Below are 144,179 nucleotides of genomic sequence, written 5' to 3'. Positions count from 1 at the left end.
TAAATAAATAGACATATAGATTATGGAGACAGTGGAATGAATAGTGGAAGGGTTGGCTCAACTTCTAAAATGATAGTCATATGAAGCCAGATTTTGACTATAATAAAAAGAATTTCTTTCTGTTTTAGTGGAAACATGATTCACATGTATTACGTTCTAACATCTTAAAAATAGGACAGGGAAAAGGGAAGCATAAAATGAATATGCATAAATTTATTTATAAAAATATGAAGTAAAAACTACTATTCTCATATGTATGATGTTTTTTTCTTTCATCCCAAACTTCTATTTTAATAATGTTTAGTTCAAGTCTAGTGATAAGTACAGGAAGGTTACTTATCTCTGTATACACCTGTTAATTATGTGAAAGCATTGTCCTTTCATGAGTATTTTAGTATTGTCCAACAAGCTCATAAATTGGAAGGTAAAATTTCATAGAACTTCATGTGTATTATAAGGAGACATCACTTTAAGGGGTGTCAATAGTGGTTCTGAAGTATTCGAGTCAACTTTTCAAGCCATAAGGAGTCCACATAAATAGTGAAAGCAGGGTAGGAGGGTATAATGTGATTATGCCACATGGTCTGGCTCTTTTCCCATAATAAAGGTATTTTCATTTTAGTTTTTAAAAAATAATCCAAAAATGACCTTCTAATTCTTCTACATGCTAGATAATAAATCACATTTCAGTTAAAAGTCCAAAATGTTTCATGATTAGTTTATGATTTCTCACCTTATTTAGGCTCACGCTCTTTCATTATGCTCCTCTATGCTGTTTAGACAATTTCCTTTTGTCTCACTCTGTTAGCCATATCATCCTCTAAATTAGTAATTTAATTGGATGAATTAATAACTAAAACCACTTTCTTTTCAAAAATAAAATTGTGTAAATTGCATTTTTTTTCAGTTCTTTGTAAGCTTTATGAGCTTTATAGTCAAATAGCTAACCATCATACATTTATAGCTTATTGCACAGCTCTAAACTTTTTCACATCATGGTACACTTTAAAACATGATAGTATCTCCACGACACACTGGTAAACAGTTGAGTGCGTTTCTACCAGATGGGCAACAGGGCTCCAGCTAACTCAGGTCTACACAACCACACTGAGGACTGTGAGGGATCAACCTTGGCTGTCTCAGACTGGGATCCCCAAAAATAGACCCTGAGAAACAGGGCTGTAGGTAGTTTATTTGGGAAATGATATCAGGGAATGAGGGACAGGGGGGATCAAAAGGGAAGGAAAGATGCATTTCACCATGTTGGCCATTATTATGAACCATGGGAGCTCAGTCACAAAGGCTCTGGTGCACAAAGAGGGACAGTGTAGTGTGTATGTATGTATGTATATGTATGTGCGTATGTATGTATTTGCTTCCACTCCCCATTGGTCAAGGGTGGCCCTATGAGCATTAGCAGCACATGTTTCTGGATTGCATATACCAGTAAACCACAGAGAGAGAGAGAATTCTCTGTAACAACAACAACAGTAACAAGAAAATGAAGTTTGAGGGGAAAACCCTCCTGACTGGGAGAGTTAAGACATCATTAGGACACTTGTAATATATTCAAGCTAAAGTCATTGTGGAAACCAGATAAGACACAGATGGGACCAAGTAGGTAAGTTTTTGTGAAGCCTTATTAGACACATAGTTAACCTTGTATGGTTTAAATTAGGCAGTAGACATCAGAGATCCCATCTATGTTTGGTCTGACAACCTGCACAGCTAGATATTTAATGAGCACAATTTAATATGGTTCTAGTATTTCTTTCCCTTTCATGTTTTGATTTTGAGAAACTGTAATCTGTTGTGCATTAATCACAACGTCCACTGAGTTATCAGAACTTCGTTTCACATTTACGATTTTAATGGATACTAAAAATTTCCTCCCATTGCCATGTAATCACTAGATGCTTTTAATTCCTGCAAAGTTGCAGAATCCAGTCACTTGTAGTCTGCAAGTCTGCCTCTTGAGCTGCAGAGGGTTAAGGTCATTACTTGATTATTGGCTTTCCATTTTTATAACTTTTAAGTAATAACACTTATTTACTAATCCTTGCCTCTTGCCTCATTTTCATCAAACTAAAAATATATTTCTGATAGCATATATTTTAAAAGGAAAATGCAGTTTCCACTAAAGATTTACTCATTCAAAAGTTTCAAACACAGACTCGAGTTTGAAACTCGAGTTTCAAACACAGACTCGAGATAATAAAAATATCTTAGACACATTAGAAAAATACTAATAAAGAAAAGAGCACTGGGCTTCCCTGGTGGTGCAGTGGTTGAGAGTCTGCCTGCCGACGCAGGGGACACAGGTTTGTGCCCTGGTCCGGGAGGATCCCACATGCCGCGGAGCGTCTGGGCCCGTGAGCCATGGCCGCGGAGCCTGCGCGTCCGGAGCCTGTGCTCCACAACGGGAGAGGCCACAACTGTGAGACGCCCACGTACCGCAAAAAAAAAAGAAAAAAGAAAGAAAGAAAAGAAAAGAGCACTGAAGCAGGAGGCAGTAGTAAAGTACTGATTTTCTTATATAGCTGGAGGCCTTGAATATGGCATGTGCCTTCTGAACATCAATTCCTTCATCACAAAATTGAAGAATTAGAACTGATGTTTTCTAAGGACTCACTTAAGTCAAATAGTTTCTGGTTCATATATAGTAGCTCTTGATTATCTGTAAGCAACCAGAATTATTTGTTCTTTACTATCCATTGGAGAATTCTTATATGTATTCATAATTACTGAATTCTTACTAAAACTATAAAGTCATAGAGTAGGAAAAGACTGAGCAGGCAATCTAGTTCAAATTCAAACTCAATGAAAGAATTCTTTATACTGTTCATATCTTAATGACAGTCACCTAGAATTTGCTTTAATACCTCCAGAAATAAGAAGACACTTCTAGTAACAAGAAACCTCACTAACACTCAAGAAAGCCCATTCAATTTTTGAATAGATTCAGCTATTCAATTAAATCAAATACTACATATTTATTGATCATTTACAGAAATCCAGGTACCATTTCAGATACTTGTAGTATTCTTCCTTGTACCAAACTTAAAATCTGCTTCCCTGTATTTTTGTCCAATTGGATTACATGATTAATGAATGAATTATGCCTGAAGACTGTGGTTATTTTTTTCAAATAAATTGAAATAGTGACCTACACATCTTTGTTAGAGTCTTCATTGTTAATTTTCTATTCAGAGAAGTAATCTGATTCTTTCTAACTCTCTAGTAGCAAATTCAGCATAGAGGAAAAAATGACAAGAGTATAGACACAATCTCTGTATAGTTATCTTTTCCTGAAATTTCTCTGTGTAGCTTTGACTGGTAATGTAAGTTTGCCCTATTACCTATGGGTAGTTAGACCACTTTTGCTTCATAAATTGTCAGCATGCTCTCTCCTCAAAGTTGTAAGGATGACCTTAAACAAAGACAAATGTCTTGTTAGAATACTAAATTTCTTCTTTAAAAGCCCTAGCCTTCAGACGAAATATCAAGATCTTTTTTAAAGAACATCTGGAACTCTGAAACAAAAATAAGTTAAGAATAGAACCAAGTTAGTGATTTCCTGACTTTAAGTATATACACATTGGAGTATACTTAAAATTCTGCGAGGTTTCTCTAATAATAATTAAAATTAATTATACTGAGTAAAACTTTGTCAAACCTCAAAAAATTTTATGTAGTGGAAATATTTCAGTATCTCTCTTTAATTTTTATTTACTCTCCTCAACCTTAAATTGCTCTGGAGACACCATCTTTGTGGCTACCCGGGACTTGTCACTGCTATTCTCCTTTGTATACCTGGACTGAAATTTATCTCTACTCAATTCAGGATTTCTTTTTTTTTTAAAAGGGTTTTGTATTACTTTTAGTTATAATGATATGTGATAATTTGGATACAAAATATTAATGTAAATGTCTCTCCACCCCTGGACAGTATATGTGCAATTTATTGGTGAACCCAGGAGACAATGCTCTTAGTTATTTTATATAACACTCGAAAAAGCAATATGTCCACTAATAACAGGACATGTAAGTTATGTAGAGGGAAAGGGTGGCATCATCACTTTCCTTTATGCAATATATCTTTATACAGGGTAGAGAAAGTTAGCAACACTCTTTAAATTATATTACACAATCACAAATTACAACATTACACAATTACAAATTACTCTTATTATTTCAACTACTATTTAATGAATGCTACCATATATAAGGCACTTGGGATATAGAACTGAAAAAAATTCCACTTTCAAGGAAATTTTTATTTAATTTAGCATAAACAGTTGTTAACCATACAGTACAGTTGTTAACCATAATATAAATTACTATTTCCTACCTTTTTTAAGTTGGTAGCATTCATAGTATTCATCTACACACTAAAACAAATAGCAAGTGTGAGGAGGATAGAGAGCTTCTGTAAATTTTCAGCATAACTCCAATCATGACAGTTATTCTTTGTTTATTACTTTGATTTTTTTGTTTGGCGAGTTAATTTCAGAATGTGAATTGAATTTTCTTCTTTTGTTTGTTTTTTTCCCCTTGTCAGATTCACCTGTGGTCACTCTATACCTACAGAGTAATTCAAAAGCTCTCTAGGTCTTGGAAGACTTTGCTGCTGCATAAAAGTTAGAATGATGAGGATGAAAACATCAAATCCAGAAATGCAGTAATTAGACAAATAAAGAAATTAAGAGAATTAGTATGTGACAGAATAGAAGATCATCTTCATACTTAAAACAATATTTCACAAGGTAAAGATGCTTTGATTAGAGAACTGGTTTTTCAATGCAACTGTTTGACAGATCCAGGCTGTTTCCAATTGAACAATTAGGTATCACATATAATTTTCCACATTGTATGAGAGCTCTAGGGCATTTGTAGACTTCAACAAAGTTTTAATTATGATTACTCTGATCCTTGTCATATACTTACATTTTTGTTTTTGTTGTTATTTTCTTCTGTTTATTTCAATGGAGAATCCAAAAAGTTGTAATAAAAAGAGGATTTTTTCCTTGGGAGGAAATAGATTCGTTTTATAGTAGTGTTTGCTCCAAAGTAATAAAATATCCTGAGAATTTTTTCCCCAGCCTTAACTTGAAGCATATGGTATAGAGTGGGTCAGTAACCTAAGGCTTGTCATCTGTTTTTGTAAATAAAGTTTTATTGGAACACAGCCATGCCCATCCATTTACATACTCTCTGTGGCCAATTTTTCACTACAAAGTTGGATAGGTGTGACAGAGACCATATTGTATGGTCTATAAAATTTAAAATATTTACTACCTGTTCCTTTATAGAAAGTGTTTCTTGACCTTTTCAGTAGAGATAAACAGAACTGCAACTAGGTGAAGTTTCAAACTTTATAAAATCTCTTACCATGATGCAGATAAACTTGGTCAAAAGATATGTAAGAACAGCTTGGACATTTGAGTAGGTGGAGGAGAACATGGAGACTGCTTAGAACCAGAGAAAGTGAAATAACAGGGTTACATTATAGATTATAATTCATGGTTTCCTCAAAATTTTTTCACTGCAGTTAATATTGGTAAGGTTTTATACACACATACGGATTTTCAAAAACTTTTAAAAATCCTCTTTTGGCTAAACTAAACCTTAAATATTTCTAAAAATTCTATTTTTGGCTACATCTGTGATGATTGCAAATGAAATAAAATATTTACTATTACATCGAAAACACTATCAGTTTAAACCCTCAATTATTTGGAATGTTTTCCTTGGTTATAGTGTGTAATAAGTGTTTATCATGTTGATAAATGTTTAAATATTTAAAGTATCTGCTAAGTTAAACAGACAATGTCTACAGAAATGGTTTGGAAATTTGGGGGTAAGGAGTTGACTTAAAAATTTTTTTCTACCATAATTCTACAGCAGTGGCAACAAACTAATGATGGATATTATTTGCATATTTTCACTTTTTGATCATTCTAATCTAAAAGTAGAAATGTTTCTTATAATATTGATGTTAGGAAGTCCAGGTTTTCATTAGAAAATGTTAGCATTTCAATTAAAAGGGCAAGACTCTGATATACAAGCATTAGGATGTACTCAAAGCATATTGGAGGCTTAATGTTTATTGGTTGAAAGTTGAAAGTCTATGCAAGCATTTCTGCATAGTAGTTAAAAGCATAAGTTCTGTAGATAAAATGCCAGTTCTTAAAAGCAGTTTTCACCAATTGTTAGCTCTATGAATTTAGTTCATTTAACCTCTGAGCTACACAGGTTTTTGTCCTAAAATCTGGGAAATAATAATCTCACAAGATTGCTGTAAGAATTAAGTGGAATATTTCTAAAAGATGTAATAGTTAGCATATAGTATTTTCTTAAAAACTGTTGCTATTTTTGTAACTATTGCATCTTCTGTTCTCTGGCTGTTCTGCTCCATGTAAAAATGTCAATGTTTCTAACTCCAGTTACAAAAGCACTAATAAATATTCATTGGCTTAATTAAAATGAGAAAAAATAATTTCAGAATAAAAATATCTTAAAATAATAAAATCAATAAGAATGGAGAGTAGGAACTAGATAAATCAAGTGATTTTAATATTTTCTTGTACTGGATACATGACAAAGTAGAGAACACGAGGAATTGGTTACACAGGTTTTGAAAGGCTAAAAAAATTTTTTAAGTGGGGAAAAGAGTAACCCAAATGTAACTGAGCATGCAACTATAGACACTATGACTGGGGAGAGAAGGAAAGAGGTGATGTGATCTGAATATAGTTGCTTAAATGAGGGCCCCCCACACTTCCCCAGGTGCTGGGAGTGCTGCTCTTTTGATGCCAAGCAGACATAGCACTGTGGTTCTGGAAGTGCCCATGGAAGCTAAGAGTTGAGCCTGTCTGTCCTCAGATGCTTTGGAACATCTATGCAGCTGGGGAAAAGAAACATGTACCTACTTGCCTCTTTTGTTTCAATCTCTCCCTAGTGCCTCACATTGGAAGAGCCTAATAAGAAACTAGGCAGTAATAGAGTTGGGAAAATGTAATTTCCCCATTCTCATCTCAAGCACAGAGCAGATTGGGAAAGAGTGATTTGGAGCAGAAATATAGAACTGACACATAGTTTCCTAACTCCATTATTTAAGGAGAAGGCAAAAATAATATATAGCCTTCAGTTTAACTAAGAGGAGAAAGTGAGAAAAAAAGAAACTTTAAAAAGTTTTATGTTAACAATAATAAAAGCAATAGGAATAGAGAGTAAGAGCTACAGGAGTTGAAGTAAACATCATGTTCCTTAAGCAAACACTTTCACAGGCACATGAGGAAATTAGCTAATTATGTGGGAAATTTAAAAGGAAATCAAGGCATCAAATTGGCTTAGTTCAGAACTAAGGAACTTGAAAGACAAACAAGAATGATCCTTAGTCAGGAAATCAGGGCAAGTCACAAAGGTGGAACATAAAGAAATAAATAGTACACGTGTACAGAGAAAGCTGTTGGAGAGCACCGCATATAAAAACTGCAATGCAGCTTGAGAGGCCCATTATCAGCAATGAAAAGCATGGATCAGGCATGGTGTCAGGCACAGTGGTTGTCCAGGAAGTACGTTTCATCTCATGAAACAAATAGTAATACAGACACATACATTTACTTAAAAATCATTGTCTTTTTTATGAAATGGTAGCTATGTTCTTCTAACTATTGGTGGATTTCAATGAGGAGTGGAATTTCTATCTTGAAGAATGAGTTTGTAGAGTCAAGAAAACATATTAAAAAGCACAAGCCAAAACTTTTAGCAATGCTTATAATCAGTACTTCTTGGTGCCTTGCATCGCAGGAGTCATGTGTAATCAGCAGGTGTTATTGCAAAGTAATTAGCTATTAACTAGTTCCTTGGAGGGCAACAGAAGTTGCTTAAGATTATTCAAAATTAAAATGATAATTTTGGAAAATATAAAGTTTTCATTTTAATTTTGGGGAAGTATCCAGAAAAATGCAAGAAACCAAAGAACAGAGATATTACTGGTTAAATGAATAAACATTTGAGAGTAGAATTTTAATTTGATATATTTGTTTCTTAAATAAAGTGGTAAACCCAACAAATAAAAAATAGCTATAGTGTGGTAGTTATGAGCTCATACATTTAAGCCAGACTGCTAGGGTTCAAATTTTAGTACCTGCCCTAACTACTTCTGTGAACTTGATTAACACCTCTGTCTCTCAGTTTATCCAATCTAATATGCCCACTTTTCTGAGCCTTGTAATCCATTCTGGAATCATTTACCTTTGTAATTCTGACATTTTATCCCTCTTACAGTTGGCAATTGCTTTTTTTACAGGCTTCTAGAAGACTTCTCAGAAGCATATTCACAATTTCTGAGTTTCAGCCAGGGCCTTAAATCTTGTATCCTGGAAGAGTTCTCTTATATCGGTATATTATTTCATAATTTATGTTCTGGCTTCCTTATTCCAGCACCCTCAGAACCAGGAATATGTGTACTCTCCATGGTCCAATAGTACATGATGGTGAGGTCTTGCAGTCTCTTTTCTCTCATCAGGCTCGGTTTGGGACTTCACCAGAGTTTATGCCATAATGTTCTTGAAGGAAGATAAAGGCAGATTATGAAGAGGAGCCTGTTGCATTCAGGGGAGAGTTCTCTTCGTTGTCCATTAACAGAGAGCAGGCTTAGATGATTAAGGGAATCCAAGGTTTCAAGTTTTGGAGGTATCTATCCAGATGTTCCCGTGCCATGATTCAAGATTCTTTTCTTCCTGACTAGGGCCCTGAATTTAGCAAAACAGACCTGCTTTGATTGGACATTTAACCATCTTTGGAACTTGGCTACTCTTAAAGTAAATTCCTAGCCCTGATCCTCTCTTTCCTCTGCTTGCTAGCTGAAGAAGATAACTTCTTTATATGAGACTAAGGAGGCCCTCTGTCTTTCACAGTTCACTTTGAAAAAACATTTTACTGTTCACTGTCCATTTTTTGTTATCCTTTCCCCAAACCTCAGTTGAGCTTATCTATAGCCATACAACTCTATGGTCCTTACTAGGTTAGCTACATATCCTCCCTGCCCTGTAATTCCCCAAATCCTGACACACTGCATGAGCTAGTACAATCCTTTCCTCCAGGTGTGCCATCTCAGTTTACCAACAGTGAAAACTTTAACAACTGTCTTTTTTGTGACAGGGGGCTATCTGTGCTCTAGTTATGTCATCCTCATGCCAGAGATATTCGGTGATCGGTGTCCAAATTTTGTCTGACCACTTCTGATACCAGGCTGAGTTTTATGGGAAGCAGATAGAGAGCTCTGAACTTTGTCCTGTAGAGTAATCCAAGATGGGGATGAAAGGATCAGGCCTTATAATACAATTTTTCATTTAGTCATTGGTCTAAGACGCCCTCAGAAGAGCAAGGCAGTGTTTTTCTGTTGAGGTACTTCCAAAAGAAATCTGACCACTGAGGGCAATCTTCCGGCTACAGTACAAGCAGCTGAAAAGTGACGTCAGGGCAGTGACTCATCGTGTACACTACAAATAGTAATTAAAAAGTTCTTTGGATTTAACCTTATATGATCAATCAACTGAGTCTTTATTAAGATTATAAAGCACTATACAAATATTTTAAACTTGTAAATGAAAAGATAAAAGTATCATCAAGAGGGATTGGGATATAGAAGAGGAGGCAAAGCGTGGGAAAACCTGTGAGATCTCGTACTCCTAAGTTCCATGATGCAGAGTCATGATATGACCTTGTGAAGAGGTAGAATATGAAAGTTTGAAAATGAACATAATAAAATAGCAATAAAATTATAAAAATTAAAGAAAGGGAGAAAGTTGAATGGAAGTTGTGCAAGCAAGTGAAATTGTCACTTTTTGGAATGGGGTTTCAGTGTATATATTGTCTTAAATGATAAGGCAAAATAGAGTCATCAGCGTATTATTTAGGGTTATGGAAACAACCAACACACATACTTAAAACAGAATTAGTTTTTGAGGGATGACTGAAAGTGGAGATTTGTAGGACAGGACATAAATTATGTTCATACTTTCCATTTTCATCTATCTTGTGTTTTTAAAACAGTGTCCATCAATGGATGAATGGATAAAGAAGATGTGGTATATATACACCATAACTTCATAATATTTACACACACACACAGGAATATTATTCACCCATGAGAAAGAAGGAAATTTTGACCTTTGAGACAACAGGGATGCACCTTGAGAGCATTATGCTAAGTGAAATATGGAAGATAGAGAAAGACAAATACTCTATATTATCACTTGTATGTGCAATATAAAAAAGCCAAACTCATAGAAACAGAGACTAGGATGGTAGTTACTAGGGGCTGGAGGAAATGGGTAGATATTGATCAAAAAGCACAATCTTCCAGTTATAAGATGAATAAGTTCTAGGGATCTAATGTACAGCATGGTAATTATAGCTAATAATAATATAGTGTTATGTACTTGAATGTTGCTAAAAGAGAAAATCTTAAATGCTCTCACCGCAAAAAAGAAATGATAATTATGTGATATGACAGAGGTTTTAGCTAACTCTATATTGGTAATTATTTTGCAATATAGAGGAGTATTTATTCAACACATTGCAAATCTTAAACTTACATGAAGTTATATGTCAATTATATCTCACACTTAAAAAATAAAACAAGGTATTAATATATATATATTAAAAATGAAGAAAAGCTATGAAAACATTGATGAAGGAAATTGAAGACGATACAAGGAAAAGGAAAGATATTTCACGTTTACGGATTGGAAGAATTAATATTGTTAGAATATCCGTACCACTCAAAGAAATCTACAGATTTAATGCAATCCATTTCAAAATGCCTATGACATCTTTCACAGAACTAGAACAAATAATCCAAAGTTTATATGGAACCACAAAAGATCCCAAATAGCCAAAGCAATCCTGAGAAAAAAGAATAAAGCTGGAAATATACTCCTTGACTTCAGACTATACTGCAAAGCTACAGTAATCAAAATAATATGATACTGGCACAAAAACAGACACATAGATCAATGGAACAAAAAGGAGAGCCCAGAAATAAACCCATGCACTTACGGTCAATTAAACTATGACAAAGGAGGCAAGAATATACAATGTTTTGCATCATTTACAATGTTGTCACAATCGTATTTTTAAACCAGTTTTACTCCATAAAACGTAAAGCTTCTCATAGTTATGCTTAAAATATTAACAAATTTTATTTATTTTAATTGACATTATAGAAAACAATTAGCAACTATGCTTTTAGTGCAATATGTACTAAGCACTGTGACTGAACTCTTTTGTTTAAGAATAACATGGATCCCAAGAGATGTAAAGATTGGCCAAATGTTTGTGACAGAAATAACAGAGGCAAAAATACCTAAATTTAAAAAAATATATTAGTTTGGATGCTAATAATTTCATATTAGGCTATCTGAGGTTAATAACCAGATGTATGAAAACTAAAATAAATAGTCAATACGTACCTCTTACTTTTCTCTGTTAATACTGATAAATTAACAGGAACGATTGTCACATGGTCTTTGGATCACCTTTTAGTTTACAATGACTTCCTGACCACTGCCCAGTCCTTAAAGATGCTGATCCCATCTATACTAGCTGATTAGAATACTTTCACATTTCAAATGTCTAACTAGGTTAATAACAAAGAGTGAATTAAAAAGAAAACTTTTTAAAACTTACATTTAGATTAGGAAAATGAACTATGTCTTTTTGCATGGAAACATTGTTCCCTGTATAATATTAAGTAAGTTACTAAACCCCAATGTACCTCAATATGCCCAAAAAACTATAGGAATTTTTAGAGGATAAATGAATTAATATTAAAAAAATCCTTCACTCATAATAATAAATGCTCATTAATTATTTATAATCGTCTAAAACATCACTGTTGTATGTGGCTATTTATTCATTTTATGTGTCATAAAGTCCAAGTTATATAGATTTTACTCCTTATGAAAATATTTCCTCCATTTATATAATTCAAAATTATTTTTTCTTCTTGGCTGTACATTATTTCATTTTATAAGTGTATGATATCTCATTGGAATATTGATGGATTTAGGGGTATTCATGTTGTTTCCTATTTACTTCTTCTCTGAGCACTGATGCTATGCATAATTTTACACATATATTACCTTTATAGAATTTGCCCTATGAGACTGATTTTCAGAAATGGGAACGATGGCTCAGAGTCTATATAGATTTTTATTTTTTAGTAGAAGTCACCACTTTGCTCTTAAAATTGCTATAACTATTTATATTACCATAAGTTATGTATGAGATAAATTATATCTGATTCTGCATCTATAATAGGTATCATCTCAATTTTTAAAATGAGCTGTCTTATGGGTATAAAAGGTTTGTTCAATGTTACTTTAATTTGCATTTTTGACTACTAATTAGTTTGAGTGTCTTTTCATATGCTTATTCACCATTTGGGTTTATTCCTCTGTGAACTGCCTCTTCATATTATTTCCACATTTTCATATTGAGTTTTTTGTTCCTAACTTACCAAATTATTTTTCTCCTCTGCTTTGAGATTTTCTTTCCATTTGATATTTTAAGCCAAAAATTCTGGTCTCAACAGTGATTACGTCTTCTTCAATTCATCTAGTAAATTGTTCATTTGGGAAATCGTATTTTTTATATTTTCTACTTTTAAGTAAGTGTTTCCTATGTGCATACGTTGCATTCAAATCTAGTAATCTTCTTTTTGTCATTATTCAAGTTGCTGCCTGTCGACACCAAGAGCTCTGTTTTTCTTGCCTTGTACTAATTTTGCTTTAACTGCTACTCCTATCTTGTTATAAAGAATCCTTAACTTTGTTGTTATTATTATAATTTTTAATTGTTTTTGGGGGGGTTTCAGGTCTGGTTGATGCAACACCACCTAACTGTGGACAAATGGCATGAAATGTATTGTCCACCCATATAGGGGCAGGGGTGCAGAATTAGGTAAGCTGCCTCTTACCTACTAAGGCACTAGGAGAAGTGTGCATCTGGCTGGGGAGGGTCCAGCATATTTATTCATGTTCCACTGTCCTCATTGTGTTGACATTTCATATACAAGTCAAAGGATCCCAGAGGCCCAAGATTTTTCTATACCCTAATATTCATCCAGAGCTTTAACTTATCCCATCGTGTCATGGGACAGCCACAGAGCACTGGATGAGTAGAGAAATTGTGAAGTTCAGAGTGAAAGGGAGGAAGTCAAATTCAGCTCTCAATCTTTCTAGAATTTTCCATGCCTGTATTTCCTTTCCATGATTAAATATTGAATTATTTAGATTAGCTCATAGTTACTTGAATATATTGACACTTTTTAAATATTTCATTCAAAATTGCTTTCAGCATAGAAATGCAAAGTGAGAATAATCAACTTTAAAATAGATTACTAGTGTAGTCAAAAATTGGTAAGCACTATTTTGTCTCAATGAAATGCAAATGAATTTTTAACCCTCTTCCTCTCTGTGTATCCCTGTTATTATATTCTAACTTGTCAATCATAAAGGCAAAATTTAAAGAGAAGAAAGAAGTGAGATGAAAATAAACCTTGATATTCATCTTTTTGTATAACTTTTAACAAGTGAAATCTAACAGCACTGAAGTTTTCCTTAAAATATAGCTTGTCTTGGGAATTCACACAGTAGAGAAAATTATGTGAGTGATGTATTATACAGAGTTTTATTCTGACAATAGTCTGATGAATGGTATAAGTGATCCATTCTCTCCAAATCTCAACAAATACTTATCTTTACAATACATATTTTTCTTTTTTCAAGTTGGTATTCTACAAGTTTCTCAAAATTCAGAGCTGTCTAACATGTTATAAGCAAATCTAGACATCATCTAATTTTACTCTTCCAGAACTCTTTTCAAAAAGAATGATGAAATGTTTACTTTCCCCTTTAAAAGCTTTGGGGTAGAAGTGATAAATGTATAATTATAATTCATGTTTCATCTATACCTAATTTTAGACTAGCAGTTTTCAAAGTATTAATCTATGTTTTAATATTGCATATTAATGGTATACTAGTAGATTGATAGGCAGTTTTCTTACTACAAATAATGCACTATATAATAGTTTCTTTTTATGCCTATGGATTGGTTGTCTTATGCTTTGTATAAATCACATATTATGGGTTCATTTTTTCTGAACACCAAAGGCTACTTATCTAAAACTTTAATGTAACTACATTAGTTTCAGGATAATTTCTACTATTAATAACACCATAAGAAAAATGTAGTGGCCACCTTAGAAAATCGGATGCCATATTAAAAACTATAATGAATTATGATATTGCACATTATAGCAGGACATAAAACTTGTTACATCGTTCTTTCTGCCTAAAATAAATAAATGAGGTGACTGTGAAAAAGTCAGTTAAAGAATTCATAAAGATATGCAAGTAGGAAAATTAAATAATAGCAACAACATTCAATAATTCAATAATGCAATAATAGCACTAATATTTCATCTTTGCAATATTCCTGACAAGTAGTGGATTTGTAATCCAAAGACTTGAGTTTAGCTTTGCCACTAGTCTATGAAAAATTGATTTTAAAACCTTTATAAAATTATTTTACAGATCTTGGAATCTCATTCTTCTCGTGTGTTACATAGGATTATCATAAAATAGATGATATATACGAAAGGGATTTTAAAATTGTAAGAATTGTAATGCAGATATACTTTACAAATGTAAGGTACTGCTATAACCAAGTTTTATGCATTTTAGCACATAAACAACAAAACACATAGTAAGTGTAAAGTCTGTTTCTCATAAGTTCCACATTTTAGAGACAGTAAGCAGATTGTAAGACTGGGCCTATATTTCTTTTAAAAATGAGAATAAGAAGAAGAAAAAAAGGAGAGGAAGATGAGATGGAAGAAGAGGAAGAAAAGGCAGAAGAAGAGGAGAAGGAAGAAGAAGGAAGGGAAGAAGGAAGACATGAAAAATAAAACAAATCAAAATTACAAAACCAAAAAACCTACCAGACTGGTACTTTACAGAACAGATTTATATACTGTTACATGAAAAATAAGTAATAAGAAAATGCTAAGTCATCACAGTGGTGACAAAATTCAAACAGTATTTTAGTTTAACGGTTTTTAGTACAAATATCCATTGTTTTAAGAGTTTCACATTTTACCATTCATGTTATATCAAAATGGAATCTGAATCTGTCACTGTTTTGGCATCATGACCTGATTTGTGAGGAGAGTAGGGGGCTCATTCTCTAGCAAAACACTCAGGTGTTTTGTGTATTATCTCACTTGACACTTGTAATCCTTCTCTCAATTACATATGACTTCTATTTCACATAAGAAGAAACTGATGGGAATTCCCTAGCGGTCAGTGGTTAGGACTCTGCGCTTTCACTGCGGAAGGCGTGGGTTCAGTCCCTCGAAAGCGTGGGTTCAGTCCCTCGTCGGGGAACTAAGATCCCACAAGCTGTGAGGTGCGGTCCCCTACCCAAAAAAGAAACTGATAAGACACATTCAAAATTATACATTCAGGAAGAGGTGAACTGTGGGAAACGGTCAGCCTTGAGAGCAAGCTGCGGACATGCCAGGCATGCCGCCACTGCTCCAAGGGACTGTGCCTACTTGCTCCCCTCCTTGTTTCATTCCATGGGAGATAAATCACCAGGGCCCAGAGGTCAGAAAGAATGTAAAATGAGACAAGCAAAGCTGTCTCCCCCCCTGCACGTGCAGGTTATTTTGGATGATTCTGGGTTTATGGGTTTTCTTTCAGGGAAGTTAACCTTGAAGCCGAGACAGTCTGTAGATGATATAAACCACCATCTGGCAACCAACCTCCCTTTTTCTAGTCTATATAATCTGCAACTGTAGCACAATAAAATTTGCCTTGCAACCATCAGTTGTCTTGGTCCTTCTGACTCCATTCATCTGTGCTATTTCAGTTCCTTACCCCTTCCCTTCTGACCCTGGGCGGTGAGATCCTCTTTTTCTGGCTGGTCCACGGCAGTGAACTTGTATTTGAAACCCATCATTACTAAAGCCAAAGACATTTTAATTTCATTACACCATCTCCTTTCTGCATACACTTATATTTTCTTAATAAATAGGTGAGAAATTAAAGGGGAGTTAGGTTAATTTGAATAATATTAGACACAAAATTTAACAGGTATAAAATTAACATTGTTTAGGTAATGCTTATAAAACTAGTAAACTTAGAGAAAACAAAATCAGCAAGATCAGTAGTCTAATTTCAAAATAACCCTTCAGATAATTTTCTACATTTGATCAAATGAAGCATGTTTACTCTTAATTTGAATGTGGATATCTTTTTACAAAAAAATAAAGATTTCTTTACTGATCATTTAATTCATAAGAGAATCACAGTGTAAAATGTTCTGCCATAGCAATTTTTTCCTTTGGAAATTGCAAATAATCTCATTGAGGTCATTACCTATAAAAAGTAAATTAGAAGTTTTAAATTGATTGATTGGGAGGATAACAGTTGCACAGAGCTCAATTTTTCAAACTTCTCAGTTTACAGCAAATTATCATCTGTGTAAGATCATATTCTTGTTTGGATTGATCTTATTTTAGTTTCCACCTTAATCCACATTCCCTAATCCACATTCCCCAGTCACATCTGATGCTCCATAAAGTCCACAATAGGCACCTAGTCTAATATGTTTGATGTGTGTCCTTAGATAATGATATGACTTGGTAAAATATGTAATGTTTTGAGGTTTGTCTCAAATTTAAAATTATAACAATAATAGTGTGCTATGTAGCTTGTCCTGTTTCCTACTTTTTATTAGTAAAACTATATTTTAATATTTATCTATTATTTTAGGTACATCTTATTTGTGGTTTCTAAGAGAATGGCATTTAAGAGAATTCTATCCACAATATTTATATCCACAATATTTAATTTATTAATTTATTAATAAATATTTATTATTTATATATATTTAATATATAAATATATATTTATATAATATAATATAAATATATATTTATATATATAAATATATTTATATATTTATATATATAAATATATAATATATAAATTTATATAATATATAAATATATATTTATTTAATATATATTTATTATTTATGTATTTATTATAAATATTAATTTATTTATAAATATACATAATATAATATAAATATATATATAATTTATTTATATCCACAATATTTAATTTATTAATTACCCTAGAGATGAAGGAATAGACTGTCTCCAACTCTCGACTACCACAAATATATTCAATAAATAAATGTTCCATGGTCCCTCATGGATCTATTAGTTCAGAGAAATTTTCTGGTATATACAAACAAGGCATGGAATTGCTGGATTAAAGGGACTACACACATTCAATTTGCTAAATACCATCAGATTGCTTTTTAGCATGGTTAACGTTTCACTTTCATCTCCAAGTAGTAGTTTTGCTGTATATAATATTTGCAGAGATAAGCAGTCTTAGTTACCTGGTATCTTGGAGGTTGCCTGGCCAGAAACTGGCTTGTGTCTAGGTTCTGCCTTCACCTCCGGGGCAGAGGATGTACCTAATCACAATTTCTCTAGAGACTCATAGCTCTCTCTCCACAGCAAGACAATCTGCCACTTTCCCTATGCCTTGTGATCTCCAGAGGTTGAGCAGCTATTTTCCCAGTGATTGGTTTAAATTGCTGTTATCTAATGTCAAGCTGTGATCCCATAAAAAGAGGTAACAATAGGAGATGATATCCAGTCCATTCTGATCAGCTCTAGACCAAGTTATCTACAATTTATCAGGAAGTCAGAGAAATATTTACCTGCTACCCTTATACATCTGAGATTTAGCAAGCACCAAAAAATGTATCTGGTGTTTACCCTCAAGCCAGAACATACAAAATATTACTCCACTGCCTGTTTGAAAATTAGTGTCCTTAGAGATAATATGATTATAATCTGATTCTTGTACTTTTTTAGATGACCAGTGTTTTCTCTCTTTTTTATAATATTCTCTTTATTTTGTTTTTCTAAAATTTCATGACAACATAGAGATATTTAAAATATTCTTTTCACTCATAATTGTTAAATTTCACCACAAGATGTCAAGGTGTGACTTTTTCTTTATCCATCCTATTTGGTACTTTATGATACACTTCCAACAGATGTTTTTCATCTTTATTTTAGTAAATTGTTAGTTATTACATTTTCAAATATTTCCTCATTTCCAATTGTTTTTCCTTTCCTTTTGGTAATATTATAAAATGGCTTACCTTATCATATATTAATATAGCGTCCCCTGCATTTCATTGATTGTTTGTACAGTGTATCTTTTCCCATCCTTTTACTTTCAATTTACCTATGTCTTTAAGTTTGAAAAGAGGTTCTTTCTTCAAAGAAGACATACAGATGGCCAAGAAACACATGAAAAGCTGCTCAACATCACTAATTATTAGAGAAATGCAAATCAAAACTACAATGAGGTATCATCTCACACCAGTTAGAACAGGCATCATCAGAAAATCTACAAACAACAAATGCCGGAGAGGGTGTGGAGAAAGGGAACCCTCTTGCACTGTTGGTGGGAATGTAAATTGGTACAGCCACTATGGAGAACAGTATGGAGGTTCCTTAAAGAACTAAAAATAGAATTACCACATGACCCAGCAATCCCACTCCTGGGCATATACCCAGGGAAAACCGTAATTCAAAAAGATACATGCGGGCTTCCCTGGTGGCGCAGTGGTTGAGAGTCTGCCTGCCGATGCAGGGGACACAGGTTCGTGCCCAAGTCTGGAAAGATCCCACATGCCGTGGAGCGGCTAGGCCCATGAGCCATGGCCGCTGAGCCTGAGCGTCCGGAGCCTGTGCTCCACAACGGGAGAGGCCACAACAGTGAGAGGCCTGCGTACCGCAAAAAAAAAAAAAAAAAGATACATGCACCCCAATGCTCACTGCAGCACGATTTACAATAGCCAGGACATGGAAGCAACCTAAGTGTCCACTGACAGATGAATGGATAAAGAAGATGTGGTACATATATACAATGGAATATTACTCAGCCATAAAAAGAAACGAAATTGAGTTTTTGTAGTGAGGTGTATTGACCTAGAGTTTGTCACAGAGAATGAACTAAGTTAGAAAGAGAAAAACAAATACTGTATGCTAACACATGTATACAGAATGTAAAAAAATATGGTTCTGATGAACATAGGGGCAGGACATGAATAAAGACGCAAACATAGAGAATGGACTTGAGAACACGGGAGGGGCAGAAGGGAAGTTGGGATGAAGTGAGAGAGTAGCATTGACATATGCACACTACCAAATGTAAAATAGATAGCTAGTGGGAAGCAGCTGCATAGCACAGGGAGATCAACTCCTGCTTTGTGACCACATAGAGGGGTAGGATAGGGAGGGTGGGAGGGATGTTCAAGAGGGAGGGGATATGGTGATATATGTATACAAATAGCTGATTCACTTTGTTATACAGCAGAAACTAACACAACATTGTAAAGCAATTATACTCCAATAAAAATTATAATGGGTAAAAAATAACTGTAAATTAAACAAAAAGGGCTATGGGAAACCCAACATGGCTGCTTGGTTCTTCCTTGATCTCTGGCAAGCCCCAATTTTCATCTGATGTGTTAATACTTTCTCTTGATGAAAGGCTTATGCCCTCATGATGGCAAACTATTAGAAAATATGTTTCCCACTTGGAGTATACCTTCTGCAATCTCCAGTGATCAAGGCACCCACTTCATTGGGCAAACCATACAAGCCTTAGCAAAAACCTTCCAAACTTCTTGGATTTATCACTGTCTCTATTACCCTCAATCATTAGACAAAGTTGACAGAAATAATGGAAAAACTAGACTCAAGCAGAACAAGAATTAATTACACTGGAGTGAATGAAGTGATAAATAAGATTATAATTTTTATGACTTTGTCCAAAATATTACTACTTTTTAATCTTTTGTTTTCCAGTTACAAGGAAATCTTTTTTAAGACTTACATCAACTTGGTAAATTATACCTTTGTAAACAGAATTGAAACTTTTATCATTTTCTCCCAACCTGATAACTGCAAATTTCAGAAATTCTTAAATTAAAACTGCCCTCTTCTTGAAGCCCTTCAGACTGAAACTAGACAACATGATATAAGCTTCTGAGAAACTGCCATAACAATGCTGGTGTCTGTTGCAGTATGAGCCGTTCAGAAAATTTACCTGAACACCCGATGACATCATCAGAGATACTTCAAACTATAAAAGATCCTTCAACTCTAACATCTAAAAATCTTTTTAATCGATGGCCCCTGGACTCAGAAACTCACTTACAGTTTGCACCAATCATTAACCTTTGGGGATTATTTTGTTCCCATATAAAAGACTCTTACTAGATACCTGATTGCTTGCACCTTTGGGAGCCCACCTATATCACCACCTCCTAAAATGAGATACAACGGTTTAACTGAACTGACCTGTTCTCAGAACTGAAAACTGATTCAAAGAAATGGAAGACTCTAATAACCCATTCTCTATCCCCACAGCCACCAGCTCAGGTTTTTATATGTAAAAACTTCCAGAAACATATCAGAGGAGGGAACTGTTGGGGTCAGGGTTGGCCGCCCCAAAAATGTGCCTCAATGGTATATTGATTATTTAAATTTAAGTTACTTAAGAAACAGCTGATGCAGGAGGGACACTCTGACCCTCCTTTCTGTCTCCCTAAAAGCAGGAAATAAATCTCCCATATAAAAGGTATACTCCCTGCATCTGAAATGTCACCCTTATCACCAGAGATAGGAAATCCTGGCCAGAAACCTATATAAACAAACCTTATTATTTCTTTAATTTAGTACTCCAAGTCCAAATTATGTTTAGGTTCTTCACTGATTGAGCAGCCAAAACCTAAGTTTCTTTGTCCTGCCAATTCCTCACAAATGTATTGTTTCTTTGTCTATAACTGCCCAACAAAGGGGAACTTGCCCTCTCCTTGGAAAAGAATGTTTTTATATAAGAAAATCAGGAAAAGTGGTCTAACAATCAGAAATATTAAAGGCTAATATTGCTATCTTTAAAAAACTGGCTGAGCACTCTCTTGGGACCAAACTGACCTATTTAGTTGGTTACCTTCTGGAGTAACCTCCCTTTTAGGATCAGGACTACAGTTCTTATCGGTAATTGTCATTTTAGCCCTATCTATTTGTTTGTTATTCAAACTAATCAATTGTGTTATTTCAAAAATGTTTAATGCAGGGTCTATTAGGGTAATGGTGAATGAGAGTTTAAGTCTTTACCTCATCACCTGCCCATGCATTCCCAGAGAGGTCAACCAGCTTTGGGATCTTGATTGAGATATGATCTGCCCATTGTATAGTCAGGGGGAACACAATAAAAGTGCTTCTTGTCTCCTGGGCTGCGGTCATAAGAAACCCCAAATAAGCCCCTTTTAATTTTAATCAGGTCTCCATTTCTGAAATTTTAGTTAACAAATGAATCCAATGTATAGGGTTGATGCTGTAGGCCATTTTCCTTGAAACTTTGACTACTGGCCTAGGGCTTTCTTATAATTATCTTAGAAGAATATTTTTCTGGTAGCAAGGGTACAAAGCTTAGGTGCATGGCATGGAGTTTTTGCCTCACACGTAAACACAGCAGAGGAGACAGCGCTATCTGAAGACTCAGAGAAGTTTTTCTTAAGGAGATGATTTCTGAGGTGGGTCTTGAAGTGTGATAATAAGTTTCTCTGGAAGGAAAAAAAGTAGTAAGAAGGCAGTGAGGAAATATCACCAGGAAAAGTAATAATGCATAAAAAATCATCACTGTGTTTGAAAGAAGTGCAGTTAGTATAGTTTTCACTGCATATTAAGTGAAAGGTGGAGAAAGTGTGGCCTGAAGTCGTAATATTTTGCATACCCTGTATGTGAGTTTAATTTTTGTTCTCTTCAGTTGTGGCCTATAGGCAAGTTACAGGAGAATTCCCTGGGGGAGATTTACTGTACTAGAGGGTACTGAGGCACACCTTTAGAGCATCTCATTCAGCGGCTCCAACTTTGGAACCTGGAAACAAGACAAAACAAACAAACAAAAAATTAAAGCAGAAACTCCTAAGATGACTTTTTTATGTAACTAGATTTGAAAACCATCTCCATGTGAAGCAGACTTATTTGAGGGATTTTAAGGACATGAGTGATTTAGTCAGGTTGTTATTTTAGATCAGACACTGATAGAAATATAATGAATTTAAGGTAAAGAAGGGACAGGTTTTCACCTTTGAAATTTTTGTATACCTTATTTATTTTGCTTATTTTATCTAATTCTATCGGAATATATGCTACACAAATTTAAGGACTCTTGCCTATTTTGTTCATTGATTTCTTTGTCCTTAGTATTTAGAACACTAAGTGACACATCAGAGATGTGCAGTAAATATTTGTGGAATTAAATGTGGCTAGTTCACACCAGACAGGTTTAAGAAAACACTATTTTTTAATCATAATTAGGAAAAGTTCAAATAACAACAAGTAAAATACTGAAAAATAGTTATTTTGTAGTTTAGTTTAAATCTGTCCATTACTCAAGAAGTTGCTCCATAAAATTTATCAAATGAAAATCTGAGCAAAGATATTCTCTTAGAAACAGAGAAACAAAGCTACCAACAAACAGTTGATCATAGAATATACATTTTTTCTTAAAATGAAAGGGGAATTTCTGACAGATGACATACAGAAATAGATTAATTCTTTTCTAGGATATTCTCTGTAAGATTAATATTAAGAAAAACATCCCAAATGATTCAGTTGATGGTGTTTGTGTCTTTGAATCCAGCTCTCTCTGGTCATGAATATAACTGTATAAAGAGTATTTGTAAGTGTATTTAAATTAACAGTGAATATAATTGTGTTTATATATAAATGGATCTTTTGTATGATGTGTCCACAAGGGACAGCCTTAAAGTTCACATTCTCTAACACATGTTTACAAAATACACCACCAAATACAAGATTGATTCTTTCTTAGATTTTTCAATGCCTTTTGTAAGAGTCATTGTCTTCAGTTATATTTCTACAATCTGGTGATGGTTATCTGCCATAAATTTCATAGTGAAGAATTTGGTTAAAAATAAAGAGAAACTTTAAATCAAAAATATAATTGAATACATCTCTAAAATAAAGTGCTTCATGTACTTAAATAGAAATTTTTACTTTTTAAATTACTTTGCTCAGGTGTAATCTTCATGCAATAAAATGATGATTTTTGTGTACAAATTGAGGTGCTCTGACAAGTGCAAATGTCTGTATAACCACAGCTACAATCAAGATCAACACATTTTCATCATCCTTAAGTGTTCTGGTGTGTTTCTTTGCAGTCAAACTCACCTATTTCTAGTCCAACACAACCCAAATGTGTTTCACTGTAGATTAGTTTTGCCTATTCTAGACTTTCCTCTAGGTGGAGTCATTCTCTCTTTTGCATCTGGCTTCTTTTGCTCATATAAAGCTTTTGAGATCCACCTGTATTATTGCATGCATCATAGCCTCTTTTATTTTCCTTGCCTAGAAGGTTTACATTTTATGAATATAGCACAGTATGTTTATCCATTCACCTATTGATAGGCATTTGGGTTGTTTCTAGTTTCAGGCCATTATGAATACAAATGTTATGGAAATTTGTATACAAATTTTTCTGTAGAGTTGTAGACGTGTTATTACTTCTTTTAGGTAAGTGCTTAGGGGTTGAAAACCTGAGTGTGTGTTTAACTTTATAAGAAACCATCAAACCATTTTCCAAAGCGATTTTACAAATTTATCTCTACACCAACCATGTATGAGTTTTATTTGCTTAAAATTCTTGCCAATATTTTATATTATCGGTATTTTAAGCTTAGCCATTCCAGTGTATGTTTAGTGGCATCTCATTGTGCTTTTAATTTATATTTCTTGATAGCTAAGGATGTTGACCACCTTTTCATTGGCTTATTGGTTATTCCATGTCTTCCTTTGTGAATTATCTGTTCAAAACTTGCCCATTTTTTTCTGAAATTGTTTTAATATTTTACTCTTTTACCTTTCCAAAAAAATGTTTACAATTTCTCAAGTTCCATAAAACAACTTGAGCTCCTGATTTGCATGTCATTCATGGAAAAGTTATTTGAAACTATTTACATGCTTTCTATAATCCAGGCACTGTTCAAGGACTGTGGATATTCCACTGAATAAAACTGATGCACTCCTTTATTTCGTGGATGTTATATTCTAGTAAGGGAAGAAATACATTAAGTAAAGATAGATAGATACATACATACATACGTATATAAATACATACATATACCAATAGTGATAATAATTCAGGGCAAGTAGTATTGTCGTGGATTTTATTTAAATAGTGTCATATGGATTTCATCTTTTAGAAGGTGAAATTTAAACATATACCAGAATGAATTCGGGAGTTAAGATCTGTTGATAACTGGGGGAAAAAAAGTACAGGTAAAGGAGACAGCAAGTGCCAAAGACTCTGAGATGGGTGCATTCTTGATGCGTTCAAGAAATACTAAAGAGACAAATGTAGATGAATAGAAATAAGCAAGTGGAAGAGGGTAAGGAATGACAGAGAAACCAATATGGATGGGTTAAAAGATTTTTAAAGAACCACACTGGGTCTCTGTGGAGCACAGCTTGATGAAGTCAAGGAAGACTAGATAAGAAGCTATTTCAATGATCCAGAGATACATGATGAAGGTGATAAGAATCTTCAGGCTCTGATTATTTTGGAATATAGAAGCAAGAGAGATTTCTGATGGCCAGATGTAAGATAACAAGAAAAAGAAGCATTTGTCATGACCTATAGAATATGCAACACCAAGAGTGAACCCTAATGTAAACTATGGAATTTGAGTGATAATGACATGTCAATGTAGGTTCATCAGTTATAACAAATGTGCCACTCTGGTGCAGGTTGTTGATAGGGGAGGAGGTTGTGCATGTGGGGGGGGACAGGATATATACGGAAAACTCTGTTCTTTCTACTCAATTTTGCTGTGAACCTAAAACTGCTCTAAACAATAAAGTCTATTAATTAAAAAGTAAATAATAGGTTAACATTTTTCTAAAGCAAAAGAGAATGGAGTTGTCATTTATGAAGATGGAGAAACTGGGAGGAAAATTTGTTACTATGTTGAGAATCATGAGTTTAATCCTGGATAAACTACATGTGATATGCCTGTTAGATTTACAAGTGAAAGTATTGAATAGGTACTTAGAAGTATGATTCAAAAGTTCAGGAGGGAGATCTAGGCTGGAAATAAAAATTAAAAAAATGTAACTCTATTGATTGTTTTAAAATTTATAGGGATGTGGATGTGATCACTTAAGGAGTGAGTGGAAATAGAAACTGCAATATTTCCAGTTCAGGAAGGTAAGGAGAAACCACTGAAAGGAGGTGGAAAAGGAGATCCCAGTGAGGAAGGAGGAGAACCAAAAATGGTAAGATACAACAACTGATCTTTGGATTTGGCCACTAGAAAGTCACTGATACCATAGACAGGTGAATTTTTTTTTTTTTAAGTAGTGGGAATGAAAGTCTAATGGTTTGGATTTAAGGAAGAACAAGAGAAAGGCTCTCTGGATTTCTACAGGACAAACTGGCTAAATCAGTTTATTTTAGCATATCCTCCAAATGCATATATGTCAACAAGGAAAACTAATATAATCTACAATCAATATTACCATTCAGCATAAATTAAAGACATAAACTGCAACAAACTTTAACTTAATGTGAAAAATGGAGAAATAAACTACTGACACTGATGCCGGAAGCTCGGCCTCTCTGCACTGGTGCCAAATCAAATCACAGAGACAGAGTTTTGGGTGAAGTAGAAAAGAATAGCTTTATTGCTTTGCCAGGCAAAGGGGGACACAGAGAACTCCTACCTTGGAAAACTATGTGTCCCAACCCGAAAGGATTTGATGAGGAGTTTTATGGCAATAGTTCAAGGGTGGGGCTGCTGACAAGATTAGGGTGTGTGCAGGGTCTCAGGTGGTCCGGTCTCTTAATCTCTTTTTTTTTTTTTTTTTGCTGTACGCGGGCCTCTCACTGTTGTGGCCTCTCCCGTTGCAGAGCACAGGCTCCGGACGCGCAGGCTCAGCGGCCATGGCTCACGGGCCCAGCCGCTCCGCGGCATGTGGGATCCTCCTGGACAGGGGCACGAACCCGCTCCCCCTGCATCGGCAGGCGGACTCTCAACCACTGCGCCACCAGGGAAGCCCTCGGTCTCTTAATCTTGATAAGTTTCTCTGGTCTCTTTAATCTCCTTGGCTGCTCCTCCCTTGATTAGCAACTGTTTGAATTTGCCCTTTGGAACTCAGGGAAGGTAATGGAGGCTGGAGTCTTGAAGGCTTCCGTGCCCAGGAAATCCACAGGGTCCTTTTCGGTTTCAAAAACCAGGAGAACCAGCTGCCATACAGAGCATAGAATTGGGAGAAAACCAGGCAGGAAACAGAAGACTCCTTTTCTAAGTAGAAAACATGTGAATATGATTTGTTTTTTCCTGTGGCTCCTTGGAGACCCTTTTCAGTACATAATGGCTGGATGTGCACTACCTAGTCAAGGTTGTTACATAAATGTATGTATGCTCTTGCTGAGACTTGCTGATGAAATGTTAGTCATTTCATATGGATGATATTAAATATTAGCCATTGAAAACTGATTTCATTTCATATTGCCCCAAATTAATGGTTTATTTCTGCAAACACATTTTTAAAAAATGCATTTATTGAGTCTATCTTCTGGGAAACCAAATGGATGGTTTAGCCTACATAAAACTTCATTTATGTTAGTCTCACATTTCTATGTAAAAATTATAATTTCCAATTATATAATTCATAATGAAAATTTAATCCTTTGAAAAACATTTCATAAGTATATATGTAATTTGAGAATTTGTTTCTAAATAAAATGTATATAATGTGGCAATTACTCCAGAGGAGATTAGCTTGTTGTTTCATTAACCTGCTTAGATATGAGATTTTATTAATGCATAGCTTATAGTCAAACTTCCATGATGATATTCAATTTAAGAAATAAGGAAGATTAATAATATTGTAAAAACTAAAACTATATATATACACGCTATAGGCAAAAAATTAGAATAGCTACTTCATCATATAGGAAAGGAAACCAGAGCTTTATAGCTCTTATTTAACTTACCTAGTCAAAATCGTACACTAAAAATATTCTTGATGAATATAAAACATTGGCAAAAACAATCCACACATTGCCAAAGAAATGAAATTTCAAAACCAGCAATTAGGAACCATGTGAGTTGGGGGGGGGGGGGGGGGGACTCCTGAATCTGGAATTACAAAGCTCTACTGCCTTAATAGCAAATCATTCATTTCCTTAGTAAACTTGCATAGGTGTTGTAATAGTTAGGTTAAAGAATGTGTGCTAGAGTGCTTTAAAAAGTATAAAGTCCTAATTATATATATCAGATACTACTAATTTTTGCATAATAAATAATATACATGATTTTTATGCATCAAATACATCACAAGTCAGATATACAAGAAGATGCACATGACACAAAGTTGCAAAGTGTAACATTTGCACATCCAGGTCTTATTAAATAAAAATTTTGAATATAACTATATTTCTTTATATTTTATATTGTATTATATATTACTATAATATTTGTATAGATATTAATGCAACTAACAATCTTATTGATTGATTTTTTTTTCTCACAAATAGAATTAGCACTGAGATCACGTAAAACACAAATAGGCCTCAGCCAGGGAGGGTTGGCTCCCCCCAAAGAAACAATGCATTGTGGGGACTCCATCTTCAATTAGTTTTATTAATAAAGTTTATGCTATTTCAGTATTTCAGTGATATTCCCACCCCAAAACTAGGTATGATAATAGAAGAGGCTTAGAGATGTGTTCTAAAGGTGAAATTTAGGTAGGTTGTGAATTATAGTACTGCAATATTGTTAAATTGGGGAAAAAAGGCAAATGTATTCCTAAAACTCTGCCCAAATTTATTGCTTTGGGGAGGGGAAGTTGACACAAACTTTACCTGTGGGATAAAATTTATATGAAAAAGAAGCAGATGACTTCAACACCAGTAGTTATTCCTTTTTAGCACATCACCATTTATATCACATGCTCTCTAATCCTTACCTACAGCTCCCTTCCCTTGCAAAATCAAATCCCCTACAGATTCTCTCAAAAACAGGTAGATTTCATTTGCCTGAGGATTAGTATTGATTTCATTTTGTAAGAACTCCTGCACTTCTGCCCTCCACGCAAAATGAATTATTTGTCTATCAATGTGTTGGGGACTGCAGTTCCTCTTCCTTGAGACAAAGCTATTTATTTATTTTATTCTTAGAGATAAAAGGCATAAATGTATATGTTAACTCACCAATGCTCATTTCTCTTAAAGAATAATTTTTAAAATGTCAAGTGTAAAAGACTGACAAGAGGATTTTTATTTTGTTTTGTTTCTATTTTAATAGGGAAATCCTTAAAGAAGGTAAATATCATTCTGGGTCTGAAGAGAGAAAGAGCTTGCTGCCTGAGGCAAGAACATGCAATGAAAAGGTTTCAGAAAAAGTAGCTTCAAAGTAAGTGATGTTCACAGATTTCAATAGTTTTTAAGAGTTGGTTTTACATTCACCTGAGAAGGAGCAAATACAAGTTACACGGATAGGTACAAATCTGAAAGCTCATGATTTATGAGGTTATTTTTTTTCCATTTAATAGAGTTGAATTCTTTATAAAAGAATTTCATTCCTAGAAGAGTCATTAGTCTAGGTATCAAGGTATATGAAACAGTATTCAGACTCTAACATACATAAAAATAGCCCAGAAGTCTCATTTTAAAAAAATGAGTTTTTTATTCTATTCTCAGAGATTCAGTAAATTAGAGATGGAGAAAAGTAGCCCAGGTGACTCTGATACAGGTAGTCCATAGACACCTAAATGTTGAAAAACACTAATAGTGAGCATTGTTTAACAATGACCATATGGGAAAGCCACTCCTCTGGGATGGGCACTAGGAACATTCACTTGACAATTTTTTCTGCCACAAGCCTCATTAATAATAATATTTCCTAGATGTAAATAATATCTTGTTGAAGCCTCACAACAAACGTGATAGAGACATTATCTTTATCACCATTTTCAAGTTGAGAGAATTGAAACATGGACAGTTTAAGTAATATATTCTTAATCCATTCAATAAATAATAATAAAGTGCCTATTATGTGCCAGGCATTTTTCTTAATGGTTAGCAAACTGTGGTGAACAAAACAAATCAAATCCTTGTTCCTATGATGGAACAGAGTTGTAGAGAGAGAAAATCAAATATGAACAAATAAATGCAAGAATTAGACGATTTCAGTGGTTTGCAGAAAATAGCAAAGACATTATAATATAAATTAGATGTTCAGAGAAGGCCTAACTGGGAAGGTATTTTTGACTGATACCTGAATAACAAGAAGGACACCGGCTGTGAAAAGAAGCTAGCAGATAATTCCAGACAGAGGAAACAGCAAGTATAAAAGGCTCAAGGCATTTATGTTAAAGTCTGCAGTTGTAACTCTTTGAGCTGGATTTTTTTTTTTTTTTTCCTAATAGCTGACTATTTTATGTTTGTACTTTCCTCAAACAGGCATGTACACCTGGAGGTATATTACTTGAGTTTATAACAGACAAGGACTCTCATACTAACTGTCAAGTAACACAAAAATATTTTCCCTTGAGGAGCTGAACAGAGTGCACCTTAATGAGATGAGAGTGAGGCTGCATAAGTCACCACTGTGTGTGGCCTTAGCAGTTACTCACTTGTTTGTGCAATGCTGTAAGTCAAGGAAGCATGAACAAAAGGAAGAAAAGTGAATGCTCTGAACATGGAGAAGCTGAATAGTTTCAATAACTAGGAAGTTCTCAGTAAACATATTTGGCTACCAAAGATTAGGGGATAAAAGATACTAACTAGAATTTTGAACTCAGGTCCTTTGACCAAATGCTCATCTGAGTGGCCTGTGGTCAAAGAAAACCTTTATCTAAATATACATGGTTCCTGGAATCCATGGAACTCTTGATATATGAAGTATTATAATATCAAGTTATAAATTTTAGTTAAAATAAAGATGTTGGTTGCCTCATTGTGTGACAAAAAAATGATTTGTTCAAAAGTTTTTCAAATGTAAACACTAGCAGTTAATAACTAGCTCCTAATTAAGAGTAAGTTGTGTCCCTTTCTAAGATTTTTTTGTCCTTTATTTTATGTACTGTCTAATACATAAAGCTAAAGCTAATTTCAAGGGAGGAAATATTTATTGTTACTTTGGAAAGTTAAAAACAATGCAAAATTGATTTGGAGCATTATGGATTCTTAATGCTTCTACTTGAAGACTTAAGAAAATAAAAATGCTCTGTGACGTTAATAGCTTTTGCTTTCTTCAGAAGTGGAATTCTTATAGCTGATCTAGAAGTTTTACCTGAACTAATAAATCATAGCTTAATCGTCTCATTAAAAATGAAAATATTACAAGCATCATATTTTCAAAATAAAAAGTGATCTGAGTCCTGGGAAAATCCCACCGTTTATCCTATTTAGATATAGAAAAATAGGTGAGGTTGAGGAAAACATAGGAAGAACACTCTTTGACATAAATCACAGCAAGATCTTTTTTGATCCACCTCCTAGAGTAATGGAAATAAAAACAAAAATAAACAAATGGGACCTAATGAAACTTAAAAGCTTTTGCAAAGCAAAGGAAACTACAAACAAGCTGAAAAGACAACCCTCAGAATGGGAGAAAATATTTGCAAACGAATCAATGGACAAAGGATTAATCTCCAAAATATATAAAGAGCTCATGCAGCTCAATATTAAAAAAACAAACAACCCAACCAAAAAATGGGCAGAAGACCTAAATAGACATTTCTCCAAAGAAGACATACAGATGGCCAAGAAGCACATGGAAAGCTGCTCAACATCACTAATTAGTAGAGAAATGCAAATCAAAACTACATCACCTCACACCAGTTAGAATGGACAATCTACAAACAACAAATGCTGGAGAGGGTGTGGAGAAAAGGGAACCCTCTTGCACCGTTGGTGGGAGTGTAAATTGATACAGCCATTATGGAGAACAATATGGAGGTTCCTTAAAAAACTAAAAATAGAATTACCATATGACCCAGCAATTCCACTACTGGGCATATACCCAGAGAAAACCATAATTCAAAAAGAACATGCACCCAATGTTCATTGCAGCACTGTTTACAATAGCCAGGTCATGGAATCAACCAAAATGCCCATCGACAGACAAATGGATAAAGAAGCTGTGGTACATATATACTATGGAATACTACTCAGCCATAAAAAGGAACGAAATTGAGTCATTTGTTGAGATGTGGATGGATCTAGAGGCTGTCATACAGAGTGAAAAGTAAGTCAGAAACAGAAAAACCAATATCGTATATTAACGCATATATGTGGAACCTAGAAAAATGGTACAGATGAACCGGTTTTCAGGGCAGAAATTGAGACACAGATGTAGAGAACAAACATATGGACACCAAGGGAGGAAAGCGGCTGGGGGGGGGTGAGGACGGTGGTGTGCTGAATTGGGTGATTGGGGTTGACATGTATACACTGATGTGTATAAAATGGATGACTAATAAGAACCTGCTGTATAAAAAATAAAATAAAATTCAAAAAAGAGGAAAAATAGATGAGGTATAAAAGTCAAAATCTTCAAAGTGTTTCAGGGTTTCTTGCTCTACCCACTTTACTTCAGGACTTCCAATATCCTAAACTGATGTCATTTAATCTTCTCCTGCAGGCTCAGGGTTCAATCAGATTACTAGCAAGGAATGCCAAAGATCAGAACAGTTCAAAGCTCAGCCTCAAATCTGCCCTACTGCTTTTTAGGACTTTTACTTTTCATTTTTTGCCTTATTCTTCATAACCACTTCACTGGCTTATATTTCTGTAAAGACCACTGAGAACCTTTGTTATACAATTAGCAATTTCTTTAATTTGACTTTGTTTTGTGGTCTGGGATTCTGCCCCTGGAACCTGGTCCCCAAAGCAGCCTCCCCTACTTTTGCAACATCAATGCATCACCGTCTGCTATCATCCAAGCTTCAGCATCCATTTGCCAATGTGCTGGGATCCTGCCCACTTTCAGACTTCCTGATACAAAGGTTAGGTTTTATTCTAGGTGACTTTCGTCTGCTAAGAAAGTACTTCTTTGTATAGCACAGGGAACTCTACTTCACCTCGCTGTATAGTAGAAACTAACACAACATTGTAAAACAACTATACTCCAATTAAAAAAAAAAAGTACTTCTTAAACCTGACTAAATAGTGTGAGCTAGATAGGATTTAGAGTCCACCAATCAGATGCATTCATGTAAAACTTAAATTTAGAACTAAGTGGGGAGAGGGGCAAGGCATGTGAATTTCAGTCAAGGTGAACAGGTTCTGAGGCCAACAGCTGTACTGACAGTTTAGCAAATTGGAAGGGAGCACTAAGTAGTTCCATTGGTGGCTTGGCCCATTTATGCAATATGGCTTTGTGAGAATTCTTGGAGACTCAGCGTATTGCCCATTTCTCCGTCTTTCCCAATGATTTTGTGAGCTCTTTAATATCCTATAACTAAAGTTTCCAAAAATTCTTGGTTCAAAGTGCCCTTGGTGTCCCAGTAAGTTTTGTTTTTTCCCAAAGTGGTATTGGAATTTAAACTCTAAAATCCATGTTCATAAGTATAATCTTTAACATATTTATTATGTTTCATTTATTAAATAGGTCAAAACAGCTTAATAGTAGTAGTTTCCACAGTGCCCAATACATGTCAATGTGCTCAGCTCAAAAACTTAAACTATCACTTGGCATCTCTGTGAACTGGCTACCTTCACAGTAGCACCAGAGGGTGCCTTGGCCAGAGTTTGGGAACTGTGGCCCAATGGTAAATTACATTCTGTTCATACTAGCACAGAGTCTGTTTATTCAGCCTTTTCAATGTTTCTAAAAACTCTTTAGAATAAATTATTTGTTCAACCTAGTTAAAACAAATATCATATATTAATGCATATATGTGGAATCTAGAAAAATGGTACAGGTGAACTTATTTGCAGGGCAGGAATACAGATGTAGACATAGAGAACAGACGTGTAGATATGGGGGAGAAGGGGACGGTGGGACGAATTGGGAGATCAGGATTGACATATATATATACTACCATGTGTAAAATAGATAACTAGTGGGAACATGCTATAAAGCACAGGAAGCTCAGCTTGGTGCTCTGTGATAACCTAGATGGGTGCGATGGGGATGGGGGATAGGAGGACGGTCTGAGAGGGGATATAGGTATACATATAGCTGATTCACTTCATTGTACAGCAGATACTAACACAACATTGTGAAGCATAAAAAAACAAACAAACAAAAAACAGATTCTATATTTGCAACTGAATCCAGACTGATACAGGGTAATCCTATCATCACATCTTTGAAATAGAAGAGAAAGGTGCATGTTGAGAAGACAGTAACTTTCCCAAACAGCTCCTAGGTGGCAGAACTGGGATTCTAAGGCAGGTAATTGTTCCTCCAGGACTAGATGCAGTAAACACAATTCTATTCTACCTCCAACTACATGGGAGGAAAATGAGGCTCAGTGAAGTTCATTTGCAAAGTTGAAATCACCTTCACAATAGTGGAGATGAGTCTTGAAGCCAGGTGTGTCTAATTATGAAATTTATCTTATAATATTCTATCCTTACTATTAACTATTCGGTACTATGGGGGCAAATTTTTTTCCATTCTGTAGCTATTAATGTGCAAACATCCTCCCATGCCTACTGCTTCAAGGATATTGTACTTAAATTACATGACATATAATAGTTTTCAAGCACTGTTTCTACTCCATTTAGAGAAGAAGGGGATGTTGCTGGGTTTTCCATAATTGACATCAAAGTAACCACTCAGTTTTTTATGAAAAAGGCATAGATTTCTGCCTTCACTTTACATATATAATACATGGACTAGAATAATTAGATTTCAGGTTTCTGCTAGGAATGTTCTTGGATATAAAACTCCATTTGTTTTGAACCAATAAATATATGCAGTCTAAAGCATGAAAATCTGCCCATGTTTTGGGATTCTCTAAATTTTATTTCCAGATTCACAATTCTTTATAATTTTAAATCTAATTTATATTTTACTTGCTCAAAATTACTCTTCTAGCAACTTCTTACAATGTGTTATTCCTAATGAATTCATTTGTATCTGTGCCACTAAAACTATGTTACAGGTTCCCAGTTTTCTTACTTGAGAGCACACTTTGATTCTAATAATTCTAATAATTCTAATAATTTTCCCTAAAATTCATGTTCAACGAAATTAAGAATTCTCTAGTTAAATATATAAATTACTAATAGAAATATTGAAGTATTAGATACACCTCAAATGTTGAATTGATCCTCTTTATTCATGGATTCTGCGTTTGTGAATTTGCTTATTTGCTAAAATTTATCTTTAACCCCAAAGTCAATACTTGCATCATTTTCACAGACATGCACAGAGTGGTGAAAAATTTGAGTCCCCTATACACATATATCTAGCTGAGGTCAAACAAGGCAATGCTCTGCCTTCTTGTTTCAGCTCTCACAGTATAAACAAGTGTCCTCTTTGAGGTCTGCTTAATGCCATGGTTTCACCTTGTTGTGCTTTCTGTTAGTGATTTTGCTATTTAAAACAGCCCCCAAGTGTAGTGCTGAAGTGCTACCTAGTGTTCCTAAGAGCAAGAAGGCAGTGACATGTCTTTACAGAGAAGCTTAGTTCAGGCAGAAGTTATAGTGGGGTTCATAATGAGTTCAGTGTTAATGAATCAACAATATGTATCTAATAAGGTGGGTGACTTTAAAAAGAAACAAACATAAAACAAGGTTATGCATTGATTGATTGACAAAACGTGTAACCAGAGGCTCACAGGGACATAAACCTGTATTTCCCCTTGGAGCCGTGCTTAACTATTCACTAATCCATTCTTAACGAAGACTTTATAGAACATAATTACCACAAATAATAAGAATCAACTGTATTAGAAAATAATTTTTTCACTATAAAGCAGAAATGCTGCTGCTGAAAATTATTGCACCATTAATGAGATTTTTCTGTATCTGACCAAATTGCTCCCACTGGGCACTGAAATTGAGATGCTCTCAAATATCCATTTATTTTTTAAAATGAAAAAGATCATAGTAAAATATATACTAAAACTAAGCTGCATCACTAGTGATTTACAAAAATGAAGCGGTTACCTAATAATTATGTCTGTGACCTCTTCTATATACGATATAAAATTCAATCAGACATGGCAGAAAGGTTATATAAATTTGAATCTACTCAGATACTCCATGACAAACAGAAAATTAAGTTATTAAATTATTTGACAAGTAATTTATCAAACAAATGTACAGATCATTCATTTTAGAGTCATTTAAATTCTAACATTGTAAGAATAATATAATGTAATTTTTAATACATACTTTGTTACCATTTATGTTCAGCTTAGCTTTGTGTTTATTTTGTGAAGCAAAATCTTTATCATTGTAGTTGTTAGAGACACATTTAAGAGTATACTAGGGTTCTTCAGAGAGACGGTCCCAATAGGATACATAGGATTGGTTTCAGGACCCACCACAGGTACCAAAATCTGGGATACTCAAGTCCCTTAAGTAAAATGACATAGCACAGTAGGCCTTCTGATCTAGGGGTTCCATATCCACAAACGTGATATATCTACTGATCTGTGGTTGGTTGAATCTGTGGATTTGGAATCCCTGGATACAGATGGCCGACTGTAAATAAATAGGTAGATAGGTAGATAGATAGATAGATAGATAGATAGATAGATAAAGATAATATAAAGAATTTGCTCGTGCAGTTATGGAGACTGACAAGTCCCAAGATCTTCAGTTGGCAAGACGAAGACCCAGGAAAGCTGATGGTTTATATCTAGTCTGAAGGCTGGCAGGCTCAAAACCCAGGAAGAGCCACTGTTTCAAGTTCAAAGACAGGAAAAAAAGACATATTCCAGCACTAAAATAATCAGGCAGAAGGAGTTCCCTCTTATTCAGATGAGGGTCAGCCTTTTGTTCTATGCAGGCTTTCAACTGATTGGATGAGGTCCACCCACATTAGGGAGAGTCATTGGCTTTAGTCAGTTTTTTTTTATTTAAATGTTAAATTCATTCAAAAACACCTTCACAGAAACACCCAGAATAATGTTTGAACAAATATCTGGGCACCCTGTGGCCCAGTCAAACTGGCACATAAAATTAACCATCACAGTGATCAAGATACATTGAGTCACAAACTTAGAATAATTTATTTTATTTAATAGACATTTATATTGAAGAGGCATTATTCTAAGAAATTTATAAATGTTTTCTCAATTAAATTGCATAAACATCCCAAGTAGTAACTCTTAAAGATGAAAAAACTGAAGCACAGTGAAGTTAATTAATTTCCCTAAAGTAACACAGCTGGCAAGTTCTAGAGCCAGATATCAAACCCACGCCATAATCCAGAAGCACTAAATTATCTTGCCTTTGCATCTTTCTTTACAAATCCTCCCAAACTCCTAAACTCACTTTATCCTTACAATAAAACCCTGAGACAACTATTATTACCTCCATTTTTCAGATGGGAAAATTGAGTTTCAGAATAATTATTCAGGTTTAGAAAATTAGAAGTATAGTTAAGCCAGGACTAAATTGCATCCTTTTTCCCAATCCCTGAATGATTCTCAGTTGTAAAATGGAAGCATTGGATAAAAACATTTTTCTGTTGAGCTATTGTAGTATAGCCAACTTAAATGTTATATGCAATGTACTTAAAAAAATCATGTAGAATCAGAATTTCTAAAATAATTTTCTTCTGCCTGCTACTGAGTTATTGAGTTAATATATCATCAGGACATGACTGCTCTAATTATGTAACAGTGCTATTCATCATCACAAATACGCTATCACAATGATAATGCATTACTCAGTAAAGTCACAACAGCTGGCAAGAACATCCATGGAAACAGGCGATGTGTGAGTTTATGTGTTTTATTATTTAATTTACTTAATTCAGAACAAAGCAAGACAACATATTTGTGAAACCTCCAGAGAAAGTTTAAAATTTTCTGAATTAGCTTTCCTACTGTTGTTTCCATAATGCAAACATTTATTTGCAAACATTGTATTTGCTTGCCAGCTTGATAGCAGTCATGAGAAAGTCTCCACACCATGACCTATTTGAATACCTCTGGTATATTTAAGTAGTGTCTAGTCCTCTTGGTATTCTAAATAAATTTGTTTCCATCCAGTAAATAGAAGTGTATTAAAAAAGAACTTTAGGACTTCCCTAGTGGCGCAGTGGATAAAGAATCTGCCTGCCAATGCAGGGGACACAGGTTGGATCCCTGGTGCGGGAAGATCCCACATGCTGTGGAGCAACTAAGGCAGTGCACCACAACTACTGAGCCTGCGCTCTAGAGCCCACGAGCCACAACTACTGAGCCCACGTGCCACAACTACTGAAGCCTGCGCACCTAGAGCCCATGCTCCGCAACAAGAGAAGCCACCACAGTGAGAAGCCCGCGCACCACAACGAAGAGTAGCTCCCACTCACCGCAACTAGAGAAAGCCTGCACACAGCAATGAAGACCCAATACAGCCAAAAATAAATAAATTTTAAAAACTCATTTAGTAATGAATCTACAAATTGACCCCACTGAGGGGCATAAGCATATGAACTATTTACTCTTATTTGTGGTCTTTCTTACCCTCTCTGCCACACAGATGTGAAAACTGTCTTTGACTCTTCCCTCCCCTTTGCACCATCACCAGCTCAAATGACAATATAACCTATTGAGGATATCTTTAAAACCTTATCTTTGTCATATTTGTTGTGCATTTCTGGAGGACTGCAGCCGCTAGACAAGACTGGGCCACTGGAAACACCAACAGGCTTGGAGTTAAGGCAAGTCCCTGGTAGCCTAGACCTTCTACTCACAAACCCCTCCCCCACTCCCATCCAGGTGCTCACTGAATCTTGTTTTCTTCAAATGACATCCTGTCCACCATCAACTTCATAGGTTTTATGGCAATCAAATTGCAAAGATAAATAATATAACCACTTTTCTAAACTGTAACGTATTATACAATTCCAAGGGATTCTTTGGAAAGAATGTGAATGTACCGGACATAGGTTTGACTTTGGCTCAAACAGAAATGGGTTAAATATTGAGTCTAAAATGAACGGGTACACTACTCTGCTGGGATTTCTATAAAAGCGAAGCCATGAATAGGCACCTTTTGCTTCTCCTAAATAACCCCTGAGTAGTCAATCTGTCCCCAGTTGAATCCATTCAACACACCCCTTCTAAGTGTGGGGCTGCCATAGGAAATGAGCCTTGCAGCCTTCCAACTACAAGGAGCATAATTAACCAAAGTCCCAACTTCTGCACTCTGAAATCCATCATAGCCAGGCTTCATGTAACTTCTTTCCCAGTGACTGGACATGGCAGGGATACTTGTGGCAGACATGTTCCTGGAAAACAGAACTCCTCTGACTTTGAGCCCGTGGGAGGACTTAGCTGAACATTCCTTAGACACTAACATAGTCTACCTCCTTGCCTTGGGATCATATTTGCATGATGGCTAACAACGTTTTCAGCATCCTAGATATTCTTACCATTTACTCTCCCACATGGTTCCCTTACTAAAATACTTGTATATTTAATCCTGTCTTGGAATCTGGAACACCCCCCCCCCAAAATATCACCTCTGGTTACCCTAATGGAAAAATCAGCAGCAGCAGAAGCAAAATCATAGCCATTTCTATTTCCATGAGTAGCCTCATCATTATCAATAAAATAATGCAAAGTAGTCCCTGATGCATAATAAGCCCTCAAATATATGATGCTTACGTTATAGAACTATCGAATGTGATACAATTCTTATTTTGCATAAAAGGGCTCAGAGATATGAAGTAAATAGTCATAGGCAACAGAGCTAACAGACAGCAAATCAGAAATTTAACTCTGGTCTGCTTGATTCAAAAGTGAAGCTTCTGAGAACTATGAGAGGCTGCCTCCTGGATGTCACCTGCCAGTGTGTCATATAAACCAACTTAAAGCATATTTCCATCTTTATGCACTGTTTCCCCAGCCCTGTTACTCTTCTGTCTTATTCTGCTTAAGATGTTGATAACATTGCCACACAATTCACAAATGGCAAGAGTTCAATAAGGGGGTCAATAAATATGCATTAATTAATGAATCAGCATGTAGATAATAGGCTAGTTGGCTTTCTAAAACTTACACTTATAGATATTAAAATCCTATTTATAAATACTCAGCTCAAAATGTTTCTGACAAGTTTTTTTTTTTCCTCAAAGTTTTTCAACATGCAGCATCATCAAAAGCTTGGTGAATACATGCACAGAATCCTTGGAAATAGTAGACAGAAAAGATGTAATTAATTTGACCAAAGTTCACAGTTAGAAATGTCTACAACTCTTCTGTTACTGGATTTAAATATAGCTTAAATTTAAGCACAAGATTATATGCTCATACATGGCCATTCTTGTCATTTGGACTCTGCTATATTTCTAGTATATTTATTTCTGCCTGTGAGTACATTTTTGAATAGAATTTAAAAACTATTAGATAAAGAAACATTTATGGAAACTTTCATTTACATCTTAATTAAGTAGGTCGAATTAGAATAAGGGCAAAATGTTGATAGTTTCCAACAGCATATTTATCCCTAATTATAACTAAACATTGGTGCATTTTTCTGTGCAATATTTGAAATTGAAATATTTCTCAATTTTAATGATATCAGGAGGAAATTTACTGTAAGTACCAAACCAATTCCTGGAGTGTATTTTTTACAGAGAAAACTAACTTCTGTGAATAAAAAAAATGTGTCATTTTCATCAATGTATGCCTTGTAGACTTCTGAATTCTCATTTTGTTTATTACTCTGGAAATTACTACTTGCCAAGTTATATTGCCATGGTGTGAGTGAATCAGAGAAGTACAAATGTATTCAAAGCTGTCATATTTAGCACAAGAAAACTTGGAGCTCATTCAAATGACACTCTAATCCTACTGTTTACAAAGCCAGAGATGTGCTATTGAGTTCCAGGTTCATGGAATGAGAAGAAAGGTTAATGCATTTTCTCAGTTTAAAGAAGGAATAACATGGTTCATTAAACATAATGTAGGTCTAAACTGAAACTCTAAGCTTAAATAGTTATCAATGAAATAACCTGAAATCATTGTATTACATTCATTTCATTCTTTCTACCAATTTTTATTGAACACTGATTGTGTGCAGGACACTTTTCTAGCTCTTTGGGACTCAGCTTGCAAGAGGCGTAGAATCTAGTGTGGGAGATAAGACATATATACAAATAGTCGTACATATAATTTAAAATTATAAACAGATCATTGGAAAAAGGTTCTGTTAAAATGGAAGCTTGAGTGGAAGGATCTAAATATATCTTTCCCAAAGTTAATGAGATACCATATTTGACCACAAAAAAGTTTCAAAATAAAATATGAGCTTAATTTAGCAATTGACAAGAATCTCCATCAATAGGTTACCATTAAGAAATGGAACTTACTGTTTACTTCCTAGACCAAATCTTTACTTTGTGGCACAATCATTTACCTCTGTTTTGTGCAAATGACTTTAGGATTCCAGAAAGAATGTTGAAGGATAGCTGGAGGGATGAATCACTTGAATGCTTACGTGAACACCATTGAGCCCATCTAGTTTATAATAATAAAATTATTTCAAGTATTATTTGCTAAATAACTTGTTTTTAATGAGTAGAATCTTCTTCATTTAAGCTGAGGTGTCACTTCTACAACAAATTTAAAATGCAGTTTTTCAGAAATTTTACTTTTAAAGTCCTAATCAATAAAATAAGAAATAGTAGATAAATAAACCTGAATATTGGGAGATATTTATACCTACCAGCCACAAATAAATAATTCAAAAATTATTATAATTAATAAACACTATAGTGTTGAATAAAGGCAGTTGCTTTCCTACCAGTAATAATTATTTAATACTGGAGAACATACTGAAAAAAACTGTTATTCATAAGTGCAATGGAAAGATAACATCTTACTTAAAAAATTGCAAGGAATGTGTATAGCCAATGAATAAAAAACCTCCTAATATGAACTGAAAGATAAAAAAAAACTTGCATAAATGAAAATAGATACTCACATAAGGAAAATACTATGAGGAAACAATATTATGAATTTGATAATATTTTAAAAATTAATATTTAGCTTCTTTGCTAAATATCAAGCACAAGGAAAGGATTCCAGAGTATCTCTGAAGCCTCTCATTGAAGATGGAAGACTGAGCACTCATACATACCAACCCTACATTTCAATTCTAATGAATTGTAACAAAAGCTAGTCACCCAGTTTTAGTCTTGGGGAAAAAAAGAGAAGTGTCAACATCTCTATCTACATAGTCCACTGGGAGGAGCCTCACTGCACAAGTTTGTTCTCTAAGCATATCCTTAACGAATTAACCTCATTTCTTCCAGAACCAACTTCTTCCCTCATAATTTGTTGACTCTGAATTACTGTTCACCAGGCCTCATGAAAAGATAGACTTTCTGACAGGCAGACTCTAAGATAGCCCCCAGTGATCTTCTTTTCCTGATACTCACACTATACCTTTGAGTGTGGGCTAACCTAGTGACTTGCTCCTAATGAATAGAACGCAGCAAAGGTGATGGGATGTTACTTCCATGTTTAGACAAATAGGATTGTGACTTTTATCTCACTAGTGGTCTCTCTCTCTTGCTGGATTTGGTGAGGCAAGCTACCACACTGGAGGGGCCCACATGGCAAGGAACTGAGGGTGGCCTTCAGCCAACATCTGTCAAAGAGCTGAAGCTCTCAGTCCAACAACAGACAAGGAACTGAATCCTGCCAACAACTACTTGAGATTAGAAGCAGATTCTTCCCCATTTGAGCTTCCACGTGGGCCTGAGCCATGGCTGACACCTTGAATGAAGCCTTGTGAGATACTCTGAAGATCCAGCCCAGAAACCTAAGTCACAGAAACTTAGAGCTAATAAATGTTTTATTTTAAGCCTCTATGTCTATGATAATTTTTTTTGGAGCGCAATAGATAACTAATACATTCTCTTATGTCACTGTAACAAGACTTCTCCTGTAGTATAATTTAGTATCTCTGACAATCTGAAAATTAAAAATTTCTCTTCCACTCATGGCATTTTTTTCATCTCACCATGCAATTATAAATTATATATTATGATAAAAAGTAAATAAATAAACATATAAATAGAGGGATTGTCTCAAGAAGTCTCTTAGGGGAGTACTGTGTCCAAGGAGAGAAAGTGCATTTGACATGATTCCTGGATTCCAGAATAGGCTTGCAAGAAAAAAAAAAGGAAAAGAAAAAGAAAAGGAGAGGAGAGAGTTATGAATGAAATGGTAATTTCCATACTAGATGTGTATATGTATGCTATGAACAAACACTGTATATATCAATATTGAAAATTGTTTTGTGTCAAATAAGTTTTTTGTTTTTGGTTATTAACTTATTTAATCTAGGTTAAATTGATTACACGGTATTTGCAGGGGATAATATATTTCTAAACTGTTTCTGTGATTTTTTTTTTTCTTTCCCCGTACACGGGCCTCTCACTGTTGTGGCCTCTCCCGCTGCGGAGCACAGGCTCCGGACGCGCAGGCTCAGTGGCCATGGCTCACGGGCCCAGACGCTCCACGGCACGTGGGATCTTCCCAGACCGGGGCACGAACCCGTGTCCCCTGCATTGGCAGGTGGACTCTCAACCACTGCACCACCAGGGAAGCCCTCTGTGATTATTTTAATGACACTTCTAGCAGTAAAACTTATTTCACTGAGATATGTTGACAGGCATGAAAAAGATTTAAAAACAATATCAGCAACTTCTAGATATTCATGTTTAACTTCTATATCAAAAGGTGCAAATGATGTTATGTTCTCAAGCTCCATTTTCAATCTTTTTAAAGTGGTAAATTCTAAGAATTTACCTTCTTAATTTCTGTTTAAGTTGAAACCGTCTCCTAATGAATGAGATGGATTCTAGATCCATGAATTTCATGAGTAGGTGATTCTTTGATAGGGAACCAAGCTCAGAATATTAAGTCATGAGGTGATCTGCAGTAAATTCTACAAATGTTCAATATCAATACTTACCCAGCTTATAGATAGTTGTTGAAAATCATGGAATTTGTCATAACAGTATGTAGAAAATCTGTTTTTCTAATATTATAAATTTTCTTTAGGTCTTCCCTCCATGCTTTGAAATATTAAGGTTATTAAAAAACAGTACAGATACCATGATGTTCATTTCACATCTTTAAAAATTTGAGCTCAAGCTGGTTTCCACTCTTGAAGAAACACAAAGAGTTCATTTTGTAGATCAAATATTCTTGTGAGAAACCTTTCCCGTAATAGTCATCTTACCACAACACACAATAACACTTGCAGTTTGCAATCTTTAATTACACACATTCCCATGCATCATAAAACTGAGCTTTTGGTTCAGCCAACGTTTTTTTCATAGCAAGATAGTTTCAATGGAGAAACTACTATGCTGACTTACAATCTGGCACAAGCTTCTTTATCTGGCTAGCTACTCCAGAATGTTTTTCAGTCATTACATCTGTGCCATCAGGACAAATTTGTAAAAACACTTAAAACTCCAAGCAACATTTGTTGTCTATGTAAGTTTTTATAATTGCATATGGATCAGTTAGTTCTATTTGTTGGCAATGAAACTGAAAAAAGAATACTTCCCTCATATCACTATCACATTTAATCTACTTCCACTAAGGGATTTGCCATGTTAGCAATATCTTTGCTTTGACAAGGTATGTATTTATCCTATGAGTTGGTCTTCCTTACCATTAGCCACTACCTGAATATAGTAGAGTCACCAAACATTTCCAAAACAAAATCACTGATGAAGTTTAAAGTTTTCACTGTCTTAGAAATTGTATGAGTGTGTGTATATATATATGTGTGTATATATATATATATAGAGAGAGAGAGAGAGAGAGAGAGAGTGTGTGTCTTGGCAACTTGATGTACCACTTACTAGAAGCCAGCAAAACACTTAACATTTATATGTGAAATATTGAACATTTGCTTATTTGCTTCCATGTTCTTTTTTAAAATAAATTTATTTATTTATTTTTGGCTGTGTTGGGTCTTCGTTTCTGTGCGAGGGCTTTCTCTAGTTGCGGTGCGTGGGCCTCTCACTGTCGCGGCCTCTCTTGTTGCGGAGCACAGGCTCCAGATGCACAGGCTCAGTAGTTGTGGTTCACGGGCCTAGTTGCTCCGGGGCATGTGGGATCTTCCCAGACCAGGGCTCGAACCCGTGTCCCCTGCATTGGCTGGCAGGCAGATTCTCAACCACTGTGCCACCAGGGAAGCCCCTTCCGTGTTCTTTTTAAAAGTCAATGTTCTTTCAATGAATTATTTTTGGTTTTGATTTCATTTATGTTTTTTTATGTAAATGTCACTTGAGTTTTGATGAGTTTTTTGCTTCATTTGCCAGATCCCCAAAAGCACACTGTGGTTGCAACACTTCACTATCAATTATGTCTAGAAAATAGTACTTAGTAATGTGAGTTCATATTTCTGAATAAAACTAGTTAAAATATTTGGCCTTTAATTTTTTTGATGCATTTTATCCTTGACATTTGTTCTAATGATGCTACTACATTCAACAAAGATGTGTTTTTCTTCTTGACCAAAAAAAAGGTAAGTGAAACTTATTTAATAATATGTAAATTACAGTTAAAAAGAGAATGTAAAATTCACTTCCTCAGTTTAGCTAATAATGTTAAATTATAAAATAAAAATAAAATTTAAATCAATAACTTCTGCTCAAAAGACACCATTAAGGAAATGAAAAGGCAACGATTCAAATCTGACAAAGAACTTATTCACAACTCAATAAGAATACAAATGATCATAATTTAAAAATGGATGAAAGATGCAGAGAGTAACTTTACAGAAGAAGAAATATTAATGAACATAATCGCCTAAAAATATGCTTAGCATTTTTAGTGTTCAAGAAAATTCAGATTATAACTATGAGATAGCAATACATATCTACTTGAAGGTTCAAATTAAAATGAAGGACAATATCAAGTGTTTAAGAGAATGTGGAGCAACAAGATCTCTCAAACGTTGCTGGTAGAAGTGTAAATGATTCAGCCATTTTAGAAAAGAGCTTTGCAATTTCCCCACATACCTTTCCATATAAGCAAGAATTTCATCTCTAGGTAATTACCCAAGAGAAGTGAAAACATGTGCACACAAGGACCTATATTAACCCAAAATGGAAATATCTCAGATGTCTATCAATGGAGTGAATAAAAATGTTATGGGATATTTATAAAATGGAATATTACTTAGCAATATAAGGGACTATTGATACACACACAAATGTGAGTAAATCTCAAAAATATGTTCAGTGAAAAAATCTAGTCACAAAAGAATATATACTGCATGGTTTGATTTACAAGACATTCTAAAACAGGCAAAAATAATACTTAATGAAATAAATCAAGTAATGGCTGCCTGGGGCCAGGGATGATGGTGGAACTGATGGCAAAAGGATACAAAGGAACTTTGGGGGGTGATTGAAATTTCTCATGGCTTATTTGGATATTTGAAACTTCTCATATTTCATTTGTTTATACACTTAACTGGATTTATATTGTTGTAATTTATACTTATATAAAATTGATTTTAAAATAGTATGTGATTAATAAAAATTAAATTAATTAAATTACTAAAATTAATTTGATTAAAGTAATAAAAATTAATTTGATTTAAATGACTAAAAATGGAAAGTGTTAAAAGTAAAAGTAATTTTTTTTAGATGTCAATACAGTTTTAAATTATAGTTAACTAACCTTATAACATAGCATGTTGTAATGTGCTCCTACTGCTTATGTGTGGTATGTATCTTGCATCATGTCCAACCCAGCACACGAATTCACTAGTGCATTAACACCCTGTCTGGTCTACAGCCTGCTCAGCAAGATGCATCCACTGATCACAAGCACAGATGTAACAACAATGCCAGATTGTTATAAAAGTTTGCAGTGCTTACCTTTAGGTGTTCTTGCACACTGATAACAGTATTCAAAATATACTTGAATATCACTAGCTGGGAAAACAACAGTTATATTAATGTACAGTTAAACTTGTGCAAAATAACTAATAATAAATTAGAGAAAATGATTTAAATTATGTATCAATTTATGGACCAAATTCTCAACCCATTAATTTCATATATTAATTAATTGTAGAATTTTAAAATATATTTGATATTAAAATACTCAAAAACACAAAACCTCTAAACAAATATACACCTTTGAATCAAATTATTTTCCTCCAAAATTATATATTCTTTGTATAATAACCAAAGAAACCAAAACCAAAAAAAATTATGAAACAAAAACATAATGATTAAAATGTAATGAGGAATTTCTCTATAGTGATTCCTTTGGCTTCAGCCAGTATGCCCAACTAGGCATGTTGGAATTCTGTTTATTAATATTAAAAATGTAGCAAGTCATTTTTCCAAGCTTCATTTTCATTTATAAATGAAGATGATATTGGCTTCAAAAGTTATTTAGCAATAAAATTGTATAATTTATGAAAAATTGTTTTTGAAATGCTCTTGAAAATATACAATAGTAAAAGTGATTAAGTTCTTAACCTGTAATACCACACAAAGCACTTAGGGATATACATCAAACTTAGAATATAAAAAAAAAGAACATATTCCTGGTCTCTGCCCTGCTTACTCTGACCCCGGGTACCCTCTCCTCCAACCCCATCTTTTTTTTGGTTTATCCTTGCCTTGAGAACTGATTAAATATTTACAAAGAGATCCCATAGCCTCGGCCATTCTTTCTGATAGAAACTTAGATTCAGCATCCAGTGTCCTAAACGTGCTTGTCTGAATTCTCCTTGACCCCAGAAACCTTGGGTAAACTCTGAGCCCCAATGTAATGCCCACATCACTTGTGCTTAACTCAGACCTTAGGACTGGAGCTGTGTCGTGTTCCTTATTTCCAGTGAATCTAATAGATATGTTAGCAGCCCCTTTAAAATTGAGACTCTGAATTCTAGCCTTTCTGGTTGTAGCAGGAATATTGGATGTAATTCTTGCTAATTTCTCTCCTAAGGCCTATGAAATACCCCACAAGTGTCTAACAAAAATACTGATATCTTTCCATTTACAGACATATATCCCTAACCAAGATATAGAACTTTTCTAACTAATCTGTCTCAGAACTCCTTATTCCCTGTCCTTTCTACCTGATTGATTCATGATCTTGGGACTTCCTTAACAAGTTCTCTGTCATTGCATAACTGCAGTGAGTCATTGTTATTTATTGAACACTGTTCTAGGAACTGGGTAAGTCATTCCTTCCCAGCCACGCACAGTTGGCTGACTTGTACCACAGGCTTCTTGGCTTTCTCCTCCCACAGCCTGTGTTGGCAGTTGGTCTAAAGTCTAGACTGAACAGTGACCAAGGGTGAAAGAGCATATGTCTGCTTACGGGAGAATTAGACACCATGTTTCTATAACAGCTTTGCATTTCATAAATCTTTGGAGTTTGGCAGGGGTTCATTTTTTAAAATTTCTTTACTTATATGTCAAAATTATTCATGATGTGACTACTGGATCAGTTTCAAGGGCCCCACAAAATGGGAATATTCTATAATGTTTTGATATCTTGTTTTATTTAATCTTCTATGTTTGAAAAATTGAATGAAAAATCAAAAACAGTTTAAAATATCAACCTAACATCTATTAATCTTCTTACATTTGCTAGTGAGACATTAAAATCATTTACTAGTAATGTTACACAAAATGTATATGTAATTTGTAGATGATGTCTCAGGAATAAAAACTTTTCTATATTCTACTTTTTTTATTTCAATATTTTTTATATTTATTTTTGGGGTAATTTTTAGGAAAAAATATATCCCTAGATCCTTTATCAGAAGTCAAAAGTTTAAATGCAATAGAAAATACAATATGCACACCTCATTTGAGCATTCTAAAATGTAAAGATATTTGCTGAAATTTGACTTTTAATGCCAAAATACTTTTTGTTTTAAACTGATTATAGGTAGGATTGCCCAAGCAACATTAATGGTGATCTGAATTTTCTTTTTCTATTTTCATGTAAATTCAAAATCAGTATGCCCGTTTGAAATAATGAGTTCTGTAGTATTAGCAGGAGTTTAATATACTTCCTGGCAAGGTATTGGAAGTCACTAAACCGTGTATGTTGTATGAATAATTTTTGTCTTAGTTATGTCTTTTCCAATTATTATGTCGACTCTCTTTATCAAAATTAATAATGAAAGTACTTTTTCAAGAAATTGTTAGTGAAAACCAGGAAGAGTAAGTCAGCCGCATGGTATTCATTTATTCTTCTTGCCTCATCTTAAGTCACTAGATCAATTTGAAACTACTAGAACTCAGCAGATCTAATTACACAGAGAGTCTTATCAGGCCAGCTGTAAAGAAAATGGGGGGAAGAGTGTTTAGCCAGAAAATGAAGAAGTGAAACCTGGAATGGTAACGCTATGTATTGGAATGAATTAATGAGTGGCAGTTGGGACTGAGCAATGGGACATGGAGTGAAGGTGAAAGTCTGTGTTATCAGTATTGTGGAAGGATAGTAGTCCAAACTGACAGGTAAAATTTCAATCTCTGGGTGGCGTTTCTAGGTTAGATACATGCAAGATGTCAGAAGTTCACATAGACTGCTGTGCAAATAAAGATAGAGACACTTACATAGAGTAGAAGCCATTTTTAGGTCTTTTACTAGAAACTGGGAAATAAGGGGAGAGATTACAAATGGGAAATTCTAAAAGACAGTGACGGGGAGATACAGGCAAACATATACTCAAAATAGCTTACCATAATTATTGCATAAATAAATGTTCAAGGAATTTGTGTAATGGGGTAGCAGAAGAAAGGGTATAATAGATAATGTGAATCCTGGCCAAAAAAGCTAGTGAAAATGAATTAAATATAAATTAAAATTTATTTAGTTATATATACACCAAATATTTACAAAAATATTTTTTAACCTACAGATCTCATCCAGAAGCATAAAAATGGTACAAGTGTAATTTTTGCTAGAATAAATAGACTGTTTTTATAGAATTTGGTAGAGTTTCCTTTTTTAAAATCAAATATTTAAACTAAGCCTATATAACCTATCTTTGTTATTGAAAGTTCTAAATGGACTGCTAGACAGTGTAGGTTAGTGGCCAGAAATATTAATATGGGTATTTACTAGCACTCGATGTTTTCTCCATCAATGATATCTTGATGTCCGTGTTTCTATAAGTTTCAAAGCCAAGTTCATATGCACCACAACCAAGCTGCTCACTAAGTATTCCCTTCTTTAAGTTGTCTCTCAGTGAGGGTTCATTCAGTTGCAAGTAACACAATACATGGTTATGGTGAAAGACCTGAAATTAACGTTCCATATTACGTGCTGCTTTAATGGCCTAGCCACCACAAGTTCTCCTCCATATTTTGCTCCTGCAGAGAAAGCCCCCTAGCCAAACAATCATCCTTACCAAATGGGTAAAATGCAGGTCCTGCTCACCCCTGAGTAGCATTTAAGTACTCTGCTAATACTCAGAATATTCAAAATAGCCAATCACATATTCCTTGTGAACCAGGGGGCATCACACCGTCTTGATAATACAAAGTCTGCCTGCCTCTCTCAGCACTGTTTCCTAGTGTAACCCCCTCGTAACCCTGCATGACATGCAGTATCCATCTACTCAGGCATGTATGTGACTAATAAATTGTTGATCACGTATGGCCAGAGTGGGTTGCCAATATGTTCGGCCATCCCCATAACCCTAGGGTAGGAATCTCTCCCACACCAATGTGATTAAGAGGAGGTGATAAAACAGTGACTAATACTGGCTCAAACAATAAAAAATTTAAAGACAGCCATTTCACTTAACAAGACAGAAGTAGTCTTTTCATGGCTGTTTCAATGTCTCAACACAATGATTAACTACCTAAGCTCTTTCAAGCATTATCAAGCATTAAGTTGACTATGGACCTGCTGAAGACCCCATTTTACTTTTCTTTTTTTGGTCTTTGCTGTCTTTAATACAAGAAATTTTGTATTCAGGCTTATTTCATCATTGTTGTTCCTGGCATCACCATGTTCTCACATAACTAACTATATTCATAGTAAAATGTAAATGGGCTAGACAGGGAAGGATGATGTTCTTCTTGCATCTTTCTGTAACTCAGAAAGGAAAATTTGTCTTAGAATCCATTACAGTCCCCAACTTAGGGAGTGACAGTAAGTGGCATTTTAGGACTATTAAGTAGGCAACAAATAGGACCAACTATAATTTAATTGCCTCAAAACTCATGTCTTTGTATAAATAGTATGAATGTGGCTAACCATGCAGAAAAAGTATCTAAGTTTACTTTTCTGTTAAAAGATTTCCATGGAAAGACTTCCATGTTTCCAGAGTTAATTTGTATTTCTTACATTAATTTTAATGAATTTATGTAGAATTGTTTTCTGAAAGTACAAAGATTATTTCAATTTTTGTTTTTATGGTTTTCAAAATAGATAAGGGTAAAAATATCCATTCATTGTGTTTAGTATCATGATATTTTTCTATTCTGTATTAAAATTCAAATTGTTTTATAATCCACATTTCTTGTTCACTAGTAAAATATTAATTTTTGTTTAATGTTACATAGTTTATATTTTTGCTTGATGTATTATGTTTTTAATTACTTGGTTATATACTAGATTGGTGACCTGGAGAATATTAACTACAGGTGAGTACACATCTCCAAGCAATAGATGCATTTTAATATGTAGATGTATACACTGATTTCATTTATTCTCAGAAATTCATTATTCTTTTAAACAGAATTATGTTAAAAACAGATTAAATCACCACAGGTGTTACCAAATCAGCAACATTAAAGGTAATGGTTGCAGGGAGTGTGATCAGTTCATGGGCTTTCCTATGATTGGTTGGTGGTGAGGTAAAAGGGTGTTGTTTAGGGAATCTTAATCATCAACCTGCTGGTCTGAACTAGCCTGGGGTCTACATGCTTGTCAGCATATAGTCACTGTCCTCCAACTGAGTAGGGGGTCTTAGTTCCTGCAGAACAACTCAAAGATAAGCATCAGATTGTTGTGTATATCCCTTGAGGGGGAACTAGGACTCTGTTTTTTGCTGAAATTTTGTTTAAGCTATCATTACTTTTCTTGCTTGACTGCTTTTCCTTTGTTTCTGCATTCCCTCACTTCCCTAATTAGTAACTGCTTGTGCCTGCTTTTTGAAACTTTGAGGAAGGCTGAGGAGACGAAAGCCTTTTTTTCTACAAACAAGAAATGAGGGACACAGCAGGGGTCTGTCACTGGGGAGGTCCCACAGGGTCCTGCTCAGTTTCACAGCTAAATCATAATTGACTATAGCTTTCATTTATGTGAAAGATATTATATGCTAGACCAGTAACTATGTTGTATTACTTAATAGAGTAAATAGGTCCATACACGCAAAGCCAAGAGAACTGAGCACTTAGTAAATGCTAGCTAGCATGGAAATAGAGCATTTCATTTCATCAACACATAAATCCTATGAGTTAGGTTTAATTTTCCTCATTTTATAAACTAGGAAGCATAAACACAGAGAAGGTAAGTAACATTTTCTATATTCAGACACTGGCAAATTAAAGTCAACATTCAACCTCAGGCCATGGTATTCTAAATGGTTTGATCTTTCCATTCAATTTAGGGAGGATCAATAGAATTCCTGATATTATGCAGAACCTCATCTGTTGGGAGATCAAATGGGCCTTGATCTGGCTTGTAAAATATATTAATTGAAAATTCTGGAGAAAAAAATAATTTTCAGCCTTAGCAGGAATAAAAATCCTCTTTGACTTTACTTTCTTCACGTGGAAACCGATGAAAGAGTCCTAACAAATATTTCTCCTCCAACCACTTTCTTCCCTCCTAATAAATATTTCTCCTCCAACCACTTTCTTCCCACTCCTATACCTCCTTCTCAAGGACCCCTAACTGACTTTTTTAAAGGAGGCTCTTTCCCAAGCCATATGGCCCTGCCCCAGAACCGTGGGTAATTGGACCATGATGAATAGCCTGATCAGCCATGCCAGTTGGAGTCACTCCCTGGAATTTGAAGCTGGATTGAATGTTTCTAGTGAATCTCTATTAAGGCTGTGAACTATGAACTAAAGTCATGTAGAAGGAAGGCTGGGCCAGGTCCATAGAAACTAGCCAGTCAGCTGAAACAGAACAGAGCAGATAAAGAAGAGAAACAGAAGAAAGAAACAGAGAACAATATCTTATAACCCTAGGTGAAGAAGAATGCTGAGAGGCAGAAAGAGACAGTAGGGACAGCAAGAACAAAACTAAGGGTGAGCAGAGAGCAATACCTTTGATTCCTCAGGACCTGCTAGTTCCTGGAGTCAGCCTTTCCAAAAGCCTCACTGTGATTTACAGCATTGCGTCTCATATTATTCATTCCAAGAATCTCCTTTTTGACTTTAACCTAATTTGCTTTGTCCTCTTTCTTGGAGCTGAAGAAGTCCTGCATGAGGAAACAGAAATACAAATACAAACTGAATTCAGTTCTGAAAAAGTCAAAAGATTAATGAGTTTTATATTTTTGGAAATACTAATTTCATTTGTACTTACAAAAATGTGTACTGCATTTTACCACAGATTACACTGGATATATTCTGCCCAATATGCTCATTTATATTTCCCAATTGACATGAGAAAACATCTATGTAGATTCAGCTTACTCACATGTAATCTGGTAATTATAACACCTTGATACAAAATCTGAAATAAATTACAAAAAGCAATTTCCACAATAATTGGCAAAAATAGTCATGCATATTTATTACTATGAGTTCTTCAAAGACTACTCTTTTCACATTTCCCCTCTCCTTGGAAACTATGAAATCTGAAGGATAAAAACAAAAACTGCAAGCATGCAAATGTGTAGTTGTGATATAAATACTCTCTTCTTTTATCCTAACATTTCATTTTCAATCTTTTTCCAGAGAAGCAATCAACTGACACATGTAATATTCCAATACATTTTACGCACTGAAAAGTTGGCATATTTGGCACTCAACTCTGGCATATTTTCACAAGCATCCAGATTTTTAAACCCATCACTGAAGAATAATTTTCAGGAAACAGTCCACTCACATAAATTGTATTAGTTTAATAGTATAAAGTAGGTAGGGTGAGCAGACTTGTGTTTTGGAGATATTCTGGGGTTCATTTTAAGAAATCAACAGTTATTTGATTGTTTAATTCTGGACATATGTAGTGAAAAGTGTCAAAATGCAACCAAAAAAATGAAGACATCAGATCAGGTAATCATATTATAAATAAACTCCTTACTTTCTCTGCTGGAGATATTAGACCTCAAGAAATGTAATAAAAATCAGTTATGCTTTGAGTGGAAATAAATCATGAATCAGTTTTATATGATAATATGATACTAAATAGAGCATTTATTCAAACTGGATGATGGAGAACATCTCCACTGATCAAAACTGCCTGTCTCTCCAGCATCAGTGTCTGCTGCTCTCAGTCTTAAACTTGACATTCTTGCTGCACAGAACAGCTCAGGGTTCTCTACACACACAGCATGCTGTCTGGGGACTCGACCTGTGCTCATACTGCCATCTTTCTCAGGACATTCCTTTCCTCTACTCTCCCATAATATTCCTTACCTAGTTTTGCTACATCAGGTAATCTAATAATCCTTTTATTTCCCTATTTTGCCTGAATGCCTTGTAGGTCTTTAAAGATACGAGTTATTTTCTGCCAAGTCTTGTAATTCCCTACAAATCCCTGGGTTTCTATCGATGCTTGTCGTGGTAACACAGAAAGATTGCATTCCCACTTCTTTCCTGCATTGCTGGTATAGGGAACACCCTCCAGTCTGCTCCCAACTGGAGGAGATGAAAGAATGGCTTCTGCCTTGCAACCATCACCTAAGAGTAATCCCACCACACTAGACATCATCTCCCTTCTTGAGCTTTCTTTCCTTGTCATAAGTTTTCTAGGCTCAGCTAACAGGTACACACTGATTCTGGACTCTGACCTCTAAAATGCTACCCAGTGGCCTTCCCCCAGGGCACCAAAGCAACCACCATAGTTGTTTCCCTCATGGTTAAATTTACTGGTGACTCCATGAGTATCTGAGGTTTTTAGTCATAAATTTCAATGTTCCTTTCAACGTTAAGCTGTCATTTTGTCAGCAAAACTCATTCTTCGTTTTTTATACTCTCACATTGGCGGGAAAAACAAAAAGGTGAGAGGTTCTACTACATTCTTAGCCCATACTGTAAGACAATGGAAGCCTTCCAGAATTATGGGAAAACATCTCTGGGGTCCTTCTAAAAAAAAAAAAAAATGATGTCAGCACCATCACCATTGGCTATGTTGTCATCCATATATCACTGTGGAGTAATAGCTTCTCACTCAGAAACTTCAACCTAAGTGCCTATTCAAAAAGACTCAGGGTCCCAACTCTATAGCATTTTCCCAGTTGACAGGTACTACAATGTATATAAGAAACCAGATATATCTTAAGAATGCACTGCCAAGTAGTACCAGATAGAGAAGAAAGAATGGAGTAAGCAAAAATTGTTCTTTTGGCCATTTGCCTGAAGAATGCACTGCTGGAATTACCATTTTAACCAAATTAAGGGATCTGGTGATTGTTTTGAATACTGGAGGATTGAAATGAGATGGTCTAATATGGATATTTTGCCAGATTTTGCTTCCAGAAATAGTGCCATGAAGGTTTGTGTTAGATATTTTAACATATCACTTGGGTTGGTGAGTAAGACCTCAACTGATTTGTGAAATATGTGAGTCTAATGAGCTCTGACACATTCAACTTGATAAATGGATTATGATGTTTCAATTCACAGGAAAATTACTTGAGACAAGAACAAATAGATTGACCTTCAGAAATAGTCTACCATTTAATACTCACCAAAATACTGGTGAACCGTATAATAGAATGTCTTTCAATTTGGGTTTATAAGACATTTTCTTATTAGATTGGGATTATAAACTTTTGCGAAGAATGCCTTTTTCATATATTAGGAAGTACCTGATATCAATACAACATCACTGATGAAACTTTTGATCTTTTGGTTATGAGGCTATCAGGTTTCTCCAATGTAAAATTAAAAATTTTTCCCTGCCATACTCCATTCTTTAGAAGCAAGTCACTAAGCCAGCTTATATTCAAGGGAAGGGAAATTAAACTCTACCTCCTAGGAGGGGTATCAACAAATTTGTAGATATATATTAAAATTATTAAAGCAATTAATATGTATTTGGAGGGAGGTACTTTGAAGTTCTGCAAATATCTTGTTTCTCCTTAAATTTTCATATGCTAATTTTAGCATTTAATGATGTATTTTACTGGCAGGAATTGTTACTATGTTGAATAACAGTTGTTTTTCATTTACCTCATTCCATCTACATTTGTTAATTAAAATTATTCTGTAGGGAAGATTTGTTCCTTCACTCATTTGTTTATTTAGTCAATCATTTATTTACATCATATGGACTCATTGACATTTATTTTATTCTTTGTTCTATAAGCCAATACTATCATTATTTACTTATTTATTTATTTACTCAAATTATTCCTGCTTAAGCCAATGGCAGCTCTTTCATGTTGACTCCTATGTCCTTTTGACATGACACCATTTGTTTGTTTGTTTGTTTTGCCCTTACATATTCTGGTAGTACAAAATGCTCCAGGCTCACTTTATATTTCCCTACCCCTGTCCTAGAATCAAGACTGGTTTCCTTTTTTGAAAGATAATATTAGAAACCTAGATCTGGATACTAGATGTGATCATAGCCACCAGGGTGTCTAATTTCATGTCCTTTTCAACAGTCAAAACTAGGAAGCATATATATTATATATATTTACTTATGTGAATTTATATGTTTTATATATTTTATAGTTTTACTATACACAATAAATAAACACCTGCTATATATATGTATATATACATATAAAACCCATGTATACATTTATACCTATATTTTATACATATATATCTATATTTTATACATATATATCTATATATCTAGATAGTCTATCATCTAATATCTCAGACTTTACAAATATAACGTTCATCTATCTTTCCTGCATTGATTATTGTAACTTTTTCTTTACAGTGAGAAATCTGGCCTTCATTATCTACAGTATGTGCATGTATTTACTCAACCCTAGTTTACATATGAAATAGTTTCAATTGCTAACCTGTACCACTATGAGAACCACATTTACCGACTATAGTATCATATTTACATACAGTTTTTGTCTATTTTTGCCTTACAGTATCTAGCTCAAACACTGTTTTCCTAAGTAACTTTTATCACCTTCCTTCTCCCCACTTTCTTTGATGAGCTTATGGAACACATTTTGTAAACACATTTGTAATATGGTTAGTTTCATTTGTTACAGTCTGTGTTCCATACAGTTTTCTCCCACATCCTGGTTAATTTTTCAATATTTGCTTACATATGGTTTACTCTTTGTGACATATACTTCTGCATGTTTTGACAGACCTAAAGAGATATGTATCTACTGCAACTACCTTACAGAACAGTTTCATCAAAATAAAAATTCGCTTGTGCAGCTCCCTGATAGTCAAACCGTCCCCCTTCCCCAACCTCTTAACAACCACTGGTATGTTTTCTTTCCCAAGAGTTTTGACTTTTCCAGAAAGTCATATAAATAGAATCACACAGTATGTAGATTTATGGGTCTGGCTGTTTATACTTATCAAAATGCATTTAAGAATCATGTATATTGTTGCATGAATTAATAATTAGCTGCTATTTCTTGCTAAATTATATTCCATTAAAGTTTGTTTTTATTCCTAGTTTAGAGAGTGTTTATCATGACTGGATATAAAGTGTTCTTTCTGCATCTACTGAGTTTCATAAATATGATGAATTATATTAGTTGTTTTTTGATTGTTAACCAGCTTTGAATTCTTAGGGTAAACCTCACTTGGTCATGATGTATAATTATAATATATCACAAATTATATATATGTATCACTATATGCTCCTAAGCTCACTTAGGTTGTTGGTAGAATTTATTGCCTACTGGTTGCAGGACCCCAGCTTCTTGCTGGTTGTCAGCTGAGGCAGCACTCAGCTTCTAGAGACCACCCCCACTTCTCTGAGACTGTCTGCAGTTTCTTTCCACGTGGGCTTCCTCAACAAGTCTGTTTATTTCATCAAGCCAGCAAGGAGAGTTTCTGCTAGTAAGACAGAGACGTATGTAATGTAATACAATCATGGGACTGACATCCCATCACTTTCTCCATCTTCTGTTAGAAGCAAATTTAGGCCCCACACATACGCAAAGGGAGAGAACACAAGAGGCAGTAATCATGGGGACCACTCAAGAGTCTTTCTACTACAGTCAGTATGATGAGAGGCCTATCAATTTATTGATATTCTCAAGGTACCAGTTTTTGGTTTCATTATTTTTTTCTATTATTTTTGTTTTCAATTTGATGTATTTCTGTTCTAACCTTTATTATTACCTTCTTTATATTTTCTTTGTATTTTCTTTGGTCTTCTTTCTTTAGTTTCTCAAGACTGAAGCTTAGGATACTTATCTTAGGTTTTTCTTCTTTTCTATTGTAAGCATTTACTACTACACTTTCCCTCTAAGTTCTACTTTAGCTACATCTCACAAATATTTTTATGTTGCATTTTCAGTTTTTATTCAGTTCAATTAAAAAAATTTCTTTTGAAATGTATTCTTTGACTCATATGTGGAAATATGCATCTCAATGTCCAGATATCTGTTTGGTATTGATTTTTGTTTGACTCTATTATTGACTGAGAATGTACTTTGTATTATTTATACTCCTTTACATTTGTAAAGGTTTGTATTATTGCCCAGAATATGGTCTGCATTGGTGAATATTTTATATGCTATTGAGAAGAACACATATCATGCTGTTATTGGTCGGAGTGTTTTATAAATGGAAATTAAGTGAAGTTGATAATATTTCTTCTCTACTTGTTCTGTCAATTACTGGGAAAGAAATATCAAAGCCTCCAAATATAACTGTGAATTTGTTCATTTCTTCTATGAAGTCTATTAGTTACTGCCTCATGTATTTTGAAGCTCTGGATATATATGCCTTTTTGAAGTCTACCATAAAAAAAGTTTATAAATTTTCTGGATAGCAATAATTATTTGAAAATATGATATCTCCCAGAAATAAAAAACAGTGTGAACCTCATCCTATTGCTAGTAGAATTAAAATTCAGTTACTTCTTTAAGCTTCAGTCTCCTAACTTAAAACAATTAGGATACTAATTGCACACTGAGAATAAGAAAAGCGATCTGATAGCCCAGAGCTTGTGTGGCAGTAACTGCTAGGTCTTGGTGTACATCTGATGAGCTTAATCACTCTCACAGATCACTAACTAGATAAGGCCACTTTGTGACATTGACAAATGTGCTAGACCGCTCCTTACATGCCTGAGAACAGATTTAAAATAAAGTTACTATGCAAACTATAAAAATTATCAAACATACCTTCCCCCAATAACTTGAGTCACTTTTGCTTCCTAACCAATTGGAACTTTAGCCTCCTTCTATTATTCTAGCCTCCTCAACAAGGTTTTTAAGATACCCGATCATAGACTTATCTCTCCTCCTTGACAATTACCAATCTAGAGTAATCCTCAATCCATTGATCCTTCCCTAAAATTACCTTTCACAGGACCAAATCCTAAAATAAGCTCCTTTAAACACCTTCTTACTGAGACACTTCCTGGTTTCCCAAAGGAACTCAGCTCCTTGTTATTGCAAACATCAAGAAACCTAATTTTATTTATAGCTTTCTTTCTCATGTAATTCAATAGTTGGGCATCAACAGATGCAACATAGAGATATGGTAATTAAGGTAATACAAAAAATATGGTAATTAATTAAGGTAATACAAAAAATAGCACTGGTGGTACCATATGATAAATACTCATACTTTAATATAACTGAATTTCCAGTTGAAACAGTTTATTTGAAGGAAGCAGCTATGTTCTACTCACCTTTGTGTTTCTGCTGTATAACAGTGTACTTGAAAAATAATAGATGTTCAATAAATGTGTTGAAAAAATAGATCAAACACTAATATTTTAAATAATAATTTAAAGATTTAGAAATTATAAAAGAACATAATGAAGACCTATATATGATATAGAAAAAAGTAAGATAGGAAAAAAAAAGTAAAATCATGAAAAAAAGTAGAATCACAGAATAAGATAGAATTTAATCTTTAAAATGACTATGAAGAAAGAATATCTAGATGCTCTCACTAATATTATTCCAATATCTAATATCACTGAACTTTTGTTTTTCATTTCTTATTAGGTGATATATTGAAAGAATATTGGCTCTAGCATTAGACTGTAGGATCCCTAAAGAATTGTTTTTCAACTCATCCTCCCACATTACATTCTTATTTCATATTAGCTTACTAGTCTCTTCCAAGACCCATGACCTATAAGCAGTGATTGGTTTCCTTTGAGGCCCTGCATGGCTTTATTCACAGTGCAAGTTATAAAACAGATTTTGTGTTACTCACTTCTGAATCCAGCATCATTTCCTCAAAATGCCAGACCTATCATTAAATTTGTTAGTTTAAACAATGTTTGGCCTCTGGGGGAGCATTTAGTATACTAGAGAAGACTTTCTCTATTAAACTGATGGTGCACTAAATGGCACACTGATGACCTGAAAAAATAAATGTGTCTCCTTAAGAACAGGACTCCTAACCAGGGAGAAACTTGGACATTAGGCAAAAAGATGGTTCATTAATGCTTAACCATCAGCTACATAATCAATAATCTAAGAATCCAGAAGGTCTGTTTATGGAGTGAAGTATTAATATATTATTAATATTCTTTTTAAACATTGATAAGGCACATCTTGTCAGCTAATTAAAACACTGTTTCTCTATAAATACAAAAGAAAGAGTAACTTTCCAATGTACTGCTGTCAATTGATTAGCTTATATACTGATTTACTAGCATTATATTTAATTAAATCCCTATTCGGTATAAGTGGAAAGAAGCTCTGTTTGTAAACATTAATTTGTTTTTACAGTCATCCTTTTCACCTCAAAATCTCTCTGTATAAAAAGAAGTTCAGTTTTTCTGGCTTTGAAAAGTTACACACACACCACCCACATATATTTAAAATTTGTAGTTAAATTGCATGAAACTGTAAATAAATAAGTATTCTTTATTGAAGTTAGAGGGTTTTTTTTTAATTGTCAGTTAAGAAGGTAGACAGATTAACAGCGTTTTAATAATACCAATTATTGAGTATGTGAATAAGCTATTTAAATTTTCATTGTTAAATCATTGTAGATTCACAGGTATTTGCAAAATTAGTACAAAGATATTTTTGTATCTTTCACCTAGATTCCCCCAATGGAGACATATAGCTGTAGTACAATAGCAAAACCAAGAAATTGACATTGGTATATTGGTATACCTTTAACTACACTACAGACATTATTATTAATCAGTTTTATCATTTCTATTTATTTATTTATTTTTGGCTGCGTTGGGTCTTTGTTGCTACACTTGGGCTTTCTCTAGCTGCAGCGAGCGGGGGCTGCTCTTTGTTGTGGTGTGCGGTCTTCTCATTGCAGTGGCTTCTCTTGTTTCAGAGCACAGGCTCTAGGCACGCGGGCTTCAGTAGTTGTGGCACACGGGCTCAGTAGTTGTAGCTCATGGGCTCTAGAGTGCAGGTGCAGTAGTTGTGGCGCATGGGCTTAGTTACTCCGCGTCATGGGATCTTCCCGGACCAGGGCTTGAACCCGTGTCCCTTGCATTGGCAGGCGGATTCTTAACCACTGCACCACCAGGGAAGTCCCAAGTTTTATCATTTTTTAAAGCTTGCATTATTTGTGTGTGTATGTGTGTGTGCGTGTAGGTATAAATAATCCTATTCACTCTATTTCATGTGAAGTTTTGTGTAACCACATCCACAATCTCTTTTGAGAAGAGAAATGTAGAGAGATTGAATTTGGTATTAAAACTAAGAAGTGGGGCTTCCCTGGTGGTGCAGTGGTTGAGAGTCCGCCTGCCGATGCAGGGGACATGGGTTCGTGCCCCAGTCCGGGAAGATCCCACATGCCGCGGAGCGGCTGGGCCCGTGAGCCATGGCCGCTGAGCCTGCGCGTCCGGACCCTGTACTCCGCAACGGGAGAGGCCACAACAGTGAGAGGCCCGCATTCCGCAAAAAAAAACCTAAGAAGTGTCATGCAAAAACTGTATCTGAAAGACATTAAGATAGGAAAAAAATAAAGCAATGAGTACTGTGGAAAATCAGTAAAAAGTGATCTTATTGGGCTTCCCTGGTGGCGCGGTGGTTGAGAGTCCGCCTGCCGATGCAGGGGACGCAGGTTCGTGCCCCGGTCCAGGAGGATCCCACATGCTGCGGAGCGGCTGGGCCCGTGAGCCATGGCCGCTGAGCCTGCGCGTCTGGAGCCTGTGCTCCGCAACGAGAGAGGCCACAACAGTGAGAGGCCCACGTACCGCAAAAAAAAAAAAAAAAAAAAAAAAAAAAAAAAAAAAAAAAAGTGATCTTATTACATAGCATTTAGATAAGAACTAGGTTATATGGCAACTTTCTCTAAAAATCAGAGGAAGAATATGATTGACAAAAATGGTTAGACCTCTTCACTTATTAAAAAAAATAAAAATTAATGGCAAAATAAGGTTTGCTGTAAATATCAGAAAAGATTTTGGTAATGATATATCATGTTTGTTTAAAGTACAAAGTTGTTAGTGACAAATAATTTTATAATTTTTAATAGAATTTATCTTTTAGAGCAGTTTTAGATTCATAGCAAAATTGAGCAGAAGGTAAGAGATTTCCCTATACCCCCTGCCCCATGCACGCATAGCCTCTTCGTTAGAAACATCCTCCACCACAGTGTACATTGGTTACAATTGTACCTACACTGACACATCATTAACACCCAGAGTCCATAGCTTAAATAGGATTTTACTGTTGTTATCATACATTCTATTGGTTTGGACAAATGTAAAAGGACATTGAAATACCATATATACATGTATAACATCATTCAGAATTGTTCTATTGTATTAAAGATCCTCTGTTCTCAGCCTATTCATCCATCCCTTTCCTCTAATATTATTGTCTTCACAGTTTTGCCTTTTCCAGAAAATCTAGATAACCTAGTGTTTGGCAATCACTTTTTAGATGCAACACAAAGTCACAATCCATGAAAGAAATAATTCATAAACAAGACTTCCTTGAAATTAAAAATTTCTAATTTGCAAAAGATACTGTCAAGAGAACAAGACAAGCCACGGACTGGAAGAAAATATTTGCAAAAGACACATCTGATAAAGGGCTGTTATGCAAAATATTCAAAGAACACTTAAAACTCAACAATAAGAACACAAACAACCCAATTAAAAAATAGGTCAATGACCTTAACAGACACCTCACCAAGGAATATATACAGATGGCAAATAAACATATGAAAAGATACTCCACACCATATGTCATCAGGGAAATGCAAATTAAAACAACAATGAGATACCAGTACACACTTAATAGAATGGCCAAAATTAGGAGCACTGACAACACCAAATGCTGCACAGGATGTAGAGCAACACGACCTCTTATTCATTTCTGGTGAGAATGCAAAATGGTACAGCTACATTGGGAGATAGTTTGGTAATTTCTTACAAAACTGTATATACTCTTACCACACAATATAGCAATTGCATTTCTTGGCATTTACCCAAAGAAGGTGAAAACTTATATTCACACAAAAACCTGCACATGGATGTTTACAGAAGCTTTATTTGTAATTGCCAAAAGGTAGAAGAATCCAGATTCCTTGGTAAATAGATAAGTAAACTGTGAATGGATAAATAACCTATGGTATATCCAGACAGTGAAATATTATTTAGCACTAAAAAAAAATGAGCTATCAAGCTATAAAGAGTAATAAAGGAACATTTAATGCATATTACTAAGTGAAAGAAAGCAATCTGAAAAGTCTATATACTATGTGATTTCAAATATCTAACAAAATGGAAAAGGCAAAATAATTTTACAATATAGTAATTAATATTTAACTTTTATTTAGAAGAAATTAGTGTGTTTATTTTGCATGTAAATGACCAAAAGGAACATTTAGTTTCTCTAAACACCACTTTTTGAGATAAAATCCATACAGTATACCAAAAGCAAGGTGAAAAAGAACAACCAAAGTAATAATGAAAGATACAGATTTGGTTTATTGACTGAGAATAGACAGAACATTTGAATGTTAATAAAAAAGAAGAAAAGAAAATGAAATCTGGAACCCAAAGCCAAAAAGAAAATATTTTCATGAAAGAAAATAAGAATAAGATTAATGGAGATTAAAATAATTTGTAGTATCATCCACCTGAAGAATAATGGAAATGAGAACATGGGAAACATCTATCATTTATGTCTGTAGAATTTTACTTACCATGGAAGTTTTTCTGAGAAAGGGATAATCAGGTTTGAGAATAAACAACTCATATAGGAGACTACAAAGTAAATCAGATTTTTCAGAATTTTTGTTAGAAGTTATGAATAAAAGTGAATATTGACTTTAAAGTAATGGAAAGAAAAGTTTCTGTCTCCTCCCTCCCCAGTTGTTCATACCTGAGGCCAACAAGATGTTCTTGGCTGGAACTAATTAAAATTACATGTTTCAAATGACTAAAAATAGAAGAATATTTCTTTAGAAGGGTAATTAAAATGAGAATATCTTACAAAGGAAAGTCACAAAAGCATGCATCATAAGTCAGCTGAACAATAGGTTAGACAAATCATTGGAGTAAAAAGAGAGCAGGATTCCTAGAAAGACTTTATTTGAATGATCTTTTTATTTTTTCCTAGCTTTCTTGCCTCCACCATACATAAAATTGGATTATTTCTGTTATAGTTGGATATCCTTTTACCTTTTATGAGGAATCAAAAAATAGATTTGATATTTAGTTGGGAACTGAAGTGTGGGGATAAAGAGTATTAAACAGTAAAAGTAAAGATTTTCTCTAACTCTAGTAGGATGATGCTTATTGTCTTTAGAGAAAAAAAAAAGGTTTGTTTATATTGTGACAATATAATTAATGAAATGTACATAAGACCACACCCAATTTGGCAGGATGGTTCAGGTCAGGCTATGCTAATTGTAGCAAAAATGTGTTTTCCAGAAAAAAACTGTAATCTATCTAAACTTCCATGAAACATACTAACTATTCAAGTATATAGTTTATGAATTATGTCTTAGTAAAGCAATCAAAAATTAACTTTGCACTTGGTAAGACTGATCAATATTATAATAAAAGGTCTGCTTCTTTCCAATACCCCACTGGGCCTCTCCACATCATTTATGCATGCTCTCCTCGCCCCCGCTGTGGCTCTGGCTAACCATAAATCTTGTGTGTACACTCTCTATTCCTGTATATCAATAGATAAGACTGCTAAGTCAGTTTCTCAAGCTCTGCCTACATATAATTATTCATCTCCCCTGTCTTGATGGCTCCTCTGGGTCCTGTCATGATAAATTAAATGTAAGGACATTGGTATTTGAGCTATATAATTTCTTTATTCTGAGACTATGAGTTGGTGCCAGTATCTGCAACATAACAACCCAACAGTCATTCAAGTTTTCTCCATTTTCTTATCTATAAACCCCTGTGTCCCCTCAGCTCACTACATATTTGACTTCTTACAAGAAATTGCTGAAATATGTACATATTTTGAGGAAACTGGGAGCCAAGCTTGTTACTGCCAGAGAAGGGAGAGACAAATACGAAAACGGAAAAAACTAGAATGAATATTGAGGTGTTATATTGCTTGACACCAGTACTCACACCAGGGCTCTGCCACACCCTGTATACATGTTATTCTCATCCCATTGAGACTCTTTGCGTCACCCTGCTTTGGGTCACCGTAAATACCGCCACCCCTCATGTGTGCCTTCCTCACCCTGCCTAGGCTTCAACACCTTGTACTAAGTTGTCCCCTCACAGAACTGCCCTCCTCACCCTACAAGGGCTGTGCTGGGCTGAGCACCCCTGTTGCCTATACTCCCTTCATTCCACATGGGCTCCACCACAGAAGGCACTGCTTTTCCCCCAACCCCACTGCCATGTGTTCCAGGGTGGGTTTTGGAGGAGGGGGATTGTTTGGTTTTTGGTTTTGTTGTTTTTTGTTTTTTTTCTGGCTACGTCTTGCAGTTTGTAGGTCTCCCACCAGGGACTGAACCCGGGCCCTCAGCAGCGAGACTATGGAATCCTAACCACTGGACCGCCGGGGAATTCCCCAGGGTGGCTTTAAAAGTGGAGTCTTGTTTGTGGAAGTCTTTGCATAAATGAACTGAAAGAATCAGAAATTGTGGTTGGAGAGGGGGGATTTAATTCATGACTTTGGAAGACATACAACTGCCGCTGGTAATGACGAAATCCGGAATATGAGCAAGAGTGTTGTCACCATAATGGAGAGCAGATGTTATTGCCAATAAAACTGCTAGAACAACAGGTACGTAAATTACCAAAGGCACTGTCAGAGGAAAGTATCAAAAGTTGTCAAAAATATCAATTCAATAAATCTGTAAAGATTTATTTCTGTTATCTTTGACCTCTGAATTCAAGTTACTAAAGCCAGAGAAAGATATTAAAAAATTATTTGAGGTATTGTCTCAATTTCTGAAACACTTATCTGTACCAAAGAAACTACAAAACATGCCTTGTATGTTAATTTATCATATAGTCACAAAACACAATTAGACTATGCACCAAGGACTTAAAATAGACTACTATAATTAACATGCATTTTATAATGGTTGGTTGATTACTCTTTTGAATGTAGTTTAAATATAATAAAAATGAGAAACATAAAAGCTAATTGCATTAGAATATGAGTTGAAACTGTAATTTTTAATGTTGAGTCCACACTGATAGTAAATTATATCATGCTGTTTAATTACTTGGAGAAACTCTAGCTATTTAAAATAGATATTTCATGACACTAATAATTACAACAGAACAAATATATTTGTGGATTATTTAGTTTAGTCATTTATTTAGCAAATAAAAATAGATCATATATATACATAGAGCAGATTGAGAAAGAGAGAGATAGACATATAGACAGAGATAGGTTTAGATACAGTAGACTTTAGAAGTAGATTTATTCTCGACTTGCTTAGCAAAGATCTAAATTATTCTTTGACAGGATTTATTTTATTTCACAATATTTTAATATCGTGAAAACATGTTGACAAAGTTCCTAAACGTTAGCATTTCAATGAGAGGAAACCATACACAGAGATTAATTTTGCCTGTTTTGAAAAACACATAAATGGAATAATTCAATATAGAGGTGTTACAAATATTTTCTTACCTTTAATCCTAAGTATTTAATATTTTTATGCTTCTGTAAACAGTCTTTTTCTTTCTTTTTTTAAAAAAATATTTTCCATTTTTTCACAGATAGTACTATACATACAATGTATTTTTGTATATTGACTTTTTTAACTGTGATATTGCAAAATTCACTTGATTCATTTTTTGTAGATTACTCAAGCTATTTTTAATACACAAAAAATGTTTTCTATGAATAAATACACTTTTACTTTTTCCTTTCCAATCATTACATCTTTTATTTCTTTTCCTTTTCTTCTTTTAGTGCCTGGGAAGTCAATAAAATGCTTAATAGAATGATGAAAGCAGAAATCCTTGGCTTCTTCCAGATTCTAAAGAAAAGAATTCATATTTTAACTACTGTGTATGATGTTAGCCCAATTTTTTCCATAGGTGTCCTTTATTAAACGGCAGAATTTTTCCCTCTTCCTTTCTATGGAAGTTTTTTTTTTTTTTTTTTTTTTGTCTGTGTTGGGTCTTTGTTTCTGCGCACGGGCTTCCTCTAGTTGCGGTGACTGGGGACTAGTCTTGGTTGCGGTGCACGGGCTTCTCATTGTGGTGGCTTCTCTTGTTGCAGATCATGGGCTCTAGGTGCGCGGTCTTCAGTAGTTGTGGCACACAGGATCAGTAGTTGTGGCTCATGGGCTCTAGAGCACAGGTTCAGCAGTTGTGGTGCCCGGGATTAGCTGCTCTGTGGCATGTGGGATCTTCCCCGACCAGGGATTGAGCCCATGTGCCCAGCATTGGCAGGAGGATTCTTAACCACTGTGCCACCAGGGAAGTCCCTCTATGAAAGTTTTATTATAATGCAGTGTTGAATTATGCCAAAAGCCTTTTTTGTAACTATTGACATGATTACAGGATTTTTCTCCGTTCAGGTGAATTATACTGTTGATTTTTAATAGTAAAAAAAAAAAAAAACTGTATATTTTGAAGGTATACCTACTTTGTTCTACATGTATTATTGTTTTTTAAATTATTGCTGGATTTGTTTTGTGAACTCATCTTACTGAACATATGTCTTTTAGTCTCTTTGGGCTGCTATAATAAAATACCATAGACCATGTAGCTTATGAACAACAGAAATTTATTTCTTACAGCTCTGGAGCTAGAAGACTGACATCATCATGACAGCTGTTGGGGTAAGGCCACTTTTATAAGAGCAATAATCCCATTCGTGAAGGCTACACCCTCATGACCTAATCACCCCTCAAAATCCCTACCTCTAACGCCATCACCTTGGAGGTTACATTAAAACATAAATTCTGGCAGTACACAAACATTCAGACCATAGCAACACATAAAAGCACTTTTAAAAAATAAAGAAAACATTGAAAAGAGAAGAGGGGCTTCCCTGGTGGTGCAGTGGTTAAGAATCCGCCTGCCAATGCAGGAGACACAGGTTCTAGCCCTGGTTAGGGAAGATCCCACATGCTGCGGAGCAACTAAGCCCCTGTGCCACAACTACTGAGCCTGCTCTCTAGAGCCCGCGAGCCACAACTACTGAGCCCACATGCCACAAGTACTGAAGCCTGAGCGCCTAGAGCCTGTGCTCCTCAACAAGAGAAGCCACTGCAATGAGAAGCCTGTGCACCACAAAGAAGAGTAGCCCCCACTCGCTGCAACCTCAGAAAGCCAGTGTACAGCAATGAAGACCCAACGTAGCCAAAAATAAATAAATAAAATTTTTTAAAAAAAGAGAGAAGAATGCATGCCTTATACAAGAAGTGTCATAAATACAAAAGAGGGTGATCCATTTACCCTGAGACTCAGATAAAATGTTACAAAGCAAGCAGTATATAAAAAGGTTTTGAAACAATTTTAGCATAGTATATTTGGAGAAGCTGGTGAATAGAAGAGCATGAGCAGGTTCATAGCCAAAACACAAAGAAAAAAAAGTAATGAGGATAAACAGGTTTACCTGAAGCAGAAAATTTCTATTCTGGAATAATGGATTTGGTGGGAAAGTTAAATAATGGTTAGGTTTTAAAGGACGTTGAATCACTTACTACAAAGCTTGAGTGCATCTTCTAGATAGCTGGTAAAAATTTTTCAGCATTATAGTTAAATGATCAGATAAAAGTTTTAAGAATATTAATTGGCAGTGGTAAAAGGAAACATTAGAGGAGAATAAGACTACAAAAGGAAGATACAGTTTGAAGACTATTACAGTAATTCTCAGGAAATCATGGAAAGAAAGCAATATTTGCAAGATATATTGTGGTATATTCAACAAGATGAGGTAACTGAATTCAACAAAATGAGGTAACTGAGGAAGGAGAGACAGGTAGTAAGATTTCTTTAAAATTTCGAAATTGGTTGATAAGGGAAATGCTGAAACCTATTTCAGACAAAAAGTAAGATGGCAGAGAAATGGCTTGTTATTTAGGGGAAATAAAGAGTTTAATTAAAGTGTTAGGTGAAACCTAAGGTGATGATGAGACATCAGAAATAATTACCCACCAATCAATGGAAAGGATGTTGGGAAAGGGGCCATGCCTAGAGATTAATTATCCTCAGAAAGTAAAATTGAAGAATTTCCAGAGATATTGGATATGGTAACAGTGATCAAATTGCGAATTTTGGGCTTCCTGGTGGTGCAGTGGTTGAGAGTCCGCCTGCCGATGCAGGGGACACGGGTTTGTACCGTGGTCCGGGAAGATCCCACATGCTATGGAACGGCTGGGCCCGTGAGCCATGGCCGCTGAGCCTGCGCATCCGGAGCCTGTGCTCCGCAACGGGAGAGGCCACAACAGTGAGAGGCCCGCGTACCACAAAAAAAAAAAAAAAAAAATTGCGAATTTTACAATCAAATTGACTACCTGAAAATTAGCTTTGTAAAATTCATTTAGAAAAATATTGTTTATGAGGGTAGACTCTGAGGCTGTTTAAAGCTCTGTTTATAAGGTCTTTTGAGTGATATAGGAAAATTCAAATAACAATTAAAAAATGTATAACAGAAACTGAAAATCCACTTTCCTACGACCACTTCCTCTACCATACCATCTAAATCATCACCAGGCCCAGAAATTTCATAAGTATAGGCCTTTAGCCATGTATTATTCATATTTATTTCTCCCTCATACCACTTAGCACTGTGTATTGCATAGAGTAGGTACTCAAATATATCTTACGTGTTTTTTTTTTTTTGCGGTACGCGGGCCTCTCACTGTTGTGACCTCTCCCGTTGCGGAGCACAGGCTCCAGACGCGCAGGCTCAGTGGCCATGGCTCACGGGCCCAGCCGCTCCGTGGCATGTGGGATCTTCCCAGACCGGGGCATGAACCTGTGTCCACTGCATTGGCAGGTGGACTCTCAACCACTGCGCCACCAGGGAAGCTCTCTTATGTGGTATTTTTTATGCAGAATAAAACAGAGAAAGAAAAAAGAAAGGTTGTAACATAATAGATAGGGTATAATGGAATTGGGACAATTACATAACAAATACGGGAAAAAAATTCTCAGCTAACATTATACATGCTAAAATACTTAAACAATATTAAAAATAAAAGATGTAATATTATTCTACAATTATGAGAATTACAATGATATTGGTGTAATGAAAGATTTTTAAATGTGACACAAAGCAAAAACATCCAGAAAAAAATTATAAATTTTGTTACATTGAAATATAAAAACTTCTTCAGTGCAAAAGATATGTTAACTTTAAAACATGCTACAAGCTGAGAAGAGATATTTTCAGTTCAAAAACCAAAGAAATATTGTTATCTATAATATGTAATAATGCTACTGTTTTAATTCTTAAAATAACAACCAACAAAGATAAATCAAATAATTCAAAAGAGAAAAATGGGAAAGCCTATCAACATGAAATTGACAGAAAAATAAAAACAAGCGCTCATAAAGCTGTGCAAAAATGTGCCATTACATTAGTAGTAATCAGAGAACTGCAAACTAAACATCATTTTTCATTTCGGCATTTCTAAACCATCATATTGGCAAACATTAGCATCTGATAACACCAAATTTTTCTAAGGGTGTGGGGCAAACAGGACAGCTTACGTATTCCTGTTAGAAGTATAAATTGTTAAAACCACATTTGAAATCAATTTCCTGTTTAAGGGCTTCCCTGGCGGCGCAGTGGTTAAGAATCCACCTGCCAGTGCAGGGGACACAGGTTTCAGCCCTGATCCAGGAAGATCTCACATGCCGCGTAGCAACTAAGCCCGTGTGCCACAACTACTGAGCCTGCGTACCTAGAGCTTGTGCTCCGCAACAAGAGAAGCCACAGCAATGAGAATCCTGCGCACTGCAGCAAAGAGTAGCCCCCGCTCGCTGCAACTAGAGGAAGCCCACGTGCAGCAACGAAGACCCAACGCAACCAAAAATTAAAAAAAAAAAAAAATTCTTGTTTAAGTTTCTATCTTAGAGATACTCCAGGACATGGGTAAAAGGTTACATGGCCAAGATAGGTCATTGTTTCATATTTATAGTAGTGAAAAAGTAGAAACAAATTCATTAAGGTAATTGATATATTTTATTAAAATAATGGAATTTTTCAGTACATAACATGTATGGTATGCAACAATTCAAATAAAATGCAAAACGATATATTATCATATGATGTATAATTATGAGCCAAATTTTTTTTTTAAAGATGGAATAATACACAGAAAGATCAAACTTCAGGAACGTGATTATTTCTGGGAGGGAGGTAAAAGATATAGGGATGAAACTTTGTTAATATTTTCCATTATTTATTTCTGAAAAAGAAAAACATCATGAACAAAGCAGAGAGCAAAGTCTTTGTTTAGTTTTCTTATTCTCAACAGTGAATACTTAAGTACCTATTTTGTTCAAATAAATATAATATTTCAAAATTAAAATTAATCATTTCAAAATGAATACTAAAGGTGAATAGTATCTTCATCCTAGCAATTAAGTGAGCTGGATTTAAACATCTGTTCCCTGAAAGTGTTCTCTCCATAGGGAATCTTCTGAAAGCCCAAATTCTTTGCAGATCCAAAGCATGACTAGAGTTTTCAGTATGCAAAATGAGAGAAACTTCCCTGATTAAATCTAATAAAGTCGCTGAAGAGCGGCTACATATAAAATTTCTTTCTGATTTGTCTTTGGCCCAATTAGAATGGGCTGTATTAAAATTTAAGTATGGCTCCTAAGCCATACACATATCATTAAATTTGCAGGAATAATGAAGCCAACCAATTTTATTCCTCTTTAATAATGCATTCCTATATTTGCTCTTAAGGTAAGGTTAGCATTTATTTATTGATCATGATGCATTATCTACACAGTGGAAACTACTAAGCAGTTTTCATCTCCTGTGATATTTCTAAATAATTCAGAAATTAATTTCTGTTTTCTTTTTCTCATTGAAGTTTGTCTCTTTTAAATGTAGAAAATTTAAGTGACCTATGGCTTAGTTTGTTTCTATATTGCCCAGATGGCACAAGCACATAAAGTAGCCAGATAGAATTTACAGACATACTTATCCCCTATAGCTTCATCTTCTGCATTAACGCCTTTCCTCTCCAAGTATTTAGGAACAAAACAACACAAAATAATAAAAGAATATACTCTTTCAACCCTGTCTCTCCATCTAAATGCTACACTCTCCCGCATGCTATTCATAGCCAGATATTTTTAAATGTCTAAATTTTCTTGCTTCCCATTAACTCTTAAATATTAGAAACATTCCATCCTAAATCCATTAAAATTTATCGTGCTAATAATTACAGTTGTCTTTTGGTATTTATCATATTTGACCTCTACCTGGAGAGTGATAAGATGGACCATTCTCATTTCTCCATGGAAATAATACTTGAGAATGAGTTGTGCTTTCAAAAGACAGAGGTCAAATACATCTTAAGGTGGAAAAATAATATAGATTTCATGAACAGTTCAAAGAACATTGAGTTTTCTGCCCTGTTAATTCCATACTTCACAACTCATACCTATATATTACATTCACTGTTGAGTTTTGGTTACCTTGAAGTCACTTCTTAAATACAGTTGACCTTTGAATAACACCATTTGAACTGGGTGGATCCACTTATGCATGCATTTTTTTCACTAAATACTCACTACCATACTATATGATCAGCATTTGGTTAAATCTGCAGATGCAGAATCTGGGTATGGAGGGCTGCCTATAAAGTTATAAACACATTTTTGACTGCAAGGTTGGTGCCCCTAACCCCCTCATTGTTCCAGGGTTAACTGTATACTCTCCTTCCATTTCAACCCACATCTCAGCTTGTTTATTGTTATTGTTATTTGTTTAGCAGAGCTTATATAATTGGATGTGCCATTGACTAAGCAATGTGACTTTTGTAAAGTAACAACATCTCGATGCCCCACTTTCTTCAACTATAATATGAGGTTACTAATGATACCTATTTATTGTGTTGTTGCAAGAATTAAGCTACTTAATATCTGCAAAATAGTTTTAAAAATGCATAGAAAAACTGACCGATAGAATATAATAGAGTCCAGCATCAAATTCATACATGTATTGTCAACTGACTTATTGCAAATACAGGAGTGAAGTCATAAGCAGAAATCTTGATCTTTTCAACAAATGACCGGCTAGTTGGATTACTGTCTGGGTAGAATATAGCTTGATCCATACACATTTAACACCATAAACACAAAGCAATTTCACAAATATCAATGTAACTGTTAAAGGAAAAGCAATAAGCTTTTAAAAGAACACATAAGAGGACATCTTTATGACTTTAGAGTAGGCAACACACACACACACACACACAGTGCAACCAAAAAACAAAAAGAAAAAGTTAAATCAGGTATTCTAAGATTCATAAATTAAGTTCACCAAAAGTAACCAGTAAGAGGATAAAAAGGCAGCCCACAGAGTGGGAAAAGATGCCCACAATACATATATCAAACAAACAAACAAAAAGCTTATATCCAGTATATATAAAGGATTCATACACATCCATAAATCAGATAATCCAATAGGAAAAATATGGCAAAAAATTGACATATATTTTATAAATATGGTAGCCAAGCAAAAACAAGTGAAGCCCATTTACACTGTTGAATAGCAATAGTTTATCTTTGTGAGGGTAGAGGTGGAGTTAGGTGGCAACAGAAAGGGAGGACAAGGGACACTTGTCCAGTATGTTTGCACCCTAACTACTTGAGTGTTTTCAGTTTGCAAAAAATAATCAAGCTTTAGACTAATGATAGGTTCATATACATATACATATATATGTATATACACATACAATATTTTAGATAAAGTGCCTGGCCTGACACATAGTAAATACTATGCAAATGTCAGCATTATTATTACTATGATTATTATTACTATTATTATTTAAGCAGTGGCCACATTTTCTTATATCTTACTATGAACACGACAAACCACTTTTCTGTTTGCTTTAGCAAGTAATTTTTAGAAGTAAGCTTTTCTTTCAACTCTTTTTCAGGGTAATACTCTCCTGTTCCTTATGGTGCAGAACTTTTATAGACCTCATATTGATTTTTTTCTTGTTTGCTCATCCTTGAACAAAGGAACATCTGCTGTGCTTGGCTCTAGCCAACAGCAGGGTTTACGGACTGCACTTGACCCCCACTTACTGTCCACATGAACGCTTATAGACTCTCCCACATGGATGTAAAACAAAGAACAGGTTGACACAGCTTCTAGTTTAATTTTCAGAGTCTAGTGGAGATTCATATAGTGCCTTTCTATCAAACTGAGGGCCTCCTTTCCTACCCTAGTTTCTGAAAAATAAGGGAAAAGATATATGTTCCAAATCAAAAGCTTTCTAAAGTGTGCTCCTCTGAGGTAGACTGAAGTATCAATACAAAAGAGGCCCTTAAAATTTTTATTGTATAGATGGGAAATTTTGCATATGATTTGATTTGAAATAGAACTAAAGACTACAGTAATTTCTAAAAATGGCTTCAAAAGAAATATTTTATACATAATATAAATTCCCTTTGATCAGTTCTAGTGAATGTAACCCTGCAACACCTCCCCACCGCCCCATCCCCCTTTCAAACACACACAGGCCTGCACTGCTCAAAGCACATTCCAGTCATTTAGAAACTACCATTTTGGTGAAAAATCATGTTTCCAAATTTATACATCTTTATCTCCAGATATCCAGTAAGCTATGGCCGTGAAACAGTTATATCACGGGAAGTCATGATACAGTTGATGTGGAAGCAATTGCCTGGTGATCTCAAGATAATCTCATAGCATTAGGCTGGTAGCCACCCTGCTTTCTGGTTGGTGTAGACCCCAGGATTCTGAATTATGGAGAAGAGGTAGGAAAAAAGATGAAGGAGGAGGAGGAGATGAAAAAGAAGACAGAGGGGAGAGAAATTATAGTTGTATTTGTGATTTAATTATACAGTGGGACTAATATGTATTAACTAGTTGTTATGTGCCTGGAAGTAGGTTGAGCACCTTATATACATTATCTCAGTCATTTTTACACACTCCTATAAGTATGCTAATCTCCATTTTACGTAAATGGGAACTGAGAAGTAGAATTGATAAGTAATTTGTTCAAGACCACACACCAAGTAAGTAGAAAATCCAGGCAGTTTTCATTCAAATGCTTATCTTTCTTGTGTCTGGTTGTGATCCTTTTAACAGAAAGTTTTAAAAGTACATAATAGATGTGTTGGCCTCATGGTATTCTGATCAAATAAAACAATATTAGAATTAATACTGCCATAGTTTGAAGATAGTCACTGAACACTGAGTCAATGTTGTTATACATTAATTTAATGGGTGTATGCTATAAATGACATATAGTCAGTTGTATTGCTAAAAGTAAGAAAAATATTCTATTTGTATCACTCTCATTTGGAGGAATATGAAAACAAAAATTAAAAACTAAACATTCAACCTCTATTGACACTGCAAATATAATACATAGGAAAATAATTTTTTAAATGTAAGAAAAAACAAATGTGATATGTGAAGGACCTTTTCTTATTCATTTCTTTATTTTTAACACCCAACAAGACTTGACCCATAATATTATTTAATAGTTACTTGCTGAACAAATGTATTATTTTTATAATTTAAAGTTTATGAAGTACTCATACATATTGTATCAAATGATCCTCTACACAAACCCTATGAGGCATATTCTGAAATGTTCTCCCCAGTTGAGTTCCTTTTGCTTGCAAATCTTCTATACACAAATTTACTTTTCTCAATCTATTGGTCAACCATTTGAATACTGCTGTCCACAGGGGGGAGCTTCAAGATGGCAGAGGAGTAAGACGTGGAGATCAACTTCCTCCCCACAAATACATCAGAAATACATCTACATGTGGAACAACTCCTACAGAACACCTACTGAATGCTGGCAGAAGACCTCAGATTTCCCAAAAGGCAAGAAACTCCCCACGTACCTGGCTGTGTGGCTAACAGGGTCATGGTGCTCTGGCCGGGTGTCAGGCCTGTGCCTCTGGGGTGGGAGAGCCGAGTTCAGGACATTGGTAAACCAGAGACCTCCCAGCTCCACGTAACATCAAACAGTGAAAGCTCTCCCAGAGATCTCCATCTCAACACTAAGACCCAGCACCACTCAACAACCAGCAAGCTACAGTGCTGGACATCCTATGCCAAACAACTAGCAAGACAGGAACACAACCCCACCAATTAGCAGAGAGGCTGCCTAAAATCATACTAAGTTCACAGATACCCCAAAACACACCACCGAATGCAGTCCTGCCCACCAGAAAGAAATGATCCAGCCACATCCACCAGAACACAGGCACTGGTCCCCTCCACCAGGAAGTCTAGACAACCCTCTGAACCAACCTTAGCCACTAGGGGAAAACACCACAAACAACAGGAACTACAAACCTGCAGCCTGCAAAAAGGAGACCCCAAACACAGTAAGTGAAGTAAAAGGAAAAGACAGAAAAAAATAGATGAAGAAGCAAGATAAAAACCCACCAGACCAAACAAATGAAGAGGAAATAGGCAGTCTACCTGAAAAAGAATTCAGAGTAAAGATGATCCAAAATCTTGGAAATAGAATGGAAATAGAAATGTTTAACAAGGACCTAGAAGAACTAAAGAGCAAACAAACAATGAGGAACAGCACAATAAATGCAATTTAAAATTCTCTAGAAGGAATCAATAGCAGAATAACTGAGGCAGAAGAACGGATAAGTGACCTGGAAAATAAAATAGTGGAAATAACTACTACAGAGCAGAATAAAGAATGAAAAGAATTGAGGACAGTCTCAGAGACCTCTGGGACAACATTATATACACCAACATTCGAATTCTATGGGTCCCAGAAGAAGAGAAAAAGAAAGGGACTGAGAAAATGTTTGATGAGATTATAGTTGAAAACTTCCCTAATATGGGAAAGGAAATAGTCAATCAAGTCCAGGAAGCACACAGAGTCCCATAAAGGATAAACCCAAGGAGAAACACGCCAAGACATATAGTAATCAAACTATCAAAAATTAAATACAAACAAAAAATATTAAAAGCAGCAAGGGAAAAACAACAAATAACATACAAGGGAATCTCCATAAGGTTAACAGCTGATCTTTCAGCAGAAACTCTGTAAGCCAGAAGGGAGTGGCAAGACATATTTAAAGTGATGAAAGGGAAAAACCTACAACCAAGATTACTCTACTCAGCAAGGATCTCATTCAGATTCAATGGAAAAATTAAAATCTTTACAGACAAGCAAAAGCTAAGAGAATTCAGCACCACCAAACCAGCTTTACAACAAATGCTAAAGGAACTTCTCTAGGCAGAAAACACAAGAGAAGGAAAAGACCTACAAAAACAACCCCAAAACAATTAAGAAAATGATAATAGGCACTTATATACCAATAACTACCTTAAATGTAAATGGATTAAATACTCCAACCAGAAGACATAGACTGGCTGAATGGATACAAAAGCAAGACCTGTACATATGCTGTCTACAAGGGACCCACTTCAGACCTAGGGACACATACAGACTGAAAGTGAGGGGATGGAAAAAGATATTCCATGCAAATGGAAATCAAAAGAAAGCTGGAGTAGCAATTCTCATATCAGACAAAATAGACTTTAAAATAAAGACTATTACAAGAGACAAAGAAGGATACTACATAATGATCATGGGATCAATCCAAGAAGGTGATATAACAATTATAAATATTTACGCACTTAACACAGGAGTACCTCAAAACATAAGGCAAATGCTAATAGCCATAAAAGGGGAAATCGAAAGTAACACAATTGTAGTAAGGGACTTTAACACCCTACTTTCACCAATGGACAGATCATCCAAAATGAAAATAAGTAAGGAAACACAAGTTCTAAATGACACATTAAACAAGAAGGACTTAATTGATATTTAGAGGACATTCAATCCAAAAACAACAGAATACACTTTCTTCAAAAGTGCCCATGGAACATTCTCCAGGATAGATCATATCCTGGATCACAGATCAAGCCTTGGTAAATTTAAGAAAATTGAAATCATATCAAGTATCTTTTCCAACTACAACACTATGAGAGTAGGTATCAATTACAGGAAAAAAACTGTAAAAAAAACAAACACATGGAGGATAAACAATACGCTGCTAAATAACCAAGAGATCACTGAAGAAATCAAACAGGAAATTAAAAAAATACCTTGAAACAAAGGACCATGAAAACATGAAGACCCAAAATCTATGGGATGCAACAAAAGCAGTTCTAAGTGGGAAGTTTACAGCAATACAATCCTACCTTAAGAAACAAGAAACATCTCAAATAAACAACCTAAACTTACACCTAGAGCAATTAAAGAAAGAACAAAAAAAAAAATTTAGCAGAAGGAAAAGAATCATAAAGATCAGAGCAGAAATAATTGAAAAAGAAATGAAGGAAACAATAGCAAAGATCAATAAAATTAATAGCTGGTTCTTTGAGAAGATAAACAAAATTGATAAACCATTAGCCAGACTCATCAAGAAAAAAAGGGAGAAGACTCAAATCAATAGAATTAGAAATGAAAAAGGAGAAATAACACTGACACTGCAGAAATACAAAGGATCATGAGAGATTACTACAAGCAACAATATGCCAGTAAAATGGACAACCTGGAAGAAATGGACAAATTCTTAGAAAAGCACAACCTTCTGAGCCTGAACCAGGAAGAAGAGAAAATATAAACAGACCAATCACAAGCACTGCAATTGAGACTGTGATTAAAAATCTTCCAACAAAACAAAAGCCCAGGACCAGATGGCTTCACAGGCGAATACTATCTAACATTTAGAGAATAGCTAACACCTATCCTTCTCAAACTCTTCCAAAGTATAGCAGAGGCAGGAACACTCCTAAACTCATTCTACAAGGCCACCATCACTCTGATACCAAAACCAGACAAATATGTCAAAAGGAAAAATACTACAGATGAATATCACTGATGAACATAGATGCAAAAATCCTCAACAAAATGCTAGCAAACAGAATCCACAGCACATTAAAAGGATCATACACCATGATCAAGTGGGGTTTATCCCAGGAATGCAAGAATTCTTCAATATAGGCAAATCAATCAATGTGATAAACCATGTCAACAAACTGAAGGAGAAAAACCATATGATCATCTCAATAGATGCAGAAAAAGCTTTTGACAAAATTCAACACATATTTATGAAAAAAACCCTGCAGAAAGTAGGCATAGAGGGAACTTACCTCAACGTAATAAAGGCCATATATGACAAACCCACAGCCAACATCATTCTCATTCTGAAACCATTTCCTCTAAGATAAGGAAAAAGACACGGTTGTACACTCTCACCACTCTTATTCAACATAGTTTTGGAAGTTTTAGCCACAGCAATCAGAGAAGAAAAAGAAATAAAAGGAATACAAACTGGAAAAGAAGTAAAGCTGTCACTGTTTGCAGAGGACCTGATACTATACATAGAGAATCCTAAAGTTGCTACCAGAAATCTACTAGAGCTAATCAACGAATGTGGTAAAGTAGCAGGATATAAAATTAATGCACAGAAATCTCTTGCATTCCTATACACTAATGATGAAAACTCTGAAAGAGAAATTAAGGAAACACTCTCATTTACCATTGCAACCAAAAGAATAAAATACCTAGGAGTAAACCTACCTAAGGTGACATAAGACCTGTATGCAGAAAACTATAAGACACTGATGAAAGAAATTAAAGATGATACCAACAGATGGAAAGATATACCATGTTCTTGGATTGGAAGAATCAACATTGTGAAAATGACTCTTCTACCCAAAGCAATCTACAGATTCAATGCAATCTCCAGCAAACTACCAATGGCATTTTTCACAGCACTAGAACAAAAAATTTCACAATTTGCATGGAAACCCAAAAGACCCCAAATAGCCAAAGCAGTCTTGAGAAAGAAAAATGGAGCTGGAGGAATCGGGCTCCTGGACTTCAGACTATACTACAAAGCTACAGCAATGAGACTGTATGGTACTGGCACAAAAACAGAAATATAGATCAATGGAACAGGATAGAAAGTCCAGAGATAAACCCACTCACATACGGTCAACTTATCTTTGATAAAGGAGGCAAGAATATAAAATGGAAAAAAGACAGCCTCTTCAATAAGTGGTGCTGGGAAAACTGGACAGCTACATGTAAAAGAATGAAATTAGAACACTCCCTAACACCATAAACAAAAGCAAACTCAAAATGGATTAAAGACCTAAATGTAAAGCCAGACACTATAAAACTCTTAGAGGAAAACATAGGCAGAACACTCTGGGACACAAATCACAGCAAGATCCTTTTAGACCCACCTCCTACAGAAATGGAAATAAATATAAACAAATTGGACCTAATGAAACTTCAAAGCTTTTGCACAGCAAAGGAAACCATAAACAAGACCAAAAGACAACCCTCAGAATGGGAGAAAATATTTGCAAATGAAGCTATTGACAAAGGATTAATCTACAAAATTTACAAGCAGCTCATGCAGCTCAGTATCAAAAAACAAACAACCCAATCAAAAAATGGGCAGAAGACCTAAATAGACATTTCTCCAAAGAAGATATACAGATTGCCAACAAACACATGAAAGGATGCTCAACATCACTAATCATTAGAGAACTGCAAATCAAAACTTCAATGAGGTATCACCTCACACCAGTCAGAATTGCCATCATCAAAAAGTCTACAAACAATAAATGCTGGTGAGGGTGTGGAGAAAAGGGAACCCTCTTGCACTGTTGGTGGGAGTGTAAATTGATACAGCCACTATGGAGAACTGTATGGAGGTTCCTTCAAAAACTAAAAATAGAACTATCATATGACCCAGCATTCCCACTACTGGGCATATACCCTGAGAAAACCATAATTCAAAAAGAGTCATGTACCACAATGTTCATTGCAGCTCTATTTACAATAGCCAGGACATGGAAGCAACCTAAGTTTCCATCGACAGATGAATGGATAAAGAAGTTGTGGACCATATATACAATGGAATATTACTCAGCCATAGAAAGAAATGAAATTATTTGTAGTGAGGTGGATGGACCTAGAGACTGTCATACAGAGTGAAGTAAGTCAGAAAGAGAAAAATAAATACTGTATGCTGACACATATATATGGAATCTAAAAAAAAAAAAAAAAAAGCGCTGAAGAACCTTGGGGCAGGACAGGAATAAAGATGCAGGTGTAGAGAATGGACTTGAGGATACGGGGAGAGGGAAGGATAAGCTGGGATGACGTGAGAGAGTGGCATGGACTTATGTGTACTACCAAATGTCTACAGAGCAACTCATTCCCTTAATAAGTAATTAAAAATATGAGCATGTTGTCATGCACTTTGTAAAGCATTTTAGATAATTCCACCTATGAAGAACTCAACCAAGTGTAAATGTAATATGTAAATATAATATGATCCTATACTGTGGTTATCACCTTCCTTTTCAAATCTGTTCCTCCTTCCATGTTATTTAATTGTGCAGTAGGAATGGTGCTCTATGGGAAACTGCCATGTTAGTCGTATCTAGACATGTATCGTGAAGTCATCTCTATATACTACTTTTTTCACTTATGATTTGATTGACTAGTCATGTCAGTTTTAGAGCTGAAACAGCTCTACTATCTATCAACATCACTCCATTGTCAGAATCATTCATTTAGATCAGGCTTTTGTTAGCCCATGCCTGAATTACACCTTCCTAGCTTACCACAGAAAAATTTTCCCTCTCTTCAACTCTATTGCCACACAAGAGAGTAATTGTATCACTCGTAAATCTTCAATGCCATAATGGCCAGAGAAGACAACCTAGATTTCTTTCCTTGACTCTAAAGGCTCTTCACAGTCTAATCCCACCAGCTTAAATCTCATTTCTGCTCACCATTCACTTTCTCCTCTGGTCAGATTTAACTAATTTCATTCACCATATGCCATACTATTTCCCAGCTGTGAGATTTTGGATATATCTCATCTTTCTACCTGGAGAATTTTTCCAGATATTCACATTTTCATAAGCTCATTATATTTTAGGGATTAGTCCAACTGTCATCTATTCCAATGTCATGTTTCCCTCCTCTAAATGTCCAGAGCTTTTTATTTGACCTTTTTTTAAATGTAAGTAACACTTAAACACAGCACAAATGTTGTTTAGATATGTCTTGCTACAGAATCAGCATCCAACACAACTGTGTATGGTCTCCTCCTCTTCTTAAACCGCTATAGGTGCTCAGTGTCTTATAATGTTAGGTGCTTGAATAATTACAACAAAGTCTGACATGCAACTATAACCCTAAATTTAAATTCTCCATATAGATTGTAGGATGCTTAAATATAATAGATCAAAATTTGTTCCCTTCCGTTTTTTTTTACATTTTGCCTAAATAACACTCTTACTGTTTAGTAATTTATCTTTAAATTTTTCTTACATTCTAACATTTGCCTCTATCAATCTCAGAAAAAGAATATTTAGTGCGAAATTTTCCTCTTTGGCCAATCTGATAGAAAAGCAATAATAATTCCAGCAGATTTGGGTCTGTAATATTTTTCTTCAATGTTTTCATTCCACAAAACATCAAGTACAGCTTTTAGAAAAGTAAAACCTCAAAAATTTCTAAGAGAACAAGAGCATAAATATGGCCTGCGGAAAAGTTTCATGTGTATCTACAAACCTTTGTTCATGTCTCTAGGAAGTTTACAACAAGGGTTTCTCTACTAAGAAAATTGTGTTCCAAAGTGATTATACTCATAAAATATCTGTAAATTCCCTATAAACAGCATTATAAAACACGAAATAACTTTGTTGAACTATTAGCATTACAAATCAATAGTGAGAGGGAATCATTCTGTGATGTGCAGTTTGTGAATTCACAATTCTGGGTGCCAAATGAATCTGATAATGTTAAGACTCTGTTCTTTCTCATCAGTCCTCATGTTCCCCTCCCCACCCTGTACAGGTTGAAAGCTCTGACAAGCCCGCAGTTCTCAAGAATGAACCCTGGAAATGCTATAGCTGCATCATCTCAGTTTTGGTTTGGCAACCATCAGAGTTCAGCATCTTCTGTAGTTCCAAGGCCAGCAGTTCTGGACCCTCTATAGAATGTGGATTGCTGGTTGTTCTTTCACATTTTAGTGGTCGTTGTGGCCATGTATTATATGAAGAAGCATTTCACAACCAAGCATTATGTCAAAGATATATCCATAGGAACTACAAGCCTTCAAAATATGGCTTTGTTAACCCTTCAAGGGCATCTACAGCCAGCAAATGAGCCCCCTTTCTAAGTTTGTAAACAGAGGTTAGAAAAAGAACGGAAAATGGTAATCTTGACAGAAACCTGTTTAGTATGGGGGCAAAACCTGTCTTAAACAACAGGTTTTTAAGCCTTCCCTCCAGGTTTGCCCAGATGACTTACTACTTTGCTCCATACATGTGCATTTTTCCAATATGACTTTTTTACTGTTTATTTTTAAATACTGTAAGTTAATCAAACCTATAAGTATTGTGTCTTAAAGTTAATTAATTGAAAATTGTTTCTAGAATATAAGCCTTTATTATTCTCTGCATTCAGTTGGCCGGCAAGTGTGATTCAGGACCTTTTCATATATTACCTGCATTAATGTAGCTACCTTCTAATTGGTCTCCCTGTCTCTAGTCTTAGATGCCCCAAACTTCTTTAGCAGTGGTATGTCTAAATGGCAAAACTGATGAGGAATTCCTTACTTTAAATAATTTAATGGCTACTTACTCTTTTCAAGATAAATCTAAGATTTTCACCAGGTTGTGCTAGACTCCTTATGACCTGACACCTATTCATTTTCATTTCTAATTTCAACATGCTCTCCAAATGCATACCTACTCTAACAAAGCATTCTCAGTTTGTAGGAGGCTCCATCCCACCTCTTGCCCTGATTCTATGATAGGATTTCACTCTGCTTACCATATTCTTGCCCCATTTTCTTTTTTACCTGGATACCTTCTTACTCAGTTGTCATGCTTCTTCTCATGTGTTACCTCCAAGAAGTATTCCATGACCCACTGAGGCATTCAATATACAGGTAAGTCAGATTCATGCTTTTATTTACCTAATGCAACGTTGCTTAAGGATTTTAGCTGTTTTTAATCATTTCAATCTAATTTCTTTTTACTACATCTTCAAATCCATTGAAATCACTAGGAGGAAACTTTGCTTTTTGCTATTTCTTTCGAGGCTTGTCTGAATATCAGTTGTGAAAATACTTTGAAGATCTACTGATTCTATCCAAACATAGGCCAGCAGGTATCAACATCATCATTGTCATTATCAACATCATCATCATCACCACCACCACTGCCATCTCAACTATCAGCATGTAGTCTTAAAGAGATCAGCAGACCTAGATTGGCCTTTGTTGCTTGATGAATTAAATGGAGGTGGTACTAACTGGATTAGGAAGATTTTAATACACCCTGGGCACTGGTCTAATCAGTAACAAACATGAACTAATTCTCACACTAATGCTATTAGGTTGGTAATATTTTCTCCACTTTATAGATGAAATATAGAAAGGTTAAGTAACTTGCCAAACGTCACAAAATGAGTAAACGTGAGCCAAGATACAGAAGCAGGCAGTCTCTTTAACAATATACCATCCTGACTTTTGAAATTACTTCTTTCTATAAGAAGCACATGTTGAGAATGTATCCTGAAATTGTAAAGCACACACAAAACAAATAATATTAGTAAGAAATATATTATTAAAAGGAACAAAACTATATTCTTTTCCAAAATTATCTTGAAAGTGGATAAGCTGAAGAGGTGTTTGTTAATTCTTACAAGTTAAAAGTGGAAATAACCTACACTATTAGCCTTTGTTACACCTAAAATATTTAGAAACATCTTATTGATTATACACCATTATTTAGATGTGAGAATTTTGTTAATAAACTATTTTTGTTTTCTTCTGTCAAAATAGAATTTTGGCCATCTAAGTTCAGTGGAGATATCCAAACAGAGTTGTAGCTATTACTATTCAATGATTTTTATAGGGGTTCATGTCTTGAGTGCAGAATTGGACTGAAATATTTCTACACTCTCTTCTGAATATAATATGATATGATTCTGCCATGCTTCACTGCTTGCTTAAAGGATAGTCCTAAAGAACAAGCCCTGGGCTTATATGAGCACGTGCTGTCAATAAATTGCCCGTGATAGCACCCCAAAACAAGCTCCCAACCTCCAACTCTACATTAACATAGATTCAGTTGCTAAGACTGTCAGCGTCCAGTTCCAAAACCCACCAACTAGACATTTATACTGATGAAAAATGTATTCGCCGAAAAGCCCTTTGAGACTGGCAGATCTCATCGGTAAATCATCTGATGTTACACAAGGCAAAGTTTGCCAGGAAAGGAGAGGACATAAAATTAATAAGAGATTACACCTACGTATGGAGCACAGTTTTCTTCCCAGCACTAATTATACACTTAAAAGAGAAAAACAGAGGGAGGGAGAAAAAGAGGGAGAGAGAGCTTAACTTTAAAGCTCTGATTAACTTTAAAACCTTAATGTAGCAAACTGGCCAATCTGGAAATTTTGCATTCTCTTTGCAATTCGATCACTTTAGAAGTGCTGAGAGCTAGACTTCTTAAAACTATTTTAGACATATCTGTCTGACTCTTAAACTTAGCGGGTATTTGACATTCATCAATCATGTACAGTAAAACTTCATGTTACTTTTTAATTTCTGGAAGGCTTTCATACTTAGTGCCAAATCAGCAAAATTGTTCTCTCAGGCTCCTAGGCAAGCAGATTACTCAGAGATGCAGATGTAGTAATTGAACATGCCCTAATGTAACCTTGATAGTTTGGCTACTCCTGACTATCCTGTGCATAAGAGTGTCACAGGAGGCTCCTGATGCTTAGCAACAATGCAAAGGCAGTGCAATGATGGCAGTCGTGTGCAGAGGTAGCCTGGAGAAGTAGAATACCAATACCAAAGGATGCATTTTTCTGGTTTCACTAAAATATTTACATTGTGATGCCTGCTTCTTGGATTCAAAGTTTGAGCCTGTAGGCTTCTGTTCATTGACATGACTGCCTCACAGTCTCAGAAAGCTTTTTAATATTCATTTTGTTATTTGCCAGTTTATTTTGTTACTAATAGAGGTGTACATCACCTGCAATTTGTGCTTACATAATTCTCCTCCTTTTCATTCCCTCAATATTTTCAGCCTCAAGAAACAAACAGATCATAGGAAAGGTATTCTATCAGCACTTGAATCGTGGCTTATTGCCACCATGGATAGTTGCCCTTGATTAATTTTCAAAAGGAGAGCAACTTAGTTTCACGGTAATTAATGGCAATACTCATTGAATCAATTACTTGTCACTTTTCTCTTTGACAATGTCTCTATGTCAAAAAAATATTGCAGGGAGATACTATATTAAGATAGACATAACATGCATTTATGAAAGAGAAAAAAGAAAGCATAATTTAGAAGTGTTAAAAAGCAATGTTCACATATGAATACTTTACTACTTTATTTTCAGATTCTAGAGTTAAAAGCCTAAACATAAAATAGAATGTCACATTTCAAGATGCTTCTTCATTTGTACTATTTGTGCCCTGTGTGTTTGTTTATTGAAAACATAGCATATTTGAAATAAAAGCATAAAAGGGCAGTGTGGTGCTAGTGAAATATCAGCCATCTCAGGGGCTACACCAGTTGGGCTAATTATTCAATCATGTTAAGAAAATTAACATAGGAAGCACTCCCCTTGAGCTCTATTGTCTGGATCAGTTAACTTCTTCCAGTATTTTCTGAAACCAGAACATACCCAAGCTCCTTAGAGCTGATCATAAGGGATGTGATACCTGCCAAATAGGTATCCACTGAGTACTTTATTGAACCAACAATATCAGTCTGGACTTTCTGTTGCTCCTGGAATAAATTTTGTGCTGCCTGGAGTCCTGATGCCTAAAATTCCCAATGTAGCTCCACATTTTGAAACACATCCTTGCTAAATATCTTTTAGAACGCCTCTGCCCCACCCCAGTGAATCTGCCCTTCCTCCCACCCTCAGCATCTGCTGAGTACCCATTTCTGTACAAACTCTCTGCTTTCTCAGCCCAGTTCCTAATACCAAAATTGGGCACCTAATCCAGGGCAGCACGTCCACAAAAGGCCAAAATTCTATGTCATGTAGGACCTGAGATAATCAATGTCTCGTCTGGAAAGGTGGAATTGGAAAACTGAGGGACCATTGCTAGAAAAGCTATAAGCCGCTGAGCTGAAACATCATGTAGAGTCCAGAGCTAAGGAAACCACCTCGAGCTGTCAGCAAAGGAAGCTGCTTGCAGGAAGGAAAATGGAACAGGTTTAACATGTTTCTGGCTACATGTCTGGCATTCACTGAATATATATAGATCACTGTTCATTAATAATAGGTAAATAGTCAAATTCCATTGAATCCCTCCATTACCACTACTATTTTAAGCCAGAAAGAGGGGTGGGCATTGAGATACAACTTCCCTGATTACCACAAGAAATCACAGCTAGAATATGACCCCTCTTTCCAAACATCATCCCTAAGAAAGATGACTCTGGAAACAAAGCAGAAGATAGGGTATTTCAGACAGAGAGAGATGAAGTAATTTTCTTGCATCACTATTTCGACAATAGAAAGACCAGCAAGCCTGTGGCTCAGTGACTGAGGAGTTATCCAGCCCTAGACTTGCAGGAAGGTGGATGCACAGGAAAGGCTTATATATGCTTTCTGCTCTGATCACCACATCCATATAAATAGGCTTCTTTTTTAAAAGTATGGATATCAATCATGTTTGCTTGAATTCACCCCATACAAGTTAGGAAGAAATTTAGAAACCCTAATGAGTGTGGACCTTCTAGCCTGTGTCATCAATGTCACAGGAGAAAAAAATGACAAAGGAGTAACTCCATATAACAGCTCACCAGTTACATCCTCCCTTCTCTGGGGACGTATGCTGGACATAAAAAATAAATGCTATATGTTAGTAATGAATTCAGCTGAGAGTAAGCCAATGCGATATACAATCAATCTGAAGTCAGAGGTCTAGATTACCATTCCAGGTGGCCATTGAGAAGGTTGAGAAAGCGTTTATTTAGGAAAGTTGATTACCCTCAGAATCTCAGTTTTCTCTTTCTTAAAGAGATAATACATAGTTTTGGCTTGGTTGCTGCAAGAATTAAGACAGAAAATGTTTCTGGACTGTAGTAAGTATCCAAAAAGGATAGTTATTAATATTATCATCACTTCTAGTACCTATTCCTCTGCCTGACTCCAAGGTCCCTGAAGATAGGGCACATGCCTTGCTTCTCTTTGTATTTGCAGCATCTCACCAAGACCTGGAACCAAGTAGATACTGCCTAATTATTTGCTGTTCTTAATAGAACTGCCCCAGACAAAACTAGGACTTAATGTCAGTGAAGTGAGAGTGATAGGCCAGATGGGGAATGTCTGTAAAATTGGGGGTGTTAGGGGAATACCAGTCATACACAAAGCAGCAGGCAAGTACAGGAAATTCACATACACATGTAGGGCATGCTATCTAGAGGAAGCCATTTACAGAAAATGGAAGTAATAATCATATATGGATTAGTGAGGACCAGAAAGGGAACCCTAGGTAAATGCATTACAACAGGCTAGAAGAGCCTGAGCTCTGATAGCTGTCAACATGGGACACATAAGCAAGTAGCGCCAGCAGCAGGGAAAGCTTTAAGAAGTTACAGTAGAGTTCCCAGATAAAATACAGGATACCCAGTTAAATTTGAATTTCAGATAAATGACAAATAATTATTTTAGTATAAGAATGTTCCATGCAATACATTATCTCTGTATACCTGCAACAATCTTGCCAAGCATGCATAATTACAATCCTTTTATTTATTTATTTTTTTCCTTTGGCCTAGCCTCGCAGCTTGCAGGATCTCAGTTCCCTGACCAGGGATTGAACACAGGCCACGGCAGTGAAAGCCTGGAATCCTAACCACTAGGCCACCAGGGAACGCCCCATCTACAATCTTTTTAAAGAAGAGGCAGTTGAGATTCTGAGGATACTCCTATGTGATACTGGGGACATACTTATACTAGGGGAAAAAAAAACTATTTGTTGCTTATCTGAAATTCAAATTTAACTAGTATCCTGTAATTTATCTGCTCATCTGGTAACCTCGAATTAGTGTGTAAAGGTTAGGATGCCAGGATAAGGCAGGACCCACATATAGCAGAAAACTGGATTGCTAGACAACAAAAGTAAGAAAAGCAAATGACCAAGATAGAGGCCCAGATGCTGGAGTTCAAGCCTAGTCCAAAAAACCCCAAAAAAACCAAAACAAAACAAAAAAACTGGCTGACTCTCCAGGAAATAAAGGTAAGACTCTCTTCTCAGAGTTTCCAGTAACTTAATAAGTCTGCATCTGATAGCTGAGCACATCTTTCCTTCAAGAATACAGGATTTCTTTCTTTCCCTCTGAGTAGGAACCGGATTGGCACTAATGCCTAGGTTAAAGACAAACTTGCAACTGCAAAAATGGGAGGGAACAGGGCCAGGAATCCAAGCAGGTTTTCATTTTTTATATTTTCATGTTTTGTATTATATTTAATTATGTAAGCTGCCTCAAGTCCCTTTAGGACATAAGCTCAGGTAAATCCTAAAAGAATAAATAAATAAATAAGCAAAACCCTTCCCAGCACAAGGCAATTATAGGAAAACCAAGATAAGGAGCCCAGCCACAATCTAAGAAGCAGCTTGCTTTTCTTTTCTTGCTTTTCTTGGTACCTCAGTTACAGTACATCTGTTTCTTTGTACCTCAGTTACGGTACATCTCAGTTAGTAGCCTGTAGTCCCTCTGCCCCGTTAGATTAACTCCTTAGTTTTCTTGGCAAATTAAATTTTCAGTTCCTTTTTGGAGCTTTTGATTAGACTCTGGGAGATAAGCATTCCAATGATTAGCTGGAATTACTGTAAATAAATCAAATTTTGGCAAAGATAATAATTGAAGCCAGATTTTTTTGAAGCTATTTTCAAGTCTGTCCGTTTTTGTTACTTAAACTTTATTCTGCTTAGCTTTTTACTGTCATAAATGCTTGTCCATGCAAGATAATTTGATTGAATTCCTCAACATTTCCTGGGAGTGGGGTAGGGGAAACACTTTAATGGAATATTTTAAAAGAGTATCATTATTTTGTAAGGTCCAGGACGTTAAGGTGGTAGAAGAAAATGCTATTATCCAGTCCCTAGGTTTAGTGCTATACAGTGTAGGCTTGTAACAAATGCTACTATGCTTACTTAAGTGACATGTAGTGAAAAGCTTGACTGAATTGTCTGTTATTACTCCCACCAGCTACACTTTGGATCTGTTGCCTCTAAAGCAAAATCCTTTATTTATAATACATTTTTATGATTTCCATTATGAAATAAAACATTTATACATTGTTTTATGTTGTAATAGGTTGCTATATGTGTTATCTGACCCCTATGCTAGAGGTCCATATAGAGATTGGCCTTGGGAAATCTGAGGAGCATCTTCTCGACAGAGATTGGAAAGGAGTATAAAAGCAGGAATGTGTTAGCATAGCATTCTCTTTAGGTCCTTACAAGGAATGACAGCAGCCGTAGAGATAAAAAAATTATGGCTATGAAAACTCTGGATCTTTTTACTACCCAAAGATGTAAGTATTAAGCTGATTACCACTAAAAGAATGAAAGAAATGGCTGTTACCCTCATGACTCCCTGCTCTGTCTCCTTTCTGTCCAAGATTCATTCATTCATCCCTTTTGGTTTTCTATTTGAAATACACCTGAACTTTAGATAAAGCTCAGACACTGTGATCCTTTTCAATGAGAGGAAGTCACCCAAATGGTTTGCCTGCTCTGAAAAATAATGGAATAGAAATCCCTGATTCTCCCTTCACTGTTAGAAAATAACAGATTAATTTGTAATGTGGCATAAATAAGGAAGAAGGGAAGAGGAGGTTATCTGTTTGCTTTCCCATGAACAACTTCTTATATTATTATTAATCAATTGCTCAATTAGTGATTACCTGTATATCTAGAAGGACTTGAGTACAATGGAGGTAGAGATAATTCTTAACTACCCAAGACCACAAATCGCTAAATACCAAATTAGAGACCTCTCTCATGCATCTCTTCCTTCTGGCATCCCCCCAGTGGGGTTGACTATAAAAGAGTTCTTGTTCACGTCAGACTCAGAAGTTTCCCCTTTTCAAAAATAGAAAAATATAAAATATATAAAATAAAAAAGTGTTTTCTTATTTGATGTCTCCACTGAATTGATCAGTGTTCAATTGCAAAAAATGCAATTCACTCTGGCTAGTTCAAGCACAAGGGCTCTATTCCAGATATTAAATTGCTTATAGAGTGAATGTGGAGATTGAAGGAAGACTGCAGGCTAAACTTTTAGTGATGATCTCAAAAGCACTATAGAACTTGGTTACCAAGGGAACTACAAGTTTCTTCCACAATCATGAAGTAGTCAGATCAGCAAATATGCGAAATCAAAAAATTCATCCCAGAAATGCAAACACTTCTAAGACTGAGTTTACCGACAGAAGCTACAGAAGTATCAGAAAATATGGCTTTCACATACAATATCTCTCACAACTACATCTAGTCAATGAAAATAAAGTACATTCATCTAGGTGTAAGCATATCTAGGAAATACAGTTTTTAGCTTTTCATATTTTGCAGTATGTGCAGTTCACTAGTAGGAATCAATGCGAATGCTATACACCACTCTGCCTGTCTGACCACTACATATTCCCATCACCTTCTAACCATGTTTAAACTTCCAAACAACAACAATAGCAACAGGAATACATTACCATTCAACATAATCCAGCGATGCCCCATAAAAATTAAGAAGAACCCTCTATCCCAAAAGAGATGACCAAATATTCCAGCAGTCACTGAACCCATTTCTGGATGATGTTCATTCTCTTATAATTAAGTCAATATTCCCACCTTTACAGCCTGTAACCTATGAACAAAATTAAAAAATTATTCATCACCAAAACTACATATTGTATAAAGTCTTAAAAAGAGAAGGAATAAGAACTTGTATAGATAGATATAGGTAGATGATAGAAGATAGATAGATAGATAGATAAAGGAAAGATAGATGATAGATGACAGATGGAAGAATATAATATGAATAGATAGTAAAATCCTTGTTTCTGCAACATGCCATGAGGTTGTAGTTGGCATTTATAATTTCTTTCTTTTATTGCACAGTTCATGTGTCCTCTGCCTTCAGTAAAACCTCAGTTGGTTGAGATTCCTCAAATGAGATAAACCAGTGATTTATTCCTGAATAATTAAAACACCTGGAAGTCCTATTATTGAATTATAATAATCTAACATTAATTTTCCCCAAGGAACTTGGTAGTTGGAACCACTTTGGAGGATCCCAGATATAATCATCCATGCCACCATTGTATAAGGGCCTCTTGAGAATCTGGATCAATCCTCTCAGCATCACAGTAAAGCCCTATTGGTTCTGGAGGAGCCCCAAATGGTCAAGTATAGTCTTAATTTTAAGTGCCATAGAATCATCATTGTGTCTTCTAATAAATACATTCTCCCCTTGCACACCAAGACCTCTAAGCTATTAGAGGTTAAAAGCTGGAAGGCAGGAAGCAAACATTTCCCTAATAAGTCATTTAATATAATTGTGAGAGTTGCCATTCCTGGCTCCACTCCTTGCTTTAGGTTCTGTGTTTTCTACAAAAGAAATGACAAACTTACAATCTCCTCCTGCACTCCCCCTCCACAGAAAATTTTCTTACCCACAGATACACACATAACTGACTCACATCTTACCACTGAATGTAGTTTCCTTCAGGCAAACTTCACTGACCTTCTACATATGGGAGAGGTGATGTCCCATTGAGTCCCATAGCATCCTGTCCTTCCATATCATATTTCCACACTGTAACAACCTCAACTCAAAATATATGTCTCACTCTACTTTTTGTCATAAGGCCAATGGGACAGGCATTAGCCTGTCCCATCATGTTCATAATCAGAAAATGGAACTTAATGCAACAGTATAATACCAAATTTTTTTAATCAAAAGAACTTAAAATTAGCATTCATGTGCATGAAGTATGAACACATGACTATGATGTATGACAATGATTGTCTTCAAGTCAAAAATCTCAAAGGTAATATTTCATTAAAAATAACGCTTTCATGCTGTGATTTTAATGGGGTATTTCAGGTAAACTTTGATTGACAGCTCAGGCAATCAGTGACTGGGATAGTTATCTGTTTGAATAATAGTGCTTTAAGGCAGAAGAGAAATACCCACGTTGCAGCAGAGTACTCAGTATGAAAATAGATGTCTCTTCCCTTTTCTGACAAAGTAACTTCCAGCAAATATCAAAATAAAGCAAAACCCAAGAATCCTCGGTCTTATCAAGATTCATATCAAAACTTTGACTCATTGAGAAAATTTTTATTTTAATTTATTATATTCCTTACATCAAGTGGTTTGGATTATGAAAAAAGTTTGGGATTAAACAATGTTAAACATATAGAAAGCTCAAGTTGTCCAAGTTACATTGAAATTATAAGGTAAATGGGAATAATTCTCATTGGGTTTTGTTCTGATAACCTTCATAAGAGTTTTAGATAGCTTGATGTCGTTTGAGGAAAAATAACAAATTGAAAATATTAGTGGGATCTGATATAATTTTCTAACCATTTCTTAGAATTAAAACAGTGCTTAAATTCTATTTTCTTTATCTGTCAACTAGAACAAGTAAATTTTATCTAAGTGCCTGCATTTAAAAAAAAAAGTATACTAGTGAAGCATTAAAATAAAAATCAATGTATGTAAAACATGAAAAGATTATTCAATAAAACCAAATAGATATTTCTACAAGATTTACTTTATAATTATATATGCTATTATTTTATAACTATAAATTAATTTATAAGTGTACTTTAAAATTTTGTAATAAAAGGACTTACTAATTATAGTGGTAGAGATTGAGTACTATTTTATCAAATTTTTTCCACACCAGAATTTATCTTATGCCTGAAAGCAATTTTCCAAAGACTGGCCCATATTTGATATCATGGACATCTACATTAAATTAGCATCAAAACTAATATGCTTTGTGCAAGCATTCAAATATATTATCAAATAGGTATTAACTTTTGCTTTTCCATGGCTGGAGTTTTGGATGAAAAGTCAAGTCTTGTGCACAAGACTATGATAGTTAATATGTCATTTTTGGCATTAAACAGTTTATTGCTAAGAAGCTGTTCACATTAAATATAAATCATAATATTATTCTTGAACCAAAAAAAGAAAAAGAAAGTAAGGCATAGTTTTTTAGCATGTACTCGAGGTTATGGCTAAAGTATATGTTGAACTAATTTTGGAAGTGATACAAACGCTAGAGTAAAACTCCTCAATATGTGTTCTATTTAATTCAGAGATCAGATGAAAATCAGTTGAATTCAGTTGAAAACCATCACTAGTATGTTACATAAACTTCTATAATAAAATACTGAAAAGTGAATCTTAAAAGTACAAAAACCAAAACCAAATCAACTAACAAGAAACAAAATCAGAGAAACGATAACTTGGGAAAAATGAAGACAAATGCAGTAAAAGAAAAAAATGGGGACTTTAATAAAATAAATATAAATTGATAATACACTCTCCCCACCCCGCCATCAGTGCTGAATACAAAGAATAGGTAGTTCTCTAAGTAGTATGATTTACAGGGTTTTAAAAAGATCGCCTATGCCCCAAACATCTCCTTCTTATATTCAAACCACATCAATAAAGACCTTAATTTTTTGAAGAGAAGTTCTCCATATTAAGCATGCAAATAGATTCATTTGGAAGTGGCATTAAATAAGCCTTACAAGAATTTAAAATAACACCTGTGGTGGACTGCTCATACAAGTAGAGGTAGAAGATAAAAAGGTTAAATGTAAGAAGGGAACCCTAATTGAGTGGTACAGCTGGAGGGCTCAGCAGGAGGCTTTGATTGGTGCTGGCCAAAGACCAACAAATTATCACAGCTTTAGAGAATGTCTCCCCAAAAAGCGTAAAATCCAATTTTTCTCATTTCAGTGTGTACTTGGCTTGGCCTTTTCTCCCTGACCTCCAGTACATAAAAGCCCCAGATATGTTGTCTTATCACCAAGGCAATTAGAGTTGTGACCATATACTATCTTTGTTATAGCTCTCCGTCAGGTGAAAATCGTGAACACTGACTCTGTTTGCATTATAATATGCTCTTTAAAATGTTGTATTTCTAAAAAATCACAATGAAAGTTTTATGAACTGACTGATAAATGAAGAGTCAGATAGATATTGGACAAATTCTGATTCTGACTGTTAGTAATTAACCTTGTAAAAGTTAAAATTTTTGAAGCTCAGTTTCCTTATTTGTTGGATGGAGAATGTGACACTTTCCTTGGAGATTTTCTTTGATGAGGATTGAATAATAGTAAGATAATTTATTTAAATTGATTTACACATAATTCCTCATTCTCAGGAATGAAAGATATTATTATTATTAGGTCATTCAAAATTAAAGATAGAAGTTTGATTAAAGCTCAATGAACACAGTTTTATCTCCTTGAGATTCACACCTCTATGTTCCAAACCAGACCCTAAGCATTCTAAGACTTACAATATTAATATTCACTTCTGGCTTTAATTTTCTCACTAAATCAGACATTTATTGAAGGTAAAGAACATCTTACTCGTTTGTATATTTTACCACCAAGTCTGCTTCCTGTTGTGACAGGAAATTTGTTTATTGAATGGCAGTTAATTCTTATCATGTGTAAAACTCAAATACGAGCAAAATAGTTCTTAGTGTTTTGTGTGCAAACCTTAGTATCCGGTGCACAAAACAGAGATACAGAAACAACTACACAATAGAACAAATTGGTTTTTAATACCAGGAAAAAACAGTTGGAAGAAAAGCGAGGAAAGCAGTGTATTTCTGATAGGGAAAATTTAATAGAATGTGATTTTAGAGCATGTGGAGTACTCACCAAATTTAGGAAGATTGACAATTCTGGTGGCAAAGTGTAATTAAAGTACAGGAAAGAACATAAGTCCAGACACATACCAGGCTATTTTGAGAACAATGATACATTTGGTCTGAAAGGTACAAAGGTAAGGGTAAAAAGTTAAGACTGTAAAGGAAGTTCAAGTGAAATCCTGGTTGTGCTGTCCAGAATTTTAGGTTAGTTAGCTTTTCAGCAAAACTCTTTTCTCTACTTCCTGAATACATTGCTGGACCGCATCATTCTGCCCACCACCACCTTTTTTTTTTTTTTTTTTTTTTTTTGCAGCTGGGCATGGGCTTGTGATTGCAGCCTAGCCAATAGCATGAGGATGGGACTTGTATATTTCATATTAATGCTTTGGCTTTGTAAACATCAGGTACAGTACTGTCTACTCCTCCCCACTGGGTGAATGATGGTGCCTAGGGAGACCTTGGAAACCAAGCTTTGAAGTTAGAGAACTTCTGTCATCTTGGGTCCCTGAATTTACTTTAGCAAGCCTCGCCACTGCTAAATGAGTAAAATAGCTTCATGTATTTAAATTAGGAAGAATCTGAGTTTAGCCGGTAAGAAGTACTGTTATCTGAAATCTGTAAAACACCTTATTTATTTATTTTCAAAAAGGTTTGGGTTTTTTTGGTTTGTTTTGCTTTTTTGTTGTTGTTTATTTGTTTGTTTTTGGCCACACCACACAGCTTGCAATATCTTAGTTCCCTGACCAGGAATTGAACCCAGGCCACTGCAGTGAAAGGGCCAAGTCCTAACCACTGGACCTCCAGGGAATTCCCTAAAATGGTTTTCAAATAAGCAAGATTTGGAAGGGAAGTTAATAGGAAAGTATAGAGTTAACACTATAAAGAAAGAAAGGAAGTGAAGGAGGGAGGGACAGAAAGAAGAAAGAAAGGAAGAAAGAAAGGAAGAAAGAAAGAAAGAAAGAAAGAAAGAAAGAAAGAAAGAAAGAAAGAAAGAAAGAAAGAAAGAAAGAAAGAAAGAAAGAAAGAAAGAAAAGAAAGAAAGAAAGAAAGAGAAAGAAAGAAAAAGAAAGGAAGAAGAAAGGAAGAAAGGGGAAGAGAAAGAAAGATATACTGTTTTGAGTAAGATTCTTTACTTATTAAGTGAAAACCACCTTTAAATAGCATTTCATATCCACAATATTTATTTTTGATAACTTGATATTGGATAGACATTTTAAAGTCAGCCAACTGTCTCTTTTCCTTTCACTAGCATTCACAGTTTACCAAAACTTGCACCAGATTTTCTTAAATGCTCAGTGCCCATGATAAGCAAATGATGTAACTATGGTACAGAAGGAGAAGAAAACCAAATGGAGTCTGGAGCTGAAGAGAAAGGAGGTTGGTCAAGAAGAGGAAAATGGGAATATTCAATATTCTTTCAATTTCAGTTTAAATTGAAATCGTTTTTCTAAAATGAAGTGATTCATATAGCTGCTATTGGGGCTTATCTGGGATTCAGCGCTCACACATCCATCCTGCTTGCCACACAAAAGGAAGCAAAGATGCCCTTTCACATATCAATGCCCCGACCTGATCAAATCACTACCTTATTTTCTCACTCTCAAATCCCACCCCTTGTATTTTTTAAAGTAAATTTGTTAAATTGAAACATCAATATGCATACAGAGAAGCATACATATAAAACCAGCATAACTTCCCTGGTGTCGTTTTGCTAAAAAAAAAAATAAAATGTCTGAGAGTTCAAGAAATATGGGCAGTAGTAGATAGTGGAAGAGGGAAATTTTTAACAATGAAAATAATTGCAGGTAAATTAAAAATAAAAGCAGCTCACCACAGATATAACCATTATGCTTATTTTCTCTTTCCTTTTTTTTTTAAAAAATGAGTTAAATATTTGTCCTTTTTCAGATAAGGTATAAAAAGAAATAAAAGTGTACCCGAGTGAAAGATTATAAATCTTTAAAATTGATAATACTACTATTTGGAGAGTTAAGATTTAGAAAATCTGAGTGTTATTTTTGCAATATTTAAGTTCCTGAAGGTGTAAATCATACCCATACTAACATGATAACATAAAAAAGCCAAACATTTGCTTTCTGTCACTAGATAACAGTGTTGGCAAATCTTCAAAAGCAGGTACTTTTGTTAAAAATTAATATTTGCCATTAATTGCTAATTTACTAGTATGTGAACACGATTTTTAGCAATCACGGTTAAAATTAGTTTCCCAAATTATTCAATTGCTTAGTTAATATATTTCATTAACTGGAATACTACATCCTCTAATAATATAATAGAATTTTCTACTTATATAGTATACATCTTAATTTTTAGCTTGAAAAATGTGCCACTGTTAGGCATTTCTTGGCAGTTAATACCTAACTGGATTAAGAACTATTATTTTGAACATCAGGGGATATTTGCTGCCAGAAATTGTCCTTGGCTTGTCCCTATCTCAACAATTATTGTTTAAATATCATCTGCTTGTGAGGATTTTTTTAAAATATAAATCTACTAAAAGAACTATGAATAATTATCTCTCTATATAATCATTAAAGCTTTCACACTTGTACGTATTTCAACATGATGTATATTATGTAAATATCCAAAGAATAAATTTATTATCTGGTGTATTGTGCAAAAAAAAATTGATCTAACCTCTGATATGATCTTGGAGAGTTTTTTTCCCCTCAAACTGCTTTATAGCCCAATCAAATTCTAAATTACGTATTTATTTGGACTTTTTTAGAAATATTTTATTTATTAGCATTCTCATATAAAATTAATTGAAAAGCTAATATTATTTTGACCTTATTAATAGCTTAAAGTACATGATAAGACATTGGTCTTTGTTAAACTATTTTATTGAATATTGACTATGAATATTTTATTTCCCTTGTAATTTTATTATTAAATGCTGAGATATGGACCAAATTCTCCAAGTTGTTTATTATACACACACACAATAATGCATTGTGTACATATAGTAGGCAAGAAAATGTAAAGCGTGTTCACAGATCTCTACAAGACAAAGTAGATAGTGTCAGCAAGAGGACACACATTGCAATATAGTAATCCAGATGAAGAGAAAAAAAAATTTCTTTTTGGAAGAAACTAGTTATCCAAATGTTCTTGCAGCTTTCGAGAAGCAATTACACACTTTTGAGAAGGTAGAAAAATATTTTCCTCTAAGGTCCCAATTCTTCAAATATTCTCTGTACTTTATTACAGCCTCAGGTTTATACATGCCTCAAGAGCCAGTGATGATTATTAGAGGCAAGAGCATTACCAGATCCCTTTAGAACTTTCTCCCTTACTTTTGTTAAAGAAAAAAAAAGTTTTAGTCTCTTAAGCCTTTAGCAAAACTAATAGAACTCACAGTTTTTAACTGTGGGGAGGGAAAATAGTGAAAGCATTCCAAAACTGGACAGAAGATTTTCTTTTCATTTTTACTGAAACCATGGCATAATCTGTCCATTTTGATTTTGATAAAATAACCAAAGTTCTAATTAATTTCTAAAAGCACATTCACGTGATTTTTCTCTAAAAGTAATGGAATTAAGGCAAGAAGTAAACAATGGAGCATTTTTATAAACCTCTTCTTAGTAATTCTTTCTACGAAGAAAGTTAAATTTGTCCAGTGACAATTTTCTGTTTCAGAACTATATTCTTACAGGATAAACTTTTGTCAGCTAATTTGTACTTACAATAAAGTTCAAAAACACTTGCAAGGGACCTTCTGATCAACCTTATGAAAATATAAGGGGGCAACTTTTTTCAGTTCTGGAATCACAATGGCCCACCTGGATCATTTTCTTCTCCATTACCATATCAATCAGGAGCATATAGATATTTTAATTTTTGCACACAGGATTTTTCCCATTAAAATAATACAAAATTGGGGTATTACTCATCTGATTCATCTAAGGCAATGCTACTGTATTCTTAAAAAGTTAGAGATATACATTTTTTTAATTTAGCAAAAAAATTGAAACACTTTAAATATTTCTGGAATTTGTCTAGTTTTACAAAGTTTATATTTCATTCGGAAACAGTACATCAGATAGTCCTTTTTTTATTTTTATATAGCAGATTTACTGAGATAATATACATATAATAAAATGTGCCCACCTAAAGTATAATATTCAGTGACTTTTAGTATATTTACAGAGCTGTGCAACCATCATCATAATCTAATTTTAGATCATTTTCATCAATTTAAAAAGAAACCTCATACCAATTAGCAGGTTTAGGCAACGTCTAAGCTACTTTCTGTCTATAGATTTTCTTATACTGGACATTTCATGTAAATGGAGTCATACAATATGTGCTCTTTTGCCACTTGCTTTTTTCACTTAATATTGTGACTTGTTTTTGTTTTTTTTGTCACAGCTTCTTTGACATTTAAGCTATATTGCATACAATTCATTCTTTTAAAATGTACCACTCAGTGATTTTTACTATATTCATAGAGTGTGCAACCATCACCACTAATTAATTTTAGAAAATTTTCAGCACCCTGAGAAGAAATTCCACACCCATTAACAGTCATTCTCCATTCAACCCTTCCTCAGGCCCTGACAACCACTAATCTACTTTTTTGTCTCTACAGATTTTTCTGTTCTGGATATTTCATATTAGTTGAAATGACACAAGGTCTTTTGTGATTAGTTTATGAATATTTTCAAGATTCATCCACGTTGTAGCATGTATCAGCACTTCATTATTTTTATTTGCATAATACGGTTTAAGTGTGTGAATATATCATGATTTATCAATTCATCAGTTAATGGACATTTGAGTTATTTGCAATTTTGGTCTGTTATGAATATTGCTGCTATGAACTTTCATGTATAAGTTGTTGTGTGGACACATGTTTGCATGTCTCTTCTGTATATACCTAAAAGTGGAATTTCTGAGTCAGGTGTTTATTATTACTAAGAATTCGAGGAATAGGAATCTTCAATCACTATGGTCTATTAGCTGGTAAGTTCCCTCTCTGGTTAGTCTTGAAAGAGTGCATGTCTAGGGCACAGGCGTAGTTTTCCAGACCACTAGGGATGACTATGATTTTAACAGGGTGCTCTTTGATGGTCTGTTTCCCTGATTTCCTAGCTAAACTTCTTGCTGGTCTGCCTCTATTGGTATCATACCAAGCTGTTACCCCCCAACTGATTGCTAGCTGATTGCTCTACTGGTTTCATCAACACACCTTGGTGCATAATTTGCTCCAAATAGAGCTGCTTCCCTCAGGTAGAGCATGGTGTTATCAGTCTTTAAGCCTTGCTTCCCTAACCTGTGCCTCACCTCTTCCCTTACAGGACAGAACTGCTAGTCTATGAAGCAAGTTTTGAAGGTGGAATTTACCTTTCCCTGTGTGTTCCAACAAGATCCTATCTAGGGATTAGGATCTGTGTATGTGAGGAAAGACTGGTGCTACCACCCAGCTGTCCATCTCCCACCAGGAAAGATTGTCCCCAACATAGAGCTGTAGGAAATTGGGGGACTACACTCTTTACTAGCTGCCTTGCCAGACCTTCCTTAGAGAATGGCAATTGGGGGTGGGAAATGAGACCATTGCCTGCCTGCCATCATCCACCTAATATAGGTCTTTTGCAGGGTAGAGCTGTGGAAGATAGGATCTATCACTGGTTTCTATGCTGGGATAGCTTTTCCACACCACAAATTGGGTGCAGCACCCAACTTGAAAGCTACTGCCTTTCACTCTTATTACTAAATTTCCAGAGGCCTTGAATAAATCCTTTTCAGTCTGCTGCAAGTCAAATCTCCAGAGATGATGAATGATCATCTTTGCTAATTTTGACCAGTTTATAGATATCTCTCTGGGTGAGACCTTCTGCCAAACTGCTCATGCTGCCATTCCATTAAGCCACACCTGGGTATTTCTTTCTAGTTCCAAATTCCAAGTTAGATCAAATTATAATGTTTAAAATAACTATGATCTGTCATAAGTGAGAAGAAGAATCTCTAAATAACCTTTAAATAACTGGAAGAGGTGGGCAGGCAGGAGGTTGTAAATAAAGTATATATTTTTTATGATTACTAGTCTTCTTCCACAAAAAATCATAATTATTCATGAGCTCTTTTTTTATTTTGAAGGAGCAGGGTGTTAATTTCTCAAATTTCTTGCAGCAAAAATAAGATCTTCTATATTTCCAACCTACTTGATTTTAAATTACTCCCTTTTCTTGGTCCCTTAAATATAAAATGAATAAAGTAAAACTTTATTATATTATAATGTATATTTATAGCACTTGTCCATAAAATATGTCCTTACTAGGATGATCCAGGGTTTTCATTAGAAATTCAGTTGTTTTTTAACTTATGAATACTCTTTTTATTCAGTGAAACTTAGTAAAAAAAAGAATTAAACTAGACTATTTTATATCTGAATTCATATTTGAACTTTAAAATAAGGAGGTCTTACTTTCATTGATCATATGACATTATCTTCACGGTTGAGAGTTTAAGCTCTTTTCATTGTTTTTCATTGGTTCTAAATAATTCCACTTTTACTATTCCATCAGTACTCTAATTATAGCAATTTAATTTAAAAAATTCTCACTGAATGCCTACTATATGTGAGGTTCTAAGCTAATTAAAAAGGAACAAAGTATAGCTCCGACCCAGTAATTTGTACTACCTAAAAGGAAGTATGTAAATTAGTTTAAAATAAATTAATATGATAGTGCTAATGGAAACTGAACATAAAGCACTGTGACAGTTCACAATAGGGAAAGATCACATCAGACTGCGAAGCTCAAGAAAAAAACTCAGTGTATTTGATATGTATTATTCATCCATCTTTCAGCTCCTGCTGAGCAAAGGGGTACAAAATAGAGAGAGATCACAGAGATAGAGACAGAGATGAGAAAGAGAGAGATAACAAACGAGATCACTTGGTACTTCAGAGTAAGAACGTCTGGGCATATTTTTGTTAGGTTAAGTTGGAAAAGAAGAGCTCTGCAGGGAGGAAATTCTAACAGCATACATGTTAAGGCACAAGGATGGAGTCACAAACCATTGTGCCTTTGGAATCCAATGGGTTAATGTAATTAAATGGAGTGGGCCACTTATAACACAATAGGGAGGGGTGGGCATGTGCCTGAAAAGGATGTAGATTTTACTCTTAACCAGACAACTATTTTCATGCAGTAAATATATATGTTTCTAAGACACATCATATTCAGATCCTAGTCAGTGACCTCACATTGATCTTCAAGAGTCAAGAGAGCTTTCATGAAGACCTGTTCAGTTGTTCCTATCCATTGGCCCATTTAGTTTTCTATACAAAAATCTATGGTTTAACATTACAGTAAGTGTTTGGTAAATATTTGAGAAAAATCTGTATGCTCTTTATTGTGGTAAAGGAATTTCTTGACAAAAGTCAGTTCAAACATTTGGGAATTTAAGAAAGAAAATTTTGTTCTTACAGATCACTCACAATGTAAAAAGTAAATCTAGTAGTGAACAAAATGCTGATGTGAATGTGTCTGTGTTATAATAGTTTATAAAATAGTTTATAAAACACAGGTGTACCTTGAGTCATTACATCTCAATACTATAGATATCCTATCTTGATTCTCAGGTTTTTCAAGACAAATTTCTATCTACAGTTCTTATTCTTCTACTCCCAACAAAATAAAACAAAACAAAAACCCTCTGGGTCAAAAAAGATCCTCTGACCATATGTGAGATTAAATTCTAAAATAAATTCATATCTTTGATACTTTCCCATTACACAAAACATTTACTCAATAAAAAACTTATGCTTCATAACTCTTTTTACATTAAAAATGTCAGTGATGAAAATTATCAGAATCTTTGTGGTATTAAATATCTGAAGGCCTTCAATTTGTTGACAATTATCAAGATTTGTATAATTAAATAAAAATTAAATTTATACTGTATTTTTTATATTATATTCAGTATATTCATGATAAATGCTCAATTACTATTATATGTCAATTAATTAATAAGTAAAGAATATATTCGATATTTTATTATCTTAAGGGTATATATTTTTAAGTATCACACATAATTCATATTTGCATAAGGCAAAGATCCATACAGTATTTAAATCTGGAAAGACCAAATTTTAGAGAAACCCTAAACAACCCTTTTTTTTTCAATATTTTTCCAATATCTAATTACAAGATATTGTTAGATATGGGATATCTCAGAAAATGCCTATTAATTACCAAAAAAGTAATTTATTAAAGCTTTATCAAGTACATAATGAAGAGAGTCAGTTTTGTAGTGGCATGTATACATAATCACAGATTTGTTACCATCAAAACTAAACAGGTTTTGAATATTTGACGTTTCAATTGTAGAAATGGGATGCAAAGTTAAGTACTTCATTTTTAAAATCCCAGACTGAAGTGCTCAAAGAAATGGATGTATTTTAAAAATATATGTCATCATCTTGAACAATGTATCTAATCCTCTCTATGTCTAAAAAGAGTGACTTGAAACTGAAAAAAACTCTAAGAATGGAACACTAACTAATACATTTATAGGAGGACTACTGATGAATGGTGACATTTCTGCTTCGTGTTTCTTCTGGTGGGAACAATGGATTCCTATGCTTCCTAATTAATGTCATGACCACAGAATTGTTTTGCCATGATGCTTGAAAAATCACTGACTCATAGTAAACCTTCACTAAACCTACAGTTGCAGTTGCATTCCCATATCACTATTCTGGAAAGTACCTTCAGTTGTTTGTTTTGGGTTTTTTTTTTCTTTTCTTTTTTTCTAACTTACAAAGGTAGTTTCATAGTTGCTATTTCTGAAGAAATATAATTAAAAACAAATCTCCTCCCAACCTAGAAAATCCTCACAGCAAACGTAGTAGAGAAAGAAAACAATTTTACTATTGAACAAGCTTTTAAACCAGAATGTGCTGTGCATCCCAGGCAATCTGCTAATAGATTGCAAGGATAAAAGAAATGCTACCCTTTATAGAGCCAAGCAGAAATTACCCATTACATGCATGTTCTCAAGATAAACAATTACTAACTCTCAAGTAGGAGAACTTGACAGCAGAATTGGTCATACATAGTTCATTCTAACTTTACCTGATAAGTGAATTGACCCCCTGTGTTACCTAATTGGCTTTATTCCTAGGGAAAACAAACCTCTCATATCTTTATGAAAGAGATAGTTTTGTAACTTGGAACAAGGTGCCCACTTCTAATCTTCCACAGAAACTGGGAGATAAGGGTAGTATTTCCCTTGATGTTTCCAGGTCTTTGAGAAAGGTATTCTTTGGTCATAAAGCTGACAAAAGGTCTCATTTTCAAAAGGGTGTACTTATATTTCTAAAAGAGGAGGAAAAACTTACAATTTTAAGTTTTCTAAAGTAAATGCTCTGATAAAAAGGAGGGAAGTGTATCTCTTCCCTTACTTTCAAGAGAGAGAATTAAGCCTCTTATTTTTAATTTGTATTTGCCCTTACACTATATTACAAAATAAATTTATGAAAATTAAAATGTGCACTTAAGCAAAAATCATACATCCTATTTTTACTGCGCAATGAAATTGAAGTTATTTCTCTTAAAAACACAATAATAAATATTTTCAATAAAATATTTTTCTTTTCTCCAAGGACTGATCAACATTCACCGATTACCAAAACTCTTTAAAGTCTTTATGCAATGTGTGTTAATTTTAAAACTCCATTTTTATGAAATCACTAACTATTCTGACAATCCTCAGAACAGGAAAGCCCTAGAAATCTAAAAAGTTGTTTAAAAATTTGGCATTTATAAAACAAATTATTTATCACTGATATTGAAATTGAAATAATGTAGTTTTTTTCTTTTTCTTTAATTCTGGCCAAATTAGCCGTCAAAATATAAGGATAGATGAGCTGTATTATGTGTTGAATAGGTTTCCCCTTGAGAGAAACATTGTAATATAGTTTCCAAGAAGAAATATGATTCTGGGTACATGGCAGGAATAGCACACAGATGGAAACAGACTGGCATCTCATTTTTTCATGTGCCAGCTCCTCTTTAGTAACAAAAAAAACTATATTATCTTAGGGGTCAATATTTTCAGATTGTCTAGCAGAGAGTCTGCATTGTGACAGATCTATTTGCTTGTTTGTTTTATGCTATTCGTATTCTACAGTGGTATCATGGTATAAAATATTAAATTTAATGTGTCATGTGAGCTTAACTAAATGTTCAGAGTAAGTCAAATATTTGGTTTAACTTAATGTCTTATTTAACAATTTTTATTATGTGAAAATGAAGTAATTGTCAATTTTAGAAAACATCTTTAACTGTTATAGTATTTAGTTTGGATTTGTTGAGGCAACTAAATTGGTCAAATAAAATGGAAGTTAACAAAGTCTTACTAATTCTTAGGCTTTACAGATTATTCAAGGAGAAATTAATTTTAATCAAGGAAAATGGCCAATTCACTGATATCTAGTCGTACCATTCCTAATGTAACAAATTAATTCATACATCCAAAGGCTTACTATGATTTTTTGTTCCTTCCTATTTATTGGTCCTATTATAAACTAGAGAATTTGTCAAAGTGGAAAGATTTAGAAGTATATTCCATGGAACTTATTATTTTCTTGACTGTATACTCTTAAATTTGCAAAGTGTATTTCAAAAAATAGTCACAGTAGTTTCTAAACAAAAAAACCCCATAATACCATGTTTGTCAATGGTGGATTAGCCACCCCATTCACATTTACTGTACTAGGAATATTCCACTAGGGGAATAGGCTAAAAAGAACAGAAACATAAAACTCCATTAAAAAATAAACATGTGTTGAATAAATAGACAATAATTACAAAAGAAAATTTTGTAACCTATGTTTTCTTGGTTATGGACTTTTTATTATGATGTTTAATATCACATTCTATAACTTACACTTTAGATTCAATAACAATCCTAATTTCCATAAAATACCTTTATCCAAGATATACTACAAGTCATAATTGCCTATGTTCTCTGAAAGAATTCAAAATGTAGTGAAGTAAGGTTAATTTCTTATTGAGTAGGGTTTGAAGATTCTAATTAAAGTTCAGGGAGAGCAGCCAAAATTTCTGGCATGTGATCTACAGAAATACATGCACATTATAGTTAAGTCAAGTGGTATTAATTTTTTGTTTATAATGAAGATGAGATGGAATTGAAGATAAAGCCAGTCATGTAGAGGGGATAATCTTACCAAATATTTCTCAAAAATTTCTATTTCATTAATGCCAACATTTTCCTATTTCTCCTACTCCAAGAGAAAATTAAGTTCTTATTCAACTGCATTAATAATAGCAATAGCTAAATTTAAGACCTAATGGCTAAGATGCTTAACCTTGAGCTTTGTATGATAGATTTTTTGTTTCAGTCTATATGTGAAAACATTAATGTGCTATTAATATTAGGCTCATGAATTGACAGATTTCAAATATTATGCTAATTTGACATCAATATCTTATCTGAATTTATTTTATTTTGTTATAATAATAAAATTGAGTGTAAAAATCCATCATTTTAAGAAAAGCTAAAAATTTCAAACACAGGCAAACAATCAATTTTTACCTAAATTTTAAAATATGAAAAATATGTCAAAATAGGTTTGAAAACTTCTACTGTGGTTAATAGACAATTCATGATTTCAGAAGCTTGTGTGTCCATGCATTGTTAGTTTCAAATTTATGACCTAGCTGCACTTATTTTTATGTAAGGAAGACTGAATTAATTATAAAACACACAAGTTAGATATTTCAGATTTTAGAAATAATGGCAAATGGAAACTAATCATGTTATTTTAATAAAGAATGACAAGTAAAACTCCAAAGTAGTAATTCTGCACTTTTTCCCCCCAATATCTCTGTAGTGTATCCTTCTCTGGCTTCAATCATTGCTCCTTTTCATTTGAATTCCTGAGGCCCTAGACTCCCACCTCTCTACACCCACTCTTTCTGAGATCACACATTCATAGCTTTAACTATTACATCCGTTGTGAATGACCTCCAAGAAACCCAACTGCTCTAAGTTCCCACTTATCTTTTTCACAATGTCTAGAAGATTGTAAAAATCATCATGTATATGTCCTTCTACTTCAAAGACAACACAAGAAAAATTTAGGAATCGTTCTCAGCAAGTTCAACCTTCCACACAACAATTCTATGATTCTGTAAATGGCATCACTTTATGTTTGTTCTTCCTTACTTTTAATATGTCACCAAATATTGCTACTTCTTTCTAACGAATTCATCCTTTCATTTCTCTTTTTACTGTTGTCACCAATTGCCTAGGTCCACTGCATCCTATACTTTACAAATTGATTTTCACAATACTACCTTTTTCACTCTCTTAACTATTCTGCAGGCATCATTAAAAAAAAAAGCACTTTATAAAAGACTATTTTACTGGCTTGTTCATTTATTCAAAAAATCTTAATCACATATAACAATAAAATATGCCATTTACTGAATCATTATATTCCATACACTGTGGTGGACATTTAGAGTACATTATCATATTTAATGGAATAATGGAAAGACAAAAGACCCTGAATAGGCAAAACAATCTTGAGAAAGAAGAACAGAGCTGGAGGAATCATGCTTCCTGATATCAGACTCTACTTCAAAGCTACAGTAATCAAAACAGTATGGTACTAAAACAACAACAAAACAGTACAGTACTGCCACAAAAACAGATACATATATCAGTGGAACAGAATAGAGAGCCCAGAAATAAACCCATGTGCTTATGGTCAGTTAATCTATGACAAACAAGGCAAGAATATATAATGGAGAAAAGATAATCTCTTCGATAAATGGTGCTGGGAAAACTGGACATCTACATGTTAAAGAATGAAATTAGAACATTTGCTAACAGCATATACACAAATAAAATCAAAATGGGTTAAAGACCTACATGTAAGCCTGGAAACCATAAAACTCCTAGGAGAAAACATAGGTGGGACACTTTTTGCCATAAATCATAGCAATATTCTTTTTGGATGTCTCCTAAAGCAAAGGAAATGAAAGCAAAAATAAATAAATGGGACCTAACTGAACTTAAAAGCTTTTGCACAACAAAGAAAACCATCAACAAAATGAAAAAATAACCTACCAAATGGGAGAAAAGATTTGCAAATAATATGATCGATGTGGGGTTAATATCCAAATTGTATAAACAGCTCATATAACTCATCATCAAGAAAGCAAACAACCCAATTTAAAAATGGGCAGAAGTCCTGAATTGACATTTTTTCCAAAGAAGACATACAGATGGCCAACAGGCACATGAAAATATGCACAACATCCCTAATCATCAGAGAAATGCAAATTAAAACCATAATGAGATATCACCTCACACCTGTCGGAATGGCTAATATCAAAAAGAACACAAGGGAATTACCTAGTAGTCCAATGGTTAGAACTCTGTGTTTTCACTGTCGAGGGCCTGGGTCAGGGAACTAAGATCCCATAAGCTGTATGGTGTGGTCAAAAAAAAAAAAAAAAGAAGAAGAAAAAGAAAAAAAGTACCCAAATAACAAACATTGGCAAGGATGTGGAGAAAAGGGAACCCTCATACACTGTTGGTGGGAATATAAATTGGCAGTGCCACTGTGGAAAACAGCTTGGAGGTTTCTCAAAAAACTAAAAGTAGAACTACCATAAGACTCAGCAATTCCACTCCTAGTTATATAACCAAAAAAAAGGGGGGGAAAAAAAACCCCAAAAAACAAAGCAGTAATTTGAAAAGATACATGCACCTCAATGTTCATAGCAGCATTATTTACCATTGCCAAGATATGGAAGCAAACTATGTGTTTATCAACAGATGAGTGCATAAGGAAGATATAGGGATAGCTAACATTTTATAATAGCTATAAATGGAGTGCAACTTTTAAAAATTGTGAATCACTATGTTGTACACCTGTAATTTACATAATATTGTACATCAACCATAACTCAATATAAAAAATGTAAAAACAAAGCTACTTTATCATATTTAAGTCCAACCTTTTGAACTAAGTATCATTATTGCAACTTACAAAGAAATTTTTAGCAGCTCAGTGAAGTTAAGCAACTTAAAAGGTTAAGTAGCATACACCAGGACCCAGTTAGTAATGCAGGTCTGTTAAATACTCTCCCATATTGTACAAAGGGCTTTTTATTCCCGACTTCAACAATTTGGCTTTCTCTTTTTTGTAACGTGTGGTTATCAAAGATAATCTTACAACTTTTAAGCAAATGTAAAAATTTTGTTAAACTCATTAATTAATGAGGAAATTAGTAAGATGTCATGACTGGTTCAAAGAGCATCTGAGAAGCTAAGTTATACAGACAACAAAGAAATGTTGTTGTCTGTGTAATTTCTGAGTTATATATGAAATAATTTGATGTCTACAAGGCCATATCTTATTTCTTTAAGGTTATCTGTTCCACTGAACTGAAATTATTTACATCTCTGTTAGAGAAATACGTACAAGTTAGCAAGTAACTTCAAAAAGCCTAGAATCTTTAATCAATAATAACTAATGGGGCTTCCCTGGTGGCGCAGTGGTTGAGAGTCCGCCTGCCGATGCAGGGGACACAGGTCCAGGAAGATCCCACATGCCGCGTAGCTGCTGGGCCAGTGAGCCATGGCCACTGAGCCTGCGCGTCCAGAGCCTGTGCTCCGCAACACGAGAGGCCACAACAGTGAGAGGCCCGCGTACCGCAAACAAAAAAACAAAAAACAACTAATGACATAAACAAAGTATATTCCCCTAGACTGGCACAGTGCAATAGAAATATTTCAGGCTACACATAATTTTTATTTTTAATAGACTTATTAAAAATAAAGAGATAAAATTAATTTTAGTAGCACATTTTATTTAACCCAATATTGTCATTTCAAACATCTAATCACTGTAAAAAAATAAGAAGATATTTTGAATTTTTTTCATACTAAGTCTTGGGAACCAGGTTTGTTTTTTAACTAACAGCTCATCTTATCTCAGACAAGTCATAATTCAAGTGCACAATAGCCACATGTAGCTCCTCCTATCTTATTAGACAGCATGGCCCTAGATAATCTTTGTGCGACCTCTTGCCCTATGTGATATGTCACCCATATTTTATGGCCTTATTTACAAGTTTCAGACAGTTTTTTCAAACAGGATAAACTTTTAACACCCTCCATGAAGTAGAAAATCCTAACTCTCCAGGAATTACTTACCACCCTTAAAACTCAGGTCTACTCAACTCTGACTCATCATACAAGGCTGGCCTTTTCTCACTGAACCTTCATCACTTGTATGGTTATTCCATTACAAAAGGTGAATTTTTGTTGAGTGCTAATTGCTCTTTATGCATCATCTCACAAGCTAGGTACAATATTATTCTTATTTTATAAATGAGAAACCCAAGTCATGGAAAGTTAAAAAACCTGGCCAAGGTCACAAAGATAGCACATGGTAGAGCTGGGATGCCAACCCAGGCACTGTGTCTGCAAGGCTTTTCTCTGAATGTTTCTTCCCTGCTATAATACTTTAGTATACCAGTCCAGCCAATATAAGAGATAGTTTCCTGGGCCTGCATGCATGTTTATAATGAGTGCCACATAATTTAGCACTTACTTTTAAATAATTGCTAGAGCCAAGCCTTTTGTTTTCCTATTTTATTATAAACCCTACAAGGACTAGGGCCATGATGTGTTTTCACCAATAGCATGCATTGCACGGAAAATATGCTGGACGTGTAATTTGATGACTATTGTCATTACAGTTGCTTACTGTCTCCTTTAGAACTGATGCTTATGTTGCCTGCATTAAAATGCCAAATGGTATAACTTCATACCAGACTGAACTATGTATGATCAGGGAAAATATACCCTGCAAGCAAAATATGATGCAGTAAGTCAATCAATGGTCATGAAATTGCTTCAAAAGGTTTTTAGTAAAAAGGAATCAAGAGTATTGCGAAAACCAGAACTTGGTGGGAGCATTTTTCTCCCTGCTCTTGGGTCTGTACTTGAATTCTGATTGGGTAATGATGGAAAATAGTTGTCAAGTGTGGCATACTAGGCAAGGGTGTTAAAGGAAATCAATGACTATGTAAGTAAAGTGATTAAACTTAAACACATTTTATCACTTAGCCATTAACTTTAAGAATCCACACTGCTTCCTTAAGGTTCCACAATTTACTTAGTATCTAGGGAACACTGATTACATTTTATGGTACCAATGGATTACCAACAAAAGCAACTCTTTACTTGCCAAAATCTTCTATTGACTTCAAGTAAATTGGAAATAAAAGGAAAATTATAATATAAAAACTTTGGCAAATATATTTTAACCACTTGCTCTATGTAAACACAGAAGATATTTTTTAGTAATACATCTAGAAAAAATAGAGCAATATACAAATGATTTAAATTTTGTTATTGCTAATATATGGTGGTCCAATACCCAAGGTCAGTGTTTCTGAAAATCTTTATTCTTTTAGAACTCAGTAAGTATGTTCTCAGAAATTTTAAATTTAAATCATAGGCTTATATAGGAGTACTTGCCCAGATTAGTCAAAAATTCACTAGATCATAGATGTTTTAAAAATAAATGATTGAAATACACATATTTGTGTAAATGTTTTTACTGAAAAGTGAATTTGTTAGGGTTCAAGAGTAACATCTTGTGAAAATGAAACTTTAAATTCTTTTAAAATAATCTTTCCAATGGCAATTAGACACATCAGTATGCCAGGATAAGAGCAGCTTGTTTTTCAGACTAATTTCCTTAGTTTATGACTCTTTAGCTGACTTCCAAGGCTATTATATTAATTTTATATTTCTAAATTTTTAATTTACTATACAGTGTGTGTCATATTAAATTAATGAACTAGTCACTAAAAAACTGAATATAATACATATTATTTAACAATGGCTTAAAATGGTAGTTTTCATGCAGAAACATTCCCTTAGCCAAAAGTTTTCTTTCCTTTCTTCAGCTAACAACTTTTGTTCTAGATTCTGTAACTGAGATGATGATGCCACTATATTAATCGTTGATCTTCCTATTATCTTACAAATCTTGGATCACAAATATTCTTACTTTTACAGTTCTGAATACTCATTTTATCATGGCTTATACAGTATCATTTGAAGTGTTTAAGACCCAGATAAAGCAAAGGAATATAGGAAAACAAAAAATGAATTATACATAGAAACTTACTTATTGACTTGAGATTTTCATGAAGGTTTCCAACGTGACCTTCTCTGTAAATGTAAAATGTAATTCGTACAAGTTTGAAATAGTTTTTAACTCAAGGGAGATATGTGTCAAAGAATACCATGTGCAAAATTTAGCATAATTTTTGAAAATCTTAATAAGTTTCAAAGTTACAAATTTCAAGGAATAATCCATTTTTGGTCTGGTTTCTTCAGTTTGATGTATTCTGTTTTTCAAAACTGTACATATATGTCACATATCAGATTTTAACTTGTGATTAAGGGAAAATTCTTGATCATTTTGTTTTAACTGTGAAGAATAATTTAACTGTGAAAATTTTATAAAAAATAGGTGATTCTTATAATATTTGCTTCTTTTTAAAAAGGAAAATAACTATTTATTATTTATGATTTTTGATACAAACCTTTCCTACTCCCCTAATTTCCTTTTTCCAAAGACGTTGAGAATACAAGAAACTAAAGGCCCAGAGAAAATGTGTTAATCTATAATTCAACATTTTTTAAAAACTTAATAATTTAATTTGATTGAATTTTATCATGAAGTTTGACCTTCGAAAACAATGTTTTTAAAATTATAGAAATAATCATAATTCCATGTGTTTTTTAAAGTGGAATTCTTTTGTCTGGCAATGGCTTATGTTTTTATTTTTTATTTTTATTTTTTTTTTAGCAGAGGACCAGTGGGCACAGCACACCCTCTAGTTTTTTTGTTTTTTTTTTTTAATTTATTTTATTTTTGGCTGCATTGGGTCTTCGTTGCTGCGAGCAGGCTTTCTCTAGTTGTGGCGAGCAGGGGCTACGACTCTTTGTGGTGAGGGGGCTTCTCACTGCAGTGGCTTCCCTTGTTGTAGAGGACAGGCACTAGGCGCACGGGCTTCAGTAGTTGCAGCACGCAGGCTTCAGTAGTTGTGGCTCGTGGGCTCTAGAGCACAGGCTCAGTAGTTGTGGCGCACAGGCTTAGTTGCTCTGTGGCATGTGGGATCTTCCCGCACCAGGGCTCAAACCCGTGTCCCCTGCATTGGCAGGCAGATTCTTAACCACTGTGCCATCAGGGAAGCCCCTGGCGTATGTTTTTAAATTCTTTGACATTGCAAACACATTCATAGGAGTTATGAATATTAAAGTGAGGAATGTTTTAACAGATGGTTGGTACAACACCTAATCCTTATTTAGAGTAACCTCTTTCACTATAATTTCGCTCTGCATCTGTTGAGAATGTGATCATTCAAGTCCTTGTTTTGTTTATAAGACAAAGGGTTGGGCATTGAAGTGAGATGCATTGAGATTTCAAAATTTAAAACCCCTTTAAATTAAACAAATAAATACATTCAGGGTGACTCATGCCTTTTCTGACCAAGTTTATGTGTTAGAGGAGAACAAGGGTAATACTCCTGTGAAAGACCAAAGACATTCTAAAATGAGTAAAAATGTGGGAAGAAGTTTATACTCACTTAAGTGTGATATAGATATGTATATGTGTGTGTGTACATATATATATATATATATATATATATATATATATATATGTACACACACACATATATGTTATGCCTAGGGATGAATATATATATATTCAACAGCTAGTTTCATTTACATCACTTAAAAACAAACAAACAACAAAATAGCAGAAAATAATATTTTGCATTCATCTCATTGGTTAAAACCCAAGAGTGTAATTTAGTTCAAGATATAAGTTGTAACACTGAAATATTTAGAGAAACAACATAAAACAAATTCTGACTTGAGAAAACAATGCTAATACCATCACTCTTGATACAGTGGGCTAATTATTATCAATAAGTTATATTAGGCTATTGCAAAATTTGTAAAGATTGAATAAACATGCTGTTTTGGATTAAAAGATAAAAACAGAAAAGTCAATCTTGGCTCAAACATTTACAGTTGACCCTTAAACATAGGTTTGAACTGTGCGGGTTCCCTTACTTGCAGATTTTTTCAATACATACTACAGTAGTACTTACACAATCCATAGTTGGTTGAATCCACTTATAGGGAGGGCTGACTATAAAGTTATAGAGGGATTTTTCACTATACAGGCAGTCAGCACCCCTAGCCCCAAAGTTGCCAAGGGGCCACTGTAATTGCTTTGTGATTTGGCTAAGTCACAGAACACTTCCAGTCTCACTTTTCTCACAAGAGAAATGACAGTAATATTTACACTTACTTGTGATGGGTATATATGTACCTATCAAGCCACGGCCTTCTGGGGAGGCATAAAAGCCCTGTGGGTGTCCATTGTTTCCAATAATGATTATAAGCACCATTATGGAATGCCTTTCTGTACACTATGTATTGTATATAACTAAGTCTAATCTTATGATGTAGGTTTTATTAGTATCATTATAATATTACACTATGAGTAAACCAGGGTATCTCAATAGTGGCATAATTGACATTTTAGACAGAATAAGTCTCTGTTGTGCAGGGCCATTCTCTGCACCATAGAATGTTTAGTAGGATCCTTGGCCTCTGCTCACTAGGGACCAGTAGCACACATCCCACTGCCCCCACTGCCCTAGTTATAACAAACAAAACTGTCTCTAGCACTAGTGCCTGCAGGCTGTCGGGTGGAGCCAGGTCTTGGCACAATGTTCATGCCTCTGACTGTTCCCAAGTATGTCTGCCACCAGTGTGTATGTCCCCAGGGTGAGCTGCAGCCCCCCACAGCCCCCACTGGCCTCTCCAGGAGACTCTCCAAGACCAGCACGTAGATCTGGTCCAGGCTCCCATCAAATTACTACCTCTGCCCTTGGTCCCGGCATGCGTGGGATTTTGTGCCTTTTAAGAGTGAAGTCTCTATTTCCCGCAGTCCTGTGGGGCTCCTGCAGTTAAGCCCCACTGGCCTTCAAAACCAAATGCTCGGGGCCTTGTCTTCCTGGTGCCAGACCCTGGGCTGGGGAGCCTTATGTAGGGCTCAGAGCTCTCACTCCTGTGGGAGAATCTCTGCAATATAATTATTCTCCGGTTTGTGGGTGGCCCACCCGGGGTTATGGAATTTGATTATATCATGAGTCTGCTTCTCTTACCTGTCTCGTTGTGGTTCCTTCTTTATGTCTTTAGTCATAGAAGATCTTTTCTGGTAGGTTCCAGTCTTTTTCATCTATGGCTGTTTTTTTTCATCTGGCTGTTTACCAGAAGGGGGACACCTTCCAGGGCCCAAGAGTGGGCTCTTGTCTAACACTCGGAAATGAATTGCATCTGTTGACAAAGCAAAAGGTTTTATTGGGAAGGGGTGCCAGGGTGGAGAGCAGCAGGGTAAGGGAACCTAGGAGAACTGCTCTGCCACGGCTCCCAGTCTCAGGTTTTATGGTAGTGGGGTTAGCTTTCTGGGTTGTCCCTGGCCAATCGTCTTGCTTGTGCACACATCTGGTCTGACTCAGGGTGCTTCCTGGTGGTGCGTGCATCCTTTAGCCAAGATGGATTCTAGGGTGAGGGTTTCTGGGAGGTTGGCCCATATTAGGCACTGGCATCTTCTCCCTCCTTTTGGCCTCTCCCGAATTCTCAGGGTTAGTTTTCAGCACCGAGCTCCTTATCGGGCGAGACCTCCTGTTGTGAGTCATCTCAGGCAAGCGGTTATTATCGAGCCTGGCAAAAAACTGCCTTGGTAAGCAGTTTCGGTCAACAGTTCCCTAACAGTTGTTCTGCAGATAGTTGTAATTTGGGTGTGCTTATGAGAGGGGGTGAGCTGAGGGTCTTTCTGCTCCACCATCTTGTCTGCTCTCTATATTGCAGTTTTAAAGTGTGCCGGAGATCTGTTGGATTTCAATGGTATAACATATTAAGATTCAAATTTTTTTTTTTAAATTTCAATAGGACACAAGAAGAACAAGTTCAACAATGTCTTTCTTTAAACAAGATCAAAATTAACTTGAATAATAACTGGTTATCAGGAAACAAAATCGAAACACATTTTAAAAGAGGGAAAAGAAAAACTGGATTTTTAAAAGTGAACCAGACTAAATTTATATTTGTTCAAATGATCAGGTAAGTTATTCCCATCAACATCTACCTCAAAAATACTAAACTGGCCCTACAAGGCAACATTTGATGAAATAGACCTGAAGCTCAGGGCAAAAATAAGTCACTTTAGAGGCTTGAGCAATTTTCTAAGACTGGGGCCCCAAAACTTTCTTGGGCCTAAGAATTGCCTACAAACCGTTTTATGTACGTAAATCCCCAGGTGCCAATGCCAGAGGTTCAGATTCAATAGATCAGAGGTGGGACTCAGAAATTTGTGTTTTACTGGTACCTTAGAAAATTTTGATGCAACTGATTTACCAGACTTTGAGAAACTCTGGAATTTCATCTGAAAATAGTCCCAAGCCTAGAATTTCTTGGTAACATCACATTAATACCACCTTAAAGCTAAAGCTTAACATCTATTCCCCGATATCAAAATGGAGCATGGTTAGGGTTTTGGTTACTAAAAACTCTTAGTGAAAAAGAACTTGTCAATCTATATATGTGCTTATATTTTTGTGAGTGTTATGAATCTATATATGTGCTTATATTTTGTAAGTGTTGTGATTTTTCGACCAAATTAATTTTGTTGAAAAAAATTGCTTTTCAATGGAAAATTATACATTTTCTATAGCATACAGTGTGGATTAATCAGATTATAGCTCTGTTCATTATCTTTGCAACTCTGTCCTGTGTGATACTAACTGAACTGTGTCTACCTCCCTCCCCCATCCAGCTCCCCGGTGGAAAATCAGTTTTGTCTCCATTTGCAATTCACGCAAAATTCCTTTGTTTTATTGGGTGGCCAAAAAGTTCGTTTGGTTTTAAGTAAAAATGAGACATTTTTCATTTTCACCAAGAATTTTATTGAACAATGTATTCACTAACCGAACGAACTTTTTGGCCAACCCAATATATAAATATGTGCTGTTTTGGCTTTTCTTTTGAATTGGTTCAAACATCTGCCTGTGGACACATATACACTACCAAATATAAAATAGATAGCTAGTGGGAAGCAGTCACATAGCACAGGGAGATCAGCTCCGTGCTTTGTGTCCACCTAGAGGGGTGGGATAGGGAGGGTGGGAGGGAGACGCAAGAGGGAAGAGATATGGGGATATATGTATACATATAGCTGATTCACTTTAGCAGAAACTAACACTCCATTGTAAAGCAATTATACTCCAATAAAGATGTTAAAAAAAAAATCTGCCTGGTCTCTTGATATCATATGAGTAAAATAAATTCCTCATTTTTATATCTGTATTGGAATCATAGTTTTACTTTTTCTGAAAATTACCCGTTAACATTTTTGAAAATTTTGCTTCATCACTTTGTAGTACCATGAATTGAAGTTATTTTATTATTTGGAATTTCTTTAGCTGCAAAAGTTGGTTCACAAAGAAGCATGGATCTAGGTGGAAGAATCAGTGTTGTCTGTGGTTTTGTTTTGTTTTGTTTTGTTTTGTTTTGTGGTACGCGGGCCTCTCACTGTTGTGGCCTCTCCCGTTGAGGAGCACAGGCTCCGGACGTGCAGGCTCAGCGGCCATGGCTCACGGGCCTAGCCACTCCGCGGCATGTGGGATCGTCCCGGACTGGGGCACGAACCCGTGTCCCCTGCATTGGCAGGCAGACTCTCAACCACTGCGCCACCAGGGAAGCCCTGTCTATGGTTTTTTAAATCATAATACTTAATTTTCAATCTGATCCATAAATTATTTAACAGTTTTATTGAATTTAAGCAAATAAACATCCATGGCTTTAAATCAGTTGGTCTCACAAACAAAATAGATAATTAGCATTTCCATAATTTTGAGAAAATCAAAATCAACTGAAATTTTTCTTTTGAAAGAAGTTTATACAGATTAGAGACTTCCATTTAACTTTTTTTAACTTTAGGTTATTAGAGTTTTACGGGTGACTTTTTTTTAGTTAGAAAGTCATACTTATGGAAACATTTCCAATTTTCTTTCATAAGGTTTCTCAATACAATGATCAAATGCAATTACTATTTCCATTTTAGGTAATGGCAGAAAACTAGTCCTTTCACTGAGGACAACTAGCAATGGTGGAATAAAGTTCTGCATGAAGATTTCAGAAAGTTAAAACAAAGATGCACTTTGTAGACTATAAGGAAACGTAAGCACTGACAGAATGTTTAACTATCAAGCTAATAGTGGGCAAAAAAAAAAAAAAAGGAAATACTAATACACTATGACGATCCAAAATCTAAAATAAGGAAAATGAAGTAAGGCTTCCAGTAGCAGTACCACAGGTACCGAGTCTTAGAAATGAGGGTACAAGTGAAAAGGATAGAATTGATGGGATCAGATAGAGAACAGATTCATAATTACTTAAGAATTTGATTAGTGTAATAAATGTTTGTAAAGTTGAATGGGGAGCTCCAGGAAGATGGCGCAAGAGTAAGACGCGGAGATCACCTTCCTCCCCACAGATACATCAAAAATACATCTACACGTGGAACTGCTCCTATAGAACACCTACTGAACGCTGGCAGAAGACCTCAGACCTCCCAAAAGGCAAGAAACCCCCCACGTAACTGGGTAGGGCAAAAGAAAAAAGAAAAAACAGAGACAAAAGAATAGGGACGGGACCTGCACCAGTGGGAGGAACCTGTGAAGGACGAAAGATTTCCACACACTAGAAGCCCCTTCGCAGGCAGAGACTGCGGGTGGCGGAGAGGGGAAGCTTCGGGGCCGAGGAGGAGAGCACAGCAACAGGGGTGCGGAGGGCAAAGCGGTGAGATTCCTGCACAGAGGACCGGTGCCGACCAGCACTCACCGGCCCGAGGGGCTTGTCTACTCACCCACCGGGGCGGGCAGGGCCGGGAACTGAGGCTCGGGCTTCGGTTGGAGCGAAGGGAGAGGACTGGGGTTGGCGGCGTGAACACAGCCTGAAGGGGCTAGTGCGCCACGGCTAGCCGGGAGAGAGTCCAGGAAAAGTCTGGAGCTGCTGAAGAGAAAAGAGACTTTTTCTTCCCTCTTTGTTTCCTGGTGCGCGAGGAGAGGGGATTAAGCGCTCTGTTTAAAGGAGCTCCAGAGACTGGTACGCGAGCCGCGGCTATCAATGCGGACCCCAGAGACGGGCATGGGACGCTAAGGCTTTAGCTGCCGCCACCAAGAAGCCTGTGTGCGAGCGCAGGTCACTCGCCACACCCGCCTTCCGGGAGCCCGTGCAGCCCGCCACTGCCAGGGTCCTGTGATCCAGGGACAACTTCCCGGGGAAAACGCACGGCGCGCCTCACGCTGTTGTAACGTCACGCCGGCCTCTGCCGCTGCAGGCCCGCCCCGCACTACGCACTACGTGCCCCTCCCTTCCCCCCTTCCCCCCCCGCCACCCCCCCCCCCCGGGCCTGAGTGAGCCAGAGCTGCCGAATCAGCGGCTCCTTTAACCCTGTACTGTCTGAGCGAAGAACAGACGCCCTCAGGCGACCTACACGCAGAGGCAGGGCCAAATACAAAGCTGAACCCCGGGAGCTGTGCGAGCAAAGAAGAGAAAGGGAAATTTCTCCCACCAGCCTCAGAAGCAGCGGATTAAATCTCCACAATCAACTTGATGTACCCTGCATCTGTGGAATACCTGAATAGACAACGAATCATCCTGAATTGAGGACATGGACTTTGGGAACAACGATATATATAAATTTTTCCCTTTTTCTCTTTCTGTGAGTGTGTATGTGTACGTTTCTGTGAGTGATTTTGTCTGTATAGCTTTGCTTTCACCATTTGTCCTAGGATTCTGTCTGTCCATTCTTTTTTTTTTCTTTTTAAAATTTTTTTTCATAATAATTTTTTTAATAACTATTTTATTTTATCTTTATTTTATTTTATTTTATCCCCTTTCTTTCTTTCTTTCTTTCTACTTTTTTCTCCCTTTTATTCTGAGCCATGTGGATGAAAGGCTTTTGGTGCTCCAGCCAGGAGTCAGTGTTGTGCCTCTGAGGTGGGAGAGCCAAATTCAGGACACTGGTCCACAAGAGACCTTCCAGCTCCATGTAATATCAAACGGCGAAAATCTCCCAGAGATCTCCATCTCAACACCAAGACCCAGCTTCATTCAATGACCAGCAAGCTACAGTGCTGGACACCCTATGCCAAACAACTACCAAGACAGGAACACAGCCCCATCTATTAGCAGAGAGGGTGCCTAAAATCATAATAAGGCCACAGACCCCACAAAGCACACCACCAGACGTGGACCTGCCCACCAGAAAGACAAGATCCAGCCTCATCCACCAGAACACAGGCACTAGGCCCCTCCACCAGGAAGCCTACGCAGCCCACTGAACCAACCTTAGCCACTGGGGAAAGACACCAAAAACAACAGGAACTACGAACCTGCAGCCTGCAAAAAGGAGACCCCAAACGCAGTAAGATAAGCAAAATGAGAAGACAGAAAAACACACAGCAGATGAAGGAGCAAGGTAAAAATCCACCAAACCTAACAAATGAGGACAAAATAGGCAGTCTACCTGAAAAAGAATTCAGAATAATGATAGTAAAGATGATCCAAAATCTTAGAAATAGAATAGAGAAAATGCAAGAAACAGTTAACAAGAACCTAGAAGAACTAAAGAGGAAACAAGCAATGATGAACAACATAATAAATGAAATTAAAAATACTCTAGAAGGGATCAATAGCAGAATAACTGAGGCAGAAGAACGGATAAGTGACCTGGAAGATAAAATAGTGGAAATGACTACTGCAGAGCAGAATAAAGAAAAAAGAATGAAAAGAACTGAGGACAGTCTCAGAGACTTCTGGGACAACATTCAATGCACCAACATTCGAATTTTAGGGGTCCCAGAAGAAAAAGAGAAAAAAAAAGGGACTGAGAAAATATTAGAAGAGATTATAGTTGAAAATTTCCCTAATATGGTAAAGGAAATAGTTAACCAAGCAGAGAGAGTCCTATATAGGATAAATCCAAGGAGAAACACGCCAAGACACATATTAATCAAACTATAAAAAATTAAATACAAAGAAAACATATTAAAAGCAGCAAGGGAAAAACAACAAATAACACACAAGGTAATCCCCATAAGGTTAACAGCTGATCTTTCAGCAGAAAGTCTGCAAGCCAGAAGGTGGTGACAGGACATTTTTAAAGTGATGAAGGAGATTGCAACCAAGATTACTCTACCCAGAAAGGATCTCATTCAGATTTGATGGAGAAATTAAAACCTTTACAGACAAGCAAAAGCTGAGAGAGTTCAGCACCACCAAACCAGCTTTACAACAAATGCTAAAGGACCTTCTCTAGGCAAGAAACACATGAGAAGAAAAAGACCTACAAAAACAACTGCAAAACAATTAAGAATATGGGAATAGGAACATACATATCGATAATTACCTTAAATGTAAATGGATTAAATGCTCCCACCAAAAGACACAAACTGGCTGAATGGATACAAAAACAAGACCCATATATATGTTGTCTACAAGAGACCCACTTCACACCTAGGGACACATACAGACTGAAAGTGAGGGGATGGAAAAAGATATTCCATGCAAATGGAAATCAAAAGAAAGCTGGAGTAGCAATTCTCATATCAGACAAAATAGACTTTAAAATAAAGACTATTACAAAAGACAAAGAAGGACACTACATAATGATCAAGGGATCGATCCAAGAAGAGATATAACAATTGTAAATATTTATGCACCCAATATAGGAGCACCTCAATACATAAGGCAAATGCTACAGCCATAAAAGGGGAAATAGTAACACAATCATAGTAGGGGACTTTAACACTCCACTTTCCTCAGTGGACAGATCAACCAAAATGAAAATAAAAAAGGAAACAAAAGCTATAAATGACACATTAAACAAGATGGACTTAATTGATATTTATAGGCTATTCCATCCAAAAATACACATTTTTCCCAAGTGCTCATGGAACATTCTCCAGGATAGATCATATCTTGGGTCACAAATCAAGCCTTGGTAAATTTAAGAAAATTGAAATCATATCAAGTATCTTTTCCGACAACAACACTATTAGACTAGATATCAATTACAGGAAAAGATCTGTAAAACATACAAACACATGGAGACTAAGCAATACACTACTTAATTACCAAGAGATCACTGAAGAAATCAAAGCAGAAATCAAAAAATACCTAGAAACAAATGACAATGGAAACACGACGACCCAAAACCTATGGGATGCAGCAAAAGCAGTTCTAAGAAGGAAGTTTATAGCAATACAATCCTACCTTAAGAAACAGGAAACATCTCGAATAAACAACCTAACCTTGCACCTAAAGCAATTAGACAAGGAAGAACAAAAAAACACCAAAGTTAACAGAAGGAAGGAAATCATAAAGATCAGATCAGAAATAAATGAAAAAGAAATGAAGGAAACAATAACAAGGGTCAATGAAACTAAAAGCTGGTTCTTTGAGAAGATAAACAAAATTGATAAACCATTAGCCAGACTCATCAAGAAAAAAAGGGAGAAGACTCAAATCAATAGAATTAGAAATGAAAAAGGAGAAGTTACAACTGACACTGCAGAAATACAAAGGATCATGAGAGATTACTACAAGCAACTCTATGCCAATAAAATGGACAACCTGAAAGAAATGGACAAATTCTTAGAAAAGCACAACCTGCTGAGACTGAACCAGGAAGAAATAGAAAATATGAACAGACCAATCACAAGCACTGAAATTGAAACTGTGATTAAAAATCTTCCAACAAACAAAATCCCAGGACCAGATGGCTTCACAGGCAAATTCTATCAAACATTTAGAGAATAGCTAACACCTATCCTTCTCAAACTCTTCCAAAATATAGCAGAGGGAGGAACACTCCCAAACTCATTCTACAAGGCCACCATCATCCTGATACCAAACCAGACCAGGATGTCATGAAGAAAGAAAACTACAGGCCAATATCACTGATGAACATAGATGCAAAAATCCTCAAGAAAATGCTAGCAAACAGTATCCAACAGCACATTAAAAGGATCGTACACCATGACCAAGTGAGGTTTATTCCAGGAATGCAAGGATTCTTCAATATACGCAAATCAATCAAAATGATACATCATATTAACAAATTGAAGGAGAAAAACTATATGATCATCTCAATAGATGCAGAGAAAGCTTTCGACAAAATTCAACACCCATTTATGATAAAAATCCTGCAGAAAGTAGGCAGAGAGGGAGCTTTCCTCAACATAATAAAGGCCATATATGACAAACCCACAGCCAACATCATCCTCAATGGTGAAAAACTGAAACCATTTCCACTAAGATCAGGAACAAGACAAGGTTGTCCACTCTCACCACTCTTATTCAACATAGTTTTGGAAGTTTTAGCCACAGCAATCAGAGAAGAAAAAGAAATAAAAGGAATCCAAATTGGAAAAGAAGAAGTCACTGTTTGCAGATGACATGATACTATACATAGAGAATCCTAAAAATGCTACCAGAAAACCGCTAGAGCTAATCAATGCATTTGGTAAAGTAGCAGGATACAAAATTAATGCACAGAAATCTCTGGCATTCCTATACACTAATGATGAAAAATCTGAAAATGAAATTAGGAAAACACCCCCATTTACCATTGCAACAAAAATAATAAAATATCTAGGAATAAACCCACCTAAGGAGACAAAAGACCTGTATGCAGAAAGTTATAAGACACTAATGAAAGAAATTAAAATATTTGCAAACCATCAGTTTAAATTGGCAAAAATTGTACCCCCATGCTCAGAGGAAACATGTTTCCTTTTGAACATAGCAGTTAAAGCTTTGAAAGTATCTGATTCTGTACCCAATTACCTGCACAACTGAAAAAAGAAAAAGGACTTAGTCTTATCTAAAATTACTGCTCAGATTAGATAGAAATTTTCTGGCAAAAAAACAGTTTATAAAACAGCAAAGCTAAAACTTCATTTTAGCATAGTTTTTGCAGTACTCTATTAATGTATTTAAACATAAATATTTAACAATTATGCATGCATAAAACTAATAATAAAAGATGAAATGTTTATAATTTATAAGAAACCAAAGTTATAGAAGTCTTTTATCATCATCATTATTACTGTTGTTGTTATTATTTTCCATTAATATTTATCAGTTCTAAATACTATGCTAAATACTATTATTAAAGGAACAACAGCATGAAGACATTGCCTATTTTTATATTCCCAAAGAAAGACAATCTCTGTGTGTCTAAACCAAGTAACCAATTAAATTATATGTTCACTAATTTTGACTTAAATATATTTAAATAATAAAATATTATTTGTCAGTGTAAAAATAGCAAAGGGATTGGGAGTCTGATAGCCTAGCTTTTGTGACAAGCTTAGATCACACACTTATGCCATCATAGGCAACATTTAATAGTCTTTCACAGATAATAATTGTAGATAACAATACTGTAGATAATAATAAAGTTCTTGTCTACTTACAAGTTTGCATAAAGTCTTAGTCATTGAACTATACTTAAAAACAAAAGTATTTTACAAATAGAATAGGTAAAGAAATTACATTTTATTATTTTTTTAGTTAATTCTAAATTTCTGCTAACTGAAAACAAAGAAATGTATCTTCTTGCTAAAGGTCTTTTATTTTTTTTGCGTTATGCGGGCCTCTCACTGTTGTGGCCTCTCCTGTTGCGGAGCACAGGCTCCGGACGCGCAGGCTCAGCGGCTATGGCTCACGGGCCCAGCCGCTCCGTGGTATGTAGGATCTTCCTGGACCGGGGCACAAACCCGTGTCTCCTGCATCGGCAGGCGGACTCTCAACCACTGCGCCCACCAGGGAAGCCCTAAAGGTCTTTTTGAAGTATCAGTTAGGCCCAAAGCTGGGAGATATTTTTTTTTTTAACCTGAATGTTGGTAACCAGCATTAGGTCTCATTAGTGGTTTGACCATAAGGTCTTTCAGTTACCTACTTCATATTATTATCATTACCCCAATGAAACATAATATTAAAAATAATGTAATATTTTAATATAAAACTTTTATATTAATACTTTTATTACATGAATGCATTTTTATATTGCAAAAAATAACATGCTAATGTGCTTTCCTTTGAAGATTGTTAAGAGAGGCACTAAAATATTTGGGGGGGGATTAATAATATGATTAGAAGTAAAAAAAAAAAAAGACCAGGAGGCAGAATTTTGGACAATTTACAAGGGAACTATACTGGATTGTAGGTCTACGTAAGAAACGTTGTAATAATCTGTTATCAAAGGTTGAACTAGATAAGCAGAGATTTTAGAGTGATAAGGATTGGAGTACTTAGAATATAAAGATATATCTAAAGAATAACCATTAGGACAAAACTTGGCAATATGAATACTAGACTCTGTATTTCATTCAAAGATTATTAATATTTGACCTATAAGTACATTCAAGGATTATAAGCATTCAAAAAAACCCAATAGGAATTATACATGTATATGTACTTATATATACATTTTAAGAAAAAAGAAAAATGAAAATTCACAAAAAGGAACTTTAAAAAACTCAGGAATTCCTCTATTTTGTAAGATCAACATCTTATAATTCATTAAGGAAAACTCTCATAAGTAATCTTTAATATATTTTCTTCACTGAATTCTTATATCCTCTAAAACCTTCCCTAGCCCCTTGGTAAAGATTTCGTATCTGGAGCGAATGAAATCTGAAAATCAAATTATGGATTTGACTTCTGATTGAAAAAACTAAATATAGGTGATTCATAGAATTCTATGTTCCACGAAAAATTAAATAGTCTTAGGGTGCAGGCATAATTTGTCACGAGAAGTTGAAAAACTGCTCAATTTTTATATTCATGCATAAAAGTTAATTATCATTCAATCTAAAGGATCACAGAGTGTAATATAATTATAGAAGAAATTATACATTATATGCTTATACCATGCTATCTGCATTCAAATGTATATCTCCATATCTATATCCATATCTATATTTCTGCATTAGACTGTTAATTTTCAATTAATCACTATGAGGCAAATGTTATAGATGAGGAAAGTGATGCTTAATAAGCTAAGAACTTTTTCCAAACTCACAAGGTATATTAAGAACAGAAACATAATTTGAATCCTAGATATGTTTGCTTTGGAAAGACTTCATTCATTCAACACGTATCTATTACATGTCCTCAATGTCCCAAGTGCTTTTTATTCTAGAGGTAAACTGGTGAAGAGGAGAAATTTGTCCCACCCAGCCTTCATGCTCCTTCCCTACCTAGTATCCTGAAGGCTGGTTAAAATGTGCTATCCAATCTACTTCCTCATTTGTTCCAGTGAGGGCACAGTCAGCTCTTGTGATAAGGACATTCAGCTACTGCAGCTTGTGGCTGAGGCCATTCCTCTGATTCCCAGTTTATAAGCCTCTTTTACCACACCACAAACTGACAATACAGGTCTTAGTGTGTTTTTAACATTCTGTTAATTCACTCAGTATATAATGTAGGCTTCCAAACAGGTATACTTACTTTTCCAAGACACCCCTGTGCTGCCTCTGTAATGTAGGGAAAAATAAAGTTTCTACCTCATCACAGCTGTCTTCACAAAGGATACGAATCACTGCTGTCAAATTGTCCTTGTGGCAGCACTCATCGATTTTTAAGACAGTCAAAATAAAGAGATCACCCATGCTGTGCTCAGTTAATTTTGCATGTATAGACAAGATGCCTTATAGAACCCAGTGATTAGTTTACTGCTGGTTTAATTAAAGGACAACATGTAGAAGCAGCATTCCTATTTGATTCACATTAAAAAAGAAGACATACAGCTAGTTAAAACATCACAGTATTGCTTAAAATCTCAATATTATCTCTTGCAAAAGAGACAGAGCGAGGAAAAACACCAAGCAAAACATTGTGTATAAAGGATCTACTGGCATTGGAAAAGCTAGAAACAAGAAACATTTCACAGTTATGCTTACTTGATTCTAACAACCAGCCTGAAATTCTTTGATAAAGAATATTAGTTATTAGAATATTTTAAGAAAAAAGGGAACGTTGAAAACACACAGCTGGAACGTGATTCCATTTGTTTCTATGTTGAATCCCCTCCCTCACCCTTAGATCTTTGCAATTGTAACATTCACAGGGAACGAAAGTGGCCATGAAGTTAAAATGAGATAGTGCATATAAAAGGCACATGGTTCCTATGGAACAGATGCAAACTTTATGTTAGAACTTTTACATTTTCTCTTATCATTAAGAGTTAGAGTTAGTGATTTTTATAGCTAACAAGAACTAATTTGATTCATCATGCTATAAAATTTCAAAGTAAGTGGAGTAGAGCCACTTGAGTAAAGAGAAACCACCAATTTTCATGGTTTAGGTCAAATTCTAACCTAAAGCAAGATATTTGTGTCTGTTATACCCTGTGCAGAAAATATGACTACTTCTCACTAAGAAATAAGGGATGCATGCATAGCAATGTAAATGTTTTGCTAGCAATTAAAACAAATGGAAAACAGAAAATGTGATAGTTTCTATTACAATAAATTGAAGTGCCCATACAAAAATAAAGTTGAAATATGCATATATAATGTAACAAAAAGGTAATGACCTTCTCCACAAAGAGTATTTCAATTTTATGACACCCAAGTTTACTTCAATTAAACATAGGTAAAAGATAAAGGAACCCTTTAAAAATACACCAGTACTGGGACTGGGTAATATTGATTCTCATAGTGAATCCTGAGCTGCAAGTAGGTAGAAATATTATATTCATTTTAGCATATTTATATAATTATAATATTTGCACCTATTTTTCTGGCGTGAGTTACAGATTAATTGTATTTCCTAAAAAGGTGAGCAATATTTCATATTTATTCTTTTAGAGTTTTGTGGATTTTTGGTAGGTATATTAGATTATTAGGGTTGCCATAACAAAATACCACAGACATTTCTGTAAGTTTTAGGGGCTAGAAGTTCAAGCTCAAGGTACTAGCAGGGATAATTTTTCCTTAGCTTGAAGATGACCAACAACCTTCTCATTATATCCTCACATGGCCTTTTCTCAACTTTCTGTCATCTCTGGTGTCTCCTTCTCCTCTTATAAGGGCACCAGTCATATGGGATCAGGGTCGCACCTTTACAACTTCATTTAACCTTGATTGTCTCTTTAAAAGCCCTGTCTCCAAATACAGTCACATTTTGGGTTAGGGCTTCAACATACTAATTTCGAAGGGGATACAATTCAGCTCCCTAGGATTCCCTTTCACTAGGAAAGGGAGAAGCAATTACATTTTAAAATGTTAGTGGGTGGATGTGCAGTAAAAGTTTATCCTTGCTCAAAGAAAGGTTTGACTCTTGACCAGGTCCTGGGAGGTAACTTCTAAGCCCTTTTAATGTCCTGCCTACTTAGAGTCTTTGTTTACCAGGAGACCTTAGAGTGTGCTAGATAGTCCAAGCTGGCAATGGGATTTATGGTAGAGGCCTAGGGCCATGTGATATCAGCTTGACCTCTGGAGGGGCTGGAGAACTACAATACAAATGATTTTAGTCAAACTTGAAGTTAAAGGCACAGTTTTCCAGCCTGCCAAGCCTGCCCAAGCCTTCTTACCCAAATTGTAAGTTTGGGGCTTTTTCAAAACCATCTTCCGATTCAATAATTTGGAAGAGACCTAAATGGAAAAGTCCTGGAGACTTACAAATGCAGAGTTTCTACCTTTCTCTGGGGAAGTGTGGCAATACACATGGATTATTGACAACTCAGAAAGCTTACCCAAGCTTCAGTATCAAGAATTTTTTCCTGAGACTTTACTGCCTAGACATAATTGTCTGATTTGCCTCAGTGGCTGAACTTAATCTAAAGTCCACTCCAACACCTCCCCCAGGTCAGATAGACATCACATAGCCCAAAGTCCTAGCCCTTTAATCACATGATTGGTCTTTCTTGCCTGTCCAGATCCCACTCTGACACATCTTGTCCCCATAAACTGTCAGTTGTGATCCAAGTGGCCCACTATCAATAACAATGGCACTCTTGGCACTCAGGAAATTCCAAGAGTTTTAGAGGTTATCTCCCAGAAGCCCAAACAAAGGCAAAACCTCTCTTTAGAGGACGGATTCCTTGCTATCCATAGACTGGCCACATGTGCGGTCAGCCACATCTCAGTGACCAACTCCTAATAAAAAGCCTGGATGTGCGTTTCCCTGGTGAGCAATGCCAAATGTCAGGGCCAAGGGGAGTAAGCACTCTGCGCGCACTCTACTGGGAAGGACAACAAATAACTCCACTACTGGTCTTCCTAGACACTGTCTTATGTATTGCTTCCCTTTGATGATTTTAATCTGTATTCTTTCTGTTTAATAAAATGTAACTTTGAATGTAATGGCTTTTCCGAGTTCCCTGAATTCCTTTAATGAGTCACTGAACCTGAGGGTGGTCTTGAGGACCTCCCCAAAAGAACAGTGAACATATGTGATCTGAAGTATGTCTTTCCCATGGCACTATTTTGAGGATGAGACAGAAATTGAGAACTATCCCTGTACAATGATTCTTTTGATGTACCCAGGAGTTACAGAAACTATAATTCCACTAATTATTTTATCACATCATGATAACACAGAAGATCCTGAATCACAATGCTAACTCTCATATTTCCCTTTTAGAAGCAATATATGAGAAGCAAATCAATCTGATAAACCTCCAAAGTTTCCAGCTTGGCAAACCACAGATAATACTTGATTTGCTCACTGTCCAGTTAAATTTAATGACAACACCCATTTTTTACCATTCCTTAGCAACAATAAGAACTTCCAAGTCAGAGATAGCAGGACTTTTCTTAATAGATATATCAAAGAATGTTTCCTAAACCATAAACACTGAAAGAGAGAGCAAATTTAAGCTTAACCTAAAATATATGGTAGATATGAAAATGCAGAAGATGCTAATTTAACTTCAACATGTTCTAAGTCCATATATTTGTTGTCTATAAATATACAAATAGATTCACATAAAATAGTGCTTGTGTATAAAAATATATATAAGTAAGCACTTATACCTATATACATGCCTTTTCAACACTTTACATATAGTAACTCACTTAATCTCCACAATAATGCTGTGCCTTAAGCTCAGCATTATTGTACCTGTTTTATAGATAAGATAATTTAAGCATAGAGGTTAAGTAATTTAGCTCACTATTTCATGATAGATAGATTGCAGTTCTTTTCAAATCTTGCCAGCTTGGCCCCAGAGTATAAAATCACCATGCTGTGGTGAAATAAAAACCACATATATTTATATATACAGAAAATTTTGTCCAGTATCAGTTCAGTGTTTAAAACCAGTAGCATGAGAATTAAAAAATGGGCTCCCACATTTTGTTCCTGTGTGTGTTGGTGCATGATAATAACTTCACTGTGTCTCAGTTTCCTCATTAATAAATCGGTGAAGTCATTGTAATCACTACAGAGTATAACATAATGGTTAAATGAGCAAATGCATGTCAAGCACTTAGAAATTTTCCTGGATCATAGTAACCACTCAATAGATATTACATTTACAATCTTATAGCTCAAATTCACAAATAAATTGTAGATAATTCTTAGACAAGGATCTAGTATTGAAATAGCCTCATATAAATTTATTCACATCTTATACAATAGGAAGATTTAAAATCAGAGTATTTGTGAGGGCCCTGTCTTGTAATGTTTTATTTAACTTGAATTTTAAATATGAGTATGCAAACTAGGAAAGGGTCCCAACACATATTATTTCTATATCGTACAAATTACAAATTCTAAGTATATTTCAGAATTACCTAGCTCCAACTACAAACAAGCATTTCTCTGAATTCAGATATCAGTAGCATGTGGTTCAGCTTTACATTAAATATTGCAAGCTCTTACAAAATTTGGCATTCATACATTTGCAAAATTTGATCAAAAATATACAACAAAAGAATCTTATTTACACAAACAAAAGTGGCCTCTGAAAGTACATGACCTTAGCTTAAACATATGCTCATCTCTGCTGAGAGTTTACTTTTGTTGATGAGATAACAGATTTGACTGAGCAGTTGGGAATCTCCATGGTGCTGATTTGTCCCTTGGGATGGAATCTTATCTAAAGATACAAAGAAGCCAGAATTAGACTTTTTCTATTGATAAAGCTTTAATTGTTGGATGAAAGAATTTCTAAATTCATTGCTTACATAATGCCCATTTCTTTAAAAAATCTAAAGAAGTGATTTGCACTTAGTAGAACTTGAGATATCTGTAGACCTTAAAAAAATGTGATTGGAATAGTAAAAGAGTAAACTAAGATAAGTTAGGACCTGTCAGATCAAGACTAATGGGTGAGGAGACATTGTCAGAGTAGATTCATTCTGGAATATGCTTTACTGCCCAAGAAAGTCAGCGATTTTACAAGCTAAAAGAGCACACTTTCAAGGGACACAGCAGTTCAGAGAGAAAAACAGAAACACAATGCAGTGACAATAGATTAGGCATTAGCATCAACATTTTTCAAAGGATAATGGACCATAAAAATCATCATGGAGGACAAAAAATAAAGCATCTGTTTGCAAAACATAAGCTATGAAGATCTAAGGCGTGAAAGTACATTCTTTCTATTTGAAATTAAAAATGCTAATTAATGGAGGACAGCATTCCAAGGGGAGCCAGTATATGACCCAAGAAATATAAGGAAAAAACGAATGGACAGGATAAAAATCTTTCCTGTGACCACTCATGATTGAGGATATGTCAAATTGTTTATAGGTGAAATCCTGAAGTTAGAATTAGCTCTATCTAAAACATTAACTTTAGTCAACTGTGTATAAATTTATTGTCACTCTGTAATTGGGTGTACACTGCTCTGTGTGTAATGATATGATTTTAATGTCCATGTTCATGTTGAGGCTGTGAGTCATGTTAAAGTGGCTGAAAACTTCAATATTGAACCATTCTAGTTTTCAAAAAGGCTTGGTTTCCCCTTAATAAATAATCGAGTTATAATCAAGGATAGTCTTTTATACTTCACAGAGAAATTGAATGACACTTTTGCTCAAAATGATCCATTTTATATATTTCCAGACTTCAAGGATTCTATGGCTATTATTTCCTAATGTGAAGCAGCTTTGATCCATTGCTATTTTGTCCTTCACTGTGTCCTTATAGGGCCCTTGATTCTGTCTTCCCTGCCTTTGCACACCCAACGAGAGATTGTCTACGAATGCTGCTGTTACCCGTCATTGAGGTGAATTCAACCCCAAAGAGACAGTTGTTAGAAGTACAACTCCACTGCCAAGAACATGGCTATATTCTCAGAGGTGGCATAATGTAGTGGAAGTTGTACAGGACTTGAAGCACAATCTCTACCTCTGTTAAGGTTAAGACTCTTAACCGGGCCTGTTAATTTCATCATTTCAACTTCTGTGAGCCTTCCTTCTTGCAATGTCAGGAGCACCAATTTAAAAAATGCTTTGATTGACTGAACATGGAATTTGCGGTAAAGACATGTTTTCTGGCTTTGTCCATAAAGAAGTCTCTGAAGAAGAGTACATATGATACTATTATATCTCTGTTTTACTTGAAGCAGCTTCATTTTTGATGTCAAAGTTTATCTATAAAGGGTGTGCATTACACTAAAATTCATTGATTGATAGCCTTCTGTAAAGATATATACCAAGTAATTGCTATATATAAATAGCAGTAGCAATACTATAATAATTCTGTCAGGTAAGGGCATGAATGATGAACTACTATTGACTTTAATGATATGGCTGGCAGAAACTGTCAACATTTTATTCAGATCTATGAGTGAGTTGTGTGTGCATACCTAATTGTTAACCATTTATGAGGTGATAAGGCTTCTCTAGACTGCACTAAATCAAAGTTTATACCACAAGTAACTACAAAGTATTAAATAAATGAGCATGTCAAAGCTCCAAAGTGCTCTAATTTTCACTGGTAGATTTAAGCATGCTGCTGAGTTTCGCACCCATGCAAAAGAGAACTTAATAGTATTCACATGGGAGATTTTACTCTCTGTGTAGATAGTGCAAAAAGCTCTAGTGGATATTTTATTGGTACTTTCACAGGCAGGTCAAAAGGGTGAAATGCAAAATTATTCCAAAGCAAATATACAAATGGAGGCAATACTTCATGCTGCAATCTCTAGCTCAGGATTGGGAAGGTCATTTTTTCCCCTGATTTAAGAATGTCATACTTAACTTACAGTCAATTGTTCTTTTGCATGGGATCCACTTAATATGCCAACCCCTCTATAATTTTGGATTTCTTTTCTTTGGTTACTTTTGAAATAATTGTGCATTAATATAATACTCTAAACTGCTATTTTCCATTGTTTATAATTCTATTCCTTTAGGGAAAAATGTATCCTTATATCAAGAAACATTTAATCTTCAATTACTGTCCCATGAATGCCTCAACAGAGAAGATGAAACAGCATATAGATTGAGGCATATATTAATAGTTCATAGATATATTTAAGGCATATACTATTCCTAAAAATTTCAGTTTTTCAATTGATCTTTAATAAAAATATACAGAGTAGCTGAAGAACTCTGAGATTATGATTTTGGAGTCCATACACTAAAAAAATAAATATATGTCAAAACTAAAAGAGGAAAGGTCAATGAAATATTTCTATTCAGTTCAGTAAAAATAATGTTCCAATTTCCTCTTAGAAAAATAAAGAGCAGTTTCTATATAATAACATTCCTTGGGAAACTCTCACAATTTGAAAAGGAATTTTATTTTTTATAGCTTTGCATCTATTTTCAAAATATATAGAAAGGCAAATGTATATCTTATTGCTACTTTTGCATTGATTTCACTGTGTACATCTTATATAAAGCATTTTCCCATGCTCCTTTGTGATGTTCTTCTCAGACTGTCATCCATAAATAGAAGTGTCACTAAGAGTAACATCTGTTAAGAATTTCTGAAGGAGAAGCAAATAGGATTTCCAATATATGGAAATTGGAAAGCACATATTGAAAAATGAGAAAACTTGTAATTTAAGTAACCTGAAGGTTCCGCATCTTTCTATCCAATATTTTCTTTTCTAGGAGAGGCATTTTTGCTAGGAGCAGCAGAGAAACTCATTTTTAAAAATAAGCTGTGAGGGCTAGCATATTACCATTTACTTAGATAGAAGAGTTTGACTTCTAGTGTGGTTGGATAATCCAGAAGATGGAATATATATATACGTGTGTGTGTGTGTGTGTGTGTGTGTGTATAAAATGAGATATATAGGATCTACCTATCTAAGTTAGATATATCCTAACTCAAAGATGTTTCATGGTTGCTATTGGAGATTTTATATGTGTGTGTGTGAATGTGCATGTGTGCAATGAAGAAGAAAGGAAAAGAATAAGAAGTATTTCTTTTTTTCTTAAATGGGAGAATAGGAATTTAATAAGACTACTACCAATCATCTGTTATTAACAGCAGGGTTCACTGGCACTACATTATTTTCAGTAATTGATTAACTTTCTTTGTACACTTGGTATTTTACAGAATCAGTTAAATGGCTCTGCCTATCTGGGTGGAACGTAAAACCTCGAATATTTTGCCATAGCACCATTAAACTTCTCTCATTTCTAACTATCTTGGATGGAGTCCATCCTGCTTGATACAATTCATGTCTTAATCACCAAGAAACATGACTCAAGAGCTCATTTCTTCAGTGACAAATAAAAAATGCCTTATGAGTTTGCAAAGTATAAGTAAAATGGCTTACCAAAGCATGAATATCACATTAAAGCAATGCAATGCTATTAACATGCCACACCTTCACCTTTTTGAGATGAAATCAAGCACAGCTACAAGAAATAGAGCAGAAATCATTTGAATTGAACACATAAAATCTTTCTTCACATAAATGAGTTAAATAATACAAATAGGGAGTTATCAAGTTTTTTTTAATAATAAGTAAATGGCAATAGTCAATACAATGCAACTCATTGAAAAAATTTGCATATTAATCTTGGAAATGAATTTTTTATTTTTATAATTAGTTCTTCATTGCTGCTCTCTCTACACTGAACAGCAAGTTTAAATTTATTGCAAATACAGGGATTACTATTAATATTAAAAACAATTGCTTCAATATACTAAATAATTTTAATCAGCAACAAATTATTTGTGAAAGAGGGGAGGGAAAGATGGTATTCTTGAAATAAAACAAAATAAAAGCCACTCAATAATGTTTTATTGGCAATATTCTACTCATATTGGGCAAATTTTTCCATATTTTACATAATAAATATGTAATGTTAGTTACCTCTCTGCTCATGCACTGATCAGGAGGCTTATTCCTTTTAATTGACAACTAAAGCAATGAATTCTTTGCAGACATACTAGTAAAGCAGGTCATTAGGTTACATATTTTTATCAATGGAAACACATAGCAATAAACCATAAAAGATTCCAGCTTCTTACCTAATATAGTGAAAAAGAATGACTTAAATTCTTACAGGCCAGAAGCCGAAAACACAATCCATATATTAGTATTTACCAATATAAATGTATTGCTAATAGTTGAAGTTACCACGAAAACAGACAGCAGCTGAATTTGTCCTCCCATCTGTTCAATTCATTTTACATACTAATGTACACATTTACACACACACTATCTAAGCCTGTGCTAACTACTTGAGTATTACACAAAAATTATAAGACACTGGTACTACTCTTAAATTGGTTTATAATGTCAAGAGAAATCATCATAAAGGGAATATATAATTAAATTAAAAAGTGCATTTACTATGCACTATATTGTGTCTGTTTCAAAAAGGGATTGAAAAGGTGAACTAGATACTTGAATACTTTGAAGTATTCAAAGAAGTTAAAACTATTAGAAATTTGAAACCACCAAAGATTTCCCAGCAGAGAACCCCTCTATATGTATGACCTTACTACATAGTATTTTAGTGACACATATGTTAAGTTCCTTAAAATCTGGAAGTGGAATTTAATCTATCATAATATCAATACTATCTAAGTCAAAAGACAGATAGTAGATATTGATCCAAACCAATATTGATAATTCCTCTTTAGGAAACTGTCCCCTGATCCACAGGGGTGGCTCCTCATTAGCCACATTGGTAATGTATAACCCACTCCTTACCCATAACAGTGAGCCTGACTATTGGATTTGGTATTACACTCCTTACTTATGCTAGGCCAGTCAGAATTATTCTCTCTGAATTATTTAATTAGAATTTTTACATTGAGTTTGTGGCAAATGGAGGTATTGGAATATAAAATTTTAAAAATGGAGGAGCTATGGGATAGTCATATTCCTCCATTAATTCAGGAGATAAGAGATGCCAAAAATCTGAGAAAGTTTCAGTTCCCAATTCCAGTGTCTTCTGGGAATCTGGCTGCACTGGAGAGTTTGAGGTCTGAGGAGAACTCATGCATTTTTATATTCAGTTCCCTCTTTGTCTCTACTACTTGACTGGTTTACATTGTTTGAAAAAAAATAAAATAAAAAAATATAAGATTATTCAACTGAGTAATGAACATTATGACTTCGGTACAAAAATTTAGTGGCATTTAGAGGGAAGAAATTTAGACGGAAGAAAAACAGAGTAAGTGCAATTAAAATTAGGTAAGGAACTAATAAGTCTCTATTATGAAATTCCTAGTCACTCTCTTTTTGTAGGTTCCCACCCCAAGTAGGAGTCTATGACTGTATTCAATTTGAGTATGGCAGGTATTTATATTTCCTTAAACTATTTTTAATAGTAAATAATAATGAAGCATCTTTATGTCAAACAAAGCAAACAAGACCAGGTCTAATTTCTTTCTCTTTCTATTACATGAAAGCTGTACAAGCTTAGGAAGCTATTTAAATAGTCTAGATGTCCTATCCCGTAACTCTAAAATGAAATATTTGTTTATAATGATATGAGTGTTTTAGAAGAGGCAGTGTTAATATTTGCAAATTAGAATAAAGCCAAAGCTAATTAGTGTGATTATTTGGGAAAATCATTTCTCAATGCTTTTTAAATTAATTAAACTTTTAAGAGGAATTTTTGGTTTACAGAAAAATTGAGCAGAAATTACAGAGAGTTCCATACACCCAGTCTCCTTTCTGCACACAGTTTCCTATTATTTATATCCTGCATTATTGTATTACACGTTATAGTTAATGAGCAAATAATGATACATTATTGTTAACTAAAACTCAAAATTTATATTAGGACTCATCTTTTATGTTGTACACTTCTATGTTTTTTAAAACTTTCAAATGACAACTTTGGCTCAAGGTAAATTCTTAATACATCAGTCTTATTTTTAAAAATTAACATCCGTTGAGTATTTCAGTTCCCCTTGTCTTTTACTATAGGCTTTTACTACACTTAGCTTTGTCTCACATAATATCTGTAAATATGATTTCTTCTTCATGTTTATTCTTGAACCAACAGAGATATTTTTTAAAGTGATGTTTTTTAAATTCCAATGAGTAAGAAAATAATATATTGAGCTCTTGAAAATGAAAAACGACAATGGATAGCAAAATCTTGTTGGATTCTCCCAGTGTCCCATTTATTTTCAGCCCAGATAATGTAACTGTTCAGAACAAAAACAAAACATAGCAAGAAAATCTTTGGTATTTTTGAATTCAGTTGTTTTCTGTCACCCTGGGACTTTCTAATGACCCTTCACATTACAGCTTAAATTCTAAATATCATTATTATTGAATCTTTTGTGAACTACTTAATCTGTTTGAAAGCTGAGACAAATGAGGCCCTCAATACTTAAATGATTTCTATTCCACATGGTGATTTCAAAATGAATGCGAGCTTACATTTAAGAATATGAACCAAGAAACATTTACCATCACAGACTCAGCACATCAACAGGGGAGAATGTATTGTTGGATTTGAGATGTATTTGATATGAGGAACATATGATAGTGACTCTGGCAAAGAAAGGGGAAACAGATTTTAAAGAGTAATAATTGTTTTAGGTTATTTTTGTTAACACAGAAGCAGAAAATACCTTGGAGATTCAGTTTATGGCAATTAACGGACAATACTTTCAAGATGTGCTTTTATAGCGCTGAGCTGTATCTGAAGACTTTTTGCCCTGGAATAAAGGAATATATATCCTTCTCTATGTGCTTCTCAATATTTGACATTGAAAATAGTTTTTGTTCTTCAATTAGAAATTATTAACCATACACTCATATTTCATGGTCTTTCAAGAAACCCCTATGTTGAATGATGCTATTAGAATCCACATACTTCCAACTTTTTCTACTCCTACCTTTGCTTAATATATGTGGTCTACCTTCTGTAAGCTACATTATTGCTTTTATTATTACCAAGTTCTTAATGCTATGCTCTCTCCTATGACCAAGTCTTCTGCATTTTTCCCCTGGGTTAATTCTAAATGTTGAAAGAGAAATAAATAGCATTTATCTTATGTGTTTATGTAATTATTTTTTTTATTATTGGATCAAATAGAGTTTTGGGGTTTAATATTTTCTCTATGGATAATATGTCTAGATTTCTGGGGCACTTGAAGGAGAATTTTTCTGGAATCAAGACCAAACTAATTCTTTTTCTCTCTCATTTTTTACATTTTTCATTAAAAAAAATTTACAGTCAGGCCACATTATAATTACCTTGATATTTGAATTATGAATTTCTTTTAAAATATTTGTTTCTCCTGAATTTTACATTTTTGTTAAATATTACTTTTGTATTATTTTTTTTAAAATGTGTCCATCTTTTAAATCAGGACTCTCCTAGGAATTCCATCCTCACAGAAACTTTACATTCCAGAAACTTTATGTTCTCCTAGATAAGGATGCTGTTTTCTGGATCTCATACCTTCCAATTCTTTTGTCTACTCCTCATTTTGCTGGAGATAACCTTTAGTAACTGCCTCAGAAAGGATATAAAAGAGAAAAATATTTTGAGAATTTTATGTTTGATAATGTTTTTAATCTTTTATATAAAATATCTAATATTTTATATTTTCTCAAGGCTTTACCCTGGATATACACTTCTAAGTTGTAAATATTTTCCCAAAACTTTAAAGATGTTGCTTCCTTGCCTCATTTTTAATTTCCAAGAGCCCTATAGAGTTTTCTGCTCACTTTTCATAGTACAAAATTGTCATTTTAAGAATATCATAACTTCTCAATGTTTTGAGTATATTTATTAAAGTTTTTAAAGTTCTTTGCTAAATTTTATAACTTTTTCATATATTGTATTTTTTCTGATCATTTGCCTTTGCCTTTTTCTTACATATTGTTCTGTTCATATGTTTGTTTTTTTTTCTTTATCGGAATATAATTGCTTTACAATGGTGTGTTAGTTTCTGCTTTATAACAAAGTGAATCAACCATACAAATACATATGTCCCCATATCTCCTCCCTCTTGCATCTCCCTCCCACCCTCCCTATCCCACCCCTCTAGGTGGTCACAAAGCACCGAGCTGATCTCCCTGTGTTATGCAGCTGCTTCCCACTAGCTATCTATTTTACATTTGGTAGTGTATATATGTCCATGTCACTCTCTCTCTTCATCCCAGCTTACCCTTCCCCCTCCCCATGTCCTCAAGTCCATTCTCTATGTCCCCTAGCTCTTCAGAACCTTTGTTTTTTTTTTTTTTTTAGATTCCATATATAAGTGTTAGCATACGGTATTTGTTTTTCTCTTTCTGACTTACTTCATTCTGCATGACAGACTTTATGTCCATCTACCTCACTACAAATAACTCAATTTCATTTGTTTTCATAGCTGAGTAATATTCCATTGTATATATGTGCCACATCTTCTTTATCCATTCATCTGTCAATGGACACTTAGGTTGCTTCCATGTCCTGGCTATTACAAATAGAGCTGCAATGAACATTGTGGTACATGATTCTTTTTGAATTATGTTCAGATGTTTTTGATCGTTGTTCTTTCATAGTTAAGAAATAAGAACAAAGGAGCTAGTATCTGTCCTGTGGCATATTGTATGTATGACTTTTACACTGAATTTTGTTGAGGTGGAAAAATCTTTCCTTCTTTCCTCCTAGGTTCTTTGGCTGGTCTAATAATTAAACTGACATTGACATTAACAGGAGTAAAACTAATTTAGCTTCATATGTACAGGAGCCTATAAAAATATGAGACTAAAGGGCAGTCAAGAAATCGAGACTTATCCTCTATCCTGAACAGAAGAAAAGAGATGGAGTCTGGGGCTTCAAAGGGGAGGATAGCAATTCACAGGAAGAGCAGATGTTTGGTAATCAGATATTTGCCCTGCCATGCAGATAAGTCATTCAGATAAAAAGTTCTCTCTAGTAATAATTTTTTTCTGATATAGGTACCCTATCCAAATTCTTTTAGGCAGTTAAGGGAGTGGAAAACAGCTTTTTCTGGGTTGCTGGGTCTTGATTGCCTTCAGTTCAAAATAATCCATTTGCCAATGTGACATAATTTGCTGTGGCATATTCCACTCTCCTTCAATACCTTGTAGTGGCAGTTGTTACTGTGAGAAGTATGTATTTTGTCAGGACAAATTTTACATTAAGAAGAGCTGGCAGGCTGTGGACTGCCAGGATAAGATTCCTTCAACACCTGAATAAGTGGTTTTTATTTGGTGGCGTTAACATTTACACTGAAAGATTTACCTTTACTCAGAATTTTTTTTTTTTGGCATAAGGTGTGCCCTGTATTTTGCTTAGAGTTTATAAATAGGCTGTCTCTATTTTCAGTTGAATCCCTCTATGTTCAGTACACGTTCACTAAACCTATATAAAATTTTGTACTATGCAATCATCAGTAAATAATCCTCTTCCCCTTTGTTTTTGAAAAATTAGTTGCAATATCTTAACCACTAAAGATGTCTTCATTCCCTTAATTAACTTTGGATTTATGAGATTCACCTTTTTTCCTTTATTTTAATATTTTAAACAGGGTTTCAGTGAGGCATGGAGTAGAACTGAGTGTGCACTTCTTTGGAATCACTTATTGATTAAAAAATAATACTACTTAATGGAAAACTTTATTCTGAGATTTGACATATTTTGGATCATTCAACACACCACGTAAAAGTTTATTTATAGAAAGTTCTGTTATTTGTTCTATATTCTTGTTTTCTGCTTTTATTATATTTAAGTATCCTTCCAGAAATTCTTATTTTAATGTGTGTATAACTAAAATTTTCCTACTGATTATGAGATTCTTAAGCATAGCAATCAGGTTTTACATTAGTTTTTATTTTTTCCTGAGTCATACACAATACCTCAGGTGCTACATTAAACACTGACTTAATGAATGAATTGAATTACAGTAGCAAAAGTTTACTGCTAGCTTTAAAGCTATTATTAGGTGGTTCGATAATGAACATTTCATATTTTGCCCTAAGTGTAGGGGAGGAAATATAATTTCTCTCTAGTCCTCTAGGTTCTTGGCTGAGAACTCCCTGTAATAAAAGATTAACAGGAGAAAAGAAACAATTTTAATTATGAACATACAGGAGCCCCACAAAGGTATGAGACTCAAAAGGCAGCCAGAGGATGGAGGCTTATATACATACCATTCTGAGGTAAGGAAAGGGATGGATAAGGGACTAGGGATTGAAAGGAGGGAAAGCAATTCACAGGATGGTGAGAAGAGGAAATGTTTGTAAATATGCAGATAATTCTCTCAGGTGAAAAAGTCACCTAAAACTAAAAACACAACTACCATATGACCCAGCAATTCCACTTCTGGGTGTGTATCCAAAAATAAAAACCAAAAATGATAATTCGAAAATATACATGCATCCCAATGTTTATAGCCACATTATTTCCAATTTCCAATTTATGGAAACAACCTAAGTGTCCATCAACAAATGAATGGATGAAGAAGATGTGGTATATATATACAATGGAATACTACTCAGCCATTAAAAAGAACCAAATTTTGCCATTTGCAGCAACATGGATGGATGTGGAAGGCATTATGCTAAATGAAATAAGTCAGAGAAAGACAAATCCTGTATGAGATGACTTATATGTGGAGTCTAAAAATATACATCAAACAGTGAATATAATAAAAAAAAAAAAAAAAAAAGGAGATTCACAGATATAGAGAACAAGCTAGTGGTTACCAGTGGGGAGAGTGGGGAAATATAGGGGTTGGGAAGTGAGAGGTGCAAACTATTGGGTTTAAGATAGGCTCAAGTATGTATTGTATAACACTGGGAATATAACCAATATTTTGTAATAATTGTATAGGAAAGTAACCCTTCAAAATTGTATAAAAATGTTATTAAAAAAAAAACTAAAAAAAGAGAGTTCTCTCTGGTAACAGCTCTTTTCTCGGTACCACAGCTTACCTTCTACTCTGTTTTTAAGCTTCCTCTGTGTCTGCAATTTCTCAAAATAATCATCTCAAAATAATGCTCATGGGCTTCCCTGGTGGCGCAGTGGTTGAGAGTCTGCCTGCCGATGCAGGGGACACGGGCTCGTGCCCCGGTCCGGGAAGATCCCACATGCCGTGGAGCGGCTGGGCCCGTGAGCCTGTGCGTCCGGAGCCTGTGCTCCGCAACGGCAGAGGCCACAACAGTGAGAGGGCTGCGTACCGCAAAAATAAAATAAAATAAAATAAAAATAACGCTCATGCCAGAGACATATTTTAGGGTGGAATTCTGCTAACTTATGTAAGAATGCAAATAAGTAATATATAATTAAATG

At 34.9% G+C, this 144,179-nt stretch overlaps 1 long non-coding RNA gene across 1 annotated transcript; it reads right to left on the bottom strand.

The window, feature by feature from the left end:
- Positions 1 to 46,263: 46,263 nt before the first annotated feature.
- LOC307186937 lies at positions 46,264 to 120,708 on the bottom strand. Its single transcript, XR_013828513.1, has 4 exons — positions 120,326 to 120,708; positions 116,565 to 116,736; positions 52,648 to 52,802; positions 46,264 to 46,320 (listed from the first exon to the last, which is right to left on the bottom strand). It is a non-coding gene; the product is annotated as an uncharacterized lncRNA (long non-coding RNA).
- Positions 120,709 to 144,179: the final 23,471 nt, after the last annotated feature.

The sequence above is a fragment of the Stenella coeruleoalba genome (genome assembly GCF_951394435.1).
Source record: "Stenella coeruleoalba genome assembly, chromosome: 5".
NCBI lineage: Eukaryota > Metazoa > Chordata > Mammalia > Artiodactyla > Delphinidae > Stenella > Stenella coeruleoalba.
This window is presented reverse-complemented; position numbering and strand designations above follow the sequence as displayed.